We start from the raw sequence: 144179 nt of genomic DNA, 5'->3' as shown, positions 1-144179 counted from the left end.
AATTTTGATAGACACCGGTTCAGAAATAACAGTGGTAAACAGAAAATTAATAGAAGAAGTGAGTTTGACAAATTTAATTTACAAAATACCAAGGGTAAATTTGGTGGGTGCAAATAAACGGACATTGGCAACTATAAATGAAGGAATACGAGTGAGGGTACGATTGGATGAGAAAATGTATGCACTACAATGTGTAATAATGCCAAATATGTCGCATGACATGATTGTAGGAGTGGACGAACTGGCAGAAAAACATGTAGTCATAGATTTCAAAAGTAATACGATGAAACTAACAGAAGAAAAAGAAGGAGAACAGAAAAATGAACATGGGAAAAAGAAAATTGATAATTCGGAAAAAGAACAAACAGTGGAAATGAATTTGGCAACGAAGCAAGGACAAAGAAGAAAAGGAAGAAAACTTAAGAAAAGGATAAAGGAAGTCAATACCGGAGATTCCTCAAAAGAAGGGATGAGCCCCGAAGAAGAAGAAATCGAGTCAACAAAGGAAAATGAAAAGGATATAATTGAAACAGTGGTATTTAAGGAAGAGATTAATGAAAAAGAGGAGGAAAAATGGGCGATAAATATGTGTCAAGAATCTGAGAAAAAAGAAAGAAAATTGATATGTGGAGAAGAAAAAGAAAATGAGGTGCGTCTGATGTTAAAAGAACACGAAACTTTAATAAATGAGGAAAACAGAGTGGCAAAAAAGTACGAACATTCTTTTGAGGTAAAAAACTTGGGAAACTTTCGATCGAAGACCTACCCGATCCCATATAAATATCGACAACAGGTGAAAGAAGAAATTAATAAAATGTTGGAAGATCAAATAATTGAACGATGTGATTCACCGTATATTAATCCAATTGTAATAGTAAAAAAAAGCAGTGGAAACTTAAGACTATGTTTAGATGCCAGAAATATCAACCAGCACACGGTATCACAATATGAATCACCTCTAAACATCGAGGCCATATTTGGAAGAATTACAGGATCACACATATTCTCTAAAATTGATTTAAAGCATAGTTTTTGGTTGATACCTTTAGCTGAAAAATGTAGAAACTATACCGCGTTCTCAATTGATGGTATTGTATACAGGTTCAAGGTAGTGCCTTTTGGTTTACAAAGCGCTTGTGCAGCATTGGTACGGGCTCTACATTCTATTTTAAATCGATACGAAGATTTCATAGTCCATTACATCGATGATTTGTTGATTTTTTCACGAGATATACAGAGCCATATGAAACATATAAAGATAATTCTGGAAGAATTGGACAGAGCGGGATTAAAATTAAACATCGAAAAATGTCAATTTTTCCAAAAGGAAGTAATTGATCTAGGTTTTCAATTGGAGACTACAACAGTTAGCTTAGCCGAAGACCGAGTCAAGCTCATTGATGAATATCCAAGACCAACGAATTTGAAAACATTGAGAGGTTTTCTTGGCACGATCAATTATTTTAAAAAACTAATTCCCGATTTAAGCCAAAAGGAAATTCCTCTAATAAAATTGCTGAAGAAAGGGATAAAATGGAATTGGAAAGAAGAACAGGAGAAGGCTTTTCAAATATTAAAACAAGAATTTGCAAAAGGAACAAAAATATACCACCCCAATTATAATCTACCATTCATACTCCGAACTGATGCGTCAATACAAAAGTTTGCAGGAGTTTTGTCACAGATACAAAACGACCAAGAAGTGCCAATATGTTTTATATCTCGGGTGACCAAAACTCACGAAAGAAAATATAGTGTGACAGAATTGGAATTTGCCAGCGTACTATTTTGTGTAAACAAATTAAGATATTACTTATTGGGAGCTAAATTCACAATCGAGACGGATCATGCCGCTTTGGTTCACATCATGAAGAACCGATTGGTGAATAATCGGATACATAGAGGCATTCTATTACTACAGGAGTACGATTTTGAATTCCGGTATATCAAAGGAAAAGACAATATCATAGCCGACGCGCTAACACGGGATGAAGACACAGGAAAAAAGGAAGCAATTACGTTACATGTGGGACTAAATATCTTGACACAAGAAGAAGGTGTATTCTCATTAAATGAAATAAGAAGAGACCAAGGAGAATTGGAGGAAAGAGAAAAAAGAAGAGCGGAAATAGAAAACGACATATATTTCAAGAGAATAGACGGAAGGGAACTATATTTGGTGACACAAACATTGGCGGAGAGGATTGTAAAAAGTTTACACGAAGACAATGGACATATCGGTAGCAGAAAAGTCTGGCTGGTTTTTCGAGAAAATTATATTTGCCGACAAGATTACCGCATCGCAAAAGAAATTACACAAAAGTGCCAGATCTGTCAAAAATATAAAATTCGAAATTTCAAAAATGAAAATGTTACAAAAAATATTATATCCCGGAACAAATTAGATATTGTAGCAATAGATATGTTAAGCGATCTAATTATGACGACGAAGAGGAATAAACATGTTTTAGTTATGGTAGATGTGTTTTCCAAATATGTAAAATTATACAGTTGCCGTACCACAAAAGGGGAAGAAATAATGAGAAAAATCGACAATTTTATAGCCACCGTAGGAACACCAAGAAGGATTCTCCTAGACAATGCAACATATTTTAGAAATGATCGTTTCAAGGGACAACTTCGAGAACGGGGAATAGAGACAAATTTTGTTAGCATCAGACATCCACAGAGTAATCCTTCGGAACGGTTTATACAGGAAGTGACGAAGTTTCTACGGATTACAACAGAGGGTCAACATCGACGATGGGATAGGAAAGTCGCCGAAGTAGAAACGTATCTAAATACCATCCCGAGCACCGTAACGAAAGAGACCCCAGAATATATAATGAAGGGTACAATGCCACTAAGACCATGGGAAGATAGAGAACAAAAAGAATACACACAGATAATGGAAAATGTGCAGAAAAGATTGCGGAGAGCAAACGAAAAATATATCCAGAGACAAGACCAAAATAGGAAAAGAAGACCAATTACTTTCAAAAAAGGTGAGAAGGTTATGGTGAGAGCATTGCGCGTGTCCAACATACCTAGCAACGTATGTGGAAAGTTAATGCCTGTTTTTGAGGGTGCGTACATAGTAAACAATGAGAATGGGATAAATAGTTATGAGTTGAAGCACATAGAATCAGACAAGATTAGGGGAATTTATAATATCAACGATGTTTACAAATATTATGAATAAAATACTGGTATTCTTTTTGTATAGAGAAAAATCCCTGCATAATTCAGTAATTTTTATCATATGCAAAGGCGGGGATTTGTCATACTTTTTCTGTCCCAACCAAAGAAAAATAAATAAAAATATCCATCGGAATAAAATTTTAAGATATCAATATAAACAAATTGTATATAGTAATTTAAGATAAGATTTATTGTAGATAAGAATAGAAATTTGTTTGGCAAACGACCTTTTTTTTTCCATTTCAAACAAAATTATCAAAAATCCTTTGTTTAGAATTAGAAGACATTTTACCTGTGAGTTAATCTTTTCATTGTTTGTATAGTCGAGTATTAAATGACCATATTCTAATCTTTTGAAATATGTATAAATGATGTATTGAAAAAACCAATTTTAAAGTAAGCTATTTAGTTTTTCTCTGAAACCGAAATTAGGCTTTTCCAAAATCATGGTAAACACAATTTGAGCTTTTGATTGGACGGTCGTCTTTAAATGGGAATTTGTGAGTCGATCATGAGACAGGAGAAGTTAGTCATATTTTGGTCATCGAAAGGAAACAGTCGTTTGTCTCAAGATAGAGTGTGGTTCGTGAGTTTGGATACCGGCGTAACGAAAAGAAGTGAATAGTTTGAAGAAGGAGATAACAAGTAGATTAAAAGAGGTCCTTGTATCTACCGTGGGCATTTATAAAGTATATGTGAAAGTATTCTTACGGCATCAAGTTGACAAAAGGAGGTCCTGGTGTCATAAATAAATAGCTGAGTTTGGAGAAGTGAATCAGGTGTTTTTGTGTAGTCTGCAGGAGGTTTGCAGAGACGTTCAGAAAGAGCCGAGGTGCCAAAGAGGAGAGATCACATCGTTGAGGAGACTGGACTTTTCTGGGTATTTTCCAACATACAACTCAAGAAGAAAATAAGCTGTAAGTGTTTGTACAATTGAATTTTATATCTGTGAAGGATCGTTTCGACATCATTTTCATTAGCATTCAAATTTAAGGACTGAGGTTTTGTTAGGCTAATCAAAAGTTTAAAGTTTTGTTGTTTTTTTTTTGTTTCAAGTAAAGAAAATTTTAAGTAAAATTGGTTTTTCACGTAATATAAATGTATGTAGCTTTATAATCTTATTATCATAAAAATTTGATTTATTTTCATGTATGCTGATTGATAAGATAACGACAGAATTTAATAATTGTTTTATTCTTTCATATAAAATAAAGAAACGTAAATTTTTGTAGTATAATATATTTGTATTCTTATCCTTTCTTCTCCCTCCCGATAAAAGACAACTAGAAAATCTTTTGAATCCATCGAACACAGGTAATATAAGGATTATTTTACTTTTGATAACAAATAAGTTATAATTTTTTTTATTGGCTCAATAAACTAATATTAAAGTCAGAATAAACAATCATAACAATATATATAGATATAAACAATTGCTAGAATCCTAACACGCAACATAACAAAAAAGGGCAGGATTATTATTTATTCGTCCATGGGGAGGATATAACAAATATATTAAGGAAGGAAAACCAACAAGGCGATTAGCAAAAGGGCACTGCAGAGCATTTTCATTATTAATTAACCTATACCGACAGACGGGATATCATAGAGCACTACTGATAAAAATTTACTTTTAGGCAAATTTTGATTTATTGAATTAAAGAAGGCCTCTGGCTGAGAGGAAAATAAACAACTGCTCGATTCCTAACACACAACGTAGCAAAAAAACAGAAAGGATATAATGAATATGTTAAGGAAGATTACCAAAAAAACACTACACAACATCTTCGTTATTAATAAACGTATAGCGATATACGAGATATCACATGACACTCTAGATGATAATAGACACATTATAATGTAAATTTGCTTTATTGACCTGAAGAAGGCCCCTGACTGAGTACAAAATAAACAACTAATTGAATCCTAACATTTGATACATCAAATCAAACGACGTGAGACCTATATAGTATTATAATGTATGTAGCGTGCCATCAATGTATATATATATATATATATATATATATATATATATATATATATATATATATATATATATAATATATAGTAAAAAACATATGTGACGTCAGGCTAGAAGTGCACCAGATCAGACATTATATTTACTTCGTTTACATACAAGAAGTTTATTATTTTAAAAAATTAATGAGTGTCTGGCAACTGATTGGAATCCCCAAGAACATTTTTTGAATTGATTCCGAATTCGCTCAATAGGCAAAACATAACAAACCTACAATAAAAGTTCTATTGTCAAATTGATCAAAGTTTTATCTAGGACGCCCATTTTTCATGGAATATGCTGCTATTCAGAATTTTTATAATACCTGTCATGCCTAAAATTGTAAACGTCATGGTTAGATACCTTTCTATTCAGGGGAACAATGGGTCACACTAAACATGGGACAAAAAATAAATAAACACATTTTGCGATACACTACATTTTTTCATATTTATATTTATACATATCACTAAACTCAACTTCGAGAGGAGGAATAACCGGACCTCAAATAAATACGGGGCAGGATCAATTCTACTTAGCAACTCAACTTATACAGTGAAAATATATTGAATAATTAAAATTATGAAAGTTTTTTTAGTTTTCTCCGAAATATTTATATTAAAGACGGATTCACACTGATTTATATTTCATCCACTCCTTGGTTCTACCAAGGAGTGGATGAAGTATATTACTTCGTAATTTACTGATTCTCTTAGGGCATCATGAGCACTTTACTAGCCTTTTCAGGTATCATCTGGAGCAAATTTGCCCTATGTCAATTTTGCACCCCTAAAAAAATCTATCCGTTGAACACTTTACAAAATTTACTAAAGTTGTAAATCTTCAAGATTTTCTTCTTGTAGGTCAAAACTTCTTTTGACCTATTTGTAACTTCTTCTTGATGCCTTCACAATAATTCTATGCCCATGAGATTCAAATACAGAATTAGAGGACGATATTGAAACTGTAGAAAGTTTTACATATCTGGGAGTTCCATTAAACACGGATGGAACAGAAGAACCAAAAATTCTCACAAAATTTTTCAATTTCTTCATCCGAGTGGCTAGTCGTTGGAGCATATGTCTGGATTACCTTAAGGTTATATCTTGCATTTAGTTTGAAGAATCTCTAAATCACTATTTGGACAATTACAGTTGTTTAAATAATTGCCCTCCGGGATAAACAAATTCAGTAACATAAACTATTTGATCTATATAGTTGAAATTTAGCACTAGCACACTTTAATAACTCAATAACTGCCGCAATTTCAAGTAGTTCAATATGTCATTGTTCAAAAAAAAATTATGTTTTTACTTTTTACCTTTGTTTTCTCTCCTTTATATGTTTAATCATATTTACCGTGGCCTAGTTTTCCTGTGTATGTTATATATTATAATGTCCTGATGGGCCCCTGGACGTGAAGCGAGTGACCCATGTTAATTGTATGTTCTTTTCATTAATTGTTGTACTGATTTCCCAACTTTAAATTTATCTATTTTACTCTATTCGATTGCAAATAATTCAAAAACTTTTTACTGCGCCTAATGAGATTAAAAGCTCATGTAACTGGCTGTATGGCAAACTGCCGAAGCCATATTATATATATATATATATATATATATATATATATATATATATATATATATATATATATATATATATATATATATATATATATATATATATATATATATATGCCATTTGCCATTAGGCCAAAATAACGATTTTTTGCAATTATCTCGGTCAATTGTTTATGTATTTTAATTTGAAAACTATCAAAATTTAAGAACTTTTGATAATCGACAACTTTTATTTGAATCATTTTTCTCTTACATGTGTAAGAATGGTTTTATAGACAAAAAATTATTTTTTTAATTTATACGATTGTTTAAAAAAACAAATTAGCTGTACGATTTTTTTTCTTTACTAGGGTATATCATTATTTGTAAACTAATCTAAAAAATAATATAGAGTATACTAAGTATAGTATAAACTTATAAGTACATTTTAAGTACAAGACAGAATAAATACGTATGTATAAATACGTACAACATTTTGGAAAGTACATACATTAATTAATTGTATATATTTACAGAACAGTTAGTTACTTAAAAATTACGTCCGCTAATTCAATATTTGTGCATAAAATCGTCAAATCAGTGATAACCAGTAGCAAAAATAATATAGAAATAAATTTGTGCAATTGGTTTTTCCCATTAAAATGCGGTCTGTTTACACGCAAAGTTGAAAAGGTTTACACACCTGTTCATTAATTGGTGGTCTACATCTAAACAGGCATGCAGGTCTCGTGCTAGAACTGGGCCAAATCGTTAAATTTCGTGATTCGATTCCTGGAATTGACTCCTTACCTGACTTCGGCATATTAGTGCGACGGTAAGTTGTCATTATTTGAGAATTTATTTAACCTCCTGGTATTGGGATCGTTTGCCCGCTACACAAAAAGGGCGATCAATTGGAATGTAGAAACTATAGGGGAATAACCCTCCTTAATACAGCATACAAAATATTTTCGAGTAGAACAGACTTTCGAGTAGAGTAGAACAACAGACCAGATCTTTGTGCTAAGGCAAATGCTGAAAAAAACCAATGAATTCAATATCGACACATTCCATCTTTTCGTAGATTTTAAATCGGCCTATAAAAGTGTCCTAAAAAATAAATTGTATGAAGCCATGGATGAATTCCACATGCCCGATAAACTGATAAGATTGGTTATGGTTACAATGCGTAAAGTTGTTTGTAAAGTCGAAATACAGGGCGAACAATTACAGGCATTTGAAACGCATGTTGGGCTGCGACAGGAAGATGCGCTGGCGTATCTCCTTTTTAACATAGCTCTGGAAAAGGCGGTCAGAGATGCCCAAATAGACAACAGAGGAAACATTTTTAATAAATCATCCCAAATTTTGGCATATGCAGATGATGTTGACCTAGTTGCCCGCACAACACGCAAGCTAGAAGAGATGTATACCACCTTGTCAAACGGCTCAAAAAATATGGGCCTGCAAGTAAATGAGGAGAAAACTAAGATAATGGTATCAACACCCAACAATAGAGCCAGAAACATCGGCCACCAATTAACGGTTGATAACTCTACCTTTGAAGTGGTGGACAAATTCACATACTTAGGCTCCCTGATCACCAAGGAGAGCGTCATGACGGAAGAAATCAAGCGAAGAATAATCCTACCAAACAAATTCTATTTTGGACTGAGTAGACATATGAGAAGCAGAAACTTAAGCCAAAAAACAAAAATAACGATATACAAAACCCTTATACAACCAGTGTTGACATATAGGTCGGAGATATGGACCATTTCTAAGGCAGATGAAAATCTCCTGCTTATATTTGAACGAAGGATCCTGAGAAGAATATTCGTTGGCATCTGTGAAAATATGTCACCTTATGGCACAACCTGTGGGAAGTAGAAGTAGGGGTAGGCCAAAACTCAGATGGAGGGATGGTGTAGATGAGGATGGTAGACAAATAGGCGCAGCAAACCGGCAACAGTTGGCAATGGATAGAAGTGACGGCGCAATAGACTTGGGAAGATCGAGGCTCTTTTATAGGGCTGTAGCACCAATGATGATGATGATGATGATTTAACCTTTATATCCCTGTGTGGCACTCTATTGGAATATTTTGAATCTACGAAACCTACAGCACGTGCATAATTTCATTTGTTTTGCGACAATGGCACAAACCAGTCGTAGTGAACGTGTTTGGAGAAAAAAGGGTAGGTACTATCTTCAGATATTTATTTAATCATAAACAATTTGCAGCACATTTTTTATTCACTGTGTTCTTAAAAGGTTGCAAATTAATGTAAACAGTATAGTTTTTCAAAAAAATAAACAAATAATGAGTAATAACAGATAAAATGTTTATGTCCTTTATGTTGACTTTTCAAGTGATGATTATGACAATGATCCAGATTTCGAAAATAAGAACGGCACATCCAGTTCTGATGAAACAGAAACAAATTCTGAAGATATATCTAGATCTATTTCGCCTATTGTAGAAGAAACTGATTCCAGCGATATTTCTAGATGTGTATCCTTGCCGGCTATTTGGGATACGTCTTTAGTAACTCAACCTCATTCTTCTGGACGCAGAAGATATTCCTTAAGACAAGGACGGGGACATGAACGAGAGCGAGGTCGTGGCCGTATTGCAAGAAAAAGGAACGTGGGAAGAGGTAGACAAACGACAAGCATGCAATCTAGAGTTGATAAAAATGACGCTTTAACTGATAATAATTGGTGTGGCACATTTACTCCGGAGGTATCATCATTGTTACAGCCTGCATATTTACTAAATGATGTAGGCTCCTGGGAGTAGGATGCATTTTTTTATCAATATATTGATGATACTATTCTTTTGGAAATAGTGAATTCCAATAGTAGAACCGCTATTTTAAATAAAGGAAAAACTTTTGGGTTATCTTTATGCGAAATCAAAGTTTTTATCGGCATTTTTTTATCGGAAAAATGGAGAATTCCCATTGTTGCAAGAGCAATGAGCCGTCAACGATTTTATGCCATCAGAACTTCATTAAAAGTAGTTTTTGATTCCGATATAAATGTGGAACAAAGACGCGATAAGATTTGGAAAATAAGGCCTTTATTTGATAGGATATGTGAAGGTTGTCATGCTCAAGAACCCATTGAATCATTAAGTATCGACGAAATGATTATTCCATTCTCCGGTAGATGTCCAATTCGTCAGTATTGTCTCAATAAACCAAATCCTGTAGGGTTAAAAGCTTTTGTTCTGACCACTCCACAAGGAATTGTATGTGATATAATTATATATCAAGGGAATTCAACATTTCCACAATTATCTATTGACGGTTTTGGATTAGGAGAGTCAGCTATGCAGGCATAAAATATACTTTGACTGATATTTTACTACCACAAAGCTTTGTACCGAATTATTGTCTCGTGGGCTTTTTGGAACTGGAACCATTATGAAGAACCCGATCCGTAAAGATTGTTTCATGCAATCAGAAAAACTTTTTTCAAAATCTTTAAAGGGTACTTATGAAATCAAAACAGAGATGATGCAAAATAGCCATCACACGGTGGATGGACAACAAACCAGTAATAACTGGCCTCACGGACTCACTGACCTTGTACTATTACTCGTTTTTTCAACTTTCATAATGTTCTTACAATTTCTACAACGTTCTCTTTAATTTCTATAATAACAATTATACTTTTCTAGTATTAGTGTCGTAGTAGTTTCTAGTACTAATAACACGCTCTGAGCTTATAAAAGCCATAAAATCATCAAAAGATGGCAGAGCGACTGGTCCTGATGAAATTCCAACTGAAATATACAAGTTTATAAATGATAGCAATGTTTTAGAGGCTATAACTTCGTTTTTCAATACCATTTATACCAGCGGACAACTACCTAATGGTTGGTCGGATTCACTGTTTATAGCTCTACCTAAGAAGACAACAGCAATAACCTGAGCTGACTATAGAATCATCAGTTTGTTAAACGACTTATTGAAAATTTTTCTGAAGGTAATACATGGTCGTATCTACAATAAATGCGAAGAATACCTGGATGACACACAGTTTGGTTTCCGTAACGGATTTGAAACGAGAGAGGCACTGTTTGGAATGAACGTACTTGCTTAAAGATGTCGAAATATATCTGTAGACATATACTGTTGTTTTATTGACTTCCAAAAGGCATTTGATCATGTTAAGCACTCTATGTTGGCAGCTCTGAATTGGAAGCTCTAAAAGACATTGGCTTGGACGGCAGAGATGTTCGAATAATTGCAAATTTATACTGGAATCAAAAAACATCAGTTTGAGTAGATGGTGTGGAATCACAGACTCTTAATATTAAAAGAGGAGTACTGCAGGGATGCCCCTTGTCACCCCTGCTTTTCAACGTTTACTCCGAAAGAATTTTCAGAAAAGCACTTTCTGAAAAACAAGAAGTTCAGTGCTAAAAACAAGTAACAAAAAAGTGTTTCGGGAATTCAATTCGGACTTTGTGGTGTGTTTTAGTTAAACGATAAAGTACCTTCGGTCTAATTACTGGACTGCATACTCTCAATAGCTTTGGTATTACCTAATTACTGGACTACACGTGTTTAAACCTTTTGTTTTGCTGAAAACTTGGAAGTGATTTAGTGCCAATTTGTTTCAAGGGTATATTTAATACAGTGTCTGCAGAAAGTAAAGTCTTGGATGTTTTTTATTCAAATTTGGACATACCAGCAAGTTGGCAAGCATTTTCCAATTTTACTGCATGCAAAAGCATTCGTATAATTTTCACTCTGTGCAAAATAGAGATTTATAGAGACCTTGATGATCATTTGATGTCGACAAATAGTTTCGAGTATTCGAAATATTCCGTCCCACTTCTTTTAACACGCCCTGTATATACATATTATATTTATTTAATTATCCTCTGATACGGTAAAATCCAATATTATTATTAAACATAAAATAGAGGAAATTAAATATTTTTACTTTTCAAGCGATCCGAATTAAATATTAACGCCCCACTGTTTGAGGCCCACTGATCATATCTTAATTGGATATCAGCGTCATAGGATAAAAGGACTTTAAGCATATAAATACATACATTAAATAAAATATTACTACTAATGTGAAATAAATCATAATAAACAAATCTAAACAACTACTATGTTTTGTTACTCCCATTATTGGTTCGTCATTCTTTAATCGTTAGTGTGTATTAATTTTTTTTAACCCATATCAGGGCCCTGATTCTATTTCATTTTGATGTCGAAATTTAAAAGCGACTACGCCATGACAGTCGCAATCGCTAGCGATTATCATTCATTTCGATTGTAGTTAAAACTGGGGATATTTACTTTATCATTTTGACACTGCTGAAAATTTGGGTTGGCCGTCTTGTTTATTGGCTGCACGCTGCACTACGCTTGTTGAATGTTTGTTTTGTTTACGTTACGTGAACGTCTTTTTTTTTCTTGTATGAGTTGTTAAATCATAAATAGTGGCCATTCTCAATTATATTTTGAATTGAAAGAAAATATGGCAAGGAAAGAAAAAAGGCGATGTGGGAGATCCTTAAGTTATAACCACTAAGGTTAATATAACCACTAAGATTTGACTTAGTGGTTATATTCTAATATATTTTTAAATTTACTGCAGCTTAGTAATACTTACCCTAAACATTTTGGGTATCCTAGAGGCATAAACACCCTCCTCCAAATATGGTTTTAATACCCTTATCAAATAATTTGCAGCTTGTTTATTAAGCCGAAATTGCTGGCTAAATTGAGCACCACTTAAGTGAAAAAGGATTTTGAGTATCCCGTAACATTCTTCTTATCCTCCGTTGTGAGCGTCGGATATCTATCCTCTCTAATTCCTCCAAAACCAGCAAATGTCCGTAAAACGCAGCCATATTAATACTTTTTGCCTAAGTTTTCCTTGCAAGAATCAAAACACATTACCGCCTACCTAAACTGAACCCAAGTTCACTTCTTCCAGTCCAACCAGTCATGTCAGATTAATTTCGACTCGAAATGAAATTTCAACCACTTTCTTGAAGTTGAAATTAATTTCAATAAATCGAAAATTAGTGACGTCGTTTAGTTCAGCTGAAATCCACAAGGCTCGCAAAGTCGAATTTCGACGTCGCCATATTAATTTCGACATGTTTTGAGTCGAAATTTCAATTAGAATCAGGGCCCTGGTGTAATAACGTACTGAACGATTCTTTGACGGCTGGAGCATCTCTACACTCTACAGGCAACGTGTTTGACGTGGAGTGTTGAACACCCGCTCTACTCCTGACATGACTTATTTGAAGGATAAAATTAAAGATTAGTGGCAATTTGCAAATTAAACGTTCGTTTCGTTTACCAGGTTGGGGATAGGAATACACAAAAGTCGCGCTTCTAGTAGTGAGAGTTAAAATTTAACAGAAAAGAAACTTATAACCCTAAAATCGGTTTTGCTATTTTCACAGCATTATTTAATCTTATGGTAATTTCGCAAAAATGTGTTTCTCAACTCCTATTTCTTATTTATTAATAATTAAAAAATTACTTCTCTTTCTTTCTTTCTTTTTTGAAGCGAAGCTTCTATACTGGCGTTGTATTATTTTTTCTCTATAGTAGCATGTTGAGACAATCGTCACGAAATTAGAGACACGAAATAGTTGGAAGAGTCCATTTACTCGACGATGGAAGTCCGTTATACAACATATATGTAAACTTTTTAACGTTAGTTGTTAATAAATTCTTAATATTGTTCTGAAGCTATTTTCTTGTGGCATTTTAAATTAATTTATATTTAAATGGGAATAAGCCACAATTAAAGGTTAAAATACGTTTATTGACGTTTCAATTTCCACTTCGGAAATCGTTCTCAAACTACAAACATTAGTAAATTAAACAAATTTTGTTTTTTGTTACTTAGTGAAAAATTCTTCTAATAATTTAATTTTATCTGACTCATCTATATTGACAATTCAGACATACCTTATACATTTTAAAGTAGAAGACTTTAAAATGATATTGCCAATATTGTTGAGTTGCGTTCCTGGGACGACTTTACTTATAAGATAGTTCATTCGATTACATGAAATCAACTTTAACTTGAGAATATCCGTCAGAAAAGATCATAACATGTAATTCGTCTTTAAAAAGACACATACATGCCATGATGACAGTAAATTTCTCCTGTTAGTGATTCCATAGTAAATTATGAGGGAAAAACCAGGAAAAAAACCTCATAATACTATTCCGACATGGTAAGTATTTGATCGTGCATTTAGTTTACCTTCAATAAACACCAAATTCCGATTTTATATGTTTGTTATAAAAAAAAAAAACATAAATTATGTATTCTCTATATGTTACTGACTTACCAATACTGGTATTTTCCTTTTAATAACTTCCTCTTTCAATATGGGTAACCAGATCCTACTACATTCTGCCGAGGAATTCGCGACACAATTGGTCTCATTTAGCATAATTAGAGCCGCTTCTTTGATTTTTCTCTTTTTACCATCCGTTTCTTTTAGGACTATATTTGAATCATTCCATTGAACCCTATGTTCATTATCCCATGCGTGTTTACAGATTTGAGATCTATCAAATTCTCTATTTTTAATATAGGATTGATGTTCACTTATTCTAACATTTAATGGTCTTGATGTTTCACCTAAATAAAACTGATCGCATTCACAAGGTATTTTATAAATGCAATTCTTTGTCCTTTCTTGTTCATTGTTAGGTTTAGTTTTGGACAAGATAGATCTCAACGTGTTTGTTGTTTTGAATGTTGTTGAAATGTTGAATTTATTTCCTATCCTTTTAAGCTTTTCCGATAATCCTTTTATGTATGGTATTGTTATTGTTCTCGTATTATTCCTTGCATATGCTGTAGGATCTCGTTCTGTTGTTTTGTTCTATTCGATCGATTGTTGAAAATTCCTTATTTATAAACGATAAAGGATAATCATTTTTTAATAAAACAGATGTTAACAAATGTTGTTCCTCCAAGAACGAATTTTCGTTAGAACAAGTAATTTTGGCTCTATCGTATAAGGATTTAATAATTCCCTTTTTAATATTAATATTGTGATTTGAAACAATAAAATCTAAATAAAATATCCTAAAAGAAACGGATGGTAAAAAGAGAAAAATCAAAGAAGCGGCTCTAATTATGCTAAATGAGACCAATTGTGTCGCGAATTCCTCGGCAGAATGTAGTAGGATCTGGTTACCCATATTGAAAGAGGAAGTTATTAAAAGGAAAATACCAGTATTGGTAAGTCAGTAACATATAGAGAATACATAATTTATGTTTTTTTTTAAATAACAAACATATAAAATCGGAATTTGGTGTTTATTGAAGGTAAACTAAATGCACGATCAAATACTTACCATGTCGGGATAGTATTATGAGGTTTTTTTCCTGGTTTTTCCCTCATAATTTACTATGGAATCACTAACAGGAGAAATTTACTGTCATCATGGCATGTATGTGTCTTTTTAAAGACGAATTACATGTTATGATCTTTTCTGACGGATATTCTCAAGTTAAAGTTGATTTCATGTAATCGAATGAACTATCTTATAAGTAAAGTCGTCCCAGGAACGCAACTCAACAATATTGGCAATATCATTTTAAAGTCTTCTACTTTAAAATGTATAAGGTATGTCTGAATTGTCAATATAGATGAGTCAGATAAAATTAAATTATTAGAAGAATTTTTCACTAAGTAACAAAAAACAAAATTTGTTTAATTTACTAATGTTTGTATTTTGAGAACGATTTCCGAAGTGGAAATTGAAACGTCAATAAACGTATTTTAACCTTTAATTGTGGCTTATTCCCATTTAAATATAAATTAAGTTAATAAATTCATTTTAAACTAAGTATATTTAAATTTTATTTTTAAATATCTTACTTTATATAATAGTTTATATAATAAACTGAACAAGATATTTAAAAATTAGATTTAAATTTTAGTTTAGTTTATAAAAGTTAAAGTTTAGTTTATATAATAGATATAACTAGTTACGGAAATGTTGAAGAAGAAGTACTACAACAAAGCTTAAAAGCAAGTAAAGTGGCGGGATCTCTTATTGACACAATCTAGATGAACAAACACCTAAGATAAGACACAAAAACAAGAATCTATAAAGCAGCAACTAGACCTATATTAACATACCTGGCGGAGATAAAACCTGACACATCTAAAACGAGACGACTACTAGAAACAACAGAGATGAAAATACTCCGACGAATATCAGGGAAAAGTCTGTTGAATAGGGAGAGAAGCGAAAACATAAAAAGATCATGCAATATAGAAGACATAAATGAATGGGTGACAAAACGGAAACAGGAGTGGAACGAACACATTAGTAGAATGGCAGAGGATAGGATAGTAAGAATAGCAAGAGATAAGTCACCAAATGGACGAAGAAGTATTGGCAGCCCAAGAAAAAGATGGTGCGATAATTTAAACAATTTAGGAGGCTAATAGTGAACAAGAAACAGGCTTTAAAGCCTACATACAAGCAGAAAGAAGAAGTTTATATAATAAATAAACTTAGTATCAATTGATATGATATGATATGCTATTATATTTATTTATATCTTATTATTAACCCTAGAATGGTATCGACATTTTTAAGGTCATTAGTGGTACCGTGATATCATATACGACACAACAGTCATTTTTTAAATTTATGCTAAGAAATCAAAAATATAACTAGGTATATTTTACATTTGTTATTGTGCAAAATTACAAAAAAAGAGATTCTAAAGAAGTAGAAAATATCATCTTTATAACAAAAAAAAACCTTCTGTATTCAGTACACAGGCAAGATTTGCAGCAGACGCACGTTTTCTGTTGTCGGATCTGCAAACTTGACATCTTTTGTAGATTGTAGGTTGAGTTTCTTGATTTCTGAATACTGGCTGGTCCTCTTGAATAAGAAAATCCAAAATCATGAAGCGCAAAAATCGGGAGACAGTAATTTCTTTTTTAGTGTGTCACCAACTGTGGTGCTAAATGCCCAAGATAATCTTTTCTGGGAGTAATTTTTAAATTTGACTCAGATTTCGTTCTATTTGTGTTATAAATAACATAAGCATTAATACCTGTACCGTCAAGCATGACATAAAAAACTCTAAGAGCCCACCGAGGAGTTTTTCTAGACAAGGTCTTCAAATGACACAACTGATAATGTTCGTGTCTACTCCTCCTTTGTAGAGTTATAAAATAAAACAATTTCGAGCTTGCTAGTATCTTCATCAAGTACACCATAAGTATGAAATGTTGACAGCAACAGAACATTTTTTTTTGATTTGGAGAAAATGATACTAACGTCGTATTCTCGTCAGATCCATTTGAATTTTATAATACTAAGGCCAAGATTTAAACTTCGATCCACTAGATCCAAGATTAAGTGAGTGCAGTTCATCCTCATGGCACACTTGGCTATCTGAACGGCATAAGAGAATTATACCGCAGAAATTTTGGTATGCTGACGTCTGGGACATTGCAGCAAGACATAATAACATGGATGTTACAGAAACCATACTAACGGATGACCTTGTCATTTTTGGAGAATACTTTCTCAAATGGAGGCTATGGTTTAATGCAATGAAAACGGAACTGTGCCGTTTCCACCTAAATAATGCCCAATTTAACAAAAAGCTTTTCGTTCACTTTAAAAACAGACTACTTACTGACTTCCAACTAAACACCAAATTATCTTGGAGAGTAACTTTAAGAGAGGACGGCAGCAAAAATAAAAACGCGAAATAATATAATCCAAAAGCTACAGGGTTCCTGAACCCCCGTACTTAGATTATCCATTCTCAGAGTTGTATACTAGGCAATTGAAAATGCTTCCCCCACAACGGGGATACATGGACAACGCTGAACAGAATAAGAACTAATAGCGGTAGCTGTGCTAAGAGAAATGTGATGAAGCGAAATGAGAGTCAACCGCCTGCCTCGCTTGGCTATCTGACCGACGTTAAAAAAATATACCGAGTAATAAAAAAAATTGGTATGATCTAAAATATTTTTTAATTATTAACTTTAACGCCCTGTATTTCGGAAACAATTAACACTTTATCTAGCATTTGTTGTTGAAATGCCTGCTATAATAATTTTACATTATCAATAAAATCAATAAAATATGTATATTATTTTGGATTAAGAATTATTTTTCAAGTTCAATTGAGGGCATTCAATTGTAAGCCAGTTCATTCTGTATAAATTTAAAATTGACCAATTCTTACTGGGTGTTGTATGTGTTCCGTATTTTAAAATTTTTGTAGTACGTTAAATACATATTTTACGAAGTACAAACCCCGGTTAAACATATTTGGGACTGTTTAAAATTTGGTTTTAAAGCTATTATTGCATTGAGTTTTGTTACGGTCCTGTCAGCAACGTTTCGGGCGACATTTGGACATTTTTAAAACATCAATTACTGAGCGGAGCGGCGTTTCTGGGCCATTTGTGCCACCAGATGATTTGTTTGCATATTCATGCTGGCGGACATGTGGAATTGCACAATTCGGTCCATTTTTCAAATACATGTTGCGCTCGCTGAATTTTTTATAAAGGTGAGCAGGTGATTAGGGGTATATGTTGGTACTTGAAGGCTGGTCGCTTTTTCGCTACAAACAAAGCCCTTTGTTTGAAATGAAGATATTAACAAATGTTTCATAATGGAAACGGATAAAATTTAATTTCGATGACACATGTGGGACATTTTTAAATTCACCTGTTAATTAATATTTCTTTATTTGCTCTATAGGCTCGACAATAAAAATTGTAAAACTTTATTTCAAACTATATTTCATCTAAATTTTCTTTCAAGCTATTTCTATATTTAGGACTTTACTATTTATAAGAAAATTATTTTTATAATAATAATACGTTTTTATTCCATTTGAATAACACATATTTGTATAATATACAGAATGTTACAAGTGCAACAAAGAGTAATAGACAAGTGTACCAAACTTCAGGGAATGATTTTGCATGAAAAAATAATGAGTTTGCTATATAAACGTATGTCCGCAAATTCTTCGTTTTCTGAGAGAGGTGTGTTGAAAATTTTCTTTCATACTGATGAATAGACTTTAGGCAAATATGCAAAAAAAGTAAAAAATATGCGCATAAATATGCACTAATTTACCCACAAATGTGCATTAAATATGGATTTCTTTTAGAAAATATGCAATATGCATGTCAATGCAATCATATATTTAATAATGGTATATTAATTATTGTTTATTTTAATAATTAGGAAACAATATTAGTTATTTATTGTACAAGACGATAAAATTGTACTTTATTTTAGAGAGCGTTTTTTAGCGTCCAGACGTCAGTCGAGACGCTAATTATGCTCGAGAAGATAATTCGATTTTATCGTCGTGTGCAATACAACATTTTTTTCTATAGAAAGACTTCAAGTTCAGGTGAAAAATAGAATTTCAAAGAAAATTGTAATTTTTAGCACAAAAATCGCAATTGTGTTGCTCCGTTGCTAAGGATATGAATTACTCTGTATCCAATATAAAATCAATCCAGTACCTCGAATCAAGTGTTTAAGCAAACGAGTACAAGTTGTGATGCTCCCAAAAATAGATATTTCTAATAATGTTAATTGTATAATTTCAGTTGTTTTTAATCCTTAATGTGTTTGAATTAGTAAATTTTATTGAATAGAAAAAAGTTAAAACATTTTATCTTCTCTTGCTGTTAAAGTGTCACTTTATCTACCCTTGCGGTTAAAGTGATACTTTATCTACTCAAAACAGTTGTTATAGCAACACTTTAACATTAGCTATGGAAAAAAATAATTAATAGTACTAATTAATTGTAATAAAAGTAGTAAAAAAGTAAAATACTGTTCCTTTGAATTATGGAAACAATAAATGATCAAATGTTTTTCAACATTTTCCAATAAAAACTTATGGCTTCTATCCTCTTTCCACATCAACGGAAGTAATGGGAGCATATTTTAAATTCACAAAAATATTTGGTTCTAAATCTATTTCTTCACAAAAATTAATAACAAGAACGTCACCTACGTCATTGCGATTCTAAGAACTATTGTTTTTTTGAATTATTGTTTAAAATTTTTGAAAAATATATTTTCCAGTATCACCTTTAATGGAGATGTGATACTAGAAAATTTTGATTTTAAAAAATTGTTTAGCATATAGGAGAGATTGGGAACTTTCATCCGTTAAAGCGTCAATTATATTTATTAAATCTATGAAATAGCCTGAATAGAAAACAGCGGCTTCCAACATTTGTTCCCCATTGAGGAATACTTTTTTAATGCTTGATATGAGGAAATTAACAAACGGAAACTTTTTTCTAATCTCCTGCTAAACAAGTAACGTGTATTAAGTTGGTATAAAGTATTCTTAAATTTAAAAATTTATGGCTAGGAACAACTGCAAGAAAAAAAAATTTGATATTTCTTCTTGTACAAAACGTGATATTGTTGCAGAGTTGGTTATTTCTAATTGCTTGGATGAAATTAAATATGATTTTGGTAAGGCATGAAGACCAGTAGAAACAGGCCACATAATTATTGTAATCAGATAGATCAAACTAAAATGCGACAGAAGGGAGATGAGTACAGAGAAGTCTTAAGAAAAGAATGTGTAGAACATTATCAACAAGAATATTCCGACATGATCACAATTAATAAAGAAATGCAACGAAGCTCTTGAAAACAGGATGGACTGTTGCAAAGAAAACGAAAAATAAACAAGACAGATTAAGTGATAGAATAAAACGGTTAATGAAAAAGAGACGCACATTTCTAAGGGAAGGAAAGCGAACCACCGATGGTTTTAAAGAATTAAATAAACAAATAAAGAAGGAAGTAAAGGAAGATTTGAGGATCTACAATTAAAACAAGGTAGAAAAAATAATAGAAAAGAACCAAGGCTTGAAATGCTTAAAATCAAACTTAAGAAAGCCTATAATAATCTCATCGAAGGATAAAGATGAAAAAGAAATAAGAGAAAAGAACGAAATCCTAAAAGTTACTCAAACATTTTACCGTGATTTATATTCCTTAAACAAGAACCCAGATAACACTGCAAAGGAAGATCTTAAGAGAAAGATAACGAATGTCAACCCAGAAATACTCCCTAACATCCTTCGAAATAACACAAGTTATGGCACAACTAAAGAACAATAAGGCTCCGGGCCCAGATGGAATACTTGTAGAAATGTTGAAGGTGGGGAGTGAAATTATTCTCGACAAATTGAAAAATATTTTCAACGAATGTCTTCACAGAGGAGCAGGGCCGCCTCTACCATGTGTGCCAAGTGTGCATCGCACACGGGCGGCCAACAATAGGGGCGGCCAAAAGCAGTCCACTGATAAATAGTAATGATTCATATAATTCTGTGAACTCTAATATTCCAAACAATAATAATTATTCAGTACGTGATAATACTCAAATGCGTTTCATTTATCATGTATACTTTTTTTTCATCCTAATCTAAAAAAAATGTCAGAAAATATTATTTATTGTATGAACTGCCGCCCTTTTGCAGGTACAGTCATAAAGCAGTTTCGGGAATACTTTTTAATTCAAAGCGGCTGGCGGCTTTCGGACTTCAGTTATTTGGGATTTCACACGTATATACTTTACACGAATTTAGGCAAGTGGTTGTAAAGTTTCTGTTATAATATTGTTCCTATGGTTATGTTTATAGATGGGTTATTATCTCTTATGTTCAATTTTAGTTGAGAATTCGATGAATCTAGACACGCTTTTGATAAACGATTTTGTTTGTAAAATATGGTAGTGTACCCGTTTCTTTTGCACAGTAGGTAGGTACTGTATTTCGAAGTAACGTCGAGATCAGAGCAATTTTATTCATATACGCGTTACGGCTACATATTATTTGGAGAAACATTATTTGGACAACTTATTTGAAGTGTTTTTGGATTTATTTTGTTAAATTCGCCCGGCTTCGTTCTTAAGTGATAATATTAAAATGTCCGAAAGAAAATGAAAACGACTTTCAGACAAAAAAAAACTTAGCGGTACACTGGAATTATTTTTTATGAAAAACATACATGAAAATATAGAAGACTTGGATATAAATTTAGGACCTTCAACTTCAAGTGAAGTCCAAACCATAGAAAAAAGTACCAAACAATTGAATATTCCTGCGGATAGAGACGGAGGATGCTGAAACGCCTGAACCTGAAACCACCAAACAAGACAGAACAGATTGCAATGTAGGAAGCTCCAGCATATACTTGGTCTCAGATGATCCCGGAAAATGGCCTGCAAATATGAATCCGGTTGCAAATGTGCAACCGAGTTATATGAAGAAATTAAAGCTATTCAACCATTTTTTTCCGCAGAAAAAAGGCCTAGTGATATTCTTAAATATATTTACGAAAATAATCTTGAATCAACGTTTCCCAACTTAACTATAATAGTACGTATATTCCTAACTCTACCTGTTACGGTAACTACGGGTGAGCGGTCGTTTTTAAAACTTAAGATTATTAAAAACTATTTGCGATCCTCAATGAAGCAAGATAGACTTTCCTCTTTAGCAATGTTATCAATAGAACATGAAGATTATGCGACATTGGACATTAAAGATATTGTCAAAAAGTTTTCCGAGACGAAAGCCCGAAAAGTCTTTCACCTATTGTTTATTTTAATTAAATGTACGATTAAATTAGGATATTAGGATATATATATTCTGGACGTTGGATCATGGTTATTAAATTAGGATAAAGGACGTTTAAATTAGGATATTAGGATGGGATATTAAGACATACATTAGGATATACATTAGGATAATATATGGACGTTGGATCATGGAGGTTAGTCTAAATGTTCAAGTAAGTATTTATCTATTTACAAATTATTATTGTTATATTGTGCATCTTCTGCACATTATGTATGTATGTCTAAAATGTTGGTAGGGGGCCGGCAAATATTAAGTGGCACACGGGCGGCCAATACCTTAGCGGCGGCCCTGCAGAGGAGAAGTCTCAGATGATTAGAATGAAAGTTTGACAATACTTCTCTTCAATAAAGGAGACAGAAGAGATCTAAAGAACTATAGGTCAATCGGATCGGTACAGCGGATCATCTTCTTACAGTTAGAATGCTAATAGAAAAAGCCAATGAATATCACTTGAACTTATACATTGGCTTAGTTGATTATGAAAAGGCATTCGACTCCATAGAACTTTGGGCAATAGAGAGAGCTATGAACAACTGCAGGATAGACTCCCGATACAGAATGCTTATACATAATATTTACAAGAAAGCTACAATGAAAATACAAATAGATGCGAAAACCAAAGCTATACCAATCAACAGAGGAGTTCGCCAGGGAAATGTTATCTCACCAAAGCTATTCACCCTTGGACTGGAAGACGTGTTTAAAGACATTAACTGGGCAGATAAAGGAATAAATGTTAATGGAAGAAAACTGAGTCATTTGAGATAAGCTGATGATATTGTAATATTCGCTACAAGTTTGAAGCTTCGGAAAAAGTAGGTATTAAGATGAACTTGGAAAAAACAAAAATAATAACAAATACACCGAACATTAGATAAATAACGTTGAATGACATAAATTTAAAAACAGTAAGCGAATACATCTACCTGGGACAGATAATGAAAGTTAACAAAGTTAACAAAGAAAATCAAACTGCCGAAATTACCAGAAGAATAAGGTTAGCGTGGGCAGGATTTGGAAAACTGAGCTGATTAACTTTGGAGAACTGACTAACTGAGCTGATTTGGATCTTGAAAAGCACTAAAATAGAACAATATTTGAAAACCAGAATTTACGACCAGTGTATGCTCCCTATACTCACGTATGGTTCACAGACGTGGACACTCACCAAGTCTAATATGGATAAAATGGTAAAGGCACAAAGAGCAATGAAAAGATCAATGCTCGGGGTGAGACTTATATACATAAAAACAAACAAATGGATTAGAAGCAAAAACCAAAGTAAAAGACGCTGGAGAACATGCTGCAAAATTAAAATGGAGCTTCGCAGGACACAATGACCGACTGAGCAATTCGTTATCTATTTGGTCTCAAACAAACAACTCATTGCAAGACCTACTTCAAAAATCACGGAATTTTGACGCTTCCCTCTTTATTTATTTTGGAAACGGTTTGTTTGATTCGCAAGCATCTAAACATTTTTCCCGATAGACCTGATCATGGCTACTCCATTAGAAATTCGGATTGTAACGTTTATTTACCGATCCCGTCCACTAGTAAGTAAAGAAGATCCAGCTAGTAAAGAATTCTATTCTATATAGTGCAAAAAAACTTTATAATCACCTTCCAAGACAAATTAAATCCGCAACATCTTTCATTAAGTTTCGTAAGATGACAAAAATCTATCTCTCTGAAAGACCATATTATTCAGTTGATGAGTTTTTTAATGTATAACAAAGAAACAAAATTAATATTGTTTATAATTACATTTGGGTGTCTCAAGCAGTGGCTACAATTTGTCTCATTTGTTGTTGTCTGTACAAATTATGTAAGTGATACAATAATTTTACTAATTTAAAATTGTATTGTTCTGTTTTTTTATTATATTTGTTTTTGTTTTATACTTTTTATACTTTTTGTACTTTTTGACTGATTTTTTTTTTAGTTTTGTCCATAAAATTGTTCAATAATTTTCAGTGACAATAAAGCATATTTCTATTCTATTCTGTAAACCATGAAATAGAACAATGGAGACTATGGTTAGGAAAGAGAAGCAGAGGAAGACCACAAATGAGATGGGCTGATGACATTAAGGAGATCGGTGGACACAAAAGTGGTGCAAAATAGAAAACACTGAAAAGTTGAAAAGTTGGATTACTTAAGGCTGAAGAAGAAGAAAAAGGCTTGGTGATGCTATCAGGAAGCAGCATCATATATTGTGTATCACTACCCTGTTTAAACCCCTAGATGAATCTGTATTGGAAAAATTAAAATAACAATTTTTAGAAAAAAGAATAACATTTTTAGTTAGTTAAAAATTTCTTCCCTGTATTATACGTACAGATCATAAATGTTACGAGTTTGTCTTTAAAAAATATAGAAATATTATATAGTGTTTATTAAAATTTTCTAAAATAAGGCTAAAAATTATTTTATATCGTAATTGGTTTCTACTATGTATAGGTGGTCGTCTTCCGGTCTCCACTTTCCATAGGCTTCTGTCCATTCAGTAGCCCTCTCTCACTATTTTTGGAATTTTAGTATTTAAAAATATTAGGATTAGAAAAAAATAAAAGATGGTTCTTCTTCTTAATAAGGTTAAAGCGAATTTATAAATAAATCATTCATTAATGATTATATTTATTAACCAAATCCTTGTTAAGGATTAAATAAGAAAAACAAAACAAAAAATATTGGCCCTGAGTGGTAGAATGTATTTTACAAACAGGGCCGTGGGAGCCAAGAGAGTATTTACAGGCATAGCTATTTTAGATACATGCCGAAGTAGCATGCTTTTATAGTACAGTCGACTGACTCTACAGATTAATTGGAAAAACTTGGTACCTAGCTGATTAGCTAAAGGTAGTAGGTAATATCAATAATATTTTCAAGGTAAAAACGTAATCAATCTGTATTTTTTAATGTACTAAAAATAATGTTTACATGTAGATAGATAGATAAATAGATATATAGATAACAATATAACAATAAGTTTTCAGAACAAAAATTCCACTTTAAATACACAAAAGATACAGAAAAAAACATTCCCACGTCTGTATCTTGAAGTGAAATTTGACATGACAGGAATCGGAAGTCAGACTACCAACACAAAGAATTTTATAGGACTAGATTTTATAAGTAACAGAAATATGATATACGGGATATCAATACTGGGGAAATACAAAAGAATAGAATGAAAATAAGTCATAAACTTAAATTGAAGAATAAAGATTAAAGAGAATATTTAGTTGATAGAAAAATTGAGCTTCAACTATTTTTGAAAAAAGAATAGTAAAACAAAAAAAATGAATAAAATTAAAAGAAATTGGAATAAAATAATTATTTAAAGAAAAATAACAAGAATGTGACGTTTATAACGCTACACACTCCTACCACCCATTCGAAAAATTTCGAACACAAACGAGAAATTTTTCTCAAAAAAAAACAAGAATACAATATTCTACCCAGGAACTAAGGTATAAGCAGTAGCAATCTCAAAATACTCAAAATAAATCAAGTAATTATAAATTATTCATAAAAATTTATAAGTATAAAATTTATAAGTATAATTTATGAGTATAACTTGGGGAAATTGAAGATTACCAGTATCCGTCAAACTTCAGAAGAACTAGTTAAAGCAAAGAATAAAATATACTTTATCAAGTATGTAGATTTCTAAAAAGTATAATGATTTTCGTCATAAGACAGCATACTATACAAATAGTATAAAGTCTATAATCCGTTCACAAATTGTTGAGAGCACGAAATGTGCCTCAAAGTCATAAAAAGGTTGTAAAATTTGTATCATCATAGGCGTTCCTGAGGTGTTTATTCATTAAAATTAATGCGTTTTACATTTATTTTCCTTTCCAAAATGTTTATCAATATTAATAATGTTTTAATACTAATATATTTAGCAAAAAACAAAATAAAACTTTCACGGCTAATGTTGGTTATTATATTATATTAATAAAAATAAAAATTTAACCATTAACAGTTTTGTAAATAAGAATACCTTATCTCTTTTTGGATATTTCAATACTAATCTTCGCGTTTAATCACTTATCTAGAAAACCTGGAATTCATATCCAAAGGTACTATTCGTTGCAAGATAATTAGGATGGAATTCCCCAGATTTTTAATAATATAATGGGTATAAAGATGCCGGCTTTGGCCACATGCCTCGTTTGTTCAGTTTATATTCGAAACTTAACTCGAAAGGGTGAAGTTATTACGAACGAAAACAATTTTTTTGTTTAGTACGTTTTTGATCGCATGTAATTTACGGCTCGTCGGTGTTTCCGCGTCTACGGCAGTAATTAGCGTCTCGAATATTTCTTTTGCGAATTATATGCAGTGCGTGAGTGATTTTTTATTCCATATACCTACGAACATATACGTACCTTTCGCTCGTGCTCGTTCTGTTGGATTGTTTGTGATGGCTTCATCATCAACATCATCAAGTTTTACACCGGTACTGTTGCGTACAGTCAGTAAGTCTGTCTATTCACAAAGAGAGAAGACTATTGTCCTGAATGTCCACGATGCTCTGGTTTCTCAGAATCCCACAAACACTGTTGGCAACATAGTCGAAAGTTGTGCCAACATGACTGGCGTAGGGGAGTCAACTATATATAGGTTCCTATCAGAAAGAAAAAAACACCGTATAGCTAACCCAAACACAAACGAACACTTAAAGAGAGGGAAAAGGCCTATTGAAATTGATAAATTTGCCAAAAATGGTATTCGAAGGAAAATTCATGGATTTTTTTTCAAAAAAGAAATACCAAACCTAAACAAAATTTTACAAGAAGTTAGAGACGACCCGGATTTGCCCCATATCGGACGAACTATATTGTGGCAAGTTTTAAAATAATTAAATTTCCGGTGGGAGAAATCAGACCGAAAATCACTTTTGATTGACCGGGAGGAGATAATATGTTGGAGAAGAAATTATCTAAGATCCATACGAAAATTCCGGGCTGAAGGAAATCCAATTTTCTACTAGGATGAAACGTGGGTAAACTCAGGTCATACTCTAAAAAAATTTGGTTAGATAAAAATATATTAAGCTCCAGGCAAGCCTTTATAGAAGGTTGGTCTACTGGTATCTCCCCACCTTGTGGTAAAGGCAGTAGATTAATAATTTCTCACATTGGCAGTGAAAAAGGATTTGTCAAGCATGGTTTGTTGGAATTTCAGTCCAAAGGCACAAAAGACTATCACGAGGAGATGACAGCTGATTTTGCTAAGAGTATTTTGAGCAGATGATTGAACACATACCACCAAGTGTAATTATAGTATTAGATAATGCACCTTATCACTCACGACTAGTAGAAAGACTTCCAACGACTGCGTGGAAGAAACAGGATATTCTTGACTGGCTGCGGAATAAGTAGCTGCCTTACGAAGATGGAATGGTAAAAGCAGAACTTTTAAAAATTGCCCGGCAACACAAATCTAAGTTCAAGAAATACGTAGTTGACAAAATGGCGGAAAGGCGAAACATCACAGTCCTTAGACTTCCACCCTACCACTGCGAAATAAATCCAATTGAACTCATTTGGGCACAAATGAAAAGTTATGTGGCTAGAAAAAATACGTCATATAAAATACAAGCTGTACGTGAATTGTTATACGAGTCTTTACAACATATTACCGAACAAAACTGGAAAGATGCAATAAGACATGTAATAGAAGAAGAACAAAAAATGTGGGATCTTGATAACATAATTGATGCGACCGTAGAGACACAACCGCTAATTATTAACCCTCAAGACGACTCGGATTCCGAAGTTGATCCTATTTATTTTGAATTTGAATAGTTTTCTAATTGTAATTATATAAGGTAAGTAATAGTAGTTGTAATCGTAAGGTATTAAAGGGGAAAGGCGCAAAATGTCGCCTGTCAAAATGTTCAATGTGTTTTAAATGTATCCATTTTTTTTTCAAATCCTGAGAAAACTAAAAAGCATTTTTGAAAAATTTAAAGGCAGAATAAAATATTTATTAGAATAAATAAAAAGCTTCTTTTGCATGCAATATTTTTAATTAAAAATTATACTATATTTTCTCCCCTGTTACATAACATATTAAAATAAACATTGTAGAAGTTTTCAGGGACTTTTTGCCCTCAGTAATAATTTAATCTTTCATTCTGCGTTTAAATTTTTCAAAAATATTTATTAGTTTTCTCCGGATTCGAAAATAATGGATACATTTAAAACACATTGAAAATTTTGCCAGGCGACATTTGGCGCCTTTCCCCTTAATTAAATAAATGTATCTTTTACAAATGACAAGAAACTTTTTATTTTTGAATAAAATAAAGAAGTTTTATTAAAGCAAAAATACAACTACAAGTACAATTTAAAAAATATATTTTAGTTCAAATAAATGTTTTAATCATATACTCTACGACACTGGTCAGTCATCTGTAACCAAAATACCTTCGTAATCGGATTATAAGGTTGACTGCTGTATTGTATTCCTTCAGATACAAGGTGGGTTAGTCGAAAACATCTTAAACCGTCAGTTTCAGGTTGGTTTTTACTATTATATCGTATTACCTATCCTCTCTGTATTTCAGTTCTCTAATTAGGGTTAAACCTGTAGTGAGCTATTGATAAATTGTGAACCGATTATAAGTAATAATCATTGTCAACACTGTTTGTCCGGTAGGGTAACCTCGCCACCTAGGAAAATATCTGAACTACAAACATATCACATTTCTGTCATATTTTGTTCTTGAAACGATACTTTTAATTAATAATATTAACAATATTAATTGCATATTAATATAATTAATAATATTGGTTACTGTAATTTTAAGGTAAGAAGCAAAATAAGTTAAAGCTTTATGTTAGCTTAGATTTAAACTCCTAGCGCCACCTAGGAAAGAAAGCTGAACTACCAACGACATTTTAATCTATCGAATCAATCATATTTTGTTCTTGAAACGATAAGTTTAATTAATATTCATCATCGTCATCATCATCATCATCATCCAGCCTCCATTTATCACGTCAACTGCTGGACATAGACCTCCCTTAAACTCCTCCATTCTTTGCGATTTTGTGCTCCTTGTTGCCAATTTTTCGTGATACGCATGATGTCGTCAGCCAAACGTGTAGGTGGTCTTTCTCTACTACGTTTGTCTGCTCTTGACCTCCAATTTGTGGTTTTACTTGTCCATCGTGAGTCGTGCATTCCCGCTACATGGCCTGCCCAGTTTCATTCTAGTTCCGCTATGCGTTCCACAACATCAGCAATACTCGTCCTTCTTTAATATGTATTTAATAATACATATTAAATACATATATAATTAATAATACGATTATTTTTTGGCGAATTTGTCATAAATATTAGTTGATGCAAGTTTAAGATAAGATTTAGCTCGCAAAATAATGTAAAGCTTTATGGTAGTTTATATTTATTTGGTTTACATGCAAGGAGGTTTCATACACTGGTTTTTGTAGATCATAGGACGACTTCACGCAAAAGTTGAGCGATTCTCCGAAAGTGACTTACATATTTGTTATGAAAACGTTATTTAATTTTTTTACTAATTGTTTTAACTTTCTTATAACAAATACCGGATCGATTTGGCAAATTTTATAATATTTGTATAAAATAAAATATACTAAATTATTAAAATAAAATAAAATTAAATGAAATTAAGTAAAAACAAATCAAATAAAATTAAAAAGACAATGATAAATGATGAATAAATTCTGTTTTATATTTAACAAGTTTTGGAAATAACTAAAATCATTAACCCTGCTGTACCGTTCGAGTCAACTACGCAAATGTACTGCCAGTATGACCCAACTATGGTTTACGGTCCTTAATCGAAATAAATTAAGCTAATGGTGCTAAACAAAACTTTATTAACAAAAAATTATAGTTAATTAAACAAAAATTATGTTGCTAATGTAAATTAAACCTTATTTACAAAAATAAAAGGCATTTTTTTCTTTCCCAGAAAAAAACCAGAAGAAAAACCGAAGAACAAATACCTACAAAATTTAATTTAGTTTACAACTGGGACAGTACTAAAAACAATGGGTTTTACAAATATGTTTCTGACATTATACGACATAAAATATTAATCTTGCTTTCGTTTTTAGAGCAAAATTTACAGCGTGCTCGTTTAGCAGGTGTAGTTGGATTGTCCATAGACGGTTCACTAGAATTTTTATCTTCTCTACTCGCTTCTGTTCGTGTTCTTTTTACCAGTGCTTGTGAGTCTTTTGTTCTTGGTAAATTTTTCCTGGAAAGGATAAGTGGTTTCGCCAGTGTTTTTCTCAATTATTCTCCCAGTGTTCTATTAGGGATTTATTGATGCCCATAAAACGAACGCGTTGTAGGCATAAATGTCCAGCATATTATAAAAAACAATCATAGGCCAGCGATTTGTCTTCCTCTTACATGTATATGTACCAACACGCTGATCTAGAGTATCCACTGCTCCCTTACTGGAATTGTAATCTAAAATAATTTGGGGCTTTTTGTCATTTCTGTCACTAATAGCCTTATCATAATGCAAAGTACTCATAAGAATAACATTTTTATTCTTTTTAGGAATATAGTTAACACTGGTATCTTGCGTGAAGTAAAAAGACGAGCTATGAACTTCTTTATTCGCAATTTATGCTGGAAGCTCTGGCTTATTCTTTCTTATAGTCCCAGCATTGTATTTTTTCTTTTTAGAAGAAGTTGTTCCAAATTGTATAATGTAAAAAAGTTATCACAAGTAATATTGTGGCCTTTCAAATCACTACAGAAGTCGCACACCACACGCATTCCCTGATTCCGTTCCGGCACGGCACCTGCTTCCTTTCCTGTATAGATCTGCAATTTTAGAGCATACGAACTTTTACTGTCACATAAAGCCCAAATTTTTATGCCATATTCGTCGGTTTGCTTGGAATGTACTGTTTGAAGGGACATCGGCCTCTAAAGGCAACTAATTGCTCGTCGACGGTAACATTTTCATCAGGGTTAAAAAATTTTGGTAGATTTTCTACCCATTTTTTCCAAAGTTCATGTATTGCAGCAAGTTTATCAGTACGTCTCCTATCCTGTCTAGTAGTGTTGTTATCAAAACGTATTACTTGCGAAATTTTTGTAAATACTTCCAGGGAAATTGTTTCTCGAAATACACTACGACCCGTTTCTTCATTCCACAAACTTTTAGTTGATTCGCCATGGGTCTTAAAAACTCCAGCTAACAATAAAAGACCAATGTATGCTTGAAAACCAATTTTATCCAAGTCTTTCCAGTTGGTTCCAAAAACAAGCTGTCATTCCATGTTGGTCATATTTATAATTTGGTTTGCAACTATGTCTGAAAAGAGTGCATAAATGAATTTTTGATATCGAAAATTCGTGCACATGCGTACTTTGTAACTCCTGGAGCATTATTTATAACATTAGCCGTGGAAAATCGACCGCGTTAATAAGGAGGACCTAGAGACCACTGGATATTACCGTCTTTTGAAGGAACTGTTACAGAAGGTTTTACAGGATGTTATAAGTAGAATGGAACAGCAGAGTCATCACTACTTTCTTCCTAACTCTCACTACTTGTGTTGTTTTCTATTTCTGATATGCACTCATCACTCTCTGACACGTTCGCGAGCTCGCGATGCTCATCTTCGGTTAGCGTTCTTCGATGCAACATTATCAACATGCAAACATAGACTGAAATTTGAAATGTAAATGAATGCGCTTGGCATATCAGTGTCCTACCAGCCTACCACTTGTCTATCACTCCCCTTCCTTCTACTTGACATGCCCTTCTAAATGACATCGTCCAGGTCCAGCTACACTACACATTTTTTACAAGTTCTAGCTTGCAGAAACTTGTTTCTATTTATAGACGTACCTGACTGACAAACTGCTAGAAAATATATAAAATACTGCCAACTAAACATACGTACACAGGTATAATTTTTAAGGGTTTAAATGCAATTGAAAGATCTCATATTAGGTAATAAAGTCACGAAACACCAAAACGTTACGCCGCGTAATAATTTGCAAAATAAGAAATAAATTTTTTTTGGGTCAAATAGACCCGAACAGGACAGCAGGGTTAAACAAAATTTTTAAAGAAAAAAATTCAGATTTTTTAAATTTTAAAGAACTTAGAATTTTAAACAACTCATACTGTATCATATTTTTTTCTATAAAATCAAATACTTGATGTTTATTGTTAAAGAGTTATGCGAATAGGACGTGGTTTTCTGTGTTTTAATATGTTTTTATGTCATCTTCGTATTCTTTAAACTGTTAGATATCTACCAATTTGGTAATTCCAACGATATAGTACACCTACATAATTATTTTTCAGCCCATAGGCCTAAAAATATTCATTTAAATTATAGCTAATTGCTGCATTTTATTTCCTGAACAATTAAGTTTAAAAAATTTATAACTTTTAGGTAACTGAAATCAAGTTTATAGATTCTGATGGGAATCAGATCGAAATAAGTAAAAATGAGGACGGACGATATTTTAGGATAATTTTTTCAGGATCAACAACACATTGAATTATATGGTAAGTAATACATTATTTAAAAACTCGCTGTCTTCGCGGTCCACTATTTGGTCATCAGTAAAAAAGGGTGTAGAAAGCTTCCGTTCTCCCACTGTTATTCAAATGCTTCGGCTTTTTCTTATCCATTTCTGTAAGGATCTGTCTAATAAATCTTAAATAGGGTGGGTGATAAACTATATTCTTGTCTCAACCCTTTAGTTATTTTAAAGGGAGAGGATTAAATCATTTGTGTTGAATATATCGTTCATTTTTCCTCATGTTACAAAACATAAGGTTACTCTTCTGGGCAGTTTCGATATCTGATGGTCAGAACCACATTATGATTAATAAATAGAAAATTCAATATGATACAATGACTATTTAGGATATTGTAGAGGAACGTTTGAACTTAAACTTGAACTAAAAATAATAATTTTACCTGTAACTATGTTTTAATTTTAAATAACTAAGTCAAAAACGATCAACAAATGTAAAAAGTTACTTGGGACATTTTTTGTTCAGAATAAGTCAAAAAATCCGAAAAAAATGGTTCTAGGCCAAAAAGTTTATTTTTGTAATGGGAATATTTCTCCAACCAACATGACATAAGGTTTATTAGATTATGGAAAGAAGTGATGTCTACATATAGGCAATTATGATTTTCATACAAATTATGCAAATTCTTGCACACGATACAAAAAGATTTTTCTCAATAAATGATCTTAAAACCGTTGTTTTTAGTAAGCAATACGTATTTCACATCGTTCAAAGGTATTTTCTACACAAGTCGGATTTGTATTGTGAATTGAAAGTAACATACAATTATCTTATTGTTCCACAGCAAGTAGGTGTACGATTGTACGTGTACTGTTTTAGAACTGTGCTAAAGAACGTTTCACGTTTTATGAGTATAGGAATTGCATGCACATGGTGTGTGAGAGTTGGAATAGTTATTTCTTAATAATTAGAATATAAAAATAACATTTTTAACAGTGAACTTCTTTCTTATATAGTATTAAACTGCGCTATTTTTTTATCTTTAGTTAGTATGTTATATACCAATCGTACTACATACACCCAATTGGCTTGTACATCTTCTATTAATCATCAAACAACTCCTGGAGACTTCGGTAGATCTGCTATATATAAGCTCTTCACCAATACCCGATAGACTTTTTATTTTACTTTGATATACTTAGAAATAGTAAGTTCTACAGAAGCTGCCTTAATGTTCGCCTGTAGTGCCCTGACTTGGGTTGCTCTTTTAGTATATCGCATTTTGTGTCCATGTCCATGTTCATTTTATTCCCACAAGTTAAGATGAAGTGCTGTTAAGCACGACAGTATGCCCCTATCCTGTCAATCCTGCTGTTAAAGTCTTAACATACCATCAACAATCTTTTATTCTTTTTGTTAAATTAATAATTTAAAACACGCTATTTAAAACGATATATGATGTTTACGTCCGATATATCTCGTTCCAAATCAAAACCAGTCAAAAATTTTTAATTTTACAACTTACACCTGATCAAAACAAGTTAGTTCTTGTATTTTACCCACTTTGGTTTCGCTAGAAAAACATGTATGGATGTTTACTCAGAAGTAGATCAGTAAGTTTTATTGTGTTCGGAATCCTTATTCCAAAGGTAATAAATCTTTTAGTTTTATTTTTTTATTTATGCATTTTCTTCGTAAATGTATGACAAAAAATGGTTTATTCCTGAAATTATGTTAAGAAATAACTCACTTTAGAGAAAAGTTCGTTAAATTCGTTAGAAGCCATTAAAGCCGTTTGGAAATGGCGGTTTGCTTTTTTCCTATAAATTGATGGATTGGTGCGGCAATTAAGGAATTCTATAATCGCATCTCAAGCCAAGAATTACAGCCCAAAAGGCATTATATGTAGGTAGGTACTACGAAAAACTCTCTTCGTATATAGCAGAAAAATAACGAATAAAATCAATTTTAGTTAAATACGTTTTACAGCAAAGTATTTTTGTAATTGAACTACATAAAATAAAGTGCTTTAAAATCATTAAATATTATATTTACTACCAATTGGACTTAAAAATTGTTTCGACGAACGATTCTTTAATCCAAGTCTTCATATTAACTCAGTTTCAACCTATGCCTCACTTCTTATGTTGTAGAAAAGAGACAGTTCATAACACTCCCAAGAGTTTGTCAGTTCTCTGGAGTATCGCTTAGGCAGCACTTTTCACCTGTACTATGCATCCTCTGGGTATGATGGTATTACACCTCCATTCGAGAGTGAAGTCACCGAACAACGTGAAGTAGTCAATTCTCATCGTATGATGAATTAGTTGTTGTGGTGTGGTTGTCTGGTGATTTTCCGATTAGGCAGATGTAGGTGAGCATGTGTGTATGTATGTTTTGTATTTGTGCGTATGTGTATGTCATGTTCGATCAACAAATCCACGTTTAATGTCATGGCTCAGCACCTATTTTATGTTGTCACTTGACCCGAGGGTATTTATTTGCTTATATGTTATTCACACCTGTCTTATTGTCATATATAGCTATAGAACGTTTCCTATTAGGAACTGGTTTTGACACACTTAAAGCTATTTTAAGTGGAATGATATAGTGTATATATATATATATATATATATATATATATATATATATATATATATATATATATATATAGTAAACTCTTAAATATTGGGGAAATCTGCAAGAAAGACTCTAATGAGTATCAATTGTTTCGCCGACCGTTTTCGCCAAAGAGAATTAATTTGGCTTCTTCAGGGCTGAAAGAGAATAAATTATAATTAGCTACCATATATTATCTATTAAAACATTATTGAACGCGCTTGTGTTCTGGCTAATACAGAACCTCACTTTTAAACTTTCTAAAAATCAAAAATTTAGTTATTGCCGACAATTCAAAGAATTACCTCCTTTTAAATGTAGTTACATTGGGTTTTTCGATTAACCTTGGGTAAACCTTTGCGTGTTAAGTTCAAAGCTACCATACATTTCAAACCTTAAAAAAACCTTTTTTTTTGCACATAGTAACAAAAAACACCACTATGTTACTAGCAAAGTTTTTTAATATTCAACTCTACAATTCTAAGTTACGGTAAGATCAATATTGTTTTAATAGATAATATATGGTAGCTAATTACTATTTAACTGGGAATAAGCCACAATTAAAGGTTAAAATACGTTTATTGACGTTTCAATTTCCACTTCGGAAATCGTTCTCAAAATACAAACATGATTTGTTCATGTTTGTATTTTGAAAACGATTTCCGAAGTGGAAATTGAAACGTCAATAAACGTATTTTAACCTTTAATTGTGGCTTATTCCCAGTTAAATAGTAATTAATTTAAAATGCCACAAGAAAATAGCTTCAGAACAATATGGTAGCTAATTATAATTTATTCTCTTTCAGCCCTGAAGAAGCCAAATTAATTCTCTTTGGCGAAAACGTTCGGCGAAACAATTGATACTCATTAGAGTCTTTCTTGCAGATTTCCCCAATATTTAAGAGTTTACTATTTAATTATTATTTACTTATCTGCAAAGATTAAATTTCTTTTCTATATATATATATATATATATATATATATATATATATATATATATATATATATATATATATATATATATATATATATATATATATATATATATATATATATATATATATATATATATATATATATATATATATATATATATATATATATATATATATATATATGTTTGTTTTGAGGTTTCCGCGGGAGCTATATGTGCTGTCACTATTTTTCCGGGTTTGACTCCGCGTTGTAAAATGCTGGTTTTCTTGAAAACCATTGTTTTGGCGACGTTTCGGCAAGGTCTCACTTGCCATTCTCAAGCCTGGTGGAACTACTTCTCGTCGTTACTCGATTAGTACTGGTCGACTGGACATTTCGGCGCTCGTTTAAATATTCTCTCGGCGGCGCGCGGGCTCTTGTGATTGGTCCTGCCTGTGTGCGAGTGGGCGGGGCCTTGTCTGGCGGTTTCGCTGTTTGTTTTTTCTGTGCGTTAACTGAAGTTGAATTTTTTTGGACGGTTCTTTGCAGAGCTGGTTTCCATGTTGTTGGAAGTCTTTGGGCATCATCTCGAGTGTTTAGGTTATTTGGATATTTTTCTATTTCTATGGCTTCCCTGATTATTCGCTTGGTTTTGTGTTCGATGTTCGCTAGCATTGTTGTCTGTTCTAGATCGATTGTGTGTCCTGTTGTTAGGGCATGTTGTGCAAGGGAAGATGTCTTTTCTTGCTTTGCAATAGCGTTTCGATGTTCTTCTCGTCTTACTTGAATTCTTCGATTAGTCTGTCCGATGTAGGATTTGTCGCAGTCTCCACAGGGAATCTTGTACACTCCTTGGTTTTCTAGTGGGATTTTGGTTTTTGCGGAGTTAAGCATATTAGCAATTTTCTTATCCGTGTTGAATATTGTCTCTATTTTTTGTTTTCTTAGGACTCTACTGATTTTTTTTCCGTAGTGCCCTTCACGTACGGTAAAATCGTCTTAGCAATAGGTTTTTCTTTTTCTTCTGTTGATTCTTTGCTTTTTCCTCCTTGTGCCTTTTCAATTGTGTACGTGGTGAAGCCATTTTTTTCTTAATGCTGTTTTGACCGTTTTCATTTCTTTGTTCCTGTGTTCTTCATCTGTTAATCTTTCTGATCTTATAGTGAGGGTTTTGATGACTGACTGCAGTTGTGCAGGATGGTGGTGTGAGTCAGCGTGTAGATATCTGAAACCAACACACACCGACAGATATCTACACGCTGACTCACACCACCATCCTGCACAACTGCAGTCAGTCATCAAAACCCTCACTATAAGATCAGAAAGATTAACAGATGAAGAACACAGGAACAAAGAAATGAAAACGGTCAAAACAGCATTAAGAAAAAATGGCTTCACCACGTACACAATTGAAAAGGCACAAGGAGGAAAAAGCAAAGAATCAACAGAAGAAAAAGAAAAACCTATTGCTAAGACGATTTTACCGTACGTGAAGGGCACTACGGAAAAAATCAGTAGAGTCCTAAGAAAACATAAAATAGAGACAATATTCAACACGGATAAGAAAATTGCTAATATGCTTAACTCCGCAAAAACCAAAATCCCACTAGAAAACCAAGGAGTGTACAAGATTCCCTGTGGAGACTGCGACAAATCCTACATCGGACAGACTAATCGAAGAATTCAAGTAAGACGAGAAGAACATCGAAACGCTATTGCAAAGCAAGAAAAGACATCTTCCCTTGCACAACATGCCCTAACAACAGGACACACAATCGATCTAGAACAGACAACAATGCTAGCGAACATCGAACACAAAACCAAGCGAATAATCAGGGAAGCCATAGAAATAGAAAAATATCCAAATAACCTAAACACTCGAGATGATGCCCAAAGACTTCCAACAACATGGAAACCAGCTCTGCAAAGAACCGTCCAAAAAAATTCAACTTCAGTTAACGCACAGAAAAAACAAACAGCGAAACCGCCAGACAAGGCCCCGCCCACTCGCACACAGGCAGGACCAATCACAAGAGCCCGCGCGCCGCCGAGAGAATATTTAAACGAGCGCCGAAATGTCCAGTCGACCAGTACTAATCGAGTAACGACGAGAAGTAGTTCCACCAGGCTTGAGAATGGCAAGTGAGACCTTGCCGAAACGTCGCCAAAACAATGGTTTTCAAGAAAACCAGCATTTTACAACGCGGAGTCAAACCCGGAAAAATAGTGACAGCATATATATATATATATATATATATATATCATCATCATATCATCATCCAGCCCCCTAAGAGTCCACTGCTGAACATAGGCCTCTTCCTCATGTTTCCAACCCCGTCTATCTTGCGCCGCTCTCATCCAGTTTTTATTGAGTCTTCTTAAATCGTCAGTCCATCTTGTAGGTGGTCGACCGACGCTTCTCTTGTCTTTCCTTGGCCTCCATTCCAATAACCTCTTTGTCCATCGCCCATCTGTCATTCTGGCTATGTGTCCTGCCCATCTCCATTTTAGTCTGGCTATCTTCTCGATGAAGTCAGTCACTCCGGTTCTTCTCCTGATGTCTTCGTTGGTTATTCTGTCTCGCAGAGTTATTCCTAACATGGACCGCTCCATTCTTCTCTGCGTGACTCTCAGTTTGGTAGCTGCTGCTTTTGTTAAGGTAAGTGTTTCTGCTCCGTACGTCAAGACTGGGAGGATGCACTGATCAAATACCTTTCTCTTTAGGCATGTGGCAGCTCACTTTTAAAAGTTTCTCTCAGTTTTCCAAATGCTGCCCACCCAAGGCCGATTCTTCTCTTCAGTTCATGAGTCTGGTTATCCCTGCCAATCATAATTTCATGTGCCAGGTATTTATATCTATCTACGAGTTCTATTTCTTTCCCACCAATACTGATGTTCTGGTTGGGTACCAAATTGGTCATGATTTTTGTTTTCGAGATATTTATATTTAAACCTGCACTTTCTGTAGTCACAACGAGTTCCTGTACCATCTCTCTTGCCATACCTAGATCTTCAGCTATTATAAGTATATCATCAGCGAAACGTAAGTTGTTTCGATATTCTCCATCCATTTTTATTCCCTTTGTCATCCAATCCAAATTTTCGCACCATATTAAAAAGTTTAGGTGACATTGGGTCTCCTTGTCTAGTCAGTATGTAATCTGATATAGTTAGTATATATATATATATATATATATATATATATATATATATATATATATATATGTATATATATATATATATATACATATATAATATATAACAACAATAGAATACCAAAAAACAATCATAAAAATAAACAAAAAAGATTGGGAAAAGAATTTTACGGATCTATACGAAACTGGTCAAGAATACTATGGAATAAAAGATAATAAAGATGCAGAGAAAGACGACAAAGTTTGGAAGGACGAAAACATGCCTTTAGAATGGAAAACGGACACATCACCAATTTTTAAGAAGGGGGATCCAAATATGTGCAACAACTATAGACCTATTATGCTACTGAACACAATGTATAAGATCCTGACTACAATCATCAGAAACCGACTAAATTGTTACATAGAACAAATATAGGACACTATCAACAGGGATTTAGAAAAGCGACATCACCAATAGACGCAATACAAGTATTAACGCAAATCATCGAAAAAAGCTACGAACATGACATAGAACTACACATATTGTTCATCGACTTCCAACAGGCCTTCGACAGCATATACAGACAACAATTAAAAGAAATGAAAAGGATGGAAATACCAGCAAAGTTAATCAGAATGACTAGAATGACAATAAAGGACTCATCAACGAGAGTCAAAACAATCGAAGGAGATACAAACGACATCAATATAGAACGTGGTGTAAGACAAGGAGACAACGGCACTATTTAATATTAGACTAGAAATAGTAATCAAAGATTCTCCATTCAACATAAATCATAGGATACGCAAACCACCTAGCATTGGTAGCGCGTGAAAAATAAAAGCTAGAAGAAACACTTCTAACGTTAGTAAGAGAAGCAAAGAACAGATGACTAATAATCAATCAAAACATAACAAAATACTTAATAAGTACAACAGACGATGTAAACACAATAACAGAAATAAAAATCGGTGAAATTAAATTCCAGAGAGTCGATTACTTTAAATACTTGACGGTGTTATTGGACGACCAAAATGGAAGGAGTGCAGAAATAATCGAAAGAATTAAAGCAGGCCATGGGGTGTATTGGAAATATTACCGACAACTTAAAGACAAAAACCTGAACAAAAAAACAAGGACAAAAATATATAAAGCAGCAATTAGACCGGTGATATGATATGATAGAATATGGAGCGGAAGTAATGTGTCTTACGAAAAAAGATGAAGAAAACTAAGAATAATTTAAAGAAAAATTATGAGAAGAATACACGGCCCAATAAATTCAGAACAAGGAGGACTGATAAACCATAAAATAATAAATATAACCGAAGCGGAAGACATAGTAAAATATATTGAAGCAAAAATACTAATATGGTTTGGACACATGCAAAGAAGAGAAGAAGACGCACTAATTAGAATAGGAAACCAGTAATAAGCGGACTAAGAGAAAGACCAAAAATACGATGGAAAGACCAACTACTAGAGGATATATCAAAGATGGAAATTTCAAACTGGAAAGAAAAGATTCAGGACAAGAGAGAGTGGAAACAGATAGTAGTTAAAGCAAAAAAACAATAAAATCTGTGGAAAATAGCCTAAAGGATATATGCGGACTAATCCACCGCGTCAAATGGACTAAAAAGCTCACGGAATTGAGCGACCAATGCTCTAACTACAGATATATGTATATATATATATATATATATATATATATATATATATATATATATATATATATATTATTTATTATATAAAGAAATCGAAAAGTACCTGACAGTTTATATGTAAAAAAGGCTGCATATTGTAGAGTAATCTAACAATTCGATACCCTCTCAACGCTTCTTTTGTGAATAAAGAGACCTTCATATTATGTTTTTTTTGTTTTTCAACATTTAGACTACTTGAAATAACGAAGTTAGAGAAAAATGCACCACGAGAAAATCCGCATCTCTGTTTCTAACCGGTAGACTGAAAAGTTGACCGCCTGACCATAACAAGCGATCGGACTTCTTGATGGCGCCAGATGTTGTTCGGTGCCGCTGGCTAAAGTCTCTGCCAAGACTAAGATGCCATCTTTCCGAGATATTCATTAGAACCAAGAAAACCAGTATATATAAATTACCATTTTTCGCAAATTGTAAGTTATATACGAGGCATAAAGAATAAATAAAAGTAAAAATTAGAGCATCATATATACGACCAGATAATGGTAATACAGTCATTTGTTTAAATAAAATCGATTATAAAACCAAACCAGTATAGTATTTGGAACTAGATGAATGGTTTTGAAAGTATTACTAAACTATCCAAAAAATTGAAATACCTTCTTAATTATGAACCGTAGTTTACAAAGAAAACTTTATTCAGTAATTTAATTATTACACAAAGACACAGCCTCATTAGTAAAACTTTCACTGTTATTCACTGATGTTACAAAGACCATCCAAAATATTAATTTGTACTAATTGATAAATAAAATAAAAAAAAAACTTAATTAAAATACCTAAGCTAGATATATTTCGTTTTACTTTATTCATTTATTTTATTAAATTATCTTTTATTTTACTGTTTTTATTCTAAAAACAGTTGGCGTCTAATTCTTTGTTTTTTATTTTCTTCTTTATTTTCATCTTCATTTATTTCACTTATATTTCCTGTATTTGACTCCATTCTGTTCTATGTCACAGACATGGAATGTATAAATTTCTATGCCTCACTTCAGTCGACAAATGTTATTTGTCAGTTGTCAACTTCAATCTCAACGTCATTTCAACTGTAGAGGTTCAATTTTTATATTATCTTTTGCTTATTTAAGCTGGTGCAATTATTTTCAATTTTCATATGACAAGGAAATACAATAAAACATAATATAATACGACAAGGAAATAGTGGCTAGCACATGGTTAATTTTTTAGTTTTTTGGCCTAATTAATTTTCCTGTTCCCCCTTATTAGGTGGAACTGTATAACATCCTTGTGGTGCACCATCCTGCTGTAACAGATCTGCAGAACCTAATAGCTGCCTATAATAATAGCTGCTCAGAGCCAAAACGGGCTCGATCCCGGCATCTCCAGCAAGTTATCCTGTGAAGCTAACATCATCAAGTAACCACTTTATTCTGCAATCCTTTGAAACCAACAACAAGTTATCCAGTAATGCCATAAGTATCACATTTTACATTTGTACAGCTTATACGCAAGATTTGCTTTGATTTTTAATATCTTATTAAAATTTATTTTATACTTTTTTATGTGCAATAAATATAGTTAATATCTTGGTCTATTTGTCCCAGAAAAACTCATTGTTCAGATTTATTTCTAAGATAAGACATTCTCACACCTGATAGACTGAGCTAAGTGAGGCCTAACAATTGATTCCCAAGGAAAGTTGCGAGTTTTATGGTTCTACATTAGCTCACAACTTTCGGAGGTAGTTATATTGTTACCCATTGGCACCCTCCGTTTCTGACGGGTCGTTCAATGATCACAATGTATAAAATTTGTTTCATACTGTTCTATCTTCGGAGACTGTAGCTCTAGTCGCAAAGTTATAAAAAAAGAAATTGTAAAACTTTTTCTTTTGTTTGGAACAAAACTAGTTTTAATTATAATAAAGTAGATATACTATTAGGCGGATCAGTAATTTTTACACAGCGGTAAGCTTTTCCTAGCTTAGCATTGATCCTGTTATCCTTCTTGCGTACCATATGCCCAAGGAATAGCGCACCAACATGCTGTAGTCTAATACTTCACCAGAAATATAAAGGAAGACTATTATTATTATCCAGATTTAAGCCATAAGACTCCCAGTACTCTAAGGGGAAACTTCATTCATTGCGCTCTAGGGAGACTTTTTCTATACCCATTATTCCTGACAGAATAATAGATATCGTATGGATACTTTCCATTCTACATTGTCTCCTTATTAGTATCTCAAGATATCCGTACTTTTTTTATGTAACAAGCAGATTATTGTTGTTAGGTATCGTCACATTAATTAGTGTTGTATGTCTAGTTTTTGTTCCGGAAGCCGTTTGATAGCCGTGTGTCCGCTAGCCTTGATCGAACTTACTCGATCGCGATTCGACTTGCAGGTATTCTCTAGCGACGCCGAGAAATTGCTACTGAGATAATATGGAAATGAGGAGCAAATAAATATAACGAGAAATTTAGATTGTAGTCAGTCTGAAAATATATAAATTGTACGATTGAGTAAATAAATGTTTTGTTTTATGATTAACATTAATTATGTTTTAGCGTTAGTGTTAGAAAACTGTAAATAAATTAAAATAAACATTACGTTGGTGTCAGAAGCGAGATATTTAAATAAATTCTGTGAAAAATGGCTACGAAAATTGGTGAAAAGTAACCGATTTACGATAGCAACTGAAAGATAGAGAATTAAATTCTGTTAAGAAAAAAACGAATTAGTCCAAAGTCTGTAGAACGCCCTGGAAGAAGAGGGTTTAGTTTCAGAAGCGTATGTATTTGAGGACAAGAATACTGATGTGATTTCATCGATTACATCATTGAAAAACAAAGTTTCTGGTGATACCACATCGTTGGAAAGCAAAATTTCTTCTGATATTTCCAAAGTTTCTACGGACATTGTTTCTTTAGAAAATAAAGTTTCTAATGATATTTCTTCTCTAGAAAGCAAAGTTTCTGCTAACATCTCTTTGGAAATCTCTAGAGTACTTCTAAGATCATATCTTGACAATAAAATACGTTGGAAAACAAAGTTGCTGCCGTTATTTCGTCTTTTGTATAAAAAATAAGAGATCGAAAAGAAGATAGAGGAAACAGTGAAAGCAGGCAGAAGAATTCGATCAATTACAGAAGAGACAAAAGACGACGAGAAGAAATGTAAGTTGGAGCCACAGCTGACATTTGAAGGGATTGGTCCCAACTTTCAACATGAAATAGTTCGAATCAGCTGTAAGAGTGAATGGATGGTCCTAAAAAGAGAGGACTGTAAACCTGACTATTGATCTTCGAGGAGATGCCTTGAATGTGCTTTAGACCATAGCCGTAGAGAAGACAGATGATTTTGAACAACTTAAGAAGAGACTAAATATGCGATATGGTCACAAACACTTGGAGCATGTCTATCAGTCACAGTTCAAAAATCGAAGACAAAAGTGAGATAAGGCTCTTCAAGATAGCAGTAGTGGTAAGAACAATGGTGGTCAACAACAAATGGACGCTTACTAAGATCAGAGAAGAACAAGAGAAAGATCCAATTTTACAGAAAATTCGAAAATGGAAAGAAGAAAACCGTTAACCGTTCTGGCAAGAAATTTCAAACCCATGCTCGGTAGTTAAGACGTATTGGGCCAAGTAGCATCCCTTTTTTATGGAAGATGGCTTGCTTAAACCAGTACCTACTGGAAAATGATGGTTCTAGAAGAGAACAAAGAACTGGTGTAAGAAATGTACTACCTGTGCAACGAGTAACGGACCTTACCGAAAAAGAAGGCTCCTTTGAGACAATCCAATGTTGGAAGTCCGTTTGAAACAATAGCTTTGGACAATGTCGAGCCATTTCCAGAAAGTGAAAATTTTTGCAATTACGTGTTGGTCGTGATGGATTACTTTACAAAGTGCATGGAGATCTACGTAATTACAAACCAGAAGACCGCCACTATTGTCGATGTGCTGATCAGAGTACATAATTTAATTTGGAGTTCCTTTGGACATCCATAGCGACCAAGGAATGAACTTCGAGAACGATCTATTCCAAGGAATCATATAAACTAGACAAGAAAAAAAAACAGGAACTACAGACTATCACTCGCAGTCGGATGGAATGGTAGAGCGAATGGATAAGACAGTTGGCAAGTATTTGGCATAAATTTTCGCAATCACCAGCGAGAATGTTACCAGTACCTGGATTTACCCTGAGGTTTTGATTATTGGGGTAAAGCAATATTCCTAGATATACGAATTCTTTGACCGCTCCGAAGTTTTGGTCAGTGACAATAAGACCTGCGTCAACATTTATCCCTTCGAATGTTAATATTTTGTTTGCTGCATCAGTATATCGTTGGATGAAATCTAAATCTTCAGTATCTTCACCAAGAAACCAAATAAAACAGTATTACCAAGCCAATTATTGGGCGCGAACACAAATTTAATCATTTTTAAATTTCCTAATTGACAGAAATGGCTTCATAACGTAACTAAGACAAAGAAATAAAATTTCATGCAATTCATTTAAGAAAAAGTAAATGAAAATATTATTTTATAATGAACGTTAAGCATCCACATAAAAAATAGACCTACTATGAAGTGATATATTAACTCTCCTGCTATACGGTATAGAAGGACAATAGCGATGATGAAAAAAGTAAATATTTTTGCGATGTAGTTTTACAGGATAATATTGCAAATATCGTACCTGGATAGTGCCAGATAATGAGAGGGACAACATACTAACTTCTGCAAGTTATCATACAGGAAAAATATTCTAGAAAAAGATAGCCTTGGAGTAAGAGAAATGTCACGTCTCCGCAATCTGAAAGAGTTGTTTTAATTACTTACTTAACCAATATTTTAAAGCTGCAGTAAACGGAATAAAAATAATCATGTTAACCATTAATCTTCGCAATAAAATTGCACATTAAGAAAAAGACTGGTCTGCAGCACAATTTCGATAAGATCAACTGGAAGATCGTAGTGTTGAATTACTATGAAATTTAAACGAAAAGAAAGTTGCATAACAAATTCTAACGTATATTGTAATTAAAAAATGTAAGCACTCTTAACTTTACCATATTACCTTTCAAAACCTTTTATATTATACCAATATTTCGTTTTTCGGATTTATAAACTCAGTCCTTTCCCCTCAGAAATGGTGTTTATGATTTCAGTGCTATATTTATTTTCTGAAAACATATGTTTTTACTTTATACCTGTCGAATTTGATATATATATATTTTTAGACGTTTTCAATATTAATATAAACCGTGATTTATAATTTACTAATATACATTTTACATTTGGTGTAACTGACAATCGCGCTTCGTCGCTCCCAAATGGTTGGCTTCGACGGCAATTGGTCACGATCGCAGTGAGCCATATAAGGAAACAGTTGAATGCCTCAAATGGTATTCCTTATAAGATGCGGAAAGGTTTGCTTGGATGTAGATGCAACAAAATGTACGTGTGCACAAAACTGCACCTCTGTACCCTCTTGTCGGCGTCACTAGTGCTGATGAACCCGAAAAAGGTCACTTAATTTTTTGTGACCAACCGGAATGTACCTGTTTTATGGGAGATACAGGTAATTAAACATATGTCACTAGCACAAATTTTGTACAATTTTTAAATTTTTTTTAATTGAATAAATTATATTAAACTTTTAACTTATTCAATTTTTTTTTTGATAAAAGCTCTTTATCAAGATCGTAGCATACGCTGTTTTGATAATCCATTATTTTTAGCAGAAAGTGCCCGTGAGCTTAGAATATTTCACTAAGTTACTTATAATTTCATTTTGTTACTAAGTAAAGCCCACTTCGTTGTCTCCATGAATATTCAGTTATTATATCCGAACGACTACGGTATCCGGCGAATGCCGATCCAAATAAAATTGAAACTTTTTGTTTTTTAATAATAATTCCCATCTGGCGGGATTCGAACTCATGACCCTTGAGTTTTAAATTCAGTAAGACTATATGACGCCCTTACAACTGCGCTACCGAGACGTTCAAAATTTTAGTATTATTAACGAAATTTCTTAACAGAAAATAACTAATTTAGATTTTTACAAATTTACAAAATATCTTCAAAATGTATAAAAATCTATTTTAAAAATATATTATTTTTCAATGAAAAAATGTAAGGGGAAGTATAGTGACATTTTTTTTTCAAATACTTTTAATTTTGGTCTAATAGTATATTACGACTATTGTAGCACTACAAACGATGGTGATGTTTGAGGCACACAAAATGAATGAGGCCGCGTTGCTCAGAATCGGTAGAAATGAGGGCGTGGTTCTTTGGGTCATTCTTACTAGCTCAGAAGCAAAAAAAAAATTGAAAATTCAAAAACTTTGTTTTTTTTGTGAGGGACAAAGAAAACTCAAAACCAAAATACATATATTAACAAATACAATAAATAAAATGCATATATAGGCAAATAAACGCTATAACCGCGCTTACCTCGTATGTTCGCTTAGCAAATATGTTAGCAAATATTTATTCGTGGTCCAAGACAAAATAAGATTGTTAAAGGAATTACAAACAGTACAAAATTATTAAGCATAAACCATATTTATTATTAATCAAATCATAGATTTAATTTGGACATATTAATTTAGATCTGATAAACAGAAATGTCCATAACAAATTAATACCTTTGTACCAACGACTTGGTAAACATTTTTTAAAAATAATTAATGAAATTAAAAATAAAATAAAATTAAAAATTTATCAGAGCCAATATTATATCATGGCCATATTATGTAGTTTTTTTAGTTTTTAATCTATGTACATACAAAATTTGGTGTTCAAATTTTTGTATACAAAAAAAAATAAAATAATGATCAAAAAATACACACTGGATTTAAAAAATGTTGAAGTAAAATATAAACGATGACAGACATTTTACCCCTGTACATTACTATGATTAAAACATTCAGCATAATCTGGAGTATACATAGAAAAGTAGGTAAAAACACTTCCTGCGAATTCTTTGTTTTACATAACTTGTTTCCACTTTAGACTTGCTTGTTCTTTAAATAGAATAAAGACTTTCCCAATAATAACCAAACCATGTTTCTCAGCAATCAAAAATAAAAAAACACGACCAAAATATTCCAACTTTCTTCTCTTGATGGTGATCAACAGCTCCCATTCTTTGTTCATTCTTCGAAGAACTAATTGTTACTTTGTCTGTCCAAGGTATTTAATGAATACTTCCTCCAATTTCTTAAAATAATCCTTTACAATAAATGCATTCATTTTCTCTGCTCTTGCTAGATTCATTTGCTGAGCCTTCTAGCCCAGTCTGGTTATACAAAAATCATCGATTTCACGGCAAAATGTTTCGCAGATATCTGAAGCTTTTAAGACATAGGTGAGGGTTACTAGATGACGAATAGATAAAAAGATACTCCTATTTTTACCTTGCGTTTTTTTTAAACAATAATTTATAGTCAGAATTTGATTATTTATCTATAAGTTTTTTTCCCTTATAATTTAAATAAACAATATTTATACCATTTTTTTATATCAAGAATATCTTTATTTTCCCGTTTTTTCGATTAAACTTGATAAATAATTTACGGAGATATTTGCAAAAAAGCAGTTTTTTTTGCACTAATTTATAAATTTAATTAATTTTTTTATTAACAAAATAAAATGTTATTAATACATTTCAACATTGAGGAATTACCGTCCTTTAAATTTATGAGAAATTTCCCCCCGATCGGTCAAATAGTTTAAAAGTTATTCAATTTGTTTATCCCTGGGACTAATTATTTAAACCATTGAGCTTGCCCTATGAATGATGCTAGACACATTTAACAAATTTCATAGGATTTTTTAAGACATATACTATCTCAGAAGTTAAATGAATATTGAGTTTTCATCGAAATTATTTACAAAATAAACGTTTGAAAAAGGGGTATGTTTTTTACTTATAAACAATTAGAATAACTTCTATATTTTTCAAGATACAGACTTGTACGTACAACCATTAGATAGCTGGTAAAAAAACTCACATTTAACAAAAAAATAAACCTTCTATAACCAATAGAAACGAAGTTAGCGACAATTTTTTTGTTAATTATATCTCGATTGTTTATAAACATTAAGAAGTAAAATTTGCACAAATTTTGAATAAAAATCTAAACTTCATATTCAATTTTATAGCTATAAAATTCATTTAATTTTTCGAAACTTAAAACTTTTCGAAACGAAGTTACTTTCGAAAGATCGACATAGGGAAGTGGAGGGGAAACTGTTTTAGCTCCTCGCTGCAAAATTTAACATTATGGTTACGGATTTATCATTCAAAAGCTTCAACAGTTCTGTAGAAATTTCATCAGGTCCATTTGCTTTTCCATTTTTAGCGTTTCTTATTGCGTATTCTACTTCTTCTTTCAATATATCTGGCCCAGTTGCATTGATTATCTGAGTTAAGTTGTTTCTATCGTCTTTAAATAATTCATTCAGGTATTCTGTCCATCTTTTTATTTTATTCTCTAGATCTACAATAAGATTTCCATCTTTGTCTTTAAGTTTACCTATTTTCCATTTCTTTATGCTTCCTGTTATCTCTTTTACTTTTTTGTGCATATTGAACGCATCGTACTTTTTCTCATAGGTTTCCATTTCTTCACATTGTTCTTTAATCCACTCCTCTTTGGCTTTTTTATTCTCTTTTTTATGTGTTTATTTATTTCTTTGTATTTGTCTGGGTAATTCTTCATCTTTCTTCTTTGTTCCATCAAGTATAGTATATCTTGTGTCATCCACCCCTTATTCTTTGTTGTTGTTTTTGTAAGATGTTTCTTTCCTGCTGTTTGTATAGCTGTATTTATGTACTTTAATTTTTGGTTAACGTTGTTTGTATCGTTAATTTGTTGCTGCATTGAACAGAGATTTTCATTTATTTCTTCTCCTGTTTCTTGTCGTATATTTTTGTTTCTAAGTTTATTTAAATCTAGTGCCTTTCTGTGTGGTCTTCTAATCTTTTTTTGGTCTCGCCTCTATCACAGTAACTACCGGGTTATGATCTGAGCCTATATCAGCTCCTGGGTACGTCTTAGTACATTTAACAGCATTATGATACCTCCTTGCTATCATAATGTAGTCTATTTGATTTCTCACTATTTTTCCTTTGGTATGTTGTGGAGATGTCCATGTATATATCCGTCGAGGAGGTAATTTGAATAAGGTATTTGTTATTACGAAGTCTTTACTTTGGCAAAATTGAATCAATCGATCTCTGTCATTTCTGTTTCCGAGCCCATATTTTCCTACTTGTTCTCCTACCTTACCTTGACCCACCTTGGCATTAAGATCGTCCATTAATATGTTAATGTATGGAAAGACTGACTTAATAAGTGAAGACAAACAACCTGCAACAAAAAGTTTCAGACCTGACAGTGAAGTCGAATAAATGATCCAAATTTTAACTTTTAAACCAATGTATGTAAAGAAAATAAAAAAAGTAAAGTTCAATAAACATTGCAAAATTTAACAAGGCCAGTGATGAAAAAATCGACTTATTTTATCAAAGCAGTAAGGCAGATTAGATAGTAAGAAAAATAGAATAAAAATCAATATTGTTAATTATAAAAATACAAACGATTAGTAAAAAATTACCTGAAATTTAATTTATAAAATATATTACATATATATTACATTAATAAGTATTATTACATCATTGATATAAAATGAAAAAACATATGTTGATTTTCCGGGATTTTCTGAGATTTATGGGGGGTGAAAATTATGTCATCATTATTAATACTGCGACAGACTATTCGAGCAAATTAAAAAAAAAGTAAGTATTTAGGGTGAATTTGAAATGGACTCAATTTTTCCGAGTTTTCCCATATTTTCCGGCCAGTGAAAACTATGTAGTTATTCATATTTCGACGAGCTACCCCAGAATAAAAAAAGAGGCTTGCAGCTGCAAAGGAAGCCGAGATAATGTAAATTTTTCCTACGTGTTGCAATTTGAAGTTCCGATGCCGAAAAAAAAACGGAGCTGAAACAGATATCCTCTCCACTTTCCTATGTCGATCTTTCGAAAGTGCCGTCGTTTCGAAAAATTAGATAAATTTTATAGCTATAAGTTTCAATATAAAGTTTAGATTTTCATTCAAAACTTGTGCAAATTTTACTTCTTAATGTTTATAAACAATGGAGATATGATTTTTTTAAAAATAGTCACTTACTTCGTTCTTATTGAAGATTTTTTATTTTTTAATGTGAGCTTTCTTACGAGCTATCCAATGGTTGTATGTACAAGTCTGTAGCTTGAAAAATATAGAAGTTATTACAATTGTTTATAAGTAAAAAACATACCCCTTTTTCAAACGTTTATTTTGTAAATAATTTCGATGAAAACTCAATATGCATTTAACTTCTAAGAGAGTCTAAGTCTTAAAGAATCCTATGAAATTTTCTGAATGTGTCTAGCATCATGCATAGGGCAAGCTCAATAGTTTAAATAATTAGCCTCAGGGATAAACAAATTAAATAACTCATAAAATATTTGACTGATCGGGGGGAAATTTTGCACAAATCTAAAAGATGGTAATTCCTTGATGTTTAAATGTATTAATACCATTTTATTTTGTTAATAAAAAAATTAATAAAATTTATAAATTAGTGCAAAAAAACTGCTTTTTTGCAAATATCTCCGTAAATTATTTATCAATTTTAATTACAAAAACGGGAAAATAAAGATATTCTTGACATAAAAAAATGACATAAATATTGTTTATTTAAAATATAAGGTAAAAAATTTATAGACAAAAAATCAAATTGTGACCATAAATTATTGCTTAAAAAAAACGCAAGGTAAAACTAGGAGTATCTTTTCATCTATTCATCATCTGGTATCCCCCACCTATGTCTTAAAAGCTTCAGATATCTGCGAAACATTTTTCCACCTTTTTTTTTAACCAGACTGGGCTATTCCTTCTAGCCACATCAGGATGTCTTGCAAAGAATAATTTCAGCCATTTCCTTCCTGCTAATTTAGATGTATCAGAAAAAGGATTAGGCATGTTCATTATCATCGCATACGAAAATACACTTCTTCTTATTATTTTACTAGTTATTGGCATGACCACCTCTGCTAGTTTAAGAATTCTGCGAACTAGGTTTCTTTCTTGTTCAAAACTTAAAACACTTTCCCTTCCAAGTCGTTTAACCGAATTTTGGCTACGATAATGTAGTCCAAGTGTTGTTCGAGGTATTTCATATCGTAATGAAGCTTGGTTTATACTGCTTCCAGCTCTGACTGCTTCTAACGCTACAACGAGATTCGTCTCAGACCACAGGGCTCTTTTTCTATTCGGAATTCTGTTGAAAAGAAAGTTTTTATTAATAAAAAGTAAATTTTCATGTTGGGTTCCAAATATTACCATGGCAATATTAGGGACCTATCTCAAGTGGCAATATTAGGATCATTACTACTGCGGAACAGAAATGGCGATTTATGTTTTATTCTCTTTTATATTAATTACACACAATATGTATTAATAAAGTACTTGAATGTACCTACCTGATAACGTTCTCACCCTTCTATAGTCGGTATTAGCTAGCTTATAACAATCATTACAGTTTTTCCACGTTTTTATAAAAAAATCGCACGAAATACACGCTGCTTTGCCGTGAACACCAATACTAACTGGTTCCACTTATAACGTTTTTAGAGTGGTTGTTTTAATTCGATATTACATGACCATCTATGATTCAAGGGACAAATTAATAAATTTATGGGGAGTGTCAATAGTTGGCGCACTTACCTTATTTAACTTAGACATGCCACAAAAAAAAAGTTTCAAAACAAAATTTGTTTAATTTGTATTTTGACAACGATTTCTGAAGTGGAAATCGAAGCATCAAAATAATATAATAGTCTCCCGTTTTATACCGCTGTCGCGGCTTTGGGAGTATAGCAGGGTAGTCTGCTATATCTAGGGCCTACGGTATACAAGGAAGGTAACATGGCCAGTGCTACGCTTCAACCGTCTATTATTACCCCTGGTTTTACCCAAGGTACTCATTTTTTTATTCAGGCTGAGTCGACCTGGGGCCTATAGACATTTTTAAAATGTCTAGATGTTCTTGCCGGCGGTAGGATTCGAACTCCGGACCACCGGCTTGCGAGGTCAAGCGAGCATCAAAATAAACATATTTTAAATTAAATTTGTGGTTAATTCCCAATCAAAATTGTAAATTATTTTGGAAAAAGTGAAAAAAAAATTAAAAAAAATAAATAAAAGACTAGTGGATTCTTAAGAAACTGATCGAAAAAAACGTATCCTAATTATTACTCAATATATATAATTAGCTGTTTCTATCTATCTGTCTGCAACGAAAACTGGAGCGCCACCTATCTACAAAACTACTACTATCTACGTAGCAGGTGACGATCTCTGCAACGTGTTGGAATTTATTCACCTGAACCTGTGTTTGGTCACGGACAGCTTTACGTAGCTTTTTCTAGGGTAGTATCACCGTTGTAGTAGTTGTATTATTTTTATAAATAACACACATGTATCACATTACTGTTAATCTTCTTTAATAGTATTTTTAATTTAAATATAAAACATAAAGCAACTGTTACATTTTTAATCTTAATCCCTTCGCTTCTAATACGCCCCATTACTTCTAAGCCACTGTAAAAGGCCGGTTGGCTGTGGATGCCTAGGCAGGTGCCAGCTTGTAATAATAATACCTTTCTGCTTTGTTAATCCGAATCCGTAATAAATGAATGGGGCAAGGCAACAGAGATTTAGGAATTAGGATACAGGTGATTTTATCCCTTATAATTAAGTCGAAAAACTACCTACCTGGTCTACTTAATGATAATGAAATAAATTCCTTAGGTAGTTTAGAACTCATTGAGAGAAGGTGGTTACGGATCTAATTTAAATTGGATTATTCATTGGTCAAAATATTGCAACAGAAATAAAATTTAAAAAATAAATAAAGCTTGGAGAACATTAGAAATTAAATAACATTGTTTGGGCATTGTATATCTGTGTTATGGCAAATTTGTGTTGTTTGTTTGTGCAAAAAGTGTTGTTTGCTGTGGGTTGGATTTCTTTGTTTGATGTTTTCGTCTCTTGCTATAGGTTTTTTACCTTTTCAGGACGTGGTTTGTTTTTGTTTTGTTGGTATTTTCTTTCTCTGGCTTTGTGGGTTCTACTGGTGGTTGCTTTCGTGGACTTGTCGGCGGAGGAGCGTCCTGGACAATCAGAGGCGAAAGGGTTATTGGTTAACGGTCCTGTTCAGAATTATTTGTGCTAAAAAATATGTTTATGATTAAGTGAATTTACATGTATACAATTTGTTATTAGTAAATGTAGTGAATCGCGGATCACGTGAGGGCAGCTGTGGCTGTATCCTCTACAATAGACAGGTATCATTGTGCAATGGGATCGGGAAACCAGAGAAAATCAATCCCTCCCTGTTTAAACAAGCTTAAGGCGAAACTAGAAATGATGCCAGAGATGGCAGTAAATAGTAATTATTGAAGTAAATTTAAAAGTAATTAAGTAAAAAACTAGGTGAAAGTGATTTGTATACTGAATAGTGGAATCGTGAGTAGATAAAATATACTTTTTTCATCTATTTGGATTTAGATATTTAAGTAAGTCACTGCAATTAGTTATAAGTATTAACCAATTTCCATGAACTGGTATCACAGCGAAAACTGTAAAACAGCACCGGTTTTAGTCGGATTTTAAATCCATTTAAAAGATGTCATCTTCCAGTCAACTACCACAAAACACCGTAATATTCCAGATCTCAACATATATCTCTTCTGGGCTTTAAAATATCCTCAAGTACTATCAACTTCGGTGGTGGTGATAAGACTCCTGCTTGATGACAACTTTTTATTGTTCTCATAGTGATCTTCTGATCTCTGAGGTAGTAGTAATTATATTACCAGTAGTGAGCAAGAATTTAATCCATTTTATGATGGACCTTGTGACAACATACTTTAACAAGATTTGATCAAATTCCCTCTTCTTTAGCCCATCCCATTTAATGATCTTAGTCAGTCGTTTAATACAATGTTTATATCATATGCAAATTACAAAATAAAGTTCGAATTGGAAAGATAACCACATATGGAAACACTGGTTTCATTTTTTTCATGAACATATATAAACACGCAAATTAATTGACTAACCATTTTCCATTTTTGTAAAACAATTATTATATATATAAATTGGAAATGAATAGAAGGAACTCATTTGAATTAACTTATAGAAATAAGTTTTTAAAATCTCCTATTGTGTAATTTGGTTTTCAAAAACAGGTGACTGTTGAAAATAATTTCCCACTGGTTGCAATATAGAGCTGCTAGAGGTGTTGATGTTACAGGTCGAATTTAAATTTTTTTTATATTAATAATAAAACGTTTGGCAACTATAAATTTTTGTATGTATTTAATTTTTGGTATTTACAATATACCTCAAATTAAAAAAAAACTATCTATATTCTCTGGCTATCTTAACTTTTTGCTTACAAATATAATTGTACTGCCAAAATTTTTTGAAAAACTTTTGAAAAAAATACAAATCCGTAATACAAAGAAAAACCTGATACCAAATCATCAATTTGAGTTTTGAACTAAGCATCAAAAAACTCTAAAATATTATATATATATATATATATATATATATATATATATATATATATATATATATATATATATATATATGATTGTTTATTTTGACTTTAATCTTAGTTTATTGAGCCAATAAAAAAATATAACTTATTTGTTATCAAAAGTTAAATAAACTCCTTATATTACCTGTGTTCGATGGATTCAATGATTTTCTAGTTGTCTTTTATCGGGATAGAGAAGAAGGATAAGAATAAAAAAAAATATTATATTACAAAAATTTACGTTTCTTTATTTTATATGAACGAATAAAACAATTATCAAATTCTGTCGTTATCTTATCAATCAGCATACAAGAAAATAAATCAAATTTTTATAATAATAAGATTTTAAATCTACATACATTTATATTAAGTGAAAACCAATTTTACTTAAATTTTTTTTTTACTTGAAACAAGAAAACAATAAAACTTTAAACTTTTGATTAGCCTAACAAAACCTCAGTTCTTAAATTTGAATGCTAATGACCATGATGTCAAACCGATCCTTCATAGATATAAAATTCAATTGTACAAAACACTTACAGCTTATTTTCTTATTGAGTTGTATGTTGGAACATACCCAGAAAAATCCAGTCTCCTCAACGATGTGATCTCTCCTTTTTGGCACCTAGGCTCCTTCCTAACGTCTCTGCAAACCTGCTGCACTAAAGAAAAACACCTGATGCACTTCTCCAAAAACTCAACTACTTATTAATGACACAAGGACCTCCTTTTGTCAACTTGATGCCGTAAAACTACTTTCACAAATCTTCACAAAATGACAACGGTAAATACAAGGACCTCTTTCAATCTACTTGCTATCTCCTTCTGCAAAACTATTCAATTCTTTTCACAATGCCGGTATCCAACTCACGAAAAACACCCTATCTTGAGACAAACAACTGTTTCCTTCGATGACCAAATTATAACTGACTTCTCCGGTTCTCATGATCGGCTCACAAATTCCCATTTAAAAACGACCGTCCAATCAAAAGCTCAAATTGTGTTTACCATGATTTTGGAAAAGCCTAATTTCGGTTTCAGAGAAAAACTAAATAGCTTACTTTAAAATTGGTTTTGTCAATACACAATTTATACATATTTCAAAAGATTAGAATATGGTCATTTAATACTCGATTATACAAACAATAAAAAGATTAACTTACAGGTAAAATGTCTTCTAATTCTAAACAAAAGTTTTTTGATAATTTTGTTTGAAACGGAAAAAGGTCGTTTGCCAAACAAATTTCTATTCTTATCTACACTAAATCTTATCTTAAATTACTATATACAATTTGTTTATATTAATATCTTAAAATTTTCTTTCGATGGATTTTTTTTATTTATTTTTCTTTGGTTGGGAAAGAAGAAACATAACAAATCCCCGCCTTTGCATATGATAAAAACTACTGAATTATGCAGGGATTTTTCTCTATGCAAAAACAATACCAGTATTTTATTCATAATATTTGTAAACATCGTTGGTATTATAAATTCCCCTAATCCTGTCTGATTTTATGTGCTTCAACTCATAACTATTTATCCCATTCTCATTGTTTACTATGTACGGACCCTCAAAAACAGGCATTAACATTCCACACACGTTGCTAGGTATGTTGGACACGCGCAATGCTCTCACCATAACCTTCTCACCTTTTTTGAAAGTAACTGGTCTTCTTTTCCTATTTTGGTCTTGCCTCTGGATATATTTTTCGTTTGCTCTCCGCAATCTCCTCTGCACATTTTCCATTATCTGTGTGTATTCCTTTTGTTCTCTATCTTCCCATGGTCTTAGTGGCATTATACCCTTCATTATATATGCTGGGGTCTCTTTCGTTACGGTACTCGGGATGGTATTTAGATACGTTTCTACTTCGGCGACTTTCCTATCCCATCGTCGATGTTGACCCTCTGTTGTAATCCGTAGAAACTTCGTCACTTCCTGTATAAAACGTTCCGAAGGATTACTCTGTGGATGTCTGATGCTAACTAAATTTGTCTCTATTCCCCGTTCTCGAAGTTGTCCCTTGAAACGATCATTTCTAAAATATGTTGCATTGTCTAGAAGAATCCTTTTTGGTGTTCCTACGGTGGCTATAAAATTGTCGATTTTTCTCATTATTTCTTCCCCTTTCGTGGTACGGCAACTGTATAATTTTACATATTTGGAAAACACATCTACCATAAATACACATCTACCACAATATATATATATATATATATATATATATATATATATATATATATATATATATATATATTAAATATTAAACGGCGAAAGTAGCACAATTCGTCAAACCTTATGTATATGAATTGGTACCAATAGACTGTTATAACGTTATTTCTGTATACCCTACGTCTTTAGAAAGTCGGGCAGATACAAACTCATACACGAACAGTCATCGAATATGTCCTGCTATTTCCACTTCTCCAGCGCCACCTATTTTTGGAGTCTTGAAGGAAAACGACTGTCGTTTTTGAGCTGTACGAAATGTGTAAAAGATTTACAAATTTCAGCAAATGAATACAACACAAAACGAAACCAACACATAAAGAAACGGATGAAAATTAATTAAATAAATACTAAATTGCAAACCGAGAGGAAGAAGAATCTTGCATCTGTGCAGAAATTTGAGGGATACAGGAATTCCGCAAGGGAGCGTACTAGAGTAAGATCCCAGAGCGATCAGACATAACTTATTTTCACACAGATGAAACCTTAGAGTCTCAGTAGCGTCTCGCGTGCTTGGAATACCTGCGTATTTATGAAACTTGCTGAGTGACAGCTGGGCAGGTACCAGGTGAGAAAGGTAACTAAAAATAAGAGCTATTTAACTTAAATTTACATAACTGATTTTTATACATATTTTGTAGAATATTATTTTGAAAATACTGTAATAACTGTCAGACACTTGTCATGGACCAGAACTTTTGTCAGACGCTTTAAAGCTCCATTAAAATTAAATGAACTTTACTTACTTTTACATGTCTGATTTTTGCATTTGCATTTTTCAAAAGTATTTTAATTTTTGTTTAGTTTTAGTGTTTAGTGTTTTAGTTCAATTATTTAGATACTATCTTGACTGTCTTAGATTCGCTGAAAATTCCTTTTAATTTCGGAGTAAGATCAGGTATAAATGGAAAAGAGTAATAAAGATTCTAAAGATTATTGTGGGATTGCTTTCAAAGGTATCAACATTGGGTTGTGCAGTTGATAGGGAGACTGTATTCGAAATGTGCAAAGAAGGAAGATTAAATAAAAAATACTGACTAAGCAAAAATATTCTTGGACCTTCAGAAGACTGTACTCAGAGTAATTACAGGACCTAACATATCAGAGTAATCACAGGAAATAACACACTAGAAACTGCCCACTCAGATATCATCCCTATACAATGGGCAAAATGGACAGATCAATAAGCAGATTTTGCGAAAAAGCAGACGAAACGGCCGAGTATATTGTTTAAAACTGTATGAGAATTGTTGGCCAACGCCATAAAAACATTAAACAGCTCTTTATAGAATCTGACTAGATACCAAATATCGCTCCTAAATGGATAATAGACCTTCTTAGAAGCATAAATTAGTTTGACAGCACATAGATATGGGATAGGCATAAAAGATCTACCAGGTCGCATTGTGGAAAGGTTTACGAGGTCAATCGACCCTTTTAAAATCTACAATCTACAATCACCATAATCAATTCTAGTTTTTAGTGTGTCGATGAACTCATTTTCATTTTTTTTTTCGATCGAAAGTAAAACAAAATCATTGATCAAAAATATTCGCAACTAAAATCCGCGTTTAAATTCATAGCGTAATTGAACATCCCAATATTATATTTTATCACTTTTCATTGACAGTACAAAAAATGTCAAATTTTTATATGTCAATCATCTGATAAATAGAGTGTTACCATTACCACATCCCGAAATTACAGCTGCAACCTTCATATTAACGTAACTTTATAGTTACATAGAACTTTATAGTTCTAGACATACTTTGTATAGTCTAGAACTATAAAGTTACGTTAATATGAAGGTTGCAGCTGTAATTTCGGGATGTGGTAATGGTAACACTCTATTTATCAGTGATCAATCATCTGATAAATAGAGTGTTACCATTACCACATCCCGAAATTACAGCTGCAACCTTCATATTAACGTAACTTTATAGTTCTAGACTATACAAAAAATGTCTAGAACTATAAAGTTACGTTAATATGAAGGTTGCAGCTGTAATTTCGGGATGTGGTAATGGTAACACTCTATTTATCAGATGATTGACATATAAAAATTTAACATTTTTTGTACTGTCAATGAAAAGTGATAAAATATAATATTGGGATGTTCAATTACGCTATGAATTTAAACGCGGATTTAAGTTGCGAATATTTTTGATCAATGATTTTGTTTTACTTTCGATCGAAAAAAAAATGAAAATGAGTTCATCGACACACTAAAAACTAGAATTGATTATGGTGATTGTAGATTGTAGATTTTAAAAGGGTCGATTGACCTCGTAAACCTTTCCACAATGCGACCTGGTAGATCTTTTATGCCTATCCCATATCTATGTGCTGTCAAACTAATTTATGCTTCTAAGAAGGTCTATTATCCATTTAGGAGCGATATTTGGTATCTAGTCAGATTCTATAAAGAGCTGTTTAATGTTTTTATGGCGTTGGCCAACAATTCTCATACAGTTTTAAACAATACACTCGGCCGTTTCGTCTGCTTTTTCGCAAAATCTGCTTATTGATCTGAAGGTTTACGAGGTCAATCGACCCTTTTAAAATCTACAATCTACAATCACCATAATCAATTCTAGTTTTTAGTGTGTCGATGAACTCATTTTCATTTTTTTTTCGATCGAAAGTAAAACAAAATCATTGATCAAAAATATTCGCAACTTAAATCCGCGTTTAAATTCATAGCGTAATTGAACATCCCAATATTATATTTTATCACTTTTCATTGACAGTACAAAAAATGTTAAATTTTTATATGTCAATCATCTGATAAATAGAGTGTTACCATTACCACATCCCGAAATTACAGCTGCAACCTTCATATTAACGTAACTTTATAGTTCTAGACATTTTTTGTATAGTCTAGAACTATAAAGTTACGTTAATATGAAGGTTGCAGCTGTAATTTCGGGATGTGGTAATGGTAACACTCTATTTATCAGATGATTGATCACTGATAAATAGAGTGTTACCATTACCACATCCCGAAATTACAGCTGCAACCTTCATATTAACGTAACTTTATAGTTCTAGACTATACAAAGTATGTCTAGAACTATAAAGTTCTACGTAACTATAAAGTTACGTTAATATGAAGGTTGCAGCTGTAATTTCGGGATGTGGTAATGGTAACACTCTATTTATCAGATGATTGATCACTGATAAATAGAGTGTTACCATTACCACATCCCGAAATTACAGCTGCAACCTTCATATTAACGTAACTTTATAGTTCTAGACTATACAAAGTATGTCTAGAACTATAAAGTTCTACGTAACTATAAAGTTACGTTAATATGAAGGTTGCAGCTGTAATTTCGGGATGTGGTAATGGTAACACTCTATTTATCAGATGATTGACATATAAAAATTTGACATTTTTTGTACTGTCAATGAAAAGTGATAAAATATAATATTGGGATGTTCAATTACGCTATGAATTTAAACGCGGATTTAAGTTGCGAATATTTTTGATCAATGATTTTGTTTTACTTTCGATCGAAAAAAAAAATGAAAATGAGTTCATCGACACACTAAAAACTAGAATTGATTATGGTGATTGTAGATTGTAGATTTTAAAAGGGTCGATTGACCTCGTAAACCTTTCCACAATGCGACCTGGTAGATCTTTTATGCCTATCCCATATCTATGTGCTGTCAAACTAATTTATGCTTCTAAGAAGGTCTATTATCCATTTAGGAGCGATATTTGGTATCTAGTCAGATTCTATAAAGAGCTGTTTAATGTTTTTATGGCGTTGGCCAACAATTCTCATACAGTTTTAAACAATATACTCGGCCGTTTCGTCTGCTTTTTCGCAAAATCTGCTTATTGATCTGTCCATTTTGCCCATTGTATAGGGATATCTGAGTGGGCAGTTTCTAGTGTGTTATTTCCTGTGATTACTCTGATATGTTAGATCCTGTAATTACACTGAGTACAGTCTTCTGAAGCTCCAAGAATATTTTTGCTTAGTCAGTATTTTTTATTTAATCTTCCTTCTTTGCACATTTCGAATACAGTCTATCATCCCTATCAACTGCACAACCCAATGTTGATACCATTGTAAGCAATCCCACAATAATCTTTAGAATCTTTATTACTCTTTTCCATTTATACTTGATCTTACTCCGAAATTAAAAGGAATTTTCAGCGAATCTAAGACAGTCAAGATAGCATCTAAATAATTGAACTAAAACACTAAACACTAAAACTAAACAAAAATTAAAATACTTTTGAAAAATGCAATGTTATATATACCATATCATGTACAAACTGCGATTTGGATTACATTGGTGAGACAGGTAAAAATCTATCTTGCCGCATCACATCTCACAAAAGTAATTGTAGACTTCGTAAGCCTTTATGTGCCCTATCAGAACACGTTATTTAAAATAACCACATTATAAATTTTCATAATCCAAAAATATTGAACAAAGAGAATAACAAACATAAACGTACTTTTCTTGAGTTATATGAGTTATATAGTTGAGATATTCTTAAATATCCCACACGTTCTGAGTTGGTAGCAAAGCTGAACAGAATTATATCACTAATAAAATTTCAAATTAACTAATTTGCTTTGGATGACAAAAAGAATCAAAAATTCTTATCAAAGTTGACACCTCTGAACGCGTTCTTGGTTTTTGTTTTCACATTTTTTCAATCTTTATAGGTAGATATTCGTTTTAAATTTAAAATAGTTTTGTTAAATAGTTAATATGGTGCCTTTCGGTCAATGATGTGTTTCTATAGGTATAGAAACTTTTTAAAAAGTTTTTTCTCATACAAATCAATTTTAACGTGTAACCAAAAATGTTTTATTAACTAAAGCTTTGTAAATATATATATATATATATATATATATATATATATATATATATATATATATATATATATATATATATATATATATATATATATATATATATATATATATAACAGCGCTACTACAGGCCTTGTAGGCCCCTAGCTTCTAAAAACTTGGTTATTTCCCTCCATTTTTTTCGGTCCCTGGCTTTCTCTCTCCAATTTCTCACGCCTATTTCTGACAAGTCTTGATTTACTGCTTCCAACCACTTCTTCTTTGGACGTCCTCTTCTTTTTCCCCATTTCTCCCTCCTTCAGTATTGTTTTAACATCTCGATTCTCTGGCATTCGTATAATGTGACCAAGCCACCTAGCTCTTTGGGCTCGTATTTTTGCCGTAATTGCTGGTTTTCCATACATCCTCATTATTTATTTATTTGTTCGTCTTCTCCAAATATTCTCTGCCGTCTTTATTCCTCCGAAGATTTTTCTGAGCAACTTTCTATCCCAGATCTCTACTTTCTTTTCTTTCTGCTGGTTCATAATCCACGTTTCACTGGCAAACATCACTGTGGATCTGATTACTGTCTCGTAGACTCGCAGTTTAGCTGTTCTTGACACATTTTTTGCTTTCAATAATGAATTTAGTGACCATATCGTTCTGCTTCCCTTCATTAATCTTTTGTCTATCTCTTTTTCTTCTTTTCCCGTGTTCGTTATGGTTACTCCTAAGTATTCAAATTCTGACACTTTTTCAAAACTATAGAGAGTCTCTGCTCCTTTCAATTTGATATATTTGTTATTATTTGTTGTGTCTCCTCTCATTTCCATATATTGCGTTTTTGTTTGGTTTATTATCAATCCGTATCTTTTCGCTTCTTCTTGCAAAAAATTTCTGCAAAACTTTTTCTAAATGTCTTTTTGTTCTCGCTAGTATCACCACATCATCCGCGTACACTACGTACTGTTCCCTTCTATTGAAAATAGTCCTGTTCTGTTTGTGCTTATATTTGATCTTCTTACGATTTGGTCTAATAATAAGTTAAATAAATTAGTTGATAGCGGATCCCCTTGTTTTAAATCTCTATTCACTGTGAACTGTCTTAAGAAGCTTCCTTCCATTGTTACCCTATTCATCGTGTTCCTAAACATCATTCTCACTAGCCTTATAAGCATCGTTCGATTTAGGGAGTCATATATGCTTTTTTAAAATCGATAAATAGCATCTATAATCTTAAGTTTTGTTCGTAGCTATTATTTTGTATTAATTTTAACATACTTATTTGATCAGTAGTTGTTCTTCCTGATCTAAAACCTCCCTGGTATTCTCCAATCACTTTGTTATTATATTTTATTAATCTTTTCCTAATAATTTTTGCAAGTATTTTATAGACTATTTCTTATAGTGCTATACCTCTATAGTTTTCGCACTCCGTTTTATCTCCTTTTTTATAGATAGGACAAATAAGAGCACTATTCCATTTCTTTCTTTTGCCAAATTATTAGTGTTCAGAGTTGGTTCCTCTCACGTCCCTTCTTCATCTTTTTGCCAATTCTCATTTTTCTCAAGTTCCTCTTGTTGGTGTGTATTTAATAGATCTTCGAAATATTCCGCCCATCTGTTTAATTTTTCTGTTGTTTCACCTAGAAGCCTTCTTTGTTTCTTCAATACTGTGAATTCTTGCAGAGTCTTACCGGCCTATTTCCTTGTTGTCCTGTGTTATGAAAACTTTTGAACGAATTATTAAACACCGGTTAGAATTTCATTTGACTAGCACTGCCTTTTTTCCGTTGGAACAATTTGGTTTTAAAAAGAGGTTTAGTACTATTGACGCAGTTTCTTATTTAACAACAGACATTCAGTTATGTTTTTCAAATAACTATTACTTAGGTGCTGCATTTTTCGATATAAAAGGTGCCTACGATGCAGTTAATATCATTATGTTAAAAGAAAAATTGCTTCACGCAGATGTCCCTGCGAGAGTGTGTAATGTCTTATGCAATCTTTTAACACAAAGAAAAGTTTATGTAAGGTCAAATAACAATTCTGTAATAGGTCCCAGACGATCATCCACAGGTTTACCACAGGGCTCCGTTATTTCTCCCCTTTTGTTTAATGTTTTTACAAAAGAAATACACGAGGAAAAAAATAATTATAATATAATACACTGTATGCTGATGATTTTGTCGTTTATAACACTAATAAAAAATTAGAAGTAGGCATAACTGAGCTCACGTCACATATACAACTAACTACTTCGAAATTTGAATTGTTAGGTTTTTCTTTAACCCCTCAAAAATCTAGTGTTACCATCTTTACAAGATATAATTTAAACGGCATAAATTTTTTAAAATTCATAAGGAGAACCTGGTGGGGAGCAGATACACAATCGTGTTTAACTTTTTACAAAGCCTTTATTAGGTCCATCTTGGATTACGGATGTACGTTATATGGATCAGCTAGTCCTTACATTCTAAAACGACTGGAAATAATTCAAAATATTTCCCTAAGACTCTGTTTTGGGTGCAATGTGTTCAACGCCTGTTGAACCACTTCGGATTGAAGCACTAGAACCACCATTATTTTTACGAAGAGAATGGTTAGCAGAAAAATTTATTATTAAGTCTTTTTTAAAAACCGTACTCTGTTAGATAAAATAGCCTTATTAAATAATCACGATTTAACTAAAACGTACTGGTCAAAAAAACCTTCTCCTCCATTATGTATGGCTTTTAGAACTACAAGTAGTTATAATATAGATTTAAAAAGAACTATTGCAGTCGAAAAATCTGAATTCTTTGATATGTTGGAACCACTAGAAATTAATATTCTTGTATATAATGAAAATTTGTTGATAAGTAAAAATATATTAAGCGCCTGCATATCAAATCTGTCAGATTTTCTGGAAATATATACCGATGCATCAAAACAAAATAATGGCACGGGATGTGCATTCTATATACCATCAACAAACGTTCAAGAAAAATTCAAACTGAATAATAATACTTCCATTTTTTCTGCAGAAGCGATTGGTATTATTAAAGCCTACGATTATGTGAAAAAAAACAAGTTAAAAAAAATACATTTTTTGAGTGACTCCTTATCTGTTCTTAAATGCATCGCTAACCCAATTAATGTGATGGCTACTGATACAAATCCTTTTATTAGAGAATTAAAAGCAAGAATTCATAAATTAAAAAAAGTGAATACGAATTAAAATTCACTTGGGTAAAAGCTCATATAGGACTTCGTGGCAATGAAGTTGCAGACTCCTTAGCCAAAGAAAGCGTTACAACCGGAGAGCATATCAACAACAATTTAGGTGGTCAAGAATATTTAATGATATCTAAGAATAGTTTTAAGGCAAAATGGGAATTGCATTGGAAAAACTATTGCTCTAATAACCTCACACGATATACACTATTACATCCAAGTATTCCGACAGATTTGTGGCACCAACAATTTGATTTTACAAGAAATGATATTGTGACCATTTGTAGGCTAAAATTCGGACATGCAAGCTTCCCTCGGCACTTATATAAAATCGGTGTAGTCAACACTGAACTTTGTGAAACTTGCAATGTGGTTTGCGACTTAAATCACATTTTTTATGCTTGTAGTAAATTTAAAATACAAAGACAAGAACTTATTAATAGTTTATTATTGCAAAAATTATACCCCCCTTTCAATCTACTTTATTTGATATCATTAAATATGTACAAGGTATATAAAATTATTCTTAGTTCTTGGTAGAAATTCTTTACCTCTTTGTTTATGTAGGCTTCTTCTATGTTTTTCAATTGCTTTTCTAGCTGTTCTCTTTTCTTTTTTCTGCAAATTCTTTTTACTTCCATTCTTCTTGTCACATAGTTTTCGATCGCATATCGGGTATTTTCTTTATCTCTTTGTAGTTTTGCCCTGTTTCTTCTTGCCAAAACATTCCTACATTCTTCATCGAACCAGTCTTGCCATCTTTGCAAAATAACCAATATATATTTTTAATCTAAATATATAAATCTTGTGCTAACATGTTGTTGGCCCAAATTCAGCACCTGCTAATTTTTTAAATGTGTTGAAACTAATAAAATCATAAAAACGGATCGTGCCACCATTAAAATGTAGATTAAATTATTAACATATTAATAATTTTCTAAGTCCTTTGTCTTTTTAATAAAATACACATGTGTCCCAAATTTTTAAAACTAGAGATGGGACAATAAAAGCTTATTTCTAAAATACTATGTTTTTAGAAAGACAGTTAAGGTTTGATATCACGTTTAGTGCCTCTACAATTCGCTTATACGTATTTCGCCCTTTCAGGACTCGTCAGAGCGTAAGAAGCTCTAAACGTGAAATCAAATCTTTTCAGTGAAAGGCAGTAATAATAATATAACTTCCTCAAGACACAAACGGCGACATCTAAGAATAAAACAAAAAGTAAAAATCCGAAGCATTCTACTTGTTCGAAACCAAAATTCATATTCTTACAAATCTGTGCCTTCTACGATTCACAAAGCAAGCAGAACGATGAATGACCGACATGGGGAGTCCAAAATTGCATTCCACATATCGATTCATCTAAGTAAGAACCTTTTATGAACTGGCTAATACTCGAAATACGAGTAAATAAAGATATAAGAGACAGTTAAGATTTGATTCCACGTATAGCGCCTCTACAAATCTCTTATATGTTTTTCGTCCTTTCAGGAGTCATCAGAGCAACTCAGTAAGAAGCTCTAAACGTGAAATTAAATATTTTTTGTCAAAATGGAAAGGAAAGTAGCGCGCTGCTCTTGCGTTGCACATAGCGCACATCAAGTTTTTGCGTCATCATTGTAGTTCCATTGTCCGGCTAATGCGGCGCTGCTGATGCGACGACATTGGCGCTCGCTAGCGACCTCGATATACGAGTGCCCTAATATACAAGTGTTTTGAGATACGAGCCGCCGAGCGAGCGATATTTTGTTTTAAGATAAGAGCGAGATTTGAGATACGAGAAAACGCATACTACACCGCGGCACATGACTTCAATATGCTCCTGCATGTTGGGGTTTTGGGCAGCATCCAACAGTTTCTCCTACCTCAGACTAGACCTCCGTCTGTATGCTTGTCTTCGAAGCAGTTTTGATAAGTTGGGTTCGTTTTTTTTTTGCTTTTTGTACATTTACATAAATGTATCCGAAGAAGAAGATGATGCCTATAAATTTAAAACGTGAAATCATAGCAAATATGAGCAAGGTGTGCGAGTAATTGAACTAGCGAGGATGTACAGGCATAGCACATCAATGATATGTAGTGCGCTTAAACAGAAAGACTTTATTTAAGATAAAGGGTATAACGCTAGCTAAGGGCGTTTCAACAATTTCTTCATGAAATTGGAGAATCCCCGGCCCTCTTTCCATGAAAATGTGGATAAACTACTGATGGTGTGGGTGACAGAGAAGCAGCTTCAAGGAGGAAACTTAACACGAAACGTCATATGTAAGAAGGCACGAGTGATTTACGGTGATTTGCTGAAGCAGATCCCACACACTTCCACAAACAAAGTATCAGAAATCTCGTTGAAAGCCAGTCGGGGCTGGTTTGACAACTTTAGGAAAAGGACCGGCATTCACTCCGTCGTCAGGTATGGTAAGGCAGCAAGTTCGGATGTGAAGGCAACTGTAAAATCAAGCCTCTGCTAGTATACCATTCGGAAAATCCCAGAGCCTTTTCCCCACGTAATATTTTAAAAGAAAACTGCAAATTATGTAGAGGGCAAATCCGAAGGCGTGGGTCAGCAGGAAATTCTTTGTGGAGTGAATAAACCTGGTGTTAGGCCCTTTTATTAAAAAATATTTATAAGAGAATAACTTATTCAAGCAAGCCCTTCTCGTCCTTAATAATGCCCCTGCTCACCCACCAAATCTAGAAAATTATTTACTGAAAGAGTTTAAGTTTATAAAGCTTATCTACCTACTACCCAACACCACTAATATCCTAATTTCTAATTTTAAGAAGTTGTACACCAAGCACAGTTTTTGGCGCTGCTTTAACTTTTGACGGAGAACACAAACCTTACCCTTCGAGAGTTCTGAAAGAACCACTTTAACATCGTGATACGCCTAAGAAATATCAAGCCTGGCTTAGTGTTACAACAAGGGGCCTTAAACTCTACATGGAAGAAGCTGTGGCCTGGGGCTGTAGCTAAAACAACCTTCGAAGGATTTGAAGCTTAAGTGTTAGTGGTAGAGAAGATTGTTTCTCTGGAAAAATCCATTGGAGGTTGACGAGAGGGATGTGAACAAACTCGTCGAAAAATAGTCTCAGGGGTCGACAACCGAGGAGTTACACGATCTACATTCGCAGCAGCATACGGTGGTTCAACGAAAAATTGGTTTTGAAGAGAAGCCAGAGATTGAGGGGGTTATCTCTAGAAAAGATATAAAGGAGATCTTTGGAATGTCTTCGGAATTGTTTAACAAAACTTGCCTAACTCAGTTCCGCAATGTCTTTGAAGGGATGAAGAAATAAATCTACTTGTACAGTTTTTTTAAACGATATGTAGATGAAAATGAGCAAAATGTGATGAAAAAGCGAAGACCAGTGACGAAAATTAAGCGCTTTCGTAAGCACTTCACTTTTTATTTGATTATGTTTTTATATAATATGTATTTGTTATTTAAAAATAAATGTTCCCTCTTGTAAATACATTTTTGGCATTTCAGTTTATTTCAATGTGGAAAATTGCTTTGAGATACGAGTAATTTGACAAACAAGCAAGGTTACGGAACGAATTAAACTGATATGTCGAGGTACCACTCTATATTACTAGTTTTAGAAAAATAGATATTTCTCAACTTTTTTGGGAAGGTATTTTTTGAAGCAATGTTTTTTTGTTTTTGCAGATTAATATCGTCTGACTTATTTTACGGTAAATATGAATCGCCAATGTATAAAATAAAAAAAATAAAATTATTTTGTAGTAGTCGTAAAGCAAATCATCTTTATAAAATAACTACTCAAATAAATATGAAAAATTATAATAATTCCGACAGAGATAGTGTTGAACAACAATGCATAAATAAACCCCATAAAACGGGATTAAAATTATGTGGTCCTATGCGATTTGTACGGATCTACGGATACTCTTATAGATTCGAAATTTCCAATGGAGCTAGTGATAATGTCATCCTACCAGAAAATCATGATCTTGGTGCACCGTAAAATATAGTTATTTACTATTTTATTGGGAATAAGCCACAATTGAAGGTTAAAATAAGTATATTGACGTTTCAATTTCCACCTCGGAAATTAGACTTAGACCCATTTGTAATACCATGAATTCTCCTTGTAGTGAACTATCAAATTTTTTATTAAATATTATACAACCATTTACAAATAAAATGACACATTTATAAAAAATACACAGCATTTTTTAAATAAATTATCAAATATTGAATTTAATTTAAATAATATTTTGGTAAGTTTTGACATAAATAGTTTATTTACAAATGTGTTATTAGATAAGACTTTAAATATAGTCAAGACAAAATTAGAGAGTGATGATATATTGGCAACTAGAACAAGACTAAACATATCAGCTATAATGGAGTTATTGACATTATGTACTGATAATAAATATTTTCAACTAAATAATGAATTCTATAAATAAAATTTTGGTCTATCAATGGGCTCTAGTTTATCTGCATAATTAGCCGATATATTTATGGAAGATTTGGAAACAAATATTATTTCTAAACAAAATTTAAAACTCACGGTACGGTGGAGATATGTAGATGATGTGTTCTCAATATGGCTTCATGGATCAGAGTTGTTGGACACATTCCTAAATGATATAAACGATAAAGAAAAGACAATAACATTAATCATGGAAAAGGACACACTACCTTTCCTGGATGTTTTAATCTCTAAGAACGATACTGGATATGAGACTCAGGTGTATAGAAAACCAACCAACATCAACAGATATTTAAATTTCAAATCAATTCACAATATTAATGTTAAAAAGGGAATCATTAAATCCTTATACGTTAGAGCCAAAATTGCTTGTTCTAACGAAAATTCGTTCTTAGAGGAAAAACATTTGTTAAAATATGTTTTATTAAAAAATGATTATCCTTTATGGTTTATAAATAAGGAATTTGCAACAATAGACCGAATAGAACAGAACAACTTAGAACGAGATCCTACAGCATACACAAGGAATAATACGAGGAAAATAACAATACCATACATAAAAGGATTATTAGAAAAATTTAAAAGGATAGGAAATAAATTCAACATTTCAATAACATTCAAAACAACAAACACATTGAGATATATTAGAATATGTTAGAATTGAAATGTAGATATGTTAGAATAAGTGATCATCAATCTTATAATAAAAATAGAATTTGATAGATCTCAAATATGTAAACACGCATGGGATAATGAGTATAGGATTCAATGGAATTATTTAAGTATAGTCCTGAAAGAAACGGATGGTATAAAGAGAAAAATCAAAGAAGCGACTCAAATTATGCTAAATGAGACCAATTGTGTCGCAAATTCCTCGGCAGAATGCAGTAGAATCTTTTTACCCATATTGAAAGAGGAAGTTAATAAAAGAAAATACCAGTATTAGTAAGTCAGTAACATATCGATGATACATTATTTATGTTTTTTTAAATAACAAACATATAAAATCAGAATTTGGTGTTTATTGAGAGTAAACTAAATGTAAGACCAAATATTTACCATGTCGGGATAGTATTATGAGGGTTTTTTCCTGGGTTTTTCCTCATTATTTACTATGGAATCACTAACAGGAGAATTTTACTGTCGTCATGGTATGTGGTTGTCTTTTTAAAGACAAATTACATGCTATGATTTTTTTCTGACAGATATTCTCAAGTTAAAGTTGATTTCAAGTAATCGAACGAACTATCTTACAATAAAGTCGTCCCAGGAACGTAACTCAGCAATATTGGCAATATCATTTTAAAGTCGTCCATTTTAAAATATATAATGTATGTCTGAATTGTCATTATAAATGAGTCAGATAAAAATAAATTATTAGAAGAATTTTTTACAAAATAACAAAATACAAAATTTGTTTAATTTATTAATGTTTGTATTTTGAGAACTATTGAAAATTGAAAAGTCAATAAACTTATTTTAACCTTTAATTGTGGCTAATTCCCAATAAAATAGTATCTACTTTAAAATGCCACAAGAAAATAGCTTCAGAACAATATATAGTTATTTGTTTTGTCCCAGTCTATCCCTAAGAAAAACTACATTATCTACTTCGATAATTTTTACACATCGTTTTCACTGCTAGTGTATCTTCGCGCAAGGGGCATTTCTTCATTGGCAACTATTCGAAACTTCATTGGGAGCCAATCGAATTAGTAACTGTAAATTGCCAGCTGACAAAGATAAGCAACTACAACTAGCCATAGAAGAAAGTGGATATACTGTGGAATATATGGGGATGGCATATGATATTGAACTAAGTACAGTCCGTTCGAAAAATACAAAAAAGTCTCATCATCATCATCCAGCCTCAAGAGTCCACTGCTGAACATAGGCCCTTCCTCATGTTTCCAACCCCGTCTATATTGCGCCGCTCTTATTCAGTTTTTATTGAGTCTTCTTAAATCGTCAGTCCATCTTGTAGGTGGTCGACCGACGCTTCTTTTGTCTTCCCTTGGCCTCCATTCCAATAACCTCTTTGTCCATCACCCATCTGTCATTCTGGCTATGTGTCCTGCCCATCTCCATTTTAGTCTGGCTATCTTCTCGATGATGTCAGTCACTCCGGTTCTTCTCCTGATGTCTTCGTTGTTATTCTGTCTCGCAGAGTTATTCCTAACATGGACCGCTCCATTCTTCTCTGCGTGACTTTCAGTTTGGTAGCTGCTGCTTTTGTTAAGGTAAGTGTTTCTGCTCCGTACGTCAAGACCGAGAAGGAAAAAAAGTATAGGTTCCACTTATTTAGGATAACAGCCATTTAAACTATCACTTTATCATTAACAAACAAACAAGCTGTTTGTTTTGATAGAAAATAAAGCAGTACATTGACGTCGACTGTCCACAGACCATTAAAGAATACAACGGTCATATGGATGATGTTGATTTTATGGACGATCTAATGGACAGATACCGAATGCAGATACAGTTATACATGATAAAACAGGAAAAAGAAGATGGAAATATTGTGAGAAGTCTGATATGTGGATGCAATACATAAACTTCAATCTGAATTTATGTATTACAGCAGAAAAAACTGATTTTATCACTTTCCATTCTTACACAATTCACTATTTTTCAAATTTTTATTTTTTATATTGTTTTACTTTCTTATTTTTATATATTTTTTTCCATTAGCTACGTTTTCGTTTTTGTTTCAACAATAAAAACCATTTTTTTAGTTACTCTACTATCTGTTCTAATTTTCTACACCTAAATCGTCATAACCGCCTAGATACGGTCTACCTTCTTTCTCATTCTCATCTGAAGGCCAAACTATAATTGATATTACAAAATGGACATAAAATCCATTTTTGTATCACCCAATTTACTCTAACTAGAAATTTTCAGATGTTTTCAACCAATTAAGAAAAAACGGTTAGAGAATTAAATTATTTTTCTTGTAACAGTTACTATTATGTCGCCTACCTCTAATAAAAATAGCACAGGTGTCTTGATCTATTCCGCACTGACCGACGCCTTCTGTGTTGGCAGCCGGCTATCCCCGATCTGCAAATGGCGCAGTTTATAGCAGATGGGACCGTTCCCCATTTTGAAATATATTAATTAGATGCGATACGGCGGAGCTCGTGTATAAAATATCGGTCAAACAGTGATAACTCATCTGCGCGTTTTCAGCGTTGATTAATTGATAAGGGTGATTTTACTTTATAGGGGTTCCGAATCCGGCGAGGTCGGCATGTGTACATATTATCGATAACTAGGGGATTGGGTCGTTTCGTCTTTTGTGGTAATTAACTTCAGGTGATGTACCTACAAGTTTAAGAGGGATTTATAATTGACGAAAATTTGTAAATTAAATTATTAATGGTTTGAATAACATGAATAAAGAGTAATTGTACATATCCAACCACTTTTCTTGATTCAAATTGTTTTTTAGATTTTTGTAGTTGATGTACCTACTTCTTTATTGTTATTTTCTGTTCTTTGGTTTTGGTTAGACTAGGGATGGAAACTGCGATTGGATAATGATCTGAAGTAGTATCATTTTCAAATATAAATGAAGTTATGTTAGTGTAATCAGCAGGTCTTTTTATAAAGAAATGGTCTATACAAGTTTGACTTCTATTCTTCGTTCACAAATTGTTGAGAGCACGAAATATGCCTCAAACTCATAAAACGGTCGTAAATCATAGGCGTTCCTAAGGTGTTTATTCATTAAATAATAATATATTGTTTTAATACTGTTATATATAATATTGATAATATTTTAATACTAATATATTTAGCAAAAAAACAATTAAAACTTTCACGACTAATGTTGGTTATTATAATAAAAATAAGAATTTAACCATTAACAATTTTGTAAATAAGAATACCTTATCTCTTTGGATATTTCAATACTAATCTTCGCGTTTAATCACTTGACTAGAAAACCTGTAATTCATATCCGAAGGTACTATTCGTTGCAAGATAATAAGTGAAGTTATTACGAACGAAAACAATTTTTTTGTTTAGTACGTTTTTGATCGCATGTAATTTACGGCTCGTCGGTGTTTCCGCGTCTACGGCAGTAATTAGCGTCTCGAATATTTCTTTTGCGAATTATATGCAGTGCGTGAGTGATTTTTTATTCCATATACCTATACATGAACACATACCACCAAATTCAATTATAGTATTAGATAATGCACCTTATCATTTACGACTAGTAGAAAGACTTCTAACGAATGCGTGGAAGAAACAGGATATTCTTGACTGGCTGCGGAATAAGTATCTGCCTTACGAAGATGGAATGGTAAAAGCAGAACTTTTAAAAATTGCCCGGCAACACAAATCTAAATTCAAGAAACGTAGTTGACAAAATAGCGGAAAGGCGAAACATCACAGTCCTTAGACTTCCACCCTACCACTGCGAAATAAATTAAATTGAACTCATTTGGGCACAAATGAAAAGTTATGTGGCTAGAAAAAATACATCATATAAAATACAAGCTGTACGTGAATTGTTATACGAGTCTTTATAACATATTACAAAACAAAACTGGAAAGATGCAGTAAGACATATAATAGAAGAAGAACAAAAATGTGGGATCTTGATAACATAATTGATGAGACCGTAGAGATTATTAACCTAATTATTAACCCTCAAGACGACTCGGATTCCGAAATTGATCCTATTTATTTTGAATTTGAATAGTTTTCTAATCGTAATTATATAAGGTAAGTAATAGTAATTGTAATCGTAAGGTATTAAAGGGGAAAGGCGCAAAATGTCGCCTGTTAAAATGTTCAATGTGTTGTAAATGTATCCATTTTTTTTTCAAATCCTGAGAAAACTAAAAAGCATTTTTGAAAAATTTAAAGGCAAAATTATACTATATTTTCTCTTTTATTTTCAACCCTGTTACATAACATATTAAAATAAACATTGTAGAAGTTTTCAGGGACTTTCTGCGTAATAGTGTAATCTTTCATTCTGCGTTTAAATTTTTCAAAAATATTTATTAGTTTTCTCCGGATTCGAAAATATTGGATACATTTAAAACACATTGGAAATTTGGCCACGCGACATTTGGCGCCTTTTTAAATGTATCTTTTACAAATGGCAAGAAACTTTTTATTTTTGAATAAAATAAATAAGTTTTATTAAAAAATACAATTTACATAAGTACAATTTAAAAAATATAGTTATTTAGTTCAAATAAATGTTTCATCATATACTCCAGTTTTAGGTTGGTTTTTACTATTATATCGTATTACATATCCTCTCTGTATTTCAGTTTTCTAATTAGGGTTAAACTTGTAGTGAGCTATCAACAAATTGTGAACCGACTGTAGGTCTAGTTGTTTTATTTATATAAGACAAGAAATTTTCTGAAGCTAGAATATTTTGGTATTCTTCAGTGTGATCTTGATCCTCAAACAAATTAATATTGATATCACCAACTAATATATTATTGATGCAAATCCTGATTAAAACTATTTATGTTTACTGTCGGTGATTTATAGATAGCGCTCAAACAGATTTTTGTTTTATTATAATTTAAAATGACTTGAACTAACTTGATTTTCCCCAATAATACAACACAATATTCATATTTTATAGAGGATTTAATGTAAATAGTAACTCCATCATTTTTGTTTAAATCACCATAATTGTATAATAAATCGTAATTTTTTAACAAAAATGGGGTTTTATCAATATCATATTGAATGTATGTCTCCGTTAGAACTAATATATCAAAGTTGACATTTGGACTTGACAAAAATGAACAAAGATTATCAAAATTCTTACCTATACTGCTAAAATTACAATGAATTATTTTTTATCGTCACTGAGTAATCCTTATTAAAACTATCACTACTTACACATTTTGTGTCCACTTTTTCTTCTTCGTGGTCTCTAACATAGATATCCATTTTTTTTAACTAGCACACACTAATTATTTAGCGCACGATTAACATTACATAGATATAATAGTATACATATTTTTAATGTTGTTCGTTTGACCTGGTTTTCATTTTCTTCTTTTCTTCAGACGAAGGATTTGATGTAGTGGATGACTTTTGTGGCTTGATTGATTTTCCAGTAACAGCAGACACATATGGATGTTTTTTTGGCGTTGGCCTATTTTCATTCGCCTTGGGTATTTTTCGGTTTATTTTGTTTTCTATTTTTTCTTCTGTCTTCTGTCCAATTGAGGTGACAAATATATCATCTTCCTCCGGAAAAGTTGGGTTTTCTTCAAGTTCTTTGGACGTATAACTTTGATGGTCTATAAACAGTTTGTTGCCCCGTATATAGCTGTTTTTTCCTAGTTCTTCTTCTCTTACAATTTTTAAGTGTTTTTTTAAGATCTTAAGATCTTCCTGCTGACTTTTTGTTAAATCAGATGATATAAATATACCTGTGTCCGTTACATTTTTTCCATTTTTTAGAATTTCTGTTTTTTTTAATGTCGAGTTAATTCAATTTTAATTGGGCATTTATCCGTACTACCATGCAGTATACGTCACTTATATCTTTATCTGAAATGTCTACTTTTAGCACGTTGCTTAAATCACTACAGAGCTTCAGGATCTCCGAAATTGCAGATTTTTCTAATCCAAATACTACTAGATTATTTTTCTTGCAAGTTATTTGCACACTTACCAGAGCTTTTCGCAGAGATAAATTTTCATTCTCCAGCCGCTTAATTTTATCGTTTAGGCTTTCTAAGATTTTTGTTTTGACTTTCTTCTATGGTGCTTTTTAATTCTTTTTTGATAACATCTAATTCTTTTAGTATTTTGTTTGTGTCGCTTTCAGAATTTACAATAAAACAAATAAAAATGAAGTGGTAAAACTTTTCATCGACAAAATTTTAAATTTAATAAACAAAAATACAATTATTTTAAAAAGAAATTATCTAAAAACCACTTTTAAAAAAGATTGGATGACATAGGGACTTTTAAAGTCTGTACATGAAAAACATAGATTGTATGATCAGCTAATCCAAGATCCCTCAGATAACTTAAAAAAACAACGATGTACAGATTATAAAAATAAATTAAGACTTTTAGTTAAAACTTCTTCTTCTTCCTATGCCGTCCCCATTAACGGAGGTTGGCGACCACATTTTTAAAAGTTTCTCTGTCTTTTGCAAAGTGGAATAATTCGTCTATAGTCATGTTTGTCCAGTCTCGAATATTTCGCAGCCATGACTTCCTCTTTCTACTTATTCCCTTTTTGCCATCGACTCTACCCTGCATGATGACCTGCAGAAGACTATATTTATCATTCCTCAGTATGTGTCCAAGGTATGCAGTCTTGCGTACTTTTATTGTTCTCAACAATTTAACAGTTACAATAACAACAGTTAAAACTGCAAAAATAAATTATACAAAACAACAAACTGAAAAAAATAAGAGCTCTTCTTCATCACTTTGGAAATGTAATAATCAGATTAAGGAAATAGATCGGATAGAAAGCAGCATGTACTTGTATCTCGTTGACCAAAAAGAAGTGGTAAAGGCAATACAATCTTTAAAACACAAAAAATCTCATGGCTGGGATAATATCAAGACAGAAACCATCTAACAAATTAAGGAAGAAATTATTACTCCTTTAACTTTTCTCATTAATGCATGTTTTCAAGATGGTTGTTTTCCAGAATGTTTGAAAATAGGCCAAATCAAACCTCTCCTTAAAACAGGAAATAAAGAAGACGTGCTTAACTACATACCAGTCTCTCTGTTATCTGTTTTTTCCAAAATATTTGAAAAAAAATTTAAAAAATAGATTAGTAAGTTTTTTGGATAGGTTTAGTATAATATCGGATTGCCAATACCAAGTTTTAGAGAAAGAAAATCGACACAAGATGCTATTTGTAAACTAACATCACAAATATCAGAAGCTTTTGAGTCTAATAAACGTACTTTATGCATATTCGTCGATGTCTCTAAGGCGTTTAACACGATATCTCACGAGATCTTGTTAAAAAAACTTGAGAAGTATGGTCTGAGAGGACGGGTTTTGACATAACTAAAAAGTTACTTAACTGACAGAAAACGATTTGTAGACGTGGATGGTGTCAAAAGTGATCCTGAAGTAATTAATTATGGCGTACTGCAAGGGACCGTTTTAGGCCCTCTACTTTTTACACTCTATGTTAATGGCATGCTCAAACTAAAAATTGTTGGAAACATAATTAGTTTTGCTGATACAGCTTGTCAAATTTAAGGTGATACTTGACAAATTTGTCCACTTGCGTAGAAAATTAAGTGAGAACGCATTCGGAGGAAAAGAGATGCATAATGCGCTCGGTCTCTTCGCCTCGTTGGTACACTCCATACTACAAGTTTATATTTTATATGTCTATATTTTATGTCATTTTGACGTTTCAATTTTTCATTCGGAAATTTTTCTCAAAATACAAAATATTTTGTTTTGTTGCTTGGTAAAAAAATTCTTCTAATATTTGTCGTAATATTTTATTTTTTATTTTAAACTAAAATTGTGGCTTATTCCCAATAAAAATAGTAAATTACATTATTATGCCACAACAAAATAGCCTAAGAATAATTTTTATTTTAAATAAAATCACACACACAAGCGTACAACCCAGCTCCTACAGAGATATGTGTTACAATGGAATAGTGGGACCCACATGTCTGAAGATCAAACCGATCACACTCCCTTCGAGTGGTACCTATCTGACCCACAAGCTATCCTTCCACCTCTCACCCTCGCAGAGGAGACTGTACTCATTTTTTACTTTGAAGACCCTGTTTAATAGAACATCTTCCGTATGTGGTTAAGCCACCTAATTTTAGGGGTAGCTAGAAGGGCTTTTCTCCTTTTGGATGACTAAAAACTGAATGACTACTTAGGACTCATGTTCCCTAAATGTGTTGTCCAGACAGTGGGCCATCGTCCATCGACCTGGGTCGATGTATCGCTGTCCAAACTGTGTGTGTTCGGTCACTCAGTCGTCGAATTGGCAAAATGAATTTTGTTCTCCTCGGCGACTGGGTGCCCAAAAGGCCTGTCCAGTTGCTGCTGATAGATGTTGTGAACTTATTTCAGGATTTTTATCTACTCGAACCAAAAGTTCATCTTCTTGATTAGGTGTGATTTGTTTCGGTCGACCACCCCGATTTTTAGTGTGAAATGACCCAGTTTCACCTAAACTACGATATAATCTTGCAAAAGTTTTGTGATTTGGTTGCCTTCTGTTTGCGTATAGCATTCCACACCTTCTGGCTGCCGAGCGACCGTAAAAATTTTCTTGTGCGTATACGCAAATCATATCTCGCATTTCTTCATTAGTAAAATGACTGTGACGAGGCATTTCAATCAAAAAAAGTAATGATTACTTTTTAAAAATGCTACATTACACTACACTGTCACATCAAAAATAATTTACTCTGAATGAATGACATTTACCAACAACAATTATCTGACAGTCCAAAGCATACTTTTCATAAATGAAATAATATTTGAAATCCTTTTTTAAGACTCTAAGAAGTTCGACTGCGTTTTTATCGAAAACGGTTAAAATTATCATGTTTAAACAAGAGTACCAATTTTACATAAAAATGATGTTTACGTCATATTTTCTAATAAAAATTTGATCAACTCAATTTTAGTCTTAATCTCAAGTTTGATGACTCAATTTGATCATTAGGAATGATCCTCGTGGCGCCCTCTATGACAAAACGTAAAATTGTAAATAAAATACTATTTCTTGTCTAAGATTATGCCTCTGTGCCAATTTTGATAGCAATTTATAAATATACAGGGAAACTATTAGCAAAAAACGAAAAACAAAAATTAACTTTAACACCCTGTATCTTTTTTCTCAGCAACATTTTATTAAGGCATATTTGGTCCAATAGCCATATTTTGGTCGAAATAACCTGTCCTTAGTCTATGTCCCAATAGTTATGACTCACCCGGTATAGATGTTCTGGGCGAATTATCAAGGTCCTAAATCTAATTTAAGTAGTTGAAAAACATTGAATAGGAAAAGGCTCTTTCCTCTTTTTCTGTATTTATTGCTATTTTGCAGCAAGGGTAATAAATCAAAATATTTTTAACCAGTATTACCTTATACAAAATAATAAAAGTAATTATCACTATTTTATTTTAAAGTTTTAAATTTATGAACAAGAAAAGTAGATAAAAAGTAATTTTTAGATATTTTAATTTTTTTATGAATATTCCCAATCTATTTGAGAGAGAAAGGATAAATCAATTATTGTCACTGAAGTGTCACACAACTTTTTCTACAAAAATCAGAATGATACTTCTCACATCCAAATGTAGACTTTTTCATAGATTCGCCTTGCTCTAACAAGTAGGGGTTCTACGATTGTTATATCAATCATAATTGTTTCATCTTTATATATTCCTGTTATTAAAATTATTTCTGCTCTCAACTAACTAACGTTTAACATTTTAACGTTTTTTCAGTTCTTTATTTTCCGTTGCGGTTAAACTAGTATACACCTAACAGTTAGTTAACTTTAGCGCGAAACTAGCTTGTTATTCAACGGTTACAAACTTAAACTTCCTTTCATCGGATGACATTTGTCTGTACATTGCTTCCTTCCGACGCCCCTCGCCGAGGGTAGATGCCACTAAAAAATAAACTTCCCAAAAAGGAAACAATCCAAAAATAACAGACCATATGCCGTTCTTAGCACAGGTGTAGTATTCTTCTTCTTACACCCGTCTTAAATTATGATAGTATAATACTGGCAAGAAACAACTGGTGTACGAAATTTGCAGAAGGCCCTCGGTTATTACTTTCTTCCGTTATAGACTAAGAGCTAGCTAAGATATTGAATAAAGGGTTGTTCTGGGATATTTTAATGGTAAGCTTTGGTAATAGTAGTGTCTTCAATGAAACAAAAATAAAAGTAGTGTAATAATTTTAAAGACTGTAGAATGTAATGTAATTTATTTATTTTACACTGATATTATGTTATTATTATTATATTATTTTATATTATATGAATTTAATTGGTCCCTCACATATAAATTTGACCATATATGTATCTTGATATAAGGTTGAATGCTCGAATAAATGAACTTTGAAAAATTAAAGGCAAATATCGAGCACAATTTTAATAATCAAATCTTGCTCAAGTACTTTCGCTTTCTACAGCATCATCAGGGGCATTTCGTCAAATTTGGGCTATCCAGCAAGCGCAGAATGTAATAAACATTCAAACAAAGGACAAACAGTTTAAAATTATTTAAAAATTATTCTACGCTACATTCTTGTCGGCAACAGGAGAGAGAATCTAGATTCTCTCTCCTGTTGCCGAACAACCCCTGTTCGCCGTCAATGCCAGAAACCTACCTAAACACCCATAGCTAAAAAACACCCTCCTCAGCGGTGAATTACTGGCCGAATCGCCCTGATTGGGACGCAACATCAGCACGGCATTCACCCGATCTCTCATTCACGCACAATTCTCACGCAGTCTATCACTTTCTCACTACAGCGACTGAATTGTTCTCTCCCTCTTTTTCTCCCTGTTTATGTTCAATCTCGCCTCTTCTCATTCTGCCTTACGTTCTTGCTTGCTCCTGGGCACCCTGCCTCCCTTCGGGTCGCCTTTCTTCTTGTTCCTTTCTCTCCAACGTTCTCCTCACATATCTCTGAACTGCTCTCTACCGATCTGACGACCTAAACATCTCCTCCACCAGTTCCGTAAATGATTGCACCCTACTTCCTAGCTCTCTCTCGCTCAAGCAGGCTCCTCTCATCTATCCTTTTATCGCATACCAATAGAGTGTGTGAGACAATGTCCGATATTTCATTTTCTGCCTTTCCAAATCTGTAAAGGTATGCCCTGAAGAAATCCATGTCCTGTGAGCATCTGCGTCAGGAAGTAATCTAAACGCCGGTGCCTGCAGTCCATCCATCTTCTCAGATTAAGAATCAGCAACTTCGTCCACTGCACCACCCTTCTCATCTCGTCCCATTCCACTTGACACACCATTATGGATCTCTCCCTTTCTTCTTTTTTAAACATTCTGTTTTTATGTTTTCATTTCTTCTCTCGTATATTTCTCTTTCCTTGACTAGCACGTGCATCGGATTACACCCGGTGATAACTCCCAAAGCCTCGGCAGAGACTGATCTGTATGCACATGCCACCCTCAATAGACTCTTCCTATCTGCTCAGGTAAGCTGCTTTCTGTACGCCTTTGTTAAAACTGCAGGACTCCAGATAAGCGCAGTGTAAGGGACGATCGATTGCACAACGGAATGAAGAGTTCACCTCCTCTCAGTTTTGGGCCCTTTGATGTTGATGGGCCCTCACCGCAGCTCTTGGAGTCACCGCCTTTATGTGCTCCCCTTTTTTCCGTTTTGACTCAGAGTCACTCCTAAATACCTCACGCATTTTATTGGAACCACTCTCTTTCCTGCACATTCGAATGTTATCCCGTGCCTTTTCCTTGGTCTCTTGAGAACTATAGCCTCGGTCTTACCCGCAGCCAGTTCTAGCTCATGCATTTTCATCCATTCCTCGACTTGGTCGCACATACGCTGTGCACCAAAGATAAGGTCCTCCCTGTCACGCGCCACTACCAGCATAGCGAGGTCGTCCACAAATGCGAAAGGGGTTACACCCTCTTCGTATTGTTAGCTCACAACCCCGTTATATGCCAGGTTCCACAACGTAGGTCCTAGGACCGACCCTGCGGCACTCCACCCGTCACGTCAATTTTCCTGTCTGACAGATAGTCGGAGACCAAATTCATCAAGTACCTCAGACACTTTCTCTCTCGTAAAGCCTTCATTACATCTTTCCATTTTAGTGTGTTGAAAGTATTCCGGACGTCAAACAACAGTAGGATTGCCCACCTCTGGTTAACTCCCAGCCCGCGCAGCTCCCGGAAGACTTCCATTAGCGCATCCACCGTGCTCTTGTTCTTTCTGAAACTGTACTGCCTGGGTGAGAGCCCGCCTGACTCTTTAATCACTGTGTCTATTAGCCCTCTTAGTAGCCTCTCGTATAATTTACCTAAGCACGACAAAAGGCAAACAGGTCGATATTTGTCTTCCCCCTTTGGGAGTAGCACGAGCCTCGAGATCTTCCCATTTGGCGGAAATCGCTGAATTTCAAGCAGTGCGTTCATGTGTTCCAAAAGCCACGTCGGCTCCATACTTCCAATGCGTTTCACCGCTTCTAATGGTATTCCATCGAATCCCGGAGCCTTTCGTGTCTTTAGGGCACTTAACGCTTCGTTGAGTTCATCTACGGTAAAAGGTACAGCTCGCTCAGCTTCGGCGTCCCACTGCAGTCCACAATCTAAAATTTATTAAAACTTTACGGTGCTATAAATTATTGTTCTAATGCAAATACAGTATCGTGAATGCGTCGAATTTCGTCGTATATACTTCCAAAAACTGAAGTTCTCTAAGTGTATTAAATGGTTCAAAGTATAAACAAACATATATTAGAACCATATATTGTAAATCTAATTAAATTGGTCAGGGTTTTGTGCCATACAAAAATCTGATAGGTGTTATTATTTTTATTTGTAAGGTGACTTAGATGCAATAATAACATGTACCCAACAGTGTAATTATAGATATCTAAATCATTGTTACTAAAGTATATTTATTCGCAACTGGCATCTCATTACAAATGCAAATCTTTAAATAGAGGTTAAGGGTTATCGTTAAGGTCATAAGCCATTGCCGTACGGACATAGTAGAAACCAATAAGGTTTCATATACTTAAAAAAAAAGGCCCCATGAAATTAAAAACTCTTTAGTACTAACAATAATAAGAAAATAGAAAGCATGAATGTTGTAAAAGTTGTTTCTAACGCATATAATTTTCTTTCTGCTCTTTAATTTTTTCACGAAAAAACTTCTCCCTTTTAATAGCAGTACGATTTGATTTATAAGACAAATCTATACTATTACATTTATAAAATACTTTATCTCATTAGGAGATAATCCTTTTCAATGACTGACGAATTGAACAAGTCGTCTTTGGGGTACCTATTAACTACCTACCTACCTACCTTCCAACCGAGTAAGGGAAAGTTGTGACGAATTTGATATCGTCCGTGTTATCAGTTAGCAGTTCAGTCTATGCATTAAAATGGCATTATCGTTTCAATTTATTGCTGGTAAACTTAAAAACAGCGCGTATATTCTCTGAGAGAAAAAATATTGTATTAAATGTTCATGACTATCTTGTTCATCAACAAACTTTAACAAAGGTTAATAATGTAGTGCCTATGTGCTCCGGTATGACAGGTGTGAGTGACAGAACCATTTACAGATTTTAAAGTGATTACTGAGCTAAAAAGATACGAAGGAAAACAACCAATGGAAATTGATGACTTTTATAGAAACGTCCTTCGGAAAAAGTTTATTCGTTCTATTTAAAGGAGATTCTTACATTGGATACAATATTAAAGGTAATAAGAGATAATAATTTTCCCCACTTTAGCCGAGAGAAGTTATGGAAATTACTTAAAGAAATCAGTTTTTATTATGAAAATCAAAGAAAAAACCTGTATTTATTTAGGTTAGCAGGAAGATGCATTTCCTATTTAGATGAAACATGGCTAAACGAAAATGATATCGTTGCAAAAGTGTGGGTAGATAAAAATATTACAAGATCTCGACAAGCATTTCTAGAAGGATATTCTAACGGTTTAAATGCTCCCGCAGGAAATGGTCGAAGATTAATAATCACTCACAATGGTAGCGAACATGGTTTTGTGGAGCATGGTTTATTTGAGTTCATTTCAAAATCCGCTAAAGATTACCACGAAGACATGAACTCCGATGTTTTTGAGAATTTGTCTCATGTCTTGTCTACCAAATAATACTGTCGTTCTTTTCGATAACGCCAACTGTCACTTAAAATTGGAGAAAAAGTTACCGACGGTCTCATGGAAAAAAGTAGATATAATTGACTGGATCCAACGCAAAACATTACCGTATGATTAGACTATGCTTAAAACGGAATTAATACGAATTGCAAGGCAACATAAATCGTACTTAAAAAAATATGGCGTTGACGAAATGGTAAAAACAAAAGGAATAATTAGTATTCCGTTTATCACCTAAAGGTCTCTGGCCCTACGTGGCCAGACAAAATACAACTTTTAAATGAAGAATTGAAGAATGTTAAACAAATTTTATTAAATTCCATAAAAAACGTAACGAAAGATTACTGGACCAATACCGTAAACCACGTAAGAAAAAGGGAAGAAAGATTGTGGACTGTTGACAATAACATTAAAAAACTTTGTCATTCTATAATCACTCCAATCGGGTCGGACAATGAATCTAAGAAGAGGAAGAGATGAAAATCCATAATTTATAAGTAAATTAGTAAGCTTTTGCTTAAATGTTAGATATCAATACGATGTATCCTCTTTAACATTAATTTTATTTAACATATAAATCAGTCCCTTTTTGTTTCTCCAGCACTGACCCATAGTTTTCATATCTGTTAGGTATATAATCCATGGGTTTATATTGTTATTTCTAAGCGAACAGGGTGAACTCTTTGAAAAATAATATCTAGAACTACATTTCAACAGGAGAGGAAATTATTTTGAGAGATTTAAGTTTGACCACTTTACCTGCTGTTTAGTGAAATGGGGGGATTAGTGAAATTTTGCATTTGTAATGAGCTGTCAGTTGCAAACAAATAAAGTATAACTAAATATGTGATATTTTTTTCTCATGGAAGCCGTGTGTTGTAAACCAGTTGTTTTTTGTATTATACATCTTCCCATCTACCCGGAGCCCGTGTAATTCCAAAACAAGCAAGTGTTTGTACCTTGCTTAATTTGAGGATTGCACCTTTTTGCGGCATCTTTGGCTACCGATCACCGATGGATCTATTATTGTTGAAATTACCACCATGTTATAAATCCCATACCTGGGTTTAAACAATTTTTTCACTAAAGTAGTCACCGCTCTCTTTATTATTCGTTATATCTGCTGATTACAAATACAAGAAAGCCTAGTGTCTAGTATTACTTTACATCACTCACTAGATTTAGAATTGTACCAGATGTCGCTAGCTCTTAGTCTATCAACTTAATTTCTATAATAAACAGTATCAATAAAAATCACCTGAAAGTTACTTCCTATTTTAGATAGCGCGGTACGATATATCGACGGTTTTGGTTTAACTTTCCTTTTTTATGACAAGCAGCTGGAATTAATAATTTAATATTTTTATTAAAAATTAAATTTTGTTTGTTTCAAAACAAAAAAAAAAACGAAATGTATTGCAGAAATGTTAATTACATTTACAATATTCATTACCTGAAAGTTTGTTTAAGTATCACCCATCTTTTTTATGTTAACACGTGAGCAAAACAGGCGTAACACTAAATTTTAAATATTGTTCGTATGATATTTATTTGCTCTATTTTAAATTTTAAATTTGTTATTGAATTAATACCGTATAAACGGGAAATGATTTATTACTGTTTTAAGGCATTTATCACCCTAAATATAACTTCATATTTTAACAAATATTTAAAAAATACATGTATGACGTCGTTGCTCCAACAACAAACGACTTCAACATAACAATTTCCACCTGAGCATAACACCTAAAAAGGGAAAAAGCCCTTTGAGTTAGTTAAGTGAAAAGTGGAAATCAGAGCAAAGTATAAAGCCAGGTTTATACGTATCCAGTAACTGGCAAGTTCCACTGATATGCCAGTGTTTGACTAGGACAGCGCTGGACAAGCACATTTACACGTATCCAGTAGCTGGCGCCAGGCTGACTGGCATGCCAGTTCCTACTTGTTGAATTATGTCGTTTGTTGTTTCACAGGTACTTAAGTGACTGGAACGATGTATTTACACGTGTCTACAACAGCTGGCGCAGGGTTCGAGAGGACGCGGACGAGGGCCACTGGAATGAAAAATAGAGCAGCTCTCTATTCGAGATAGCGCTGAACAGACGCAAAAAAGTGTTTACATAATGCCATTACTATGCCAGCGCTGTCGTGCTAGTGCGACTGGATGGCGCCAGTTACTGGATACGTGTAAACCTGCCTTTAAGATAAGCGTCCACAGGTCCGCATCGCATGCATTGGACGGATCGCATGAAACGGATCAATTTTTCAAACTGCGTCCACTGTATCCGCAGCGATTGGATTTGCCGACGCGAGTATCAGCGATCCTATTGGCTGATGCCAATGCATTCGGATTTTCGTAGTGATTGTCCTGCGGAAAAAATATGGATACACAACATATTCAAAAAGAGATCGGAACATGGAGAATATCACACACTATTTCCTGATTTGTTAAACCGTTGATTGGATATCCTAAGAAAGATTCAATATCTGGGTCATATAATGAGGGGCGAGAAGTACGTATTACTTAGGTTAATTATGCAAGGGAAGAGAAACCCAGGACGATGCAAAATATCCTGGCTAAGAAATTTGAGAGAGTGGTTCGGTTGCAGCTCATTAGAATTATTCAGAAGCGGCCAATAAAATTAAAATAGCGATAATGATTTCCAACCTCCGATAGGAGAAGGAACCTGAAGAAGAAGAATTACAATTAAACATTAGATGCATACTTGGTTCTTATTTAAAATAAAAATATTGACCGAGAATCTGCGTATTTGGATCCACTAATGTAAACGTTCCGTATTGTTAATATTTTCGTGAGAGCACAGCATAAGCAGAGTTTCGCTATTGACACGTGAATACATATCCATGGGTGACGGCGGCATTTTGTTAGATGTAGATGAACGGGAAAACATTGTCGAAGTTACCGGAGACAGATTGTGTAGAGTTTCGTGCATGAGGCATCATATCTAGAGTTTTACTTCCACAGAAGGTGTCGAAGATATCATTTCATGATTGATACCTGATAATGGGTGTGATTCTGTTCATAGCAAACGAAGTAAACACCGTTGAATTTAAACGAGTAGGTGCCGGAAGCATTTCATTTGAAACTCTCTCTCTTTGACTTGAGCCAGATGGCATAGCATTAGAATCAGGATTGATTGGAATTGTCGCAAGTCTCATCTCTACGCTGTTAACCATTTGAAACAAATGGGATCTAATTTGAATTTCGTCTTGTAATGGAAAAGTCTTTAGTGTTGTAAAGGATCTCTCTGGTTTCTGTTTTGTGTCGATCTTGTTAAGTATTATAGTAGTACCTTGGCTGCAGTTGGACCTTGTGAAGCTGCGTAGCTCAGTTCCCTACCGACAGTTCGTGATGATGCGGCGGATTCTATGGATTGTGGACTTGGAACATTGCTTGTATTATCTAGATGACTTGAATTAGACAGTGCTCCAAGCTGTATTTCGTCGTTATCGTTGACACTTCTAGGCGATAGGCTTGACCATCGTTCTTCCTCATCATTTAGGTATGGTACTAGGAAAGAAATTTCTTGAGAAAATGTGGGAGGTTTTAATTTCGATGCTGCTTGGCTGCTTTTAGTCTTACTGAAATTCAAAGCCTTCCTATGTTTGTCTCTGATTCTGGTCCATCGCTCCTTGCATACATTGCCTGTAACAATAAAAAAAATTCTTTATTTATTTCAGGTACTTAGCCTGAGGCACTTTTTCGATCACTTTTCCTTCAGGATTAGCAAACGTACAGTCAAGTCATACAAGCCATATTAATGCCAGAAAAATGTTTTTATGACAAATGGAATTTTGCAAACGCGATCGCTTCCGTTGATAGAAAACATGTGTTTATTTAAGCACTACCGCATAGTGGTTCAAGTTACTTTTGTTTTGTTATAAAAAATAAAAAACACTTTAGTTTGGTACTGTTAGCCTTAGTCGACGCAGATAAAAAATGCATAGTTCATTCTCTCGAGACGAAGCCCAAAGTAATGAAGAGAAAAAGTATTCAACTATCGGCTGAGTCGTGCGAGCAATACTGTAGAAAATACATTTGCAATAATGGCAAGAAAATTTAGAATTGCAGCTCCGAATAACATGTGTGTTCCAATGGAACAGTGGAACCCACATGTCCGAAGATCAAACCGGTCACATCCCGTAATCGTAATGGAGTGGTATCTATGTGACCCCCAAGCTATAACCAACCACCCCTCCTCATCGTAGGACAATGAATAAGGAGGCTTTGTACTGAAAGTTACTGGGTAATAGGACATCCTCTGTTTTACTTTATGTAGTTAAACCACCTGATTTTAGAGGTAGCTAGAAGAGCTTTTCTCTCTTAGAACACTTCTATTGCGGAAATGGCACGACTGCATTTCCGCAATAGAAGTGTTCAAATATTTTTTTTATCAATGCTGATCAGATTGTAATCTTAATTGGTTAATAAACATAGTAGTTGTTTATAAAAAAAAAATCAACATTGACTACCATACAGTACCATGGTTTGAATATAATTCGATATAATCTTCACTTTGCTGTCTTTGAGATATTATTGAACTCAAAAGTTTCCGTAATTGCGTTCTCCTTTCCTTCTAAATTATTTTCTCTATTAGACCTTGTCTCCCTTATGGCTTACAGTAAACCTATTCTTTGTTTTTATTATCAGTCTATATTCCTTCACTTTCTTTACGAGTCATTGAAATAGTCTCAGCAACTCGTCTGTGTCATTAGGACTATAGCATCGGCACAGGCATCATACTTCGTATACCACTTTCCCTAAACATCGCTTGTAGTAGGAAATTACAGAGAACTGTTGGCAATGGATGTCGTTGTTTTAATCCTTTTTGTACTTAAAATTTTTCTGACACACTATCTTCCACAATTAATATTCGGTTTCCTCTAATGTAATTTTTATTAGTTTAATATACGTTTCCGATATTCCAATTAGGGGGGCTTTGTATACGTTTTTCATCACTAAAAAATAGATTTGCTTATAGTCAATAAAGAGAAGATTCATTTCAACTGCTGCTTTTAAGTATTGTTCTGTATAATTTATCTAGTCTGCATCTAATAACTCTAATTCTTACATTCTGTTTAATCTCCTTTTTTTAAATGGGACATACTATGGACTAATTTAATTCCTCTCGAACTTCCTGTCGTTCCCAAATTTTTCTCAGTATAATACATATTCGTCCTTCTAATATTTCTACACTATATTTTAGTACTTTATCGAAAATATCATTTTCCCGCACTTCAGTTATTATTTATACTTCGTATGACATGTTTTATTTCCTTGTTTTATTCATTTATGTGGTTGTTTGGAACTTCTAATGTTTCATATTGATTGTTAATCACCTGTAAGTCTTCTATTTGCTACCCATCGTTTTCTTCCTGCTCCTTCTGAAGTATTTCTTCAAAATGATCTTGCACTCTATCTAGTTTCTTTTTCTGATCTCATACTAGGTATCCGTGTTTGCTTTCTACAATATTAATTTATGGTTGTATACTGTTCTTTACTTTTATCCATTTCCTTGGTAAAAGTTTCTTAAATCCTTGTTTACATAGTTATTATTTTTCTTCTTGTTTATACAGCATATTTCTTTTTTATTACCCTCATTTGGTCCTTGGAGTATTCTTTGTTTTGCCTGGTTTCTTTTATCCAGAACATGTCTACCTTTTTTTCCAAACCATTATTTTCCTCTCTCTCCCCGTTCTTACTATCCCAGATGCGCCTGGGTTACCTCCTCCATGATTTCCTTGATTACTCTTTATTCCATTTCTTTTATTTGGGTTTGCTCTATGAAATAGTTGTGATGATATATTTTATATACTTCAAACTCTTCAGTCGTCTTTAATACCGTTGTTTATATATTATTGAAAAAACCCCATTCCGTCTTATCTCTAGCATCTTTTCTCCATCCTCAAACTTCAATGGAATTTAAGTTTTCCAGGTACCTAAGTTTCAGTTTACTTATAGTATGTTGTTCCACTGATCCTCTTCGGTCGAATACTTTTCTCACCATCGCATCTTCTTCCCTGTTGATTACATGTCCAATCCATCTGAGGCGTGCTACCTTAATGAATTTTCCAGTGTAAGCTTCCCCGAATTCTATATATCTCAAAGTTGTAGCCTCTACGCTACAAACCTTGCTTTTTTAGTCCTTCGTATATTCTTCTTCTAGTCTAGACTACAAGATACCAAAACATAGATGATTGCTGGCAACAAATGAAAACGACAATAATCACTGTAGCTCGAAAAAAAGTTCTAAGATAACAGTTAAAAATGACTGGATGGCATAAGACAATTTAGATCTAATGGTACAAATCTATAAACAAAGAAAAATACAATGAAATACATAAAAAAATCCGAAAAATAATTAAAGTAGCAAACGACCGATGGCTCCTGTTTAGAAATTGAGAAATTTGAGCAACGACGCGACGACCGCTTTCATTTGCATAAAAAACTAAAAGAATTAACAGGAAAAAGCAAAATTTACAGGCAAAATATATTACATGCAACACTCTGGTGGTAGAAATTTAAGTGATATTAAAGAGCGTTGGACCGAATAGGAAAATTACATAATAGAATTATTTAAAGATGACCAAAGAATCTACCAAGAAATCACATCTAACCGAGATGCAGGCCCACAGATTCTAATCTGAGAAGTTCAGAAGGCCATCGACCAAGCGAAAACAAGGAAAGCTTCTGGTCCTGACAAAATACCCGTAGAATTGTTACAACTATTGGATAATGAGAGTGTTGTGATTATCACCTCATTTTTTAACAAGATATACAGCAGCAGCAAATTACCAGACAACTGGTTAGAGTCAACATTTCTAACTCTCAAGAAAAGAAATGTCAGACAGTGTAGCGACTATCGACTTATCAGTTAAATGAGTCACATGCTTAAAATTCTTATAAAAATATTGCATTGTTGTATATATAAACTTTGTGAGGCGTGTATATAAACTGGTGATGAGCAGTTTGATTTCCGAAACGTTATGGATACTCGGGAAGCTTTTGTTTGCATGCGAATGGTGATGGGTAGTTTGATTTCCTAAACGGTATTAGTACTCTAGAAGCTTACAAAAGAGCATTGAGTTTAGGAAAAATATTTACGTTTTATGTTATGCTTTATAGATTTCGAAAAAGGCTTTGATAGACTACCACATATATTACTATTTCAGTGCTCAGACTAAGTTGATATGGACACGTATAACATTAGATTGCTCAAAAATCTTTACTACAACAGACCGGTTGTATGGAGGTGGATCAAGAGTTTTCAGCTAAAGTTTCTATTAAGCGTGGTGTCAGCTGGGGATGTGTTATGTCCCCGATGTTGTTTAATGCCTACATTGAACCAGTTTTTGAGATAGCGTTAAATAATCATAGCGAATGTATCAAATTGGTGGTGAAATTATTCATGGTGTCAACGCAGGCGAGACCGCCATAGTGCTAGAGAGTCTAGAAGACTTTCAAAGCCTGTTGAAAGCTATAAACAACAAATGCACAGAAAAGGGTTTAATAATCAACGCAAGGAAAACAAAATTGATGGCGTCGGAAAAAATAATATCGAAGACTCAGTGCTAAAATTAGATAACAAAATCCTGAAAAGGGTTTAGATAACAGGGTAGCTGGATTGACTGCATGGTTGAAAGTGATAGTTGAAATTTCGACGAGCATAGAACTTGCACGAAAAACCTTTATTAACTGCTGTTCTGTATTGTGCATTAGAAGTCTGTCATTCACCACACGTCTATTGAAGTGCTACGTCTGGTCCGCTTTGTTTTGTGGATGTGAAATCTGGACAACAAAAATAAAAAATCCTAACAAAATAGAAGCGTTCGAATTGTGTTGTTACCGTCGCATGCTCAGAATCCCGTGGACGGCACACATATCTAACGAATATGTTCTAGCGACCATGCACAAAAAACCAGAATTGATCAACATCATCAAAATGAGAAAGATCCAATACTTCGGTCATATGATCAAACGGTCGAGGAATTGTTTCATCTAGCTGCCAACCGAGAAATATTTCATCAGCTTGCTAATACGAAGACAGCCAATGCTTGAAAATAAGCACAACATACAAAGAAGGAGATATTCTTCTTAGAACCTTTCGCCCAAAATGCTTAAGCAATTCTTTGTCATTCTGTGCGAGTGACCACTTTTCAGTTCCGTATGTTAAAACTGGTCTTATCAGTGTTGTTTACACGGTCAGTTTAATTTTTCTTGAAGTTTTGAGGCTATTTCTCTTATCAGGCCATAGTAACACTTATTCGCAAGGACTATTCTTCTTTTGATTTATTCGCTAAAGTTGATGTCCTTCATTAGTAACAAACCTAAGGTATAGGAAGGTATATGAAGGTGTCTATATCGTTAATTATTAGTCTAGGTATCAAAATTACTAGACTTGAATACACACATATATTTCGTTTTTGGGCATTTACTTTTAGTCCTATTTTCAGTGCGGACCCAGTTAATGACAGAAAAGTATCTGTCAGGGACTCTATGGATCTGGTGATTATGTCAATGTCGTCTGCATGTCCACTTGTACATATTTGTTAAATATACCACTCATATTAATTTGGGACTCACGAATAACCTTTTTCAATGCAAGGTCAAAAAGGAAGCACGATAGTCTTAATCCGTTGTCTCCTGTCTTAACCCGTTTTTGCAACGGAAGGACCTTAAGCTGTCGTTCTGGATTCTGACTATACTATCTGTGCGTGTGAGTTTTAGTTCCGTTAGTTTAACAAGTTGGAATGGTATTTGAAATTCCACTATTGTTATGAACTTTTCGTAACAATAAAGGTTCGTGCACACAGGACGCGACCTCTAGCGGCGGGCAGCGATATCTACTGAGGCCGCCGGACGATCTGTCGCAGCGAGCCAGTCTTTCTATACAATTGTACAATATTACAGATTTATCGCGCTATTGGTTTGATAAAAATGTGTGAAGAAACTAAATTATTCATTGAAAAAGTGCGAAATATGTGTATTTTTTTTTTATTTACAAACTTGCATCAGCCTGTATGGCTATTAGCGAAAAATAAAAAGATTAACAGTTATAGAATAGTACAACAATCAAATCTTGTATAAATAATTTATTGCTTTTAGATATTGAAAAATCACTTTGGCACCGCACTTTAAGAATAGTCCTTTTAAATTCTCCAGGATTCCGAATTCACATCTTTCCGCACTGTGTAACGGGCATTCCACTAGTAGGTGTTTTATTTATATAGTATAATGGTCTCGCAAGCATAACACTCCGGTTGAGGATCTCTTGTCATCAGATGTCCATGCGTAAGGTGACTATAACCAAGCCGCAGTCGCATGGTGATCACCTGAGAAAACTGATTGGTGGAACTATCAGACCATGGTTGCAATGTTGGTTTTATTTCAAGTAATTTTGCCTGTTTTTTGTGCCATCTGCTATTTCATACGTTAACTATTTTGCTACGGAAATACGATCTGTCGCTGGAATTTTTGGATAGAACTCAATAGTTGCGTCCTCTAAGGCTTCTTCTTCTTCTTCCTCTTTACAAGCAATTCTGCTTGTTCATTAGCGGATTAATACCTATATGGAAGCTTGTCACTCCATCTTTTGCGCGGTCGTCCGATACTTATTCTGCCGATTGGTGACTTATCTATTGTTATTTTGAAGACACGGGTCTCCTCCATTCCGCTTATGTGGTTATTCCATTCTTTTTTCTATTTTGTGTCCATTCATTTATACATTGTACGTTACATTTTCTTCTAATGTCTTGACTTCTCTTTGAATCTCTCAGCGTATTTCCTGTAATTCTTCTCAGTACTCTCATCTCCGCCGTTTCCAGTAGCCTTTGCATTGTGGCTGTCGGGTCTTGTTTCTGAGGCATCTACTTTATAAAGTCTTGACTTCATCTCAGTGTCAATGTGTCTGTTTCGCCATATAGGGTTATTAAGGCATCCTGCCAGTCTATTTGCTTTTTGTACTTGATCTCTCACTTCTTTGTCCAGATGTCCAGGTCTCCATAGCTGGACAGTATAATTCCCAGGTATTTTATTTCCATTACTTGTTCAATACTGATGCCATCAATTTCTATTTTACATCTGGTTGGTTCTTTGCTGTCTACTATTGTTTTAGTTTTCTGAGATGAGATTATCATATTAAATTCTTTTGCTCTTAAATAAATTTAAATCTGTGGACCAGTCTTTGCAGACTATCTTCATCTTGGGCTATCAATATTGCGTCGTCTGCGTAACAGAGTATCTTGATTCCTTTGTTTCCCATTCTGTATCCTCTTCCTTTGTTAACGGTTTTGATGATTTCATTCATGATCAAATTGAAGAGCATGGGGCTCAATGAATCCCCTTGTCTTATTCCGCTGCCTATTTCTATAGGTTCTGTAAAATGTCCATCTATTCTGACTTCCATTTTGTTGTTTTGGTAGATGGCTAAGGCTTCTTGTGCATATTTATCTCCCAGATGGTTTCCCACAATTCCAATATTAGATGGCACCCACAGGAAAGCATGTTTGTGTGATTAAATTGTGCAATTCTTGTCTAATGAGTTTGGCGACAGGATGGGAAGAATAGATTTTAGAGATGATTTCTAGAGAATTTAGTGAGTCTGTAATTATTAGAAAATTAATTTCAGGACTTTCTGTAACGTAACATATGGCTTTATATATTGCAAAGAGTTCTCCTCGTAAGATAGTATTAGTCTCGCTAGTTTATATTTCTTTATTTCATCCTTTGTTACAAAATCAGATGCTACACAATGTTCCATCTTAAATCCATCTGTGAATAGCTGTTTTTAGGAGGAAAATTGAGAACTTAAGATATTTAGAATTAATTAGATGATGATTGGTTTCTTTCTTATTTTCTGATAATAGATCCAAATTTATGAAGATATCCGCCAAGGAGGGGGAGTTGACATCTTGCTAGGATAGATTTCGGGGACTTTATAATTTAATTCATTTATAATTCGTCTGCATCTTTCATATAAGGGAATGTGATATTTTGCATGCTGAATATACAAGGAGCGAATAGTTTGGTGACATTGTAAAGAGTACCGCTTCGCTACATATGAGAGTATTAATTCCTGTCTTCTTAAATCTAACGGAAATTCACCGAGTTCGGCCTGAAGACTTATGATAAGGGTTGTTCTAAATGCACCGCATATTATTTTAGGAGTGTTATTTTGAATGGTGTTTAAAACTTATAGAGTTTTTGTTGAAACTGATCTTGGAGCGGATCAGATTTTTATATAAGGTGAGTAAAGTTCTACCGTCCGCTCCCAAGTTCTTACCGCATCGTAGATAATTTTTTTACATATCGAAATGTCTGATCCCCAAGTTTTAAAGTAGGTACCCCTTTGTTGGCTTTGGTCTATTTGAGAATACGATGCAGCGAGTTTTAGATGAAGCAAATTGAAAACCACTCCTTCTGGACAATGCTATAAATTTATCGAGTTGATGTTGTACTAATTTGGCCATACTCTGTATACTGTTTCCTTTTAAAAATATTATAAGATCATCCGCGTTTAATCTTGCTTGAATGTGTTTATTCATTGATTTGATTATATCATTAATAGCTATATGGAAAAGCGTCGGGCTAAAAACCGAGCCTTGATGTGTGCCATATCATATTATTAGATAGAAGATCGTTTACTTTTACCTTGAAATTTCTATTTAGGAGAAATTTTTTAATGAAAGCAAGTATATTTTCTTCTTTCTTCTCTATTCATCAAATAAATAAGACGATCACAAAGGCAATAAGAAAAGACATAAGAAACTACAATGTAGAAAAAACAAAACAGGCATTAGAGCAAAATAAGAACATGAAAGTTTTGAAGAGGAGCGTACAAAAGGGGAAAATAGAAATTAACAAACTGAGAAACAGCACTGGAGAAGAAACAACGAACAGAGATGAAATATTAAGAATAGTCGAAGAGTTCTACATAGAGTTATATAGATCAAGAAAAAAAGATAACAATACGGAACCTCCAATTACACTAAAAACTGGGGTATTAAACCAAGGATCAGATTTAATGCCCGATATAACAAAATCAGAAATCAAAGAAGCCCTGAAGAAAATGAAAAATAATCGAACCCCGGGTGAAGATGGAATAGTATCAGAAGCACTAAAAATTGGAGGGGATGTATTACTTGAAAAAATTAAACATGTTTTCAATATCTGCCTTCACAGCGCCAATATTCCAACAGACTGGAACAACGCTACTATGATTCTATTACACAAAGCAGGAGACAAAGCAAATTTAGAGAATTACAGACCGATTAGCCTCCTCAGCCATATATATAAGTTGTTTACGCGAATACTAGTTAAGAGAATGGAAAGAAAATTAGAGACTTATCAACCAAGGGAACAGGCAGGATTCCGAAAAAGTTACGGAACAAATGACCATCTACAAAGTATAAAAACCCTAATAGAGAAAGCAGTGGAATACAATAAACCGCTAGTTCTAATATTTATCGATTTTCACAAAGCCTTTGACACAGTTGAGCTAAGCAAAATATTACAGGCGCTTAAAGAATGCAGGCTAGATTATAGATATACTAAATTATTATACAAAATATACCTGCAGGCAACAACCACTGTCAGATTACATACTAACAGTAATCGCATAAAAATAGAACGGGGGGTTAGACAAGGAGACCCAATGTCACCTAAACTTTTTAATACGGTGCTAGAACATGCTTTTAAGAGTTTGGATTGGATGACAAAGGGAATAAAAATAGATGGAGAATATCTAAACAACTTACGTTTCGCCGATGATATACTTATAATAGCTGAAGATCTAGGTATGGCAAGAGAGATGGTACAGGAACTCGTTGTGGCTACAGAAAGTGTAGGTTTAAATATAAATATCTCGAAAACAAAAATCATGACCAATTTGGTACCCAACCAGAACATCAGTATTGGTGGGAAAGAAATAGAACTCGTAGATAGATATAAATACCTGGGACATGAAATTAAGATTGGCAGGGATAACCAGACTCATGAACTGAAGAGAAGAATCGGCCTTGGGTGGGCAGCATTTGGAAAACTGAGGGAAACTTTTAAAAGTGAGCTGCCCACATGCCTAAAGAGAAAGGTATTTGATCAGTGCGTCCTTCCAGTCTTGACGTACGGAGCAGAAACACTTACCTTAACAAAAGCAGCAGCTACCAAACTGAGAGTCACGCAGAGAAGAATGGAGCGGTCCATGTTAGGAATAACTTTGCGAGACAGAATAACCAACGAAGACATCAGGAGAAGAACCGGAGTGACTGACATCATCGAGAAGATAGCCAGACTAAAATGGAGATGGGCAGGACACATAGCCAGAATGACAGATGGGCGATGGACAAAGAGGTTATTGGAATGGAGGCCAAGGGAAGACAAGAGAAGCGTCGGTCGACCACCTACAAGATGGACTGACGATTTAAGAAGACTCAATAAAAACTGGATGAGAGCGGCGCAAGATAGACGGGGTTGGAAACATGAGGAAGAGGCCTATGTTCAGGAAGAGTGGACTCTTGAGGCTGGATGATGATATTTTCTTGATAGCCCCGTGATTCCAGTGTTGAAATTATCTTGTGATGCCAAGCCATATTAAATGCTTAATATGTGATTCTATATCTACTAAATTGTCGGTAGTTGATCTTAAGGGACGAAATTCAGATTGTTCATTAATTAGTTGGTTTTTTTCTTCCAGACACCGCGATATATCTTTATTTATAATTTTTTCTAAAAGCTTACACATTACACAAGTTAGAGATACAGGACGATAAGAATCTGCTTTGTTTTGTGGCTTATTAGATTTTAAGATGAGAATAGTTACAGCTGTTTTTCATAATTTGGGAAAATCATATTCATAATCAGTCCATATACGATTATACCGGGTGGTCCAATAAGCCGATGTCTCGGCTATATATCAGAAACTATTCATGTTATAACTTTAGGAGAAAAAATTCCTTAGTAAAAGTGGCCAAGAGAAATCTCTGGAAATAACTTTCAAGTTTCTGGGTTAACCGCTAGGGGGCGTAACCTGTGAAGAAAAAGTTGAAAACCAGTTTTTTGTGAAATATGCCCAATTATACCAAGTGTTAAATAAATAAACTAGAAAGAGGCCTAAATTCGGCTTAAAATTGTTCAAGTACTTTTTTTTATTTTTTCAAATCAAGGGTGGGGGAGAGTGGGAAAGTATTTGTGGATAAATACCTATAACTTTGGTTTGGATCAACCGATTTTAACAAAATTAGTGTCATTAGAAAGAATGTGGATGATTTAATTTACATCTACTATAAAACAATTGCATTTAGTTTTAATTGCTATGGGTAGAGGGTACTTTCGAATAGAAAAAATTTAAATTTGTTTTTCTTCAAAATGTTTAATGGAAACACTATTTATTGTAAATTATAATGGAACTGGATTAAATTCGTAATAAAATGGCTCAAACCGCATGTTAATAGCTTTTGTAGAACTCGAGATATGAATAAAAATGCATAAACATAAGTAAGTATAGTATTGACTCACCCTTTATTACCTATAACTTATTAAATATGTGAAAGATCATACAAATATCTCGATCATTAAAACTTAATGTTAAATTAAATGTTCAAATTTTTTTTTCATCTTTGTCCACACAAAGATGTAATCTTTCGTGCGTAGACATAACAGCTGCTTCAATCTCAGCTGTTGATATACTATTTATTGCGTTTATAATGCGCTGTTTCATGTTGTCTTGCGTGGTTGGTCGAGTTTGGTACACTAAGTCCTTCAATCTTCCCCACAGATAAAAGTCCGGACATGTTAAGTCTGGAGATCTAACTGGCCATGAAAATATACTTCCCCTTCCAATCCATTTATTTAGATAACTTGCATACAAATAATCCTGAACTCGTCTTCAAAAGTGCGCAGGATACCTGTCATGTTGTAATATGACATCTCTTCTTGTTTGTAAGGAAATATCTTCCAATAAAATAGGCAACTGATTTTCCAGAAAATCCAAATATGTTTCGCCATTTAAAGTTCTATCAAAGAAATATGGACCTATGATCTTTCCATCAACTATACCACACCAAACATTAAGACTCCATCTACCTTGAACCTGCACCTCATGTATCCAGTACGGATTTTCTTCAGCCCAATAATGCATATTATGCAGATTAACACCACCCGCACTATTAAACGTAGCCTCGTCTGTCCACAAAATCTTTGACATGATATGCGGTTGTTCTTCTAGCAGACCTAACATCCAATTGCAGTAATCCAGCCTTTCATCAAAATATCTCTCATGTAAAGCTTGGTGGAGAACTATATGATAAGGATGCAGTCTAAAAAACAGAACAACAAATATTGGTGAAAAAGAAACCACTTTATTTACTAAAACTCAAAAATCTTGAAAAATCCACAATTGTTTCACAAGATAAATCGTGCAATAAGTATTTTTAAGAAACGGATAAAAGGATAAAAGTGCCGTGTTGCCGTCGCAATATTAAAATAACAGTTGAATCTAAAGTTTAAAGGGAATTCCAAGTTTCTGACCCAAACGTTTACTTTATAATATGAAAAATAAACCTGTGATTTTTAAAATCCTTAGCCAAGAATACCTTGATTCTGTTGAATTAAAGCAAGATCATTGATTGAGTTACCTTCGGTTATACCTCTACTACGTCGTTTAAAACAAGGACGATGAAAACTACCAGTTTCTCGTAATCTTTTTGCCCTTTCAAATACTTCTTTGCCATAATGTCTCCTGTCAGGATATCTTACAGAATATATAAGTGAGGCAATAGCGGCATTTTGGTGACATTCGAAATAAACTTAAATCATATCATACAATTCTTCATTTGATATACTCATCACGCAATATTAGTACTGATAATTAGTTACTAATATTACCAATATTAATATCTATTAAAAAAAGTGCAATCTTCAATTCGAATTATAATATAACACTTCTTAACAATGTTTTGACTGCTGTCAATAAATAAACAATATGAATTCCCCGTCAAATTCATTGTCGTAGCCTACTTAGTTTCGAAAAAACTATTTTTAATCATATGAAATAACAATGGTCAAAATAGGTATCGACGTTAAAAATCTTCTGCAAAAAAAAATTTGAAAGTTTCTACTGACTTATTTTTAATTTAATTTATAATACAGGGTGAGTCAATACTATACTTACTTATGTTTATGCATTTTTATTCATATCTCGAGTTCTACAAAAGCTATTAACATGCGGTTTGAGCCATTTTATTACGAATTTAATCCAGTTCCATTATAATTTACAATAAATAGTGTTTCCATTAAACATTTTGAAGAAAAACAAATTTAAATTTTTTCTATTCGAAAGTACCCTCTACCCATAGCAATTAAAACTAAATGCAATTGTTTTATAGTAGATGTAAATTAAATCATCCACATTCTTTCTAATGACACTAATTTTGTTAAAATCGGTTGATCCAAACCAAAGTTATAGGTATTTATCCACAAATACTTTCCCACTCTCCCCCACCCTTGATTTGAAAAAATAAAAAAAAAAGTACTTAAACAACTTTGTGCAGAATTTAGACCTCTTTCTAGTTTACTTATTTAACACTTGGTATAATTGGGCATATTTCCCAAAAAACTGGTTTTCAATGTTTTCTTCACAGGTTACGCCCTCTAGCGGTTAACCCAGAAGCTTGAAAGTTATTTCCAGCGATCTCTCTTGGCCACTTTTACTTTTTTTTCCTAAAGTTATAACATGAATAGTTTCTGATATATAGCCGAGAGATCGGCTTATTGGACCACCCGGTATATTCTTAAATAATATTTTTACAGCTTCGTCAGGTAGGTGTTTCAGAAAAGACGTCATCGGGGCCAGGGATGTGTCTTTTAAAGAATCTACCATCTCCCTTAGCTCTCTGATTGTGATAAGTGCATTTATGAGTTCACTATTGTTTACTATATTAATAGAGATACTTTCTTTTTGTTCTTCGTGTGTTAAGAAATTATTATCACGGTTAGAATTTGTGGATGTTAACTTGAATGTTTCCGCTATTTTTTCTACGATTTCTGCATGGCTTGTTATTGACGATTTATTGTCTACTTCTGATGAATCAATTCCTTGATATGAACTAGTGCCTGTTACATTCTTTATTGTCCACCATATGTTTGTTAAACATGTGTAATTATTTATCGTTTCTACATATTTTATCAAGGATTGTCTTTTAGATCTTGTGGTAACCACTTTGGCTCTAGCCTTACTTTTTTTAAGTTCAATTAGAATTTCTACTTTTGAAGAGCTTTTTTACTTTCCTTAATAGCTTCTTTATATTCTTCATTTCACCAGGGAATTACTTTATCTCTTTTAATAAACTTTTCTGCTGCTTTTGAGCTACTTCCGTTATGAGTTTATTGAACTGTATAATTATTAGGTCTATTGAAGTTTCTAAGCAAATCTTTGATGATTCACTACGGATAATTTCTTGAAAAGTGCGACAATTATCTTTATCTAGCCTCCATTTCGGATTAGGTTTAACTTGCGTAGGTTGCATCGAATGTTTTTCTATTAAAATTGGAAAGGGATCACTACCATATAAATCTTTTTCTACATACCAATTGTGATTTAATTGAAGAGTTGACGTCAATGAGTTCAAGTGTGTGCTATAGTACCATCATTTATTATTGCAAGGTTTAATGTGTTCAAGGTTACTCATATGTTTGCAAGGTTGTTAATTAAAACTATAACTATACTTATAGCACGATTTTTTCTCTAAAAAGGAAGCAGTATACTGTATCGATCACAAAGATATCGCGTCCTATGTAATGTGTGCCCGAGCCTTAAAGTTTTATGGAAGCGGCCTGGAACTGGGACTGCTCTTTTAAGATTACCATACCTTAGTATAATTTAGTTCGCGGGAATTAAGACGATTTACCATGAACTAAAAGACCTCAATTTCGTCAGGGACACTAGTAAGTCCTAATTAAAAATAAAAATCAGACGTTCCAGGATAATATTGTTACGTAAAAAGATGAGTCATAGTTTTAACCTTTAAAACATGTTTTTAATCTAATATGTTGTAGAGTTTACGAGAGGCCTCGATTTACCTGAGCGACCTTCCAGAAGCGATGCGAGGGAAATCCAGTTTGCCGTTACCGTTTCGCCATCGAAGGTTTTAGACTATTCGAGATAACGGCACTGGTATATAATAACGGAACTTTATTTGGAAGGGACAGTTAATAAAGAAGATTCGCGCTCGTGGTATTATTGTTACGCTCGCCTACTAATAAATTATTGTATATGTAGTGATAAATAAACTTATATAAATGATCGTGCCTTTTAATAAATTAAAGTAGGAACAATATAATAAATTAGTAAAGACATTATAAATTAAAGACATAACAATTAATAAATTCACAACAAATGGTGTCAGAAGTGGGATCGAACATAAATTAGACTTATAATAATAATACAAGTGAATACGTAAAATAAATTGTGAAAATGGCTACGATTTATGAGCTGACAGTGACTAATTTAAGAAGACATCTCGAAGACAGAGAATTAGCTTCTACCGGAAAAAAGGCTGAGTTAGTCCAACGACTAAAGAACGCTTTGCTAGAAGAAGGACTAGATCCAGAGACTTATATATTTGAAGATGCTGTCCTCTCGTCGATTTCGAAAGTTTCTTCTGATGTAGCCAAAGTTTCTGGTGACATCGCATCATTAGAGAACAAAGTTTCTGACGATATTTCGAAAGTTTCTTCTGATGTAGCCAAGGTTTCTGGTGATGTAGCCAAAGTTTCCGGCGACATCGCTTCGTTGGAAGACAAAGTTTCTAACGAGATTTCTTCGCTGGAAAGCAAAGTCTCTGCTAACATCTCTTCGGAAATCTCTAAAGTCACTTCTGAGATGTCTGCCCTGGACGATAGAATATCTTCATTAAAAAACCAAGTTGCTGCCGATATGTTAGCCTTCGAAGAAAAGATATGGAAAGAGATGGAAAAGAAGATGGAGGAAACAGGGACAGCAGAGAGAGGTAACAATCCGATTACAGTGGAGATAAAAGAAGACGAGACGAAATGTAAGTTGGAGACACGGCCGAAATTTGAAGGAAGTGGAGGTTCTATTCATGTTAAAGTCCCAACTTTCGACGGAAAATCATCATGGAACAACTACATGAAACAGTTCGAATCAGCCGCAAGAGCGAATGGATGGTCTGAAAAAGAAAAGGCTGTAAACCTGACTATCGCTCTTCGAGGAGATGCCTTAGATGTGCTTCAGACCATAGCCGTAGAGGAGACCGATGATTTCGAACAACTGAAGAAGAGGTTAAATATGCGATATGGCCACGAACATTTGGAGCATGTATATCAGTCACAGCTTAAAAATCGTAGACAGAAGAAAGATGAGGCTCTTCAAGAATATGAGGTAGATATTGCCAGATTAGTACGATATGCTTATCCAACAGCTCCCGAAGACATGATGGAAAAATTGGCCGTTCAAACGTTTATTGATGGTCTTCGTGATCATGAAATGCAGAGAACACTGCGATTAGCTCGTCACAAAACGCTGGTTGATGTCTTATCCGCCGCCCTCGAATACGAGTCAGCTACGCAGGCCTCTGGCGGGTACAGTAAAGTTAGGACTGTAAAAGAGGAAGGAGACGAAGATAAACTTGACCAGCTCTTTAATTTGATGAAAAGCATGACATGCAAGAAAAAGAAGACCATAAAATCAAGAAACTCACCATCAGGAAAACCAGAACGAGTCAACCTTAGGGAGGCAGCTTCGACCCGGAACTCTTCCAAAGACCCTCTCATACTAATAGCTTCTTTGAAATGTCGTGAAGATAGTGTATATGTAGATGGAGACATAAATGGTAAAAAGCATACGTTGTTGGTGGATACCGGAGCGACCAGAACCATTATACGCCCGACAGTTATAAACAGCCGAAAGAAACTGTTACCAACGAGGTTGCGACTTCGGACCGCTACAGGTGAAAATGCCAACATTCATGGAGAAATCCAGGTACAATTGGGAATTGGGACAGAAAAGTTTGTCCATACTGTTATAGTTGCTGACATCGAAGAGGATGTTATATTAGGAATGGACGTAATGAATATGCATGGATTCCAATTGGATTTTAAGAATAAGGTAATCAAAGTTGGCAACGAGGAGGTATTTCTCCATCCACATAATGACAACACTGTGCAAGCAGCCATTACAGAAGATACAGTCGTGCCTGCGAGAAGCGAAACGATCATAGTAGCGCGGCTACAGGGATTTGTGGACGAAGGGAGACCTGTTATGATGGAGCCTTGGAACCACGACGATGAGGTTGGCCGTGGAATCATAATTGGAAAGGAATTGGTGACTTCGGCTAAGGAAATTCCTGTGAGACTTATCAATGTCAACGACTACCCAGTGACCATAAAGAAAGAGACAAAAGTAGGAACTTGTGTACCTGTGACATCCATAATCCGTCAGGCGACAACATCTGATAATTCCAACGACAAATTCGACCAAATGGTTGCAGTTGCAGGACAGTCTCTAAATCAGATGGAGAAAAGGAAATTAAGGGAATTTCTTCGGCAGTATCGTGATATTTTCGTACCGAAAGGAGGAAAGACGGGAAGAACTACCGTTGTTAAGCATAAAATTGATACTGGTAATGCTAAGCCAATTCGTCAAACAGCTCGACGATTACCACAGGCGAAGAGAGAGGAAGCTGAAACGATTGTTCAGGAAATGAAGAAAGACGGGGTGATAGAACCTTCTACGAGCCCATGGGTCTCTCCGGTGGTCCTGGTTAAGAAGAAAGACGGAACGACGAGGTTCTGTGTGGATTACCGTTTGCTGAACAACGTTACCAAGAAAGATAGTTATCCTCTGCCTCGGATCGATGACACATTGGACACATTGGCTGGAAGTAAATTGTTTTCTACTTTAGATTTGAAGTCTGGATACTGGCAGGTAGAAATGGACCCAGTCGATAAAGAAAAGACAGCCTTCACCACAGGATCTGGATTGTGGCAATTCAACGTTATGCCATTTGGACTTTGTAATGCTCCTGCGACATTTGAGAGGCTTATGGAAAATGTGTTGAGAGGGTTATCTTGGAAAACATGCCTGGTTTATTTAGATGACATAATCGTCTTGGGGGAGACATTCGAAGATCATTTGAGGAATTTAGAAAACGTTTTTAATCGACTTAAAGCTGCCCAATTGATGCTAAACCCCAAGAAGTGCCAGCTATTTCAAGGTAAAGTCAATTATCTGGGTCATATAGTCAGTAAAGAAGGAGTGGCCGTGGATAAGGGAAAAATCGATTCCATTAAGGAATGGCCAAAACCAACTGACAAACATCAAGTGAGAAGTTTTCTTGGACTATGTACTTACTACCGGAGGTTTATTAAGGAGTTTGCAGATATCGCTAAGCCATTAACGCGACTTACGGAGGAAGCAAGAGATTACCGCTGGGATACAGACTGCCAAAATGCCTTTGAGACCTTGAAAAAGCATTTAATAACAGCACCAATTTTAGGGTATCCACTGCCAGAAGGAGAGTTCATCTTAGATACAGATGCAAGTAATGTGGGAATTGGAGGAGTGCTGTCTCAGATTCAAGGAGGACAGGAACGAGTCCTCGGATATTTTAGTAAAGTTCTTTCAAAACCTGAGCGGAATTATTGCGTCACGAGAAGAGAACTTCTAGCAGTAGTTAAATCAGTAGAGCACTTCTATCAATACCTCTATGGCAGAAAGTTTCTAATCCGAACCGACCATGCCGCCCTTAAGTGGTTGATGCAGTTTAAGAATCCAGAGGGTCAGATAGCCAGGTGGATCGAACGACTCCAAGAATACGATTTTAAGATTGAGCACCGAGCCGGAGTTAGCCACAGAAACGCTGATTCTCTTTCCAGACGGCCATGCCCAGCAGAGTGTCCCCACTGCAACAAAACGGAATCCAAGGAAGCAGCAGTGCTAAGAACGACGATTGTCAACGACGACTGGACGCCTACTAAGATAAGGGAAGAACAAGAGAGAGATCCAGTTATACAGAAAATCCGAAAATGGAAAGAGGAAAACCGTCGACCACCTTGGCAGGAAATATCAAACCTATGCTCAGTAGTTAAGACGTATTGGGCCCAGTGGGACTCATTTATCATCGAAGATGGCTTGCTTAAACGAGTCCTGGAAAATGATGACGGTTCAGAGAAGAGAAGACAGTTGGTGATCCCAAAGAGCAGAATAGCCGAAGTACTTCGTCAGTTACACGACAGTCCATCGGGAGGGCATTTTGGTGTAAGGAAAACCCTTCAGCGAATTCGGGAACGGTTTTATTGGATGAACAGTTCCGACGACGTAAAAGACTGGTGTAAGAAATGTACTATTTGTGCTACGAGTAACGGGCCTCACCGGAAAAGGAGAGCTCCTATGAGACAATATAATGTTGGAAGCCCGTTTGAACGAATAGCTTTGGACATTGCAGGGCCATTTCCAGAAAGTGAAAATGGGGGCAAGTACATGTTGGTAGTAATGGATTACTTCACTAAGTGGGTCGAGATTTACGCACTTCCAGACCAGAAGGCCGCCACCGTTGCAGATAAGTTGATCCAAGAATATATCAGCCGATTTGGAGTGCCTTTGGAGATCCATAGTGACCAAGGCAGGAACTTCGAAAGTGATCTATTCCAAGGAATATGTGATAGACTAGGCATGAAGAAAACAAGAACTACCGCGTATCATCCGCAATCGGATGGTATGGTAGAACGAATGAATAGGACAGTTGGCAAGTATTTGACAAAGATGGTGTCCAATCATCAGCGAGACTGGGACCAATACCTTCCGTTCTTTACAATGGCCTACAGATCTGCTGTTAACGAATCAACGGGCCAGACACCAGCCAGAGTCCTATTCGGACGCGAAATGCGACTACCTTGTGATCTAGAATTTGGGTGTCGACCTGGAGAAGATGTAGCAGGTGAAGATTATGTGATCGAATTACGAAGAAGAATGGACGATGTACATGAGTTGGTCCGTTCCCACCTTCAGATCGCTAGCGACCGAATGAAGAAACGGTACGATACACAAGCCGGAAAGGGTTGCTTTAAGAAGAACGACAAAGTATGGCTGTATAATCCCAAGAAGCGAAAAGGTTGTTCTCCCAAATTGCAGCAGTTTTGGGAAGGTCCATACCTCATCATGGAGAAGATCAACGATGTCATCTACCGAATAAGCAAGATTCCGAGGGGAAAGCCGATGATAGTACACCATAACCGGTTGGCATCTTTCGAAGGTGACCACGACGTAGATGAAGAAGTGGAAGTAAACCAAGTCCAAGATGTGTTTGACCTCACGTTTGAGGAATTCATGGGTGCCTATGGAGGTACCGGTAAAGCGAGACATGGTGTTACCACTGAAGAAAAGCAAGATCTACTCGAGCTCCCCGATGACTACTCGCTGGCCCTTACCATCCCGGCCAGTATCAAAGACGCACCAGGGTTGGCATCCGTCTTTCGAAGGAAGTTTGGTCGAGTTGCAGAACTTCAATGCCAAGTGCCAGCTCCCGGTAAAACCTTGAAACTCCAAGATGCATCACGTTACCTTTTCTACCTGGTAACAAAAGACACTGCCCGTGACCAACCTACCTACCGAGATGTATGGGAAGCCTTACTTCAATTGAGAGGGCACGTACTAGAGTCCGACGTGCAAAAGTTAGCCATGCCAAAGTTGGAGTGCCGCCAATTAGATTGGAGGGTTATCCGAAATATGGTGGAGGAGATCTTTAAAGAAACCGAAGTCCAGGTGTTAGTCTGTTGCAATCCGCATAGTTACTGGTGCGGAGAGAAAACCGTCCCTTGTCATTTTTATACAACTGGAAGTTGTAAAAGAGGGTCCAGTTGCCGATACCAGCATACCGTTCCAGTTCTAGTCCCAACAAGGTTCCAGGAGGAACCATCTTTTGAGAGGGGGGCAATGTTACGTAAAAATATGAGTCATAGTTTTAACCTTTAAAACATGTTTTTAATCTAATATGTTGTAGAGTTTACGAGAGGCCTCGATTTACCTGAGCGACCTTCCAGAAGCGATGCGAGGGAAATCCAGTTTGCCGTTACCGTTTCGCCATCGAAGGTTTTAGACTATTCGAGATAACGGCACTGGTATATAATAACGGAACTTTATTTGGAAGGGACAGTTAATAAAGAAGATTCGCGCTCGTGGTATTATTGTTACGCTCGCCTACTAATAAATTATTGTATATGTAGTGATAAATAAACTTATATAAATGATCGTGCCTTTTAATAAATTAAAGTAGGAACAATATAATAAATTAGTAAAGACATTATAAATTAAAGACATAACAATTAATAAATTCACAACAATATAAATTTGTAAGAAAAATATATTTATATTATAGAGCTGTTGTATCATGTACAGTTGGGCAGTAAAAATGTAAAATTGTAATTATGTATGGTATATTTTGTAATATTCTTCAGAAAAATACGTAGAAACATTTCCAGTGACAAATAGTTCTATTACCTGCCGAATTTCTTTCCAACGGTGAACATATTTGAGTAGGTACAAAAAATGTCACCTGATGCAAATACATACGTCAAGGTATCTTCCGATGATTATAAAGCGGCAGCGGCGGTATCAGTGTCTTCTTTTCCAAATATCATAGCAGATGGTGCATCGTGGAATCGAGTGCGGCCACGGCGGGGCAGATGCAAGGCACCTGCGATCAAAGCGTCCACCTGTGCGCGGGGGCTATTATCGCTAAGGCCATGCAAACACAACACAACCTGCTTCTACTTACCCATCGCGTTATACTATTATGTTATTATCTTTTGAAGAGGATCACTCGATTCGGCGATATATTTTACAGTTGGCCATGTGTGTCATAATACAGGGTGGAGTATGAATTTCGTTATAAAGTAACATTGGAAATCAATTTCCCATATTTCAATTGTAATTCGATTTAATTAAATATGTCACAATAAAAACAATTAGAAAAGAACTAAAACGCGACATACAAAAATGGAACGAGAACTTAATAGAGCGAGTCATTGAAAACAACAGAGACTTAAAATGTCTAAGACCCGCACTGGGAGTTCAAAAATCAACAAAATTAAAAACGGCAACAATAAGTAAGAGAAGGATAAATATAAAATAACAAATATTGTCGAAGACTTCTACACATCCTTGTACAGCTCGCAAGGCCAGCCTAATAAAACAACAAAGGAGAACGTCAAAAGAAAAATAAAAAACGTGGGATCAGAAGTACTACCCAAAGGGATTAGAAATAGAAAGAGCTTTAAAAGAGCTAAAAAATATTAAATATTAAGTAGAAAGCTAAAATAAAGCTCCAGGACATGACGGTATAATTGCCGAGCTCTTGAAAACAAGCAAGACATTAACAATCCCTGTACTAACAGAGCTATTTAATAGATGTCTCCATAATAGCAAGATCCTTAAAGGCTGGAACGAGAGTTTAGTCATACTCTTACACAAAATTGGGGACAAATGTGATCTACAGAATTATAGACCTATATCGTTGCTCAGTCAAGTATACAAACTATTTATGAGAATTATTAACAACCGGTTAACCTACAAAATCAACAATTACCAACCTGTTGAACAGGCTGGCTTCCGCAAAGGATAGAATACATCAGACCATCTGCTGACAATGAGAACATTGATAGAGAAGGCAATTGAATACCAACTACCCGTATTTCTTGCCTTCGTCGACTATGAAAAGGCGTTTGATAGTATCGAGATGTGGGCCATAGAACAAGCTAATAATAATTGTAGAATAGATTTGAGATATAGGCAACTAATACATAATATATATGAAAATGCAACTATGATAGTACAACTAGACGAAAATACAAATCCCATCCCCATTAAGAGAGGATTAAGACAAGGAGACGTAATATCGCCAAAACTTTTCAACCTAGCCCTAGAAGACGTCTTCAAAACTACAAATTGGACAACCGATGGCATTAACGTTAATGGCAACAAGTTAAACCACCTCAGATTCGCTGACGACATAGTGATTATAGCGAGCACATTCGATGAACTGCAAATTATGATGGGGGAACTAGCAAGCCAGCTCCCAATACGTCGGCCTAAAAAAAAAAACAAACACAGATGACCCCAGACGTATAACTACAAATGGCAGTGAGATAAAACAAATCCAGGAATATATTACCTAGGCCAAATCCTGAGACTTGACAACGAGAACCAAAGTACGGAAATTACTAGAAGAGCAAGACTAGCATGGGCAGGATTTGTAAAACTTAGTTGGATACTTAAGAACCGCAAAATACTCCAATACTTGAGGAGCAAAGTGTTCAACCAATGCATCCTTCCTATCATGACATGGATGTCAAACCTGGACCCTAACCAAGGCAAACATGAATAAACTAGCCGCAACAGAAAGAACAATGGAAAGAGCAATGTTAGGTATACGACTGTCAGATAAAAATAGGCCACACTGCTGAACAAAAAGACCAACGTTGGAATACTACAATACAACATTGGAGACCTTACGAAAGTTAACGACCAAGAGGAAGACCACAGATGAGATGGGTTGATGATATTAAAAGAATAGCCGGAACAAATTGGAAATATGTTGCTCAGGATAGAGACCGATGGAAGGAGTTGGGAGAGGCCTATGTCCAAACATGGACGACAGAAGGCTAAGAAGAAGAAGAAGTCACAATAACATATAATAATTAGTAACTGTAATATAAAATATCTACCATTTTTAAGTGATTAAAAAGGGGAATCGAATTTAAGCGATTCTCTAAAGTAGATAGCACAAATTTTTGGGTTTTACCTAAAATTTTTAAACTTACCAATTTATTTCAATTCTTGTATTCAATTTTGTAGTCATTTTAATCAACAAATGGTATAAGAACATACTCTCTAGGTACAAAATTTTTACAATTTTCAAAAAGGAGAGGGTCAATTTTATTTATAAGCCCTCAACTTTCTTAGAAAGGATTAAAATTTCCAAGAAACAGAACACGTTTTATAGATTGTGACTCATTTTAGTTAAGATTAGCAGGTTCTGTTTGTGGATTCCTGTGATTATAACACGCAGAATTGTTAGTTCTATAATAAAAAGCGATATTAATAAGTGAGTGTAGTAACTTGTGTAGTAAAAATGTCACAAACGTCTAATTTTACTGCTGTGAAATTAAAGTGTCATTTCAATGTTCGGAGTATAATTTCTAAGTGTTCAGATATTACCTTACTTTAATCTAAGGATATTACCGTAGTTGGAGAAACAACTATTTGTAGACTTTTAAAGCAATGAAAGAGTGGAAGTATTACAGAAGCACCTTAAACTTTAACAGGGAGAAAACCCATTCATACAAATAATACTGTGAAGCAATCGATTCGAAGAAACTTTGGAGACTTTTTAGTAGACATTAGTGAAGACGAATCTTTGATAAAACATTAAAAGAAATTAATTTGTTGAAAGTTTCGTTTATGAGAATAACAACAGAAAATCTGTGCTCATAGAGAAAGAAGAAATTATTTGTTGGACGAGGCAATATTTAAGGGAAATTCGAAAATTGAGGAGAGAAGGCAAGAATATTTTTTATTTAGGTGAAACGTCAAATGTCTAAGATCCCACTGCAACATCACTACGTTCATAACGTAGTTAATCAAACTCTAAAAACTCTTAATAGGTTGCCAGTCAAAAACTGGCAGCAAATATTTTTAATTCAATTAATAGTAATAAATTTTTGAACAAAAATTTTATTTCTTTCATTTACTTTTTTAATAAAATACGCTGCTCATGACGTATATGCATGTCATTGTCTGAGAAAAATCGCAGATAAGGTCGCAAATTTGGGTTGCCAGTTATTAAAAACTCAGGGTATCAAAGATAAAGTAAAAGACGCTACTGGTTTGAAGTGTCATTTTAAAATTTTTTTAAAGCCTGCGTCGATAATGTTATATCGTTGCGTCGATAGATATATAATAATATACATTTTATTTTTTGTCAAACCAGTGTCGTTGCTCTCTACTCTGTTTTACTTTATTTTTGGTACCTCGCGTTTGTATTAGCTGGCTACCCTAATTTGCGATCATTTTTTCTCAGTCAACCTTATATCATAATATTAAGAAAAAAATTAGCTTTAATTCGATATAAGAAAACATGCATATAGGTAATGAGCAGCGTATTTTATTTAAAAAATTAATGAACGAAATAAAATTTTTGTTCAAAAATTAATAATTATTTATTGATTTAAAACTATTTGCGGCCATATTTTGACTGACAAAATATTATCAATGTATTCTCCTAATTTTAATGTATGTAAACATGTGAGTTTGATTAACTACGTTAGGAATGTTGTAGTAATCCTGCAGTTTGATCTTGTACTATATTTTTATGGATACTCTAAACGAGAGCAGAGCACGAGACCTACCAAATCACTTTTTTAAAATTTTAAATCATAAAAAAACTTTTAAGTTAAATATACAAACGTTTATATCCTCTCTAAGAATAAGACTAAAAGACGTACGAGAAGTAGTCATCAGGCAATCTCCAGATGTCATCTGTTTATCAGAGACATTGTACATGACAGGAACACAACGTCCAAGGATTACCAACGAGGGATTTGGTAATAGAGATATTCCTAAGAAAAGAGGAGTAGCTATATACGTCAAAAAAACATCGAGGTAAAGTTTGAAAATTAAGGTATTAAAATTAATAGTACTAATATTTTTGTTATTTACAGGAAATGTCAGGACAATCTAGCTCTGGAAGAAATAGACGCAATAATGAACCGCGAAGAAAACGTCATACTAGCAGGAGATTTCAACGCACATCATACATCATGTGGCTGTGTCATCACACGAACAGGAGAAGCACTTCTAAAATACTGTGATGACAGACAAAGATGATATTTGCACCAAACGATCCCACAAAAATCAAGCCAAATCCAAGGCAAAACAACTCAACGTTGGACATATTCGTCACCAAAGATGTTATTATGGAAGATGTAATAACATACTACGAATGCAGTTCCGACCACAAATCAGTAACGGGAATTATAACCTCAAGAATCGACCTCTCAACGATCGAACCGGTAAAAACATGGAAACGGAAAGATGGAAACTGGCCAAACTACAGACGACAGCTAAACCAAACGGATATTAAGAAAGAATTCGAATCTACAGAAGAAGTAGAAAAAAAAATCTAAGAAATCACAAGAAGAATCCAACAAGCCATGAAAAACAACATACCAAGGGAAAAGACGAACAACATTCCGAACGGGCTAAACGAAATAATAAAGGAGAAACACTGGACCAGAAGAGCCTACCAGAGGACTAGAAGACATGAATTCAAGATATACGGAGACAACTATCCGAAGAAATAAGGACAAGACTCAGAAGCATCACAGAGATCAAATGGCACAACAACATCAGGAAAGCAGAAGAAAACCACGGAAACGTATGGAGGATGCTAAAAGCCAAGAAGAGGACATAACAGAAGATGCCAACCATATTCGACGAGGAAAGAAACTACGACACCCAACATAAATTGGATGCATTCGCAAGAAGAATGGCAGCAACACATAGGCAAAATCAAAACATGTCGGACGAAAAAATCATACAAGAAGTCAATAACGCCTAAAGAACAAGAAGAAGGAACGAATTTTTAGTAGAGGAAGAAGACCACCAAAATCCAACAGAAGTTGCTAAAATCATCAGGAGACTAAAAGGAAACGGAGCACCAGGATCGGAAGACATCTACAACATCGCACTCAAGGAACTGCCGAAGAAAATGATAGTGAAGAAGACCGGAAAACTACAGGCCAATATCTCTCCTGGAATCAATAGGAAAAATATTGGAGAAGATCATCTACAGAAGATGAAACATGCAGAAAGAAGAAGAGTCATCCAAGAAGACCAATTTGGATTTAGAAGAGGAAGAAACTGCGAACTACAGCTCGCAAGAGTTATCAGCGATACGAAGATCCGCTTCAACAGAAACCAGAAAACTGGAATGGCCATACTCGACATCGAAAAGGCATACGACATAGTCTAGAAGAAAGTCCTCATACACAAGATGGAAAGAGCTAGATTGCCACATTATTTAGTTAATATATGTGATTCATAATAGAACTTTTCAAGCTTCAGCAGACCCAAAGACAACCAGGATGCATGATGTTTAGTAAGGAATGATTCAGGGTAGTATCCTATCGCCCATTTTATACAACATTTTTGTTTAAGATTTACTAACAGATGCAAGAACAAATACAGCACTTTATACAGACGACACAGCAATCTACACATCAGGACAAGAAGACAGAAGGATACTCCAGACGTTAGAAAACCACTTGAAGAGGATCTTAGAATTCACTAGCAAATGGAAAATCAAAATAAACACTGAGAAGACATAATTCATCATCTTCACATAGCAACTCGTCCCACCAGTAGTCGACTTCACGATAAGAGGAAACATCATCCACTCGGAACCGTCAGTCAAGTATCTAGGAGTCCACCTCGACAGGACACTATACTTCACGAAACACGTTCAAGAAACCAAGGTAAAAGCAAATGTAGCTAAAAAACTAATACAACCTTATATTTTCAGGATGTCCCCTAACGAAGGCTAAGAAGATCCAATTATACCAGGCCTACGTTAGGTCGGTGATGTTATATGCAGTTCCAGTATGGAGTTCAACGGCAGAAACCAACTAGAGAAAACTAGAGAGGACAGAGACGTCGTGTTATCGACTAATCGACGGTGCATCATGTGCGGATAGAGTTACAAATGCAACCATCCAGGTAAAGCTCCAGTACACACCACTGAGAGAAGTAGCTGGTACGATGCTGGAAAACAAGTACCTACAGAAAAAGATGCCAAGGAGTCCATGACAGAAACATTCAAGGTCCGAAAGGAGGCAGTTCAACCAGAAGGCGGTGCAGAAGCGGGACGTCAAGAAAGAAGGCTATGATATCTTAAGTTGAAATATCTTAAGTGTGAAATGTTGATTTATTAAGGGCAATAAATGTTTTTATTTTTATTTTTATTTAGATAACACTGGTGAGGTTTTGCATGCCGCAAAAGACAGACGTCTGGACTTAAGATAATTCGACAACGCACTATAGGTGCACGGCACTATTAGAAGATTTGTTAGGACTTCCACGATTCGTTTAAAATTCATTGTCTTTTGAATGTTGTAAGTAAATGTCTACTTATGAAAATGAATTCATCATTAGGCAATAAAAATAAAATCAACAGCTATTTCAACTCATGTTGTTACTGGTTTCTGTTCAATTACCTGTCAGGTGATAAGCGGAGTCTATATTCGCAAAGAGCCGCTTTAAAGTGCATCTATGCGTAGCGGACTGACTTACTTTAAATTACTTTGATCTTAAGATATGAGACGGAACAAAATACCATGTGTAAAGTCTTGTGGTCGGTGTAATTGGATTTTACTCGAAGAGCACAAATATTGTTCGCAATAAATACAAAAGCGGTTTGTTCTTAACGCGGAAGTCATTCAAATTGGATTTAATACACGATCCGCATGTACCGTATTGAAAGCGGACAATTTTCAATTGGGTTTAGTTTAACGAAGCTTGCACACAGAAAAGATATTCTAATTCTTTTAAATCCTTTTAAAGAAAAAGTATACTACTTAATAACATTTGCGTATAACTATGAAGTTGATATAAATATATATTGTAAGATTGATGAGAAATAAAGTAAGAAACAGTCTACTTCCAGTTAAATATATTTTGGCGATATCTGTTGATATTGTAATTATTAAAAAATGAGCACTAACAATAAAAGAAAATATAGAATACCAGCCAAACAAAGAGGTAAAATAAAATAAAAACAAGTCACAGTATATTGCTTAAAAAGAATTCTTTTTAAGCAATATACTGTGAACAAGTTATTGACATGACCACATTGTTATTGTTTCTTTTTCACTGACCCGCGTGTGATTGAACAAGCAAGAAGGATTTACAGGTCCAAAAAGTGGCGTTTTGATAGGGCACTCGCCAAGAAACCGGTGTTAATCTTCGGAACATCTGGATTCGAAGTGGGCGTTGTAGTTGTCTGATGGAGTGGATCTTCAATTGATTCAGACTCTCGACTGCAGATGGAATCTGTATGGGACGTCCGCGACATTAAATGGAATGCTCTGCTCTTGGAAGAGACACATCAGGATTGGTGGCAATATATCTGGCTAAAGCAGACACATGATAAATACCTAAAGACACATATGGACTATCTGGATTCATGATTTCATATGAAGTAAGACTTATAACTCTGAAAATCATATAAGGTCCATCTCTGCGTGGCACAAATTGCTTTGCTCAATACATGGGTCTTCACCAATACTAAATCTGATACTTGTAATGTCTGATCTTGACGTTTACTATCATCATATTTCTTCCTAACATATTGTAGTTTCTTATGAGTTTCTCTAGCTAGACTTAAGGTATCTGTAAGTATACGTAAGTAAGGCGTAAGACATATGATTTCAGAAGTTATCACTTTCAATTATAGCTCGAAAATCCCGTTGAACATCATATGGAGTATGTAGTTCCTGTCCGAAGGTAAGACAAGTAGGTGCGAAACTAGTAGACTGACAAAGAGTAGTATTCATAGCAAAACGAACAAAGGATAACTTTTCTTTCCAGCTAGTATGGTCAGTTGAATCAATATACCCAGTTGGGTTTTTTGATCACGGTTCTTGCGTTCAACAGGATTTTCAGCAGGGTGATGAACGGGAATCAGACTCTGACTAAATCCTAAAGCTTGAGCTACATGTTGCATGACATCATTGACGAACTGTACTCCATTATCGCTGATAACTTTTCTGGCAGTTCCAATTCGTAACACAATCTCGTCAATGAGGCATCTGGCGCAGCATTCAGCAGTCACATCCTTAAGGGAAAACATCTAAGTCCATCTAGTGGATGTATCTTTCAACAATAAAAATCTACCTTTCTCCAGTTGACGTCTCTGGTAATGGACCAAAAAGTTTCACCAAAAAATAGCAATAGTTTCACAGCGCTGACTTTGAAATCCAGCCGGATTCAGATTAGTTGCGTTGTATCTTTGACACTCGATTAACTTTTACATAATTATAATTGATTACATCTTTGCGCATACATATCCAAAAATATCGTGGTATAATTTTGTACACCTTAGTGGCCAGCGAGAGGTGAATCGTGAATTTCTTGTAATACTCCTTTGATGGAACATTTTGGCACAACTTGCTGAGCTTCCTCTCCATCATGGTCAGGGGAATAACGATATAGGATACCATTCATCATAATATATCCTCTCTCACTCTTTTGATTTCAACAGCACAACTCTCAGGAGTCTCAAAAGACTTGATGATAGAGACCACAATTGTGTCAGATATCTGTTTTTCTCAAATTTCTCTAGCTGCGGCTGTAGGCAAGTTAACAGTCACAAAATAAATATTACATGAATCTTCCTTGGCAATTTCGTGAGAAATACGCCGACATAAACTGTCTACTAAGGAATTTTGTTTTCCTGGCAAATATTCAATTTTTAAATCAAATGATTATAGCCCGTCTAGCAAGTCCTCCTGCTGGGGACTTTAATGATGTAAGCCGGCGTAAGTGCTGGTGATCACTCTTAAAAATGACAGGAGATGACTCTAAATATCCACGAAATTTTGAAAAAGCCCACACCACCGCTGGATCCTCACATTCTGTTGTATGGGAATTTTTCTAAAAATCAGCTAGCAAACAACTTGCATATTCTGTTATACTTTTTTTGGAACCGTCCCCGTGGAGTAAACCTGCTCCTATTGCATATGGACTAGCGTCCGTCCTAATGATAAATGGCTTCGTAGGGTCAGCCTGACTCAGTATAGTGAAGTGAGTCAATAGCCACTTCAATTTGACGAATACATTTTCTTGGGAGGAACCACATTTCCAAGTGGATCTGTTGCGAGTAAGTTGGCTTAAAGGTTATAGGTTCTGCAAAATTTGGCACAAATTTTCGGAACCAAAAAAGCTAAGAATCTGTTTTATATTTTGGGGGGCACGCATATCCTTAATTGCAGCTATTTTGTCTCGGCAGGGGGTGAAACCATCCTGATTAACAATATATCCAATATAATTTACCTTATCAGTGCTAAAAACACATTTGGAACGATTAACTCAAGTTTAAAAATTTTTAGTTTTTTAAAAACCTCATCTAAAGCCTTGAGATGGCTTTCAAAATTAGGAGACATTATTATGCGGATATCCAAATAAGAAAGTATAGAGATATGTGGCAACCCTGATTTGAAACGTTAAATAAGCCGTTGGAATGTACCTGGTGCTGGTCCTTAATCCAAAGGGCATAACCTTATACCTATACGTACCAAAAGGAGTGATAAACGATGTTTTATCCGTCTTTCTTATTCACCGGTATCTGGTAGTATCCACTTTTTAAATCTAATGTGGTAATGAAAACAGCCTTGGCATATTTCCTTCAGTATCACAGGTCTCGGAGATCCACACAAACATATCCTGTATATGTTCATTGTGTTATTCTTCAGAGCTTCCGAGGTTTCAGTTTCCCAAGTCCCCAGACACTACTACACTATCACTTATCTAAGTATTACTGATGCTGGGAATAGAGGACGGGTGGGTGGAGGTTGGCGTGGGGGCCAGCGTCGGATTTTGGTTGGTTAAGTAGATAATAAAAAAAGAGCAGAAAAAATTCTGCAGACGGTCTTCGCTAAATGCTTTCAAATCAACTGCTTATTCCTCCACATACAGTATCTAGTAATAATAACTACTCACCACAAAAATTTTCGTGTTTATCTATTTACTATTTCAACTAGAAAGTACGTTTTTAAAATTTATTGTTGTTGCCCGTAACACAAATAATTTTAGAGTCTGAATCATATGAATGTCTGGACACAAATGCCAGCTGCTGTAAATCAATTAAAGCTACAGCGTTCAAACCGGTACCGTTTGTTTCGTATTTTCCGTACCTACAAATGGTTTTATCATTCAGCTTGATCACACCCGTTATTGAAAAAATACTTAGGTTAGAGTAAAGACAGTCTGCAGCCGGTCTTGCCGATGAAAGGGTTAGCTTAAGAATCCTCCTCCTAAGTACCTTCTCTGTTGAGGTTGGCGATCAATATGGCAAATTTCTCTCTATTCTGGGCTTGATGAATTAATTCATTTCCTTTTGTGTGGGTCCAATCCCTGATGTTTCGTAGCCATGATTTTTTCTTTTGTCCTATGCCCCTTTTACCTTCAATCTTGCCTTCTAATATTACTTGGAGCTGCTCAAATTCCCTATGACGCATTATGTGTCCTAGATATGACGTCTTTCTAATTTTGATAGTATTGACCAGATGAGGGCGTGTGTTCATTGCTCTCAGTACTTCTTCATTCGTAGTTCTGCTGGTCCAGCTTATTCTTAGCATTCGGCGGTACATCCACATTTCAAATGAATTTAATTTGTTGACGTCATACTGTTTTAATGTCCAGGTCTCACAGCCATATAGTTATAGAGACCACAAATAACACTTTAGTGTTCTCAATCTTATTGAGACTCATAGCTTGGGGTCGCAGAGCATTTTACGCATATTCATGTAACCAGATCTTGCTATTTCAATGCGTCTTCTAATTTCTTTTGAGTGGTCTAGTTGACTATTTAGTTCTCTGCCCAGGTATATGAAGCTTTGGGAACTCTGAAGGGTGATACCATTTATTTGTATGTTAGGTGTAACTTGTTCATGGGGGTTTTTGTGGAATACCAGAATTTTGGTTTTGGAAAAGTTAATATCCAAGCCCAGCCTGTGACTTTCTTCTGATAATATGTTCATCAATATATTTAGTTGGTCTTCTGTTTCTGCTAATACTACGGTGTCATCGGCATATCTTATGTTGTTAATGATGATTCCATTGGCTCTGGCACCTTCAGGGCGATCTTCAAGAGAAGCTCTGATTATATGCTCGGCATATATATTAAATAATAGAGGGGATAAAATGCACCATTGACGCACTCCTCGTTCTATGTTGATGTACTTGGTGTTTCCGTTCTCTGTTCGAACGCATCCTGTGCTTAAGAACCTGTAAAGTTCCTGAACTTAAGAATACCCGACATAAAAAATCATAACATGTGATTTGCCTTTAAAAGAACGACCACATGCAATTTTGACAGTAAAATTCTCTTGTTAGTGAACCCACAGTAAATCATGAGGAAAAAACCTCATGGTATTATCCTGATATGGTAAGTATTTGGTCTTACAGTTGACTCTCAATATTAACATCAAACTTCTAATTTTATATGTACCGTAATTTCGGGTGACTTTTACTCACTTTCGAAGTTTGAACGTAGATTTCAGTATTCTAAATACATAAAAGTATATTTCTTAATTTATTTGTATTTGAGTCTTTAACTACTTTTTTACAAAAATTACACTAAAACACAACGAAGCGCTTACTTTATTACAAAAAAACTAAAAATGTGGTGTGCAAAGTCACCCGCTGGTGTCGGGTGACTTTGTCTCAAGCTACATTTTTCATTAATTCTCTGTGATTATTAGTGTTTGGGCTTAAGTCACCCTACAAGATGAATAATAAATTAACATTTTATTAGTTAAAAAAATATTTATTTAAATTTCAAACAAAAAAAAACTAAAACTAAAATGAAACTCTACATAGGACCCTCGGTTTACAAAGAACATCATTTTTAAACAAAAAATGAACAATAAAACAATTGACAAGCTTGTTTTTAAATCTGGAAAGAAATATCGGTTATGTCCAAGTTCCAATGGCTCTGTGAAATCAATATTACCCAGGTGGTAGGATTTTCTTACGTTGACTTCGGGCCATTGCCACAAACTTCAATTTTGCCAAGTTTTAAAGTACTTATTGGCACTCCGAATTCTATTGCAGCTTTTCTTTGAGATATGACTCCATTTCTGATAGCTTCTAGAGCTCTTTCTACTGTGTCTGCCGTGTAATTTCCATAATTTCTACTACCAGCAACACGTTTGTAATTTGAGGGCATCTAAAAAAGTCGTTAGTTCTATACAGTTAACAAACTCTGCAGTTGTTACAAGGCTAAATTCAAATTAAAAATCAGCATTTACTTACTTCAATTTAAATATAGAACCAACGAATAACCAAAATCCAACATTCAACAAACTGGGCCAAAGTCACCCGAAAACCGTTAAATTCTGTACCACTTTGCAAATAACAACCGACCTTATTAGCATCTACGTTTAGACTGAAATACTGACGCCAGACGGGTAAGAATTCACAGATATTCAATGTGCAGCTATGCAATTAATCTTACTCTTGGAAGTATTATTGGTTGCCAACCAATTTTTAGAGTCAAGAAATCTTACGTAAAATGGCTATATTTTAAAAATTCATTTTTTTCTTATTATAACAAGTATTACCGTGATTTATTAAAATTTTCCTAAAGTTAATATGGTACTGATGGTGAGGTATAATGAAATTTACATGATAATATATTGTACATACGCACTAGTTACTAAAATATCTTTTTCCCAAAATGAGCCAAAGTCACCCTGGCGGGCCAAAGTCACCCGAAATTACGGTATTTTATTTCAAATAAAAATTTAAAACTTAAAAAAATAGGAAATAAATTCAACATTTGAACCAAATTGAAAAAAAAAAGCTCATTGAGATCTATTGTATTTAAAGCAAACCTAACAACGAACACGAAAAAACAAAGAATTGTATTAATAAAAACCTTGTGAATGCGAATATTTTTATTTAGGTGAAACATCAAATCCATTAAATGTTAGAATAAGTGAACATATTCCTGAAAGAAACAGATGGTAAAAAGAGAAACCAAATGAGTCGCAAATTCCTCAGCAGTCAATGACATATCGAGGATATGTCATTTATGTATACTGTACTTCCGTCTGGTAATATCCACGTGCTTTTGTGACTTTGTGTATATCTTTTTGAGCAAACTATGTGCTTCATCATGTTAAGTGATCTTAATAGGTTTACAACTTTTTAAACTTAAACAGGATCGAGAAAAATTTGCCAGAATAATTACTAACTTCAGGGAGAAAGAAAGAACATGGCAAGATCTTTTTGTCGTCAACTATCATTCGTGTATTTTCATATTATTATATGATCTTGATTATATTATATGATGTATAATTCAAACAGTAGGTATAAAAAAAAATCAATATTTTAACAAAAGATTTATTAAGAACACATTAAATGTAAAAATATACGAAAATCTTGTATAAATGGACGGCGTGCATTACAGTAGTCAATTAAGTCTTAAGGTCACCTAATAATCTACATCCTTAGTTTTATTTTAGTCTCAATTTTTCGTATTCAGACCTTATGATACAATATCATATACGAAATAATGAAATATTCTCTATTCAATGTTCAAAATAATATATAATTTGGTCATGGTAATCTTTTCTACAAAGTTAAATAACTTTTAAAATTTTAATCGGTATTAACATATAATCGGATACTTAGAAAAATAACAGTATACATGAATACATTATCTACTAAATTTTAAGGGAATAAGCCACAATTTTTATTAAAAATTCTTTATATTTGACATTTCGATTTCCACTTTGGAAATCATTCTACAATCAAATATATCATAATATGGGAGATTCAGTATAATTTGCATCTTTTTAATTCAAGCTAGATTAAATTGTACTACTTAATATATATTCTACATATCAGTGTTCGTAGCAAAGATTAACCATTAATTGAAATTGAATGGATTCGTTTCAAACATTCCTATAATCGAGAATCAAAATTGTAGAGTAAATTCTTAAGTAAATAAAGTAAATTCTTAAAAGTATTAGTGTCGTTTCACCGCTATTGTAGGTCTTTCAATGGCGTACAAAAAATTTCATGAGCAGTTAGGACAAAGCTACTTGTATTGAAGAAATACCTATTTATAATATGTATCACGTTAATGTAGAAATATCATTATTATTGACATTTGGGTTACCTACAATAAATAATTTTAGGTTAATAGGTAGTAGTTAAACCTTACTAAAATCGCGATTGTCCTCCCTAAGCCGGCAACTCAGGGATTCAGTTGTTTTACTATTGAACAGGACATGACTCACATAAACACATTGTAAATATTTTACATTTTTCACAGAGTAGTGTTTAACAGAGAAGACAGGAAGTCGTAAAATTTTATTACATCTTTCGGCGTGCGATAAAATTCTGAAATCGGTCTAATTATTTCATTAGATTATAGAAGCAGTGAACACGTATTTTAGCGTTGTGAGCAATATGGAAGGCGAGAGCAGTCAAAGTAAACGATGCCCAAATTTTTTACACAACGTGTATTGTGGACTCAATATTTGTGAATTATGGATGATTCAATATCCAAAATATCACGACGTGTTTTATTGCGAACATTAGGAACATTAATGAACATCAAATACCCATATGAAAAGAAGCAGGAACAGTGATCTTATAGAAAAAGATGAATTATCTTGTGGTGAAGACATTACTTACAAAAAATCCAAGAATATCATTGTAAAGGGCGAAAAATGTACTATTTAGATGAAACTTTGCTGAATCAAGGTCATTCTGCCTCAAAGTTGTGGCAAGATTTTGAAATTAAAAGTCGCCGGCAAGCCTTAATTGAAAGGTTTTTAACAGGATTAAAAACACTAGTGGGCAAAGGACGGAGGCTCATAATAACACATATAGGCAGCGATTCCGATTTTTTGGACAACGGCTTGTTACCATTCGAATCCAAGAAAGCCAACGATTACCATGAGGAAATGGACGCTCAAAGATTCCAAAGTTGATTTTCAAAGATTCTACCAAACCTTGAAGCAAATTCTGTTGTTTTTATGGACAATACCTCGTACCACAGTCGACATTTGGAGTCAACACCAACAACTGCCTGGCGAAAAGGTGACATCATCAACTGGCTCTCAAAAAAATATACCATATGATGACAACATTAAAGTAGAATTATTAAATCTCGCGAAGATACATATACCTACCCAAATTCAAGAAATATTCTGTTGACGAAATGGATCGTGAAAACAACAGAATTGTACATCGCCTCCCTCCTCCATCATTGTGAGCTATTTGGGCTCAAATAAATATAAAATCGGCAAGAAAAAACTTGTTTTAAAATGAAGGAGGTGAAAAGCTGTTTGCTACTGCCATAAAAAATGTCTCACCTGAAACTTTGCTCTTTTTAAGAAGTTAAATAAGTCTCATATCATTATATATTATACTAAGAATAATTATTAAAATTCACTACAACAGGATGAATGATACGCTACTGAATGCCAAACTGCGAAATTAATGAGTGATTTATCTCTCCTTATCTTATGACAACATTGATATACTATTCTTTTCTACTGGTCCTAAGGACATGACATTGTAATGGGAATAAGCCACAATTAAAGGTTAAAATACGTTTATTGACGTTTCAATTTCCACTTCGGAAATCGTTCTCAAAATACAAACATTAGTAAATTAAACAAATTTTGTTTTTTGTAAACAAAATTTGTTTAATTTACTAATGTTTGTATTTTGAGAACGATTTCCGAAGTGGAAATTGAAACGTCAATAAACGTATTTTAACCTTTAATTGTGGCTTATTCCCATTTAAATAGTAATTAATTTAAAATGCCACAAGAAAACAGCTTCAGGACAATATGACATTGTAATATATGACTTTTACACAGAATATTATCATACTTTTAGATGTTTTCTATATATAAATATTGTATATAAATATAATATTATAGATAAATATTGATCCTATTAAATACATTTTACTAGATATCTTAACGAATACAAAGCAATCATTAATCTATGATAATTTTGCTGCATGTGCATGATTAAAATATAAATTGCTAGAATATCTATCATCATAAACTGACAACAATGTCATTCCTTTATTGCATTCACATTTCTGAGAATCTACTGCCTACAAACTTGATTCTCTACTATTTTTTTTAAATTTAATTTTTTATGTATGGTCTAGACTACAATTAATTTGTAGACATTTTTTAATATGTACCTAGCAATGATACACGTGGGTACCATTCACACAAAAAGGAAAATCTATCACTATCAATTACAATCAAATATACATTTTGCTAAAACTATTTGATCAAAAAATTCAAATATAAAAAGAGCAAAAATAGAGTACAAATTTAATACCTAATACACTGATCTTTATAAATATAAAAAATAACAAAAAATATCATAAAAACTGTATTCAAATTCTGGAGAAAATAAGTTTGAAATGTAAGGATAAATATATACATTGTGCATATAACAATAATTATTACGTTGACATATTATTCAGAGGTGGAACTGTACAAAAATACCTTAATATTTTGTTGTCAATTAGAAAGAACATTTTCCATGCACTTGTTATGCAAATCAAGTTCACACACTGAAACTTATTCTTTTTGCCACAACTACTAAACTTATACTAGAAACTTTCAATGTCATAAAATGATATATTACAAACAAGAGAATAATAATAATTGAAGTGTGATGATGAAACAGCTTTATAAAAATAAACTCTCAGGTACTTGCTATTACTACTGAATCAAAAGTTGCAATATCATGCAGAATGACAGAAAAAAGCAGTTGAAAATTATTTCATCAATAAAATACAAGCAGATAAGTTATAAGCAACAATAGCAACAACAGACTCTGTTTAATGCTTTATATGCTGACAAATTTAATGGTCCCAGTCTCTCTATGAGAAAAGGAAAGCTATCTCATGTATAAGATATCAAATATTAACATATTATGGTATATGGGCAAATTAATTTTTATAAACATTATTCTTAAACAATTAAACTATGACAGTTCCAGTTTGGCTGTTGCAAGCTGATAACAACTTGTTATATTTGGTACACTGCCTCAAAAAATGCAATTAGATTATATTAAAAGATTTGTGAAATAAAGGTTTAATAAAAATAAATAAAATATATACATACTTAATTGCATAATTATTATATTAGCACAGGTTATGCTAATAAATATTTAGGCAGTTAAGCATATGAGTTAATAACTACCCCATAAAATTTCCATGAGGCAATGTTTATTATGTGCGACATTTAAAAAATATATTATAAAAACAGCTACCAATTGCATTATTATGGTCTGTTTTTTAACCAGGAGGAGTAATTCAAATTTTCCGCGCCGTAATGCTTGTTTGTAATTAGTCCAACCGCAGGCAAGTTTACTCCACTAAATTATGACATTTTGACACTAATGACATTTGTGAAATTTTAAAATTCAAAATTTATATCGACGATTTTTTGTGTTTTCTGCGTTATTCCTTACATTTTTAGATATTTCGTTTGTATTTATATAAAAATAGTTCTTTTCAGAACTATTTAGCGATATATTAGTGTTATTAAGATAACAATATGGATTCGATGCCAAGTACTAGTGGTAATTATTCCTCTCCACTTAAAAAACGCAGTGTAGATTTGGGTCATTTATCTTCAAATGAGAAACAATGCATTATAACCATGTATAAACAAATCAAAATTGATAATTCTGGAATGAAAATAACAGCCACGGTAGCAAAAATAAAACAGGCAATAGGTTAGTTTTGCAGAATAGTTATTGTTAAAATCAAGACTTACTAAAGTAATGTGATAATTTTATTAGCACATTACTTTAGCTTGTATTATAATATAAGCAGACTGGAACAGTAATATTGTAAAATTCCATTGGATTTTAGATATCATAAACATTATATCACGAATATATCGCTTTCGTATACGTTCCGGACGATTTTCTTCTACAATGTGATAAATAAACTCTAAAAATTCTTCAACTTCTTCATAACAGTCCAACATTTTTTTATTGTAATTAGAAATACTAAATAATATATATTGGAAGCTAATTCAAAAAATTATTATTCAAATATAAACAATCAAAGTTATGTTAAAATCAATGTGTGAAGGTGTCCGATACTGATTACTGGATTACCGCAAGGCCGAGATAATTAACAAAAAAAGAAGATGTATTTGGTAACTTTTCTAGTAACTTTCTTGGTTGTGAATCTGTCTTTTTAGTTTACTCCTCCTGGTTAAAAAACAGAGTATAGTACATATTTAAACAGTTTAAATGATTCTTTTCCACATAAAAACATTTTATCATTTAAAATATTTACAAGATTGGCATCAACTATTGTACTAACTTTAACCAAGCAAAGACTGATATTGACATTGTACACAAAAATAATAATGGAGAAAATTTCAAATGAGAGGATGTGTTACACCCATCTTTTGTGTTACATGTACAATATTCCATAAATATATTGTAAGTACCTGTTCTCAACAGGCAGTATCTTTCGTCGCCTCCTATACCAGGTTCTCCTAAATAAGCACAGCTTCTGATATATTTCCAAACACCATTAACTAAAAGTATAAGAATATAGCATAAATAAAGATTTTAAATCATAATGTAATTTCAAAATAGTCATAGAAAAAGTAATAAAGTTTCTGACATACATCAAATATAAATTTCCCACAAGTAGAAATATGAATCCCAGATGAACTTTTTAATAATAAAGGAGAAGTGAGTTATAGCCCGTTCCTGTACAATATACCACTGCAAACTTCGAAGTAGTTTAAAGAATAACATTAACATTTACCTTTCTGTCTGATTTTTCTGCACATTGTTGGTCTTACACCTTTTAAATAATCCAATTCTTTCAAAGTGGCACAATCAGTAATTGCAAATGTTGTGTTATCGAAAGGATCTGAACATTTTGGATCGGCATCAGATCTACAGTCCCAACATTTTATAGAAAAACCTGCAACATATAGTGACTAATCAGCTATTAGTAATATTTAATATTATTAAATTATAATGGGTGTAACTAACCTTAAAATCAGAACTTAATAATAAGACTAAAATGTGTACAGTTATTTCAAAACATTTATAATAAAAGATGAAAGCAATATACACATTAAAATAATATAATAAAATAGTTGGTTTAATATAACATTGATGATGTACTATGGGCGAGGTTCCAGAATTATTTAATATTTTAGATAACTTACCTGACTTTATTAAGACTGATACTATCACAACTGTTGTTATGAAAATAAACTTTAAATTAAGCTCCATATTAAAAATATTAGTGTATTTTATTTTCGAATATACCCAGTATTTTTAAACTAATTGGTCACTTTACAAAAAACATAAACAAAAACTTTTAAACTGCATAATGTGCTGTGACATAGAGCGCTTTAATTTGTAAAGTTCGCCACATAGCCACGCAATCTTCAAGGTAACGTAAGTTGCCTACTTAAAGCATGAAAAATATTGAAAAATTTGAACAGATAGTCTATAATTTTTGAAGTGAAGCTTCTATATTATATATATATATATATATATATATATATATATATATATATATATATATATATATATATATATATATATATATATATATATATATATATATATATATATATATATATATATATATATATATATATAATTGGCTATTTTTTCTATTTATTTGATTGTTATATTTATTTGATTAGCTTGTTAACTTTAACTCTAAATATCTCTGACTTATGTATTATGGACATGATCCACTATGGTTCTGAACGCCTCATATGTTCTTCACTATACCTATCCGAGGCAACATTTCAGGATTGTGTAATCATCGAGTTCGATGGCTGTTATACGTGGTTATCAGTGGTTATGGTTATGACTGACTGAGTACTGAGCATGATACAATGTTGTATCATGATGAAAGAATCTTTTCATTGTATCATGAGTACTGTATTCATTGTATACTCATTGTATCATGAGTACTATCTTTTCATTGTATCATGAGTACTGAGTTACTGAGCGAGAAAGCCAGAAACGTCTTTATCTTTGTATATTAAACAACATATGCTTTGTTAATACGCCAACAGGTGGTGTTATGAGCAAACAATAATTATTCATTGAAATATTTGAATATAATTTGTTTAAAACATAACTAATAACTAAATAATAAAATTACTTTATTTAATTTAAAAAATATTATTTAAATTTTAAAAATATAGAAAACAGCATAAAGCTTCGCGCTGTAATACCAAAGAAATTACTATTTAAATGGGAATAAGCCACAATTAAAGGTTAAAGTACGTTTATTGGCGTTTCAATTTCCACTTCGGAAATCGTTTTCAAAATGCCACAAGAAAATAGCTTCAGAACAATAGTAATACCAAAGAATATAGACGTTTTATATTCTTTGGTAATATGGGGAAGAAAATGAATAATCCAATATTCAAACCGACAATCGGTTTTGATCAGCTCCGAAAACCTCGCGAATTCAAGATTTTTTTCCAAAACACTACAAAAAATGTCCTCTTATGTACCCTTTGAAATAAACATTAATTAGTCATCAAGGTTCTGAATGAAGATTCTGAGCCAAAGCAAATCGAAAAAACTCGCTAATTTCGTGAGATGAGGGGTGATAATAACCCTTTTAAAATATTTTATTTTAAGCTGAATTATTTAATCGCAATGTTCTTCCTTCACTAGGCAACATTTCAGGATTGTGTAATGCTCGGCCGTGGTACTGAGCGGGAAACGTCTTTACCTTTGTTGTGTTTGTTTTATATTTTAAATTGGAGGAGAGCGAATTATTCCGCGACGAAGAGCTGGCTAAATACTAGAGTAGGGGAGGCAATTAACGAATTAACTAGAGAAGAAGAAGAATTGTTATAATTTGACATTTGACATGTAAACTAGACAAAAATATGTACAATGTACAAAAGTTATGTTGTAAATAAATAAAGGATTGTAAAATCAATGAGTATAGTTGCTAAAATATGGAATTAACAAATAATCATCGGTATTTTATCCAATACATGTTAAAAAATGGCGTAACAACGATAAACAATGCACAAAAATATTGTGACTATATCAGTGAAGGTAAATAAATACTCAACTCATGCCTAAAATTCATTACTTATATTCCACAGGACACATTAAACTGAACACCTTAAATCTGGAATTATATTTAATATTAACACAAATTTAATATATATATATATATACCCGGTATTTTAGGCGTCACGCCCTTCCGGTAGGGATCTATGGAGGAGTATCACCGAGCCGCAAGCCCTTATCTCTTGCCGTACTGCTCCACCATAGGCCGATCAGACACCAGCATATTCTAGTCAAAGCCGCAGATTCATCTAGAATTTTAAACTGCTGCGTTAGACTTTTTGTTTTTCTGTACACCAAGCTGGGGACCGAACCCATCCACATCCACTGAACCACTCGCAGTGAAGCGAATGAGAAGCCGGCCGCCCAGCCCGCTTGGCTATCTGACCGACTGACACAACTTTAATGATAGTACTTATATTTGGCTATTGTAAATAAGAAATTTTCTATAATTTAGAATCTTACTTTACTACTAAAATCTAGATTTTGAACCATATTGCTTTTAATTAAATCGATTTCTATTCATCATGTATTAAGGTTGCTAGAATATTTATGTGTCGCAGAATTTTCCATCTGTAAATTTTTTTCCTTTCTTACATTTCCGGATTGTTGTGGTCTATTGACAATTCTAATGAGTTTTGAGGAAACTTCATGTATTACACATAATTCTAAAGCTCCGGAAAGGGTTTTTGTGTGCCCTGATATTAACTATGGACACATTTTATCAGCAATTAAACTAATCTCTTTTGATATTCACTTGGTGAGTTAAATTTGTAGTGAAGAAATATTTCCTATTGTTTGGGGAGATCCTGTCGAACCAAACTTGAAACAATGTTATCATTAATAGATGGGCTTATTTTGTCTTCTGCTGTAAGTATATACTTATTATTCGATTATTTCCTTAACATTGAGTGCAAAGCACAAACGAATTGTGGTTTCTGTGGACATACATTTTAATATGCTAAAGAGGATTGGTAATGGTTAAAACAGAAGGCCTGTCTGCTGAACAAGTTTATAATATAGACGAGACAATTCTAAACATTAAAATGTTACCAGAAAGACTTTTCTGGGCGTACATGAAAACTCTGCCTCTAGCTTTAAAAAAAAACACAAATACTTAATGTATTACAGTAGCTGTTAGTTAGAATGAATCAGGAACTCATAAAATTCCCCTTTTTGTTAATGGCAAGTCTGCTAGACCATGTGCATTCAACAACTTGATTTGTCCTCCATTCCAGTCTATTACAAGTCACAAAAATCAGCATGGATGAATTCAAATTTGTTTCAAGATATAATAGAAACAAAAGTAATACTTAAAAATGAGAGCCTTAATATCAGTTGCTGGGAAAACAAAAGACAAAGTACCAAATAACAAAGTAAGAGATCTCTGTAAAACAGAAGATATTGTATGAAGAGAAAATCAGAGATAATGAAAGTTTAACCAGTATATTACATGATTGGATAGCGGGAGACTAGCCTGAACAAGAGATTTAAGACCAATGGGTTTACTAGATTGTCGATATATTTTTCGAATTTCCATTTTCAATTATCATTTAACTGTAAAGTCAGAATAACAACTGAAGAACCACAAAGCCTTATTATCATTATGTAGTCGCAGAGAACAACATAAAATCACTGACATACATACACCGTATTATTTTAAGTTGCAATTAGTAATTAGATATATGCATTTCAAGCGGTCCGTTTATTTGCTTTTAAATCTTTAATAGCCGGCAAAGTGCATGATTTAACTAAGCAATATTTTCTACTGATTTCTATGATTCATGGTATATGATATTCTTACCGAAAAACAAATAAACTGTCGTTACTATAATTAAAATAAGATAAAATAAAATTATCTTTTGTAAATACTATTTATTTAATTAAAATCATTTTCCCTACTTTTCATCTCTTGTTTCGAATGGGCTCTTTTGGTCAATTACGTTAAAAAACATTAATTTAATTCATGTCTGTGAAAACAAAAATACAAATTATACAACCCTGAATCGTGCTTGTGTTCATCGTGGCATCGCTGCGCTTCTATCGTCCATAAGAAATACATGGCCCTATCTCCGCAATGTTATTTTCTTAATGTGGAACGCTCTATAGGTAGGAATCATCTGACCCTGTAGTATTGCCACCTTGTGATACTTTTTATAGCAGTCAAGGAGGCCTAATAAACTATTATTCATTTTAGGTGAAATTGAGAGCCTGGCCCAATTAAAAACTTTAGTAACAGAAATTAATAGAGAAATATCAAAACAATGCTACAAATTAGTATTTAATACTTGTGAAGTTACCAATGAACCTTATTTAATATGGCTTAATACAAAAAATGATGATATATCAAAATTACAGATAAGTTATTCTTCTTTGGAACTGGAATATTTTCATGTGATTGTTCAAGAGATTTTACGGTCAGAAGAACATAGGATAACTTTCATTGTATGCTTAAATTTAACTTCTACACTTACAGCATCTTACAGTCGAGAAAATGGAGAAAGGGTTTTAAGAAAATGGATTAAAAATGGATATTTTATCAATAAAAATCCTTATGTGTATCTTGGGCCTAGACTTATATTAGAATTTACATCATATTTAAAAACCCACTTACCTGATTCAATATGTAATTTATGTTCTGAACTGGTATTCTGGGTAAGTACAAAACTATTATACTATACAGTTCCAGCCAAAATAGTCAAAAATATTATTTTAGTTAACAATATCAGATCCAAGTAATCTGCGTTTCATATTAAATTTGCAAAATTAAAGTATATTTTTGTTGATAAATCAGTCATATTAAAATAATGTAAGTGGGTGAAATAGACCACTCTGATCAAGTAGGCTTATATGACATCGAAATATGAATATGACGTCAAAATATAGAAAGAAAAAAATGCAGCAGTTTTTAATGCTCATATAGTTTTCGGTAAAACTAATCACAAAACATTTCATATATCACATTTTTAGTGAAATTGGTTAAGCAGTTTAATGGCAGAAGACAGGAAGAGGTTTTTAGCTGCTCTAAGCAGAACATCAGGAGGGGGGTTAATCCAATTTGTGGTCAGCTTATAGTAGCGAACTATCTGAAATTAAATTGAAGGTGAATGATTTTAATAAGGCGGATTGCTTGTAATTTATTTTTTTAAATGGTTCAATTTAAACCACTATGCAACTTTTAATTGACTAACTTAGTTTTATTATATACGGGGTAGGTTGTTACATTGAAAACATGCCCTTTTTAAAGGTGGGACAAATTTACCTTAACCGCATTGTATAATGAACTGATCGTTAGCCTTTTTACCTCATCAGCAATTTCAATTTTATCTATGCCATTCAATGAGCCACTTACTAGGATAAAAGAAATAATAGTTATTATTACTGTTCAGATACACATAAGTCTAGAAAACAACCATTTTTTTGATATACAAAATTATACTTTTAGGCAGTTGTAAGACTGTTTCAACTACTGACAGCTTATTGCCTTATTTAGAAATCTGAGATCTTATAATTTTATGAGGAGAATCTCGGGAGATTTTAGGAACTCTCATGTAGATGTCGCTAATATGAAATGACCTGATACTTTTCGCAATTCCTCTTCTGATAACTTACTTCTGTGACAACTAGCCCGGTCATTCCTATACTTTTTTGTATAAAAAGCAAAGATATAGTAGATCAGCACCCATATTTAAATTGTATGTGACGTCACAAGAAGAATATTATGGTCTAATCATAATTATTAGCTTATGTTAAAATATGAAAAAACCTACCTTAGTAATTTACATTTTCATAAAATAAACATAAGTAATTCTCCTGTATTTTTAGGGAAAATCATGTGAATCATGCTATAAAACATTCCATATACATTGTTTAAAAAAATATTTAGAAAATCAACAAAATTGTCCATGTTGCCTTACTGAATGGATGTCTTCACTAGAAGACCAGAGTAATGCTGAAGACACTAATGAAATAGAACAGAGTAATGCTGAAGACACTAATGAAATAGAACATGCAGATAACAGTCAAACAACTGAATCTGACGTTTCTAATAGCATGGGTATGTAAAGTGTAGTTTTGTATATTTATATTTTATAATTTCTTGTACAATTTTATTTATCTGTTTTGCCATTGTATACTAATATGCAACGACACTCAAAATAAAAGAATGGAATTTTAATTACCACATACAACGGCCTCTCGCGATGGGAACCAATTTTTAATTACTAATAAGGAGACGAAATTAAGTACCCCATATAAACAAAACGTGGGATGATGACGAAATTAATTAAATGACGTACCGGTTATATTATAAGACGCAATTATTTCCAATGCATTTTTTAAAGAATATTTGGTTAGGTTAGGTTAGGTTGCATTATTTCACAAATCCCTTTTACATTTTTGTCGTAATTTAATAATCATCAGTATATACATGAAACTATCAACAATTTGCCTATTTTGCTAATTAAAAACACATGTGTGTAACATCACACAGAATTTTACTTCACGTGTCTTCAAATAATCTACAAAATATATATTTATGTGTATATAATATACAGGGTGTCCAGAAATTCTCCTGACAAACTAAAACCGGAGATTCCTCAAATAATTTTAAGACGATTTAACCCAATTCACCTAGTCCGAAAATGCTTCCTAAGGGAGCTAGAGCCCTTTGAAGATGGCGCCTTGTAATTAGTTTTTTAAATACCTCCAGAACGCTTCTGTTTAGAAAAATGAAAACTGGTACGATTATTTATCCTTCAGAGTTGAATCGATTTCATCAATTGTGAATTTCTAGTACTGATCATAGAGTTTTGAGTAGGTCAACGGTTATTTTAACGCATAACTTTTTTGTCGTTACCTTTTAAGCATTCGTGATACTAGATTATTAAATTTTCAGTTATTCTAGTACTAAAAGATACTCTTACTCGAAGTCGAAAGGATAAACCGTTTTCTAGAAAAATCGATTTGAAATTTTTTTGTTTTTTCGTCATGAAAGTTTAATTGTCAAATTGTGGTCAATTCGTGAAGTTTATCTTTTAGTTTTTTACTTTTTCTTCTTCTTAGTCGTTGACCTGATGCAGGTATCGTGATATCATGAAGCTATTAGCTAAATTTCCCAATGTTCCTCCACGTTTTTCTATCTTCTGCCATTCTAGCACATTCTGACAATGGAGCGCCAATGGTAGCATCAATATGGTCCGTGTATCGTGTGGGAGATCTACCTCTATTTCTTTTGCCTTCTACTTTTCCCTGGATGGTAAGTTTTTCAAGACCATTTCTTCGAAGCACATGTCCAAATAGTTTTTTACTTAGTTGCATTCAAATATAATAATTTCAATTCAACAAAAATGGTTTTTACTAATGAGAAATACGCTGATATGCTTTAGTTTATGGCGAAATGAGGTGTAACGCTCGAGCAGCACAAACGTGATCTCACTTACTAAACATTGACAGCTCTTCATCAACGATTAAGACAAACAGGTTCAGTGGTCCCAAAAAATAATGAAAGAGGAGACGTGTTGATGTAACAGTAGCACATGAAGATGTTATTTTAATGGAAGTTGAGAAAAATCCAGAAATTAGCGGTTGAAGACTATCTGCCATGTATCCCAGAATTTTAAAATCTTCCTTAGGAAATATCTTACACAACAAAAATTTATATCGTTTTCATTTTACAAAGGTACAAGCACTGCTACAAAGATATTTTCCTGCTTGTGAAGAATTAGCTAGATGGTTACAAAATCAGAAAAATCAAAATAAGAATTTTTTTCAGATACATTTTGTTTTGTGACAAAGCTACATTCACAAAAAATGGAATTTTTAATGTACATAATGCACAATATTGTTGGTACGTTGGTGACAATCTCCTACGTTGTTCAAGAAATTAAGCATCAGCATATGTTTAGCATAAATGTCTGGATAAGAGTAGTTAGCGATTCGTAGTTTTACCTGATTCGTTAGGTGATGTGTCTTTAAATATTCGCCAAACCTTATGGTTTTTACATGACAGCTGTCCGGCGTACATTATCAGGAATGTACGAGACTTTCTTGATAATAACTACGAAGACCACTGGATTGTACGTGGCGGTAAAGTTGCTTGGCCAGCAAGGTTAACGGATTTTAATCCTTGCGATTATTGTGTTTAGGATACATAAAATCATTTGTTTATTCCATTCCGATACAAAATCGTGCACAACTCTAGCTAAGGATACAATATGCTTGCAACGAATTTAGAAATAGCTTTGGAATTTTTGCAAGAATTCGGTGTTATGTAAGCAAAAAGGGCACATTTTTGCATAGAAGCTAATGGTCATCAATATCGAGCATCTTTTGTAACTATCTACTTTTGATACTTGTTCTTTTGTGTTAGTTTCGTTCCATCGTAATAAATAGTTGTTTTTAAATCCCTTTAACGTTCCGTGCGGATGCCATACATGTGTGCCACATGCTGCTTTCACCAATGTGCGGACGGCGCACATGTATGCCATTGATTATACACATTTTTAAGATGTGTTTTTTTTTTGTCAATAGTGTACCGAATGATTTAAATTTACTATCAGGTTGTTGGATAAGATATTTTTCACTTATAACTACATTGGTTCGCGAATATATAAACAACTGAAATATCATACAAACAAATAAAAATAATGGTTGTCCTGGGTAATATTTTAAGAAATATATTTTGAATTATATGATATTTTAGTATATAATTATCGAAGAGATATAAACGCTAAATAATATATGCCAAACGAGAGTCCACTTATGATTAGAAAAGGTTGAAACCACTAATGATCTTTGAGTAGACAAATGGTCTCGACCTAAAATCGAAAAATTTTGGCAAAATAGAACTATTACACATCTTGCTCGAAAGTGATAGGGAGATAGATGAGTTAAACTGAGCGATGTGTCTAACAAACCGAAACGAAATTTTAAATATAAGTGAATATAAGTAATAAGTAAAATAAAATAAATTGAATTAAATCGAACCGAATGGAATTGAATTGAATTAAATTAAAAAGCATCGCTCCGCGTGTAGACGATAAGAAAGCTATGCTTCCTCTCCTCAGCCACTCAATGAGTGCCACATTCCGTTTTTTATTACTAGTTCTGGTATTTTGTCTCTGAAAAAAAAAATACCTACTCTTGAAATATTTCTAGTCCGTCTTTGATGTATAGGGTTAAATCAATTCGATTTTTTTTATCAAAAAAGTCTAATTAATTTAATTAATTTTTATATGGAGGAAAAAATAAGTAACTCTAGCATTTATGAATAGTACTACCTGTATTTCTTGACTACTGATATATGTATGCAGTATAGAGGAAAAGTATAGTCCTTTATTATCTAATACGTTTTTAAAACCTTTTTAGATATTGATGACATTTCACCTACACAAACAAGAACTCGGAACAGGAGCGGAAGAAAAAATATTTCGATAACATCTAATGAAGATATTAACGAACCCGGTCCAAGTACTAGAAAGCGACACAGATAAAATACTAATAAAAGAAATAAAATACACATACAGTCTGTCCCAAACCCTTCTTTCAGTGCGTCACTAATTTTGACGTCATATAGGATTTTAAGAATGTCAAGAATTATTGCATGAAATTTTAGTTAAATCTAACAGTTGAAGGATCGTAATCGGCTAAATGTGAAAAGGTTATTTTTTGAAAATGTGGAGTAAAAATTTTAAGAATTTAATTTTTTTTTTAATTTACATATTAGAGGTCCCGTCCTGTATAAAAAATTTTATTGTTCATTATATTGGAACGGCAGTTTGTCATAATTCCTATTCTATACATTCCAAGGAAAGTGCTTAATTAGCTAAGATTTATTTATGTATTTATTATTATTTATTACAAACACTATGGCTAAAATGTATAGTATTTAAACTACTGTCATCGCCAGTTAACTTGGCGGTGCGCACAAACCCAAAATTGCTTAGTGGCTTAGGTGGTGGTCTTTAGTATCCTCCCAGTTATCAGGTGCGTAACACTTAAGTGATTTGCAGCTATTATTTTTCAGACTTCTTATTATTTCGGATAGTTAAGTGTATTTGTGACAATTTCTAACGATGGCGTTGAAAAATAGTAGAAAGATTAATTCTGTTATCAGTGGACAATCTCGGGAGATTATATTTAATGTGTTTAATTATTTCAAAAATATTAAACTCGAAGCAGAGACCCTAAAAACTGTGAAAGAAAATACAGCTAAAGCAACAGGTAAGTTTGTACTTACAATAAATTAATTTTAATTAGACGACTTCTAAATAATAACAAAACCGCACTACGGTGGTCTATTTGGACCAAAAATAACTCTATATTTTTATTTCATTTTAATTATATATTATTTTTAAAACACAATAGTTCTATTTCTATTTATAAGGCATTTTCTTCCCACTGGTGGAAATATTTTGTTTGTTTATGTCTACCTTGTATTAAATTAAAATAGATCAAAAATAGGTGAATATTTGACATACATAATAATGTTGACAGCTTACCACACTTACAAAAAATTTAAATTATTCGTTATTTTACAAAAAATGATCCAGAGTTCAGCACAATTCTATTACACATAAAATACAGAAAAATTAATCACGTGGATAGTTTCTTAGGTTTTTTGCTGATTACACACCTCACAGCAAGCTACAATATGATACATGTATATTTGCAAAATTTCGGGTTTCCCTTTTCGTACAGTATTTTCAATGCCCTCTTTTACCTATGAAAAAAAACCTATGACAAACAAACAAACCTATGATTTGTTGACAAACCTATGGCTTGTTTTTAAACCAGGAGGAGTAATTCAAATTTACCTTTAATTTTTTTTACCTTTAATAATTTTATAATGCTATAATATTTATGGATTACCGTCGAAGGCCGTCATGATCAACCCAAAAAGAAGATATAATATATTTGCAGAATTTTCTAGCGACTTTCTTGGCTGTGAAACTTTTTAGTTTACTCCTCCTGGTTTAAAAACAAAACATAGTGGAGGATTTGGTTGATTTTGTGTCGGCATTCCAGATTATTGCATAACAGTTTGTCGAATATACGAGAGCAAATATTATCCTCCACGGGTGTAATTTCCTCAACAAAATAATTGTTTGCCTACGTTTGGAAGAGTATGTCATAATCCCACAGGTATTTCCCTCACTATAGTCGAAGTTGTTATTTCACGTAGATTTTACTAAAAGACATTCGAGACATTATAATATTTACTTATTTAGTGTAAAAACATAGTGTAAAGTGTAAATAATAATTTTGAAATAATACCAAGAGTTAATGGATTTTGGGAACAGCTTTGACCTTGAAAATGCCACAAAGAATATAACTAAATATCTCTTTTCTTACTCAGACTCTTTAAAGTCTTTTACAATATTTTAGAATCGAAGATATGTAATTATATTATTAATGTATTGGATTTTGACAAGAGCTATGCATTACGCCTATTTAGTACACAAGTTTATGTGAAATGTTCAAGGTCATAGCTGTTCCCGAAATCCATTACCTCGACCTGTATAATTTGTTTACGATTAAAAAGACATTAATAGATTACGTCAAATTCAAAAAAATATTACTTGCTAATGACATAAGTATTTGTATAATACAGTTAAATAGCAAAACAGGTCAAATATTTCTCAGTATTTAAAATTTGGTATTTAAAACCCATTAAATTCATGACTTTCTCGTAATGACTGATTATGAAAGCGGGCGTTAAATTAGTTAGGACTAGTGTAATATATTGTGTACTGTCTTTCGATATGGCAGTAAATATAGACATTTTTATACACCTACATCCTAGATAAAATAAATCACTATAGTTACTAATTCTTTTACAGGCATTTCCATCAGAACAATCGAAAGAATAACAAGCGAGGCAAAATGTTCTTTGAAAAATACCGGCAGAGTCCATTTTTCCAGTCCAGGCAAAAAACGAGTCAGTAGATCAATCATAGATTTGCCGGAATACCAAATAAGCGACATTCGCAGAATAATTTACGATTTTTATAAAACAGAAAAATGTCGGGTTACGGTAAAAAAATTAAAACAAAAAATTCACAACGATTTGGATATCACAATTTCACAAACATCTTTAAGGCGACTTCTACGCAAAATGCAATTTCGTTGGAGGAAAACCGAAAACAACCGAAAAGTGCTTGTAGAAAAAAGTGCAATAAGAGCTTTGAGAATAAAATATCTGAGGCAAATCAAATATTTTCGGAGTCAAAATAGGCCAATCGTGTATGTTGACGAGACCTACTTACACAGCGGTCATACTTCTTCAAAGAACTGGACTGACGAATCAACCAAGGGGTTATTTTCAAATATTTCCAAAGGTCAACGACTAATAATAGTGCATGCCGGTGGGGATATGGGATTCATAAAAAATGGGTTATTAATCTTTAAATCAGGTTCAAAATCAGGGGATTACCACTCTGAAATGAATTCAGACAACTATGGAAAGTGGTTACAAGAACATTTATTACCTAATTTACCTGCTAACTCGGTATTAGTTTTTGATAACGCACCTTATCACAGCATTCAGTTGGAGCGGGCGCCTACATCAAACTCAAACAAAAATCAAATGATAGAATGGTTAATGCAGAAAAATATTTCATTTACACCTAGTGCTTTAAAACCTGAACTGTATGAAATAATTAAATATCATAAACCTCATCATGTAAAATACAAATTCGACGAAATTCTACGTGCGCATGGCCATATTCCTTTACGTTTACCTCCTTACCATCCTGACCTAAACCCTATCGAACTAATATGGGCGACAGTCAAAAATAATATAAGGCAGAAAAACGTTACATTTAAGCTAACTGACGTACAAAAACTCGCCGAGGAAGAATTCACTAATATTGATGCAAATGAGTGGAGAAAACGATGTTACCATGTCATTAAGAAGGAAGATGAGTATATGGACAGCGAGATAGTTGCTGATAACGCCACGCAAATAGCTCCAATTATTATAAATCTTGACAGTGACTCTTCCAGTACAGAGTTTTCTTCTTCCGAAGATGAAGATGAAGAAAATTATTAACAATCAATTAATTTTCAAATAGATACCACTTTTCAACACGGGTACTTGTTTTAGTGTTATAATAAAACCAAAATATTAAAATTAAATAATTACTGTGTTGCATTTATTTATACAATATCCTCCATTTAATTTGAAACCCAATATCAAAGTAGATTTGTGAATTAAATTCAGTCAATATTTTATAATTTGTTTACTAAGTTAAATAAATATTATAAACTGTTGTATAAACAATGGCTTACTATTTAAATTGAATAAAACAAAATTACAATTTCATCTTTCTAATAATATATTAAAGCTTGCGAAAAATATTACTTTTTTAATTGTGTAATAATTATTTGACCTATACCGCTACGCTACTGAATATACTTATCAGAAATAGTAAACCAATAGGATGAATCATAGGGCGTAAACATAGTTTATTTCTCTGTGACGTTGTGCGTACTCTCTCGCCAAGTTAGCTGGCGATGATTGTACTAATATGAATATCTTTTAGAATAATTTAAAACTTACTTCATGAACGGCAGAAACTGGTAATAAAGTTGTCCCAGCCTCTTTTTCTAATTGAAAATAATTTAATAATTTTAATATTAGTCTTTATTCATTCTCGGTATATCTCGGCATATTTAAAATATTTTTATGACAATAAATACAAAATTAAATTTTCACTGTAAAATGTCTGAAAATACTATCCTGGAATGACAATTATCATTTTATCAGTTGACATTGTCAAAGTACTGTCACTATCGAGACCATCTGCGTCAAATTATATTTATGCGTATCATTGATTGGATATCTATTTAGCGTATTCTAAACTCCGACCAATTATATATCCGTAAGTAGAATTCGCTTTAATATGCAAATACCCGTGAACGATATATAATTTTCTAAGTTCTATGTATAATAATCACAGACTCACGTTTTTTTGTGTCACTTCTAGCTTAATGCGTTAGAGAGAATTCGATAAACTGTGACGCACTGAAAGAAGGGTTTGGGATGAACTATATTTTCTCAATGCTAGTAAATATTTCATCTAGTTGTTAATTTTTTTTATTTGATAATTTTACACATACATATTTTGTAATAAATTAAATAAACACGCCGTGTATAATAAATTAAATAAATAATGATAACGTTATTTTTGTTTTCTTAATTACTTTTTCCTCAAATTCTGATCCTTGATCACTTATAGATTTATAACCATTATTAAAGATGTTTTGACGTGACAACGTCTTAAATTAGGTTGTGGCTCGGAGTCACTCATGAAAAAGTGTAACGCCCGCTCACGTCTGTTACGATGAGTCACCGAACGAGAGAGAGGCCCGCCGGACCGGCGAATGCCTTGCGTCTCTCTCCCACTCAAACATGATCGGTCCGCTGGTGCGATGCTATTTCTCCTATCATCGTCCTATCCTCAACAAAATCACTCAAATAGAAATTAGTTAAGTTTAAGTTTACATGTACAAT

The 144179-nt window shown here is 33.4% G+C and overlaps 3 protein-coding genes across 5 annotated transcripts; 2 read left to right on the top strand and 1 right to left on the bottom strand.

The window, feature by feature from the left end:
• Positions 1 to 54029: 54029 nt before the first annotated feature.
• Positions 54030 to 129975, bottom strand: crok (crooked). 2 transcript variants are annotated; one of them, XM_072532612.1, is made up of 5 exons: positions 129772 to 129975; positions 129360 to 129521; positions 129034 to 129123; positions 89015 to 89367; positions 54030 to 54705 (listed from the first exon to the last, which is right to left on the bottom strand). In XM_072532612.1, exons 1-5 carry the CDS (start codon positions 129836 to 129838, stop codon positions 54697 to 54699), a joined length of 681 nt encoding a protein of 226 aa, XP_072388713.1. In that variant the 5' UTR covers positions 129839 to 129975; the 3' UTR covers positions 54030 to 54696. The 2 variants fall into 2 exon arrangements, with proteins under 2 accessions (XP_072388713.1, XP_072388712.1); XM_072532611.1 differs by lacking the exon at positions 54030 to 54705 and having other exon boundaries at positions 87970 to 89367.
• A 1474-nt stretch (positions 129976 to 131449) lies between these two features.
• Positions 131450 to 143850, top strand: Nse1 (SMC5-SMC6 complex component Non-SMC element 1). Of its 2 annotated transcripts, XM_072532610.1 has the most exons (5): positions 131450 to 131647; positions 133860 to 134317; positions 135488 to 135719; positions 139031 to 139185; positions 143719 to 143850. In XM_072532610.1, exons 1-4 carry the CDS (start codon positions 131545 to 131547, stop codon positions 139153 to 139155), a joined length of 918 nt encoding a protein of 305 aa, XP_072388711.1. In that variant the 5' UTR covers positions 131450 to 131544; the 3' UTR covers positions 139156 to 139185; positions 143719 to 143850. The 2 variants fall into 2 exon arrangements, with proteins under 2 accessions (XP_072388711.1, XP_072388709.1); XM_072532608.1 differs by having other exon boundaries at positions 139031 to 143850.
• On the top strand, positions 139738 to 143850 carry LOC140441722 (uncharacterized). The gene is made up of 2 exons (XM_072532607.1): positions 139738 to 139885; positions 141505 to 143850. Exons 1-2 carry the CDS (start codon positions 139738 to 139740, stop codon positions 142713 to 142715), a joined length of 1359 nt encoding a protein of 452 aa, XP_072388708.1. The 3' UTR covers positions 142716 to 143850.
• Positions 143851 to 144179: the final 329 nt, after the last annotated feature.

The sequence above is a fragment of the Diabrotica undecimpunctata genome, chromosome 5 (genome assembly GCF_040954645.1).
Source record: "Diabrotica undecimpunctata isolate CICGRU chromosome 5, icDiaUnde3, whole genome shotgun sequence".
In the NCBI taxonomy this organism is placed as follows: Eukaryota; Metazoa; Arthropoda; class Insecta; order Coleoptera; family Chrysomelidae; genus Diabrotica; species Diabrotica undecimpunctata.
This window is presented reverse-complemented; position numbering and strand designations above follow the sequence as displayed.

Excerpts from the sequence above, each read along its gene's own strand:
- crok (XM_072532611.1), bottom strand. The coding sequence starts at position 129,838 with ATGGAGCTTAATTTAAAGTTTATTTTCATAACAACAGTTGTGATAGTA. Across the intron at positions 129,124-129,359 it reads CAGAAAAATCAGACAGAAAG|TTAATGGTGTTTGGAAATAT; the intron begins GTAAATGTTAAT and ends TTATACTTTTAG. Across the intron at positions 89,368-129,033 it reads ATACTGCCTGTTGAGAACAG|GCAATGTATGCAAGGAGCGA; the intron begins GTACTTACAATA and ends TTATTGTTACAG.
- Nse1 (XM_072532610.1), top strand. The coding sequence starts at position 131,545 with ATGGAATTAACAAATAATCATCGGTATTTTATCCAATACATGTTAAAA. Across the intron at positions 134,318-135,487 it reads GTTCTGAACTGGTATTCTGG|GGAAAATCATGTGAATCATG; the intron begins GTAAGTACAAAA and ends CTGTATTTTTAG. Across the intron at positions 135,720-139,030 it reads TGACGTTTCTAATAGCATGG|ATATTGATGACATTTCACCT; the intron begins GTATGTAAAGTG and ends AAACCTTTTTAG.
- LOC140441722 (XM_072532607.1), top strand. The coding sequence starts at position 139,738 with ATGGCGTTGAAAAATAGTAGAAAGATTAATTCTGTTATCAGTGGACAA. Across the intron at positions 139,886-141,504 it reads AAATACAGCTAAAGCAACAG|GCATTTCCATCAGAACAATC; the intron begins GTAAGTTTGTAC and ends ATTCTTTTACAG.